This window comes from Oncorhynchus nerka, linkage group LG13 (assembly GCF_034236695.1).
Source record: "Oncorhynchus nerka isolate Pitt River linkage group LG13, Oner_Uvic_2.0, whole genome shotgun sequence".
Classification (NCBI taxonomy): domain Eukaryota; kingdom Metazoa; phylum Chordata; class Actinopteri; order Salmoniformes; family Salmonidae; genus Oncorhynchus; species Oncorhynchus nerka.
In genome coordinates this window covers 84975409-85103552 of record NC_088408.1, presented here as the reverse complement: position 1 = coordinate 85103552, position 128144 = coordinate 84975409, and the positions used below count along the sequence as shown (strand labels likewise).

At 44.1% G+C, this 128144-nt stretch overlaps 7 protein-coding genes across 8 annotated transcripts in view; 3 read left to right on the top strand and 4 right to left on the bottom strand.

The window, feature by feature from the left end:
- The window catches only part of rnf122 (ring finger protein 122), a 20329-nt gene extending 5892 nt beyond the window's left edge, over positions 1-14437 (bottom strand). Inside the window, exons 1-2 of the mRNA XM_029678609.2 lie at positions 12904-14437; positions 6948-7104 (exon numbers count right to left, since the gene is read on the bottom strand). Of these exons, the coding sequence (XP_029534469.1) occupies positions 6948-7104; positions 12904-12928 (182 nt within the window). The 5' untranslated portion in view covers positions 12929-14437. The remainder of the gene's footprint in view (positions 1-6947; positions 7105-12903) is intronic.
- Positions 14438-14529: 92 nt separating this feature from the next.
- On the bottom strand, positions 14530-18683 carry LOC115140607 (gamma-glutamyl hydrolase). Its single transcript, XM_029678956.2, has 9 exons — positions 18519-18683; positions 17891-18005; positions 16698-16748; positions 16494-16578; positions 16193-16331; positions 15747-15853; positions 15555-15648; positions 15090-15227; positions 14530-14910 (listed from the first exon to the last, which is right to left on the bottom strand). Exons 1-9 carry the CDS (start codon positions 18622-18624, stop codon positions 14792-14794), a joined length of 954 nt encoding a protein of 317 aa, XP_029534816.1. The 5' UTR covers positions 18625-18683; the 3' UTR covers positions 14530-14791.
- A 2170-nt stretch (positions 18684-20853) lies between these two features.
- LOC115140606 (dual specificity protein phosphatase 26-like) lies at positions 20854-24165 on the bottom strand. The gene is made up of 4 exons (XM_029678955.1): positions 24078-24165; positions 23569-23908; positions 22849-23060; positions 20854-21646 (listed from the first exon to the last, which is right to left on the bottom strand). The coding sequence occupies exons 2-4, from the start codon at positions 23745-23747 to the stop codon at positions 21435-21437; spliced, it is 603 nt and encodes a 200-aa protein (XP_029534815.1). The 5' UTR covers positions 23748-23908; positions 24078-24165; the 3' UTR covers positions 20854-21434.
- A 2064-nt stretch (positions 24166-26229) lies between these two features.
- LOC115140296 (BAG family molecular chaperone regulator 4-like) lies at positions 26230-30813 on the bottom strand. The gene is made up of 5 exons (XM_029678605.2): positions 30523-30813; positions 29818-29940; positions 29365-29607; positions 29010-29279; positions 26230-28761 (listed from the first exon to the last, which is right to left on the bottom strand). The coding sequence occupies exons 1-5, from the start codon at positions 30649-30651 to the stop codon at positions 28288-28290; spliced, it is 1239 nt and encodes a 412-aa protein (XP_029534465.1). The 5' UTR covers positions 30652-30813; the 3' UTR covers positions 26230-28287.
- A 372-nt stretch (positions 30814-31185) lies between these two features.
- LOC115140297 (U6 snRNA-associated Sm-like protein LSm1) lies at positions 31186-35294 on the top strand. Its single transcript, XM_029678606.2, has 4 exons — positions 31186-31356; positions 31621-31689; positions 31866-31981; positions 34598-35294. The coding sequence occupies exons 1-4, from the start codon at positions 31311-31313 to the stop codon at positions 34766-34768; spliced, it is 402 nt and encodes a 133-aa protein (XP_029534466.1). The 5' UTR covers positions 31186-31310; the 3' UTR covers positions 34769-35294.
- A 3106-nt stretch (positions 35295-38400) lies between these two features.
- On the top strand, positions 38401-106662 carry LOC115140702 (G protein-coupled receptor kinase 5-like). Of its 2 annotated transcripts, none has more exons than XM_065026791.1 (16): positions 38401-39083; positions 71869-71964; positions 72097-72209; positions 87671-87748; positions 87831-87928; positions 88286-88378; positions 88598-88661; positions 88743-88883; positions 89009-89199; positions 89467-89504; positions 89631-89720; positions 89901-90109; positions 90407-90544; positions 93939-94076; positions 94245-94399; positions 105660-106662. In XM_065026791.1, exons 1-16 carry the CDS (start codon positions 39032-39034, stop codon positions 105706-105708), a joined length of 1743 nt encoding a protein of 580 aa, XP_064882863.1. In that variant the 5' UTR covers positions 38401-39031; the 3' UTR covers positions 105709-106662. The 2 variants fall into 2 exon arrangements, with proteins under 2 accessions (XP_064882863.1, XP_064882862.1); XM_065026790.1 differs by having other exon boundaries at positions 38403-39083; positions 94245-94376.
- A 9195-nt stretch (positions 106663-115857) lies between these two features.
- On the top strand, positions 115858-123814 carry LOC115140701 (steroidogenic acute regulatory protein-like). Its single transcript, XM_029679029.2, has 4 exons — positions 115858-115866; positions 121410-121594; positions 121752-121845; positions 123187-123814. Exons 1-4 carry the CDS (start codon positions 115858-115860, stop codon positions 123307-123309), a joined length of 411 nt encoding a protein of 136 aa, XP_029534889.1. The 3' UTR covers positions 123310-123814.
- The last annotated feature ends 4330 nt before the right edge of the window (positions 123815-128144 follow it).

Here is a 128144-nt window from a genome sequence, read left to right as displayed (position 1 = left end):
CATGAAGGTTTGGCTTGGAAAGTGTTTTTTCGCCTGGTCACAGACAGGCGAAAAACATTTCTTAAATGGAAGCAAATGGAACGAAACGGGGATAAACATACCTGAATTTGTCCAATAGAAACTCACATTTGCAACTGTGGGACTAATGATTACACCCTAGATCAGCTAGATGCAGGCCAGAGTGTTCAACGCGGTATTGAATGTGTCAATGTCTCTTACCTTGATTACTCACATTTCTCTCGACCTGTGCACCTACTTTGTAAACGTTCAGTCATAGGCTAGGTTGTAGCAACCTCATGATGGGTACAGGGAAAATTTGAGTATCATGTAGAAGCCTAAAGCTATCGATGTTACAGTGAACTGGGTGAATGGAATATGAATGACAGTCATCCAATATGCTGTAACAGAAATAAGGTCACGCTCGTAAAAAAAAAAGAATCCTCCTCCCTCATCTTAGCGCCGACCGCCACTGGTGTACATTTTCTTTCTACTTGTTACTTTTTTACTTCTGTATTTGGAATGTTTTTTGTTATTGTAGTCCGTTGTTGAGGAGTTAGCAAGCAGCCATTTCACTGTACCGTGTGCACGTGTCTACCCAGTTCACTACATTCTTTAAGGCCTGGGAAAACACCATGTATATAAAGCAAATATCCTCACATTGTTCTACATGGTGCAATGTTATCAGTCATCAACAACACTAAATTGGTCAAAACAACAACTATAGTGCTTGGCTGGGCTACATATAAATGTCCTGTCATTTTGGGGCAGATTAAATGCGCACACGCACGCACACACACACACACAAACGCACAAGCGTAAAAAAAAAAAAAAAAAAAAAAAAAAGCCATAGCAAGGACCCCAAAACATAAGAGACGCAGTTAGCGAAGTGATAGAGATCTGCTCTCCATTGTTTGAGTTGGGAAATTATTTAGGGGCCTGGGAAGCACAGTGCACTCATTATGTGTGCGTGTGTGTAACAATTTGGCTTTGACAATGTGATTCATTATCTACAGGTAAATATTGACTTGGCCATACAGAGAATCATATACCCTTGTCTGCAGTCTTAGGAGTTCATATTCAAAAATGGCAGTTAATTAAACAGTCCATCGTTCACACTTGCTCAAAAAATATTAACCAAGTTGTCAGAACAATGACAATATCCCCACTTCTCTATTGACTACCCTCTCTCCCTCGCTTTCTACTCTGATGAATATAGAACAAATGATTTACAACCATACACAAAATACAAAGTGAAATGAAATACCATGTCTATCTGAGATTAGTCTGGAAGCGGTTTATATGATTTCTCCTAGATTCTTCCAGTCAGAGCTATTTTGTTTTGTTGTTAAATGAACCCCAGCTTATTACAATGGACCCTCAGCCTGGATGACAGGTATCATTATTGCCAGATGACACTGTGGAGAATGCATTTCTTTCCTTTTCTTTCACTAAGGCTTATGTTCCAACCCAACACTAACAGCAGCAACTGTCATTGTGTATTGAGTGGGAATATAAAGTACCAGTCAAAAGTTGACACACCTACTCATTCCAGTGTTTTTCTTTATTTGGACTATTTTCTACATTGTAGAATAATAGTGAAGACATCAAAACTATGAAATAACACATATGGAATCATGTAGTAACCAAAAAGGGTTAAACAAACCCCCAAAATGTTTTGCTTTGAAATTCTTCAAAGTAGCCACCCTTTGCCATGATGACAGCTTTGCACACTCTTGACTTCAACTGGAATGCTTTTCCAACAGTCTTGAAGGAGTTCCCACATACAGTTGAAGTCAGAACCTAAACTTAGGTTGGAGTCGTTAAAACTCATTTTTCAACCACTCCATACATTTCTTGTTAACAAACTATAGTTTCGGCAAGTCAGTTAGGACATCTACTTTGTGCATGACACAAGTCATTTTTCCAACAATTGATTAGACAGATTATTTCACTGTATCATAATTCCAGTGGGTCAAAAGTTTACATACACCAAGTTGACTGTACCTTTAAACAGCTTAGAAAATTCCAGAAAATTATGTCATGGCTTTAGAAGCTTGTGATAGGCTAATTGACATGATTTGAGTCAATTGGAGGTGTACCTGTGGATGTATTTCAATGCCTAACTTCAAACTCAGTGCCTCTTTGCTTGACATCATGGGGTAAAAAATGTAATAATTGTAGACCTCCACAAGTCTGGTTCATCCTTGGGAGGAATTTCCAAACGCCTGAAGGTACCACGTTCATCTGTACAAACAATAGTACGCAAGTTTAAACACAATGGGACCACGCAGCCGTCATACCGCTTAGGAAGGAGATGCGTTCTGTCTCCTAAAGATGAACGTACGTTGGTGTGAAAACTGCAAATCAATCCCAGAACAACAGCAAAGGACCTTGTGAATGCTGGAGGAAACCGGTACAAAGGTATCTATATCCACAGTAAAACGAGTCCTATGTCGACATAACCCGAAAGGCCGCTCAGCAAGGAAGAAGCCACTGCTCCAAAACCGCCATAAAAAAGCCAGACTACGGTTTGCAACTGCACATGGGGACAAAGATTGTACTTTTTGGAGAGATATCCTCTGGTCTGATGAAACAAAAATATAACTGGTTGGCCATAATGACCATCGTTGTGTTTGGAGGAAAAAGGGGGAGGCCTGCAAGTCGAAGAACACCATCCCAACTGTGGAGCAGGGGGGTGGCAGCATCATGTTGTGCGGGTGCTTTGCTGTAGGAGGGACTGGTGCACTTCACAAAATAGAGGGCTTCATGAGGAAGGGGAATTATGTGGATATATTGAAGCAACATCTCAAGACATCAGTCAGGAAGTTAAAGCTTGGTCGCAAATGGGTCTTCCAAATGGACAATTACCCCAAGCAAACTTCCAAAGTTGTAGCAAAATGGCTTAAAGACAACAAAGTCAAGGTATTGGAGTGGCCATCACAAAGTCCTGACCTCAATCCCATAGAAGATTTGTGGGCAGAACTGAAAAAGCATGTGCGAGCAAGGAGGCCTACAAACCTGACTCAGTTTCACCAGCTCTGTCAGGAGGAATGGGCCAAAATTCACCCAACTTATTGTGGGAAGTTTGTGGAAGGATACCCAAAACGTTTGACCACGCTAAACAATTTAAAGGCAATGCTACCAAATACGAATTGAGTGAATGTATACTTCTGACCCACTGGAAATGTGATGAAAGAAATAAAAGCTGAAATAAATAATTTCTCTCTACTATTGTTCTGACATTTCACATTCTTAAAATAAAGTGGTAATCCTAACTGACCTAAGACAGGAAATGTTTACTAAGATTAAATGTCAGGAAATGTGAAAAACTGAGTTTAAATGTATTTGGCAAAGGTGTATGTAAACTTCCCGACTTCAACTGTATGCTGAGCACTTCTTGTCTGCTTTTCCTTCACTCTGCGGTCCAACTCATCCCAAACCATCTCAATTGGGTTGAGGTTGGGTGATTGTGGAGACCAGGTCATCTGATGCAGCACTCCATCACTCTCCTTCTTGGTCAAAAAGCCCTTACACAGCCTGGAGGTGTTTTGGGCCATTGTCCTGTTGAAAAACAAATGACAGTCCCACTAAGTGCAAACCAGATGGGATGGCGTATCACTGCAGAATTCTGTGGTAGCCATGCTGGTTATGTGTGCCTTGAATTCTAAATAAATCATGGACAGTGTCACCAGCAAAGCACCCCCACACCTCCTCCTCCATGCTTCACAGTGGGAACTACACATGCAGAGATCATCCATTCACCTACTCTGCATCTCAGAAAGACACAGCGGTTGGAACCAAAAATCTAGAATTTGGACAGATCAGACCAAAGGACGGGTTTTCCATCGGTCTAATGTCCATTGTGTTTCTTGGCCCGAAGCAAGTCTCTTCTTACTGGTGTCCTTTAGTAGTTTTTTTGTTGTTGCAGCAATTGGACCATGAAGGCCTAGTTCATGCAGTCTCTAATGAACAGTTGATGTTGAGATGTGTAGTTACATGAACTCTGTGAAGATTTATTTGGACTGCAATTTCTGAGACTGGTAACTCTAATAAACTTATCCTCTGTAGCAGAGGTAACTCTGGGTCTTCCTTTCCTGTGGCAGTCCTCGTGAGAGCCAGTTTCATCATAGTGCTTGATGGTTTTTGCGACTGCACTTGAAGAAAATTTCAAAGTTCTTGACATTTTCCAGATTGACCGACCTTCTTGTCTTAAAGTAATGAGGGACTGACATTTTTCTTTGCTAATCTGAGCTGTTCTTGCCATAATATGGACTTGGTATTTTACCATATAGGGCTATCCTTTGTATACCACCCCTACTTTGTCACAACACAACTGATTGGCTCAAACACTTTAAGAAGTAAAGAAATTCCACAAATTAACTTTTAACAAATGCATTCCAGGAGACTAGCTCATGAAGCTGGTTAAGAGAATGCCAACAGCGTGTCATCAAGGCAAAGGTTGGCTACTTTGAAGAATCTCAAATATAAAATGAACTCAACAAAAAAAGAAACATACTTTCACTGTCAACTGCGTTTATTTTCATCAAACTTAACATGTGTAAATATTTGTATGAACATAACAAGATTCAAATGAGACATCAACTGAACAAGTTCCACATACATGTGACTAACAGAAATTGAACAATGTGTCCCTGAACAAAGGGGGGTCAAAATCAAAAGTAACAGTCAATGCAGCTGGTGGCCACACCATTACATTTAACATTTAAGTCATTTAGCAGACGCTCTTATCCAGAGCGACTTACAAATTGGTGCGTTCACCTTATGACATCCAGTGGAACAGCCACTTTACAATAGTGCATCTAAATCTTTTAAGGGGGGGGGGGGGGGTGAGAAGGATTACTTTATCCTATCCTAGGTATTCCTTAAAGAGGTGGGGTTTCAGGTGTCTCCGGAAGGTGGTGATTGACTCCGCTGTCCTGGCGTCGTGAGGGAGTTTGTTCCACCATTGGGGGGCCAGAGCAGCGAACAGTTTTGACTGGGCTGAGCGGGAACACCAGATACTAAGTACTGCAGTGCATCTCCTCCACATGGACTGCACCAGATTTGCCAGTTCTTGCTGTGGGATGTTACCCCACTCTTCTACCAAGGCACCTGCAAGTTCCCAGACATTTCTGGGGGAATGGCCCTAGCCCTCACCCTCCGATCCAACAGGTCCCAGACATGCTCACTGGGATTCAGACGCGGGCTCTTCACTGGCCATGGCAGAACACCGACATTCCTGTCTTGCAGGACATCACGCACAGAAGGAGCAGTATGGCTGGTGGCATTGTCATGCTGGAGGGTCATGTCAGGATGAGCCTGCAGGAAGGATACCACATGAGGGAGGAGGATGTCTTCCCTGTAACGCACAACGTTGAGATTGCCTGCAATTACAACAAGCTTAGTCCGATGATGCTGTGACACATCGCCCCAGACTACGATGGACCCTCCACCTCCAAATCGATCCCGCTCCAGAGTACAGGCCTCGGTGTAATGCTCATTCCTTCAACGATAAACGCGAATCCGACCATCACCCCTGGTGAGACAAAACCGTGACTCGACAGTGAAGAGCACTTTTTTGCCAGTTCTGTCTGGTCCAGCGACGGTGGGTTTGTGCCCATAGGCAACAACGTTGCCAGTGATGTCTGGTGAGGACCTGCCTTACTACAGTCCTACAAGCCCTCAGTCCAGCCTCTCTCAGCCTATTGAGGACAGTCTGAGCACTAATGGAGGGATTGTGCGTTCCTGGTGTAACTCGGGCAGTTGTTGTTGCCATCCTGTACCTGTCCCGCAGGTGTGATGTTCGGATGTACCGATCCTGTGCAGGTGTTGTTACACGTGGTATGCCACTGCGAGGATGATCAGCTGTCTGTCCTGTCTCCCTGTAGCGCTGTCTTAGGCGTCTCACAGTACAGACATTGCAATTTTTTCTGCATTCCTCATGCCTCCTTGCAGCATGCGTAAGGCACGTTCACGCAGATGAGCAGGGTCCCTGGGCATCTTTTTTTTGCTGTTTTTCAGAGTCAGTAGACAGGCCTCTTTAGTGTCCGATGTTTTCATAACTATGACCTTAATTTCCTTCCGTCTGTAAGCTGTTAGTGTCTTAACGACCGTTCCATAGGTGCATGTTCATTAATTGTTTATGGTTCATTGAACAAGCATGGGAAACAGTGTTTAAACCCTTTACAATGAAGATCTGTGAAGTTATTTGGAGTTTTATGAATTATCTTTGAAAGACAGGGTCCTGAAAAAGGGATGTTTCTTTCTTTAGCGGAGTTTATATTTTGATTTGTTTAATACTATGTGATTCCATGTGTTATTTCATAGTTTTGATGTCTTCACTATTGTTCTACAATGTAGAAAATAGTACAAATAAAGAAAAAAAACCTTGAATGAGTAGGTGTGTCCAAACCTTTGACTGGCACTGTATACTTTAGCCTACCACCATATAACAATACAGAAAATACAATACCGCTACACACTTAAGTCACATGTACAGTTGTTGTGAAATTGTTAGGTTAGATTACTCGTTGGTTATTACTGCATTGTCGGAACTAGAAGCTCAAGCATTTCGCTACACTCGCATTAACATCTGCTAACCATGTGTATGTGAGAAATAAAATTTGACTTGATTTGAATATACATTGGGTTTTGGTGTTCTCAAGGGTGTTACGTTGAACCCCACTCCCCTAGTTCCAGTGAAGTCTGTCCTCACACTGTGGCAGGCAGCTTCCTGCCGCCTCATTTCCTCACAGTTGTCCCCTCAGCTTATCAGAGAGTTCATTGTCAACAGAAGGAAATGTCAGCTCTCTCTCTCTTAACAGGAAAAGGTATCACAGAGGTGAGCATGTGGACCGCTCTGACAGCATGTCTGTGTGAATGTCTCTTACCCTGCAGCCAACAGGCTCTCTGACCCACTATTCTATTCCACTCTGTACAAAGTTCACCTGATGAAGTAACAGCAGAAGATGAGGCTGAGGATGAAGATGAAGATGCCTGTTCCGAAGATGATCATGTAGATGTTGAGGGGCAGGTCCTGGAAGGTGATGGGAGGCATGGTGCACGACTTGTTGGAGTAGACCAGTCCCAGACCACAGAAGCACCCTACACAGGGGACGAGAAAAGTGTTTAGAACATAGTAGCACCCTACACAGGGGACAAGTGTAGTGTTATGACCATAGAAACACCATTGGGACAAGAATAGTGTTAAAGAGGCATCGTCCAAAGATGATAAAGTACACATGCACAGTGTACCGTGTTAGAACCAAATAAACACCCTAGAGGGATGAAGCACACAGTTATAATCTGACACATTCAGCACCCTCACAGTGCTGAGAATTAAGAGGCATCCTGCAGAGGCAACAAGTACAATTTTGAGAGCACAGAGGCATGTTAAAAGGTAATAAATATAGGGTTTAGACTATAGACACACACACACTGACATCACAGCTGAGGGTCAGGGTTGCCAGTGCTGTAGCTGTGTCCACCTCTGATACAGACGTAAGCACGCACACACAGACCACACACACACACACCCCTGTCTATACCTCACTCTCTCTCAAAGAAAGTACAACGACCATGGCATCGCTGCTCCATGAAAGACCATGCAATCGCCATTCTATTAAAGAACATGGCGTCTACGCTCCATGAAAGAACATGGCTCCATCTCTGCTCCAAGACAATGGTACACAACACAACGGTATCTAGGCAACTAGTCGACATCATACAGGGCATATCCTGATTTCTAAGACTTACAACATAACTAATGGTTTGATAAAACCGAGAAAATAAGACATAATGGCATTGTTGACAAAGCAATTTAAGCTGTTCAATTAATTTAAATTCCTTTCTTGTTTTGCAATAAAATAAACCATATTAATAGGAGAATATAGATTAGATCTGACTAACTGATTTATAAATAATGCACAATGTCTTGGAAGACATGAATGACATCATGTAGCTTTGATGTTTCTACGCCTTCCCAAAATATCCACAAAGACACTCTTTCATCAAACACTGAGAAAGGTCTAACTATTTTACACATCAGGGCCTTTACTTCGTGTCAATTTAAAGTGGTTTACATTTCTCAGGACAATATTGAGTCCTCTATTTGGCAGCATTGTTTGGGAAAAATGACTTGATGTCTGCAGGAAGCCTTGATTGAGAAAGACAAACAAGGGAATACTCTGATAAAACATACAAGTTCCTGAAAGGTGTTGGTCAACTGCATTTAAATGAAATCAACTCAGAAGAACAGGCCAAGGAGACAAAGAGAATGTCCAATTCCAAGGCTGGTGGACATGAGTTGTTGAATAGGACAGAGAAGTGTACTAATGCTTCTGCCAAGACCTTTCTGTTTCAGGATGTAGTGTGCTTGCCCGTTAACGGCAGGGTTGAGGGACTACTCTGGCCGTTCCCCCTAAATTGCTACTTACACATCAAAGACACGCATCTACATAGAAATAGAACTATGAGATCATTTGATTCTATTTTTATGCGCATATATTCACCAATGAAATCCACGCAGAGAAGGTTTGTCCGCCCACGTGGGTGTGTTGTCTGTAGCCCATCTGTGTGTGCAGTATGTGTGTGTCTATTAGACCACATTATCACTGAAGCATTCAAGTCGGTCGATGATCAGTTTAAGGTCAGGGGGGGAGATAGAACCGGGACAAGGAGAGGAACTGTGGGGGAGAGAGGAAGGCTGACCGTGGAGATTTAATGAGACACGGGTAGGCTGACAGAGAGGTCTTTGTGTGAGCCAGGTCAAATGAACCCTACTGCAAGTTTGAACTAGAGCCATTTCAATTCACAGAAAGTTTTTGGTGGCATTTTAATTAAATCAGAGATATTGTTCCATGAGACAGACTGTTAATTCATTGACCTCTGATGTATTTATAATAACTCATCAAAACGAAAGAAAACAAAGTAAGCGCTCTCTCTCTCTCTCAATTCAATTTAAGAGGCTTTATTGGCATGGGAAACATATGTTAACATTGCCAAAGCAAGTGAAGTAGATAAAAAAAGCTCATGTGAAATAAACGATAAAAATGAACAGTAAACATTACACTCACAAAAGTTCCAAAAAAATAAAAGAGATTTCAAATATCATATAATGTGCAAATAGTTAAAGTACAAAAGGGAAAATATATAAACATAAATATGGGTTGTATTTACAATAGTGTTTGTTCTTCACTGGTTGCCCTTCTCTTGTGGCAACCGGTCACAAATATTGCTGCTGTGATGGCACACTGTGGTGTTTCACCCAATAGATATGAGAGTCTATCAAAATTGGATTTGTTGTTTAATTCTTTGTGGATCTGTGTAATCTGAGGGAAATATGAGTCTGTAATATGGTCATACATTTGGCAGGAGATTAGGAAGTGCAGCTCAGTTTCCACCTCATTTTATGGGCAGTGTGCACATAGCCTGTCATCTCTTGATTGCCAGGGCTGCCTAAGGTCTTTCTCAATAGCAAGACTATGCTTACTGAGTCTGAACATAGTCAAAGCTTTCCTTAAGTTTGGGCCAGTCACAGTGGTCAGGTATTCTGCCACAGTGCAGTCTCTGTTTAGGGCCAAATAGCGTTCTAGTTTGCTATGTTTTTTTGTTAATTCTTTCCGATGTGTCAAGTAATGATCTTTTTGTTTTCTCATGATTTGGTTGGGTCCAATTGTGTTGTTGTCCTGGGGTTCTGTGGGGTCTGTTTGTGCTTGTGAACAGAGTCCCATGACCTGCTTGCTTAGGGGACTCTTCTCCAGGTTCATCTCTCTGTAGGTGATGGCTTTGTTATGGAAGGTTTGGGAATCGCTTCATTTTAGGTGGTTGTAGAATTGAACGGCTCTTTTCTGCATTTTGATCATATGCCGAATTCTGCTCTGCATGCATTACTTGGTGTTTTACGTTGTACAGAGAGGATATTTTTGCAGAATTCTGCATGCAGTCTCAATTTGGTGTTTGTCCCATTTTGTGAATTCTTGGTTGGTGAGTGGACCCCAAACCTCACAACCATAAATGGCAATGTGTTCTATAACTGATTTAAGTATTTTTTGCCAGATCCTAATTGGTATGTTGAATTTTATGTTCCTTTTGATGGCATAGAAGGCCGTTCTTGCCTTGTCTCTCAGATCGTTCACAGCTTTGTGGAAGTTACCTGTGACGCTGATGTTTAGGCCGAGGTACGTGTCGTTTTTCGTATGCTCTAGGGAAACGGTGTCTAGATGGAATTTTGGAACACCATTATTTTTATCTCACTGAGATTTACTGTCATCAATGTTTTTCATGCAATATGCCAGTGACACACACACACCAGCTATACACTCCTCTACAGCTGAACTCTAGGCGGATTAGGGTTACTGTCTTGAATGAGACCAGGTTGATAGTCTCTTTGTTTTTGGTTGGTGTCGTGACACTGTTTCTGTGTGGTTATAGCATTCTCATCATATCTGGACATGTCAAAAGGAGACTGGAGAATCATAGAGAACAGTGGTAAACTGGATAAAGATCATTATGTTGGTCTAGTTCTGAACACACACAAGGTGACTCACCCAGCAATCTTATTCCTCTGTTAAGGGGACGTCTATTAGACATGGCCCTCTCTGTGTGTGTGTGTGTGTGTGTGTGTGTGTGTGTGTGTGTGTGTGACAGAGGTTGTTTCATGAGGGGGGGCTAAAGAGAGAAAAAGAGGTAAAGAGAGAGAAAGCTCTTCACAGTCTCATTGAGAGAGAGAAGTCGAAAGAGAGTCCTTGTCTGTGTATTCATATCTGTTCACAGTTGATGAAACATATCACCTGCAATGCCTCTGCACTCAGACTCAAATGTGGGTCGTACATGAATGTCTCTGTATGTGTGTGTGCGTGCACTAGCTAACTGACTGTGAGAGGAGCCCCCCATGACCAATGACCTATATTGGCACTCTCCAGAGGGACCCCCGTTGCCATGGCACCAGAGCCAGATGATGCATAGAAAACCCTGCTTTAACATTCTGAATGCATAACTGTTCTCCTGCTGTTATATATTCTGAATCTAAAACTGTTCTCATGTTCTGACAGTCTCATTCTAAAACCGTTCCCCTGCTCTAACATTCTCAGTCCAGAACTGCTCCTAACATTGTAAATCTAAAACTGACACTAATGTTCTCATTCTAGAACAGAGTTGATTTCTCAATGAGCCATTAACATTTTCATAAAAGGTAAAGGCTTGGGTAGTGGGTAGTAATGACTTTTGCAGATTTAAGGAGAGGTTTGAGGACTACACTCACACAAGGCTTTTACTGCTGCCTCCTTTTACAGACAGAGCTTCAATCAAATATTAATCAGCTCACATGAGCACAAGCATTCATCTGTGCTTTCAAGAAAAATAAAAGATGAGAACCACACGCAAATCAGTCTGTGTACAGTACATGTAAGACACTAGAAACAACCACTTATCTAGCCCAGCCATGAGGGTTGCTGAAGGTCCACCCTCTGCACCTGCTCTTAAAAATCCTCCGATCATAAGTATTCTAATTTGGGGAGCATGTTAGGATTTCAAAACCAGCTGTATACTGCCATAGATGGCATTTAGTGATGCCGAATACTAGTAGATACATGTAATGTGGTATCAGCCAACTTACTAGCATATGTTTTTTCTGTATCCTATCGTTCCTGGCTACAGCAGGTAACATTTTGTAGGCCTCCTGTAGTTGCATGGAATTCCAATCTCCTGACCTACAGAATGAGGATATACTTGCTTGGTTGCCAGTCTGGTTCCACTTCCAGCTCCTTTGTCATTGTCATGTTATTATGGCTATAGAGATATACAGTAACTCTCCAGGAATACAAATCACCTCTGTATTGTGACCTAAATATATAGTAATAGATCCTGGTATTGGCTGAGTGTGGAGATTCTCCTCCTCAAATTCAATCATCACTAAATGTCACGAAAGGTTATGTCAAGGCCATGGGAAACAACGCTGATATTGTGAGGAGTGTTTGGCATGACATTCAGGAGGCCAAACGGTCTGGCATACCTTGTCTTGGACTGCAGCCTGATGGAGCCTTTAATATCAGAAACGTGTTTATTTTATTTTTAAACATCTTCCAAACGTCCATTTTTGTCAAACAGTGGCTGAATATATTTTATAGATCTAGGCATGATATTCAGTCCAAGATATCTCAGAATAACATGTGCACTCCAATCTATATTCATAGTTTATAAATTCAAAAATTAGTGTGCTGCAAAATAAATGTTTTTAAAAAAGGTACAAATACTCGAACTAGCCAAACACTGGACCATTATGAGAATGAAGAAATGTTGTGAATTCTAAACACCTTCATTCTCCAACAAACACCAGTTTGAAGTTCACCATAGCTCTTTCTAAGAGAATCAATGAGATTACATGAAAGATGAAGAGGATGGGAAGAATCATGAACAAGGAACATCAAGCAGCAATAAGAAAGCAATGAGATTACATGACAAATAATGAAGGGATGAATTATTGAAATAGCAATACAGGTCAAGACCAGTTTGAGTGGATCCCCTATAGTCAATAAACGTTGATAGCAAGAGCACTGAATAAATAGAATATGACTGTGTGAATAAATAATGGATTGATAGCCTAGACTACCAGTTTCAATATTGCCATTTAAATTTAACCAATCCCACTTGAAAGCCATAGTGGCACAAATATATTCAACTGTAGGCTAATACAATTAAAGAAAACGACCATACCTTGTATTGCAAAAAAATATGTATGTATTTAATCTCCTTCATTCTTGCCAAATTAAAAAATATCAACCAAATATAATAAATTAAGTTGTTTTTATTTTATAGTCCAATAACCCTTGAATTAAGAGTCGAATAGTCCTTCGCATTTAACACATACAATTTCGGTCAACATCAGAGAGAAAAATTAACGCTCACCGTTAAACCACTGAAACGGGTGCATCAATGCACCGGAGGTGGTCCTGTATGAGAAAGGATTCGTGTTTATCAACAAACGGTTGATCCTGCAGTTTGCTGTATTCAAATCACCGTATGATTCGATATCCAGTCCAAAATAGAAAATATAGCATATATCCAATAAAAACACCGTATGGCGCTAAATGTAGCCTATCAGTAAAGTTCTTGGCGTAAAGGCAAAATGGAGCGATAATTTACACGGCGGTTGCGGTTCATCTTTAAGATACTGATGTCGTTGCTAACTTCGAAAATAAATTCCAGCCTTCCACAGTTCAATTAAATAGGCTACCACTGATTTACCCTTCAATAATTGGATATATTCGCAAGCTGCTTCAAACCAATGACTGTATATAACTGACCCAGCATCTGTATATAACTGCCCCCCCCAAAAAAAAAAGCGATAGACATCCAGATGGTCCAATCGCTACCTGCCCTGGCCCCACTTGGAATGTTTCCACTAGATAGGACAGCCATAAAGTAAAGATTGGTTATGTTGTTAAAAAAAATGAAAAAATAAATGTGCTTTTTGGTCTTCATTTAAGGTTAGGATTAGGCATAAGGTTAGCAGTGTATTTAAGGTTAGGGTAAATGATATGGTTAGGATTCAAATCTAATTTTAAGAAGACATATTGTAGAAATAGGCGGGGTTTGTCTTTGTGGCTGTGGTAACTAGTGACGACCCGTTGCTGACCACATTCCTTGTGTTGTGACGGCGCGGGTGGATTTTTTATTTGTTTTATTTAACTAGGCAAGTCAGTTAAGAACAAATTATTTTTTACAATGTCAGCCTATAAAAAGTCAAAAGAGAACGGGGGCTTGGGGCGGGGATTTTTTTTTTAAATAGGACAAAACACACATCACGACTAGATACACTACAACACTACATGAGAGCTCTAAGACTGGATGGATTGGTCGGTCGTAGGCTCGCATACGATGTTATTATACTGAACAAAAATATTAACGCAGCCTGCAACAATTTCAAAGATGTTACTTTAGTTACAGTTCATATAAGGAAATCAGGCAATTTAAATAAATGCAAAAGGCCCTAATCTATTAATTTCACATGACTGGGAAAACAGATATGCATCTGTTGGTCACATATTCCTTAAAAAATGTGCCTCGGGATCTTGTCACGGTATTTCTGTGCATTCAAATGACCATTGATAAAATGCAACTGTGTTCGTTGTCTGTAGCTTATACCTTATACCATAACCCCACCATGGGGTACTCTGTTCACAAAGTTGACATCAGCAAACCGCTCGCCACCTCACAACCGCACATACTGCCAAATTCTCTCAAAAGACTTGAGTGGCTTATGGTAGAGAAATTAACATTCAATTCTTTGGCAACAGCTCTGGTGGACATTCCTGCAGTCAGCATGCTAATTGCACGCTCCCTCAAAACTTGAGACATCTGTGGTATTGTGTTGTGTGACAAAACTGGACATTTTTAGAGTGGCCTTTTATTGTCCCCAGTACAAGGTGCATCTGTGTAATGATCATGCTGTTTAATCAGCTTATCTGCCACACCTGTCAGGTGGATGGATTATCTTGGCAAAGGAGAAATGCAAAGGAAAATTAGCAAAGGGACATTTCTGGGATATTTTATTTCAGCTCATGAAATATGGTACCAACACTTTACATGTTGCGTTTATATTTTTGTTCAGTGTCAATGGGCCAGAGATTGGGCCAGAAGGTTGAATTCATTTCAACAATGAGAATTTACACCCAACAGCAATCTCCAGCAATTTACGCCCAACAACAATTAGTGCCCATGGTAAACTTCTCATAACATCCCATAATAACATCAGGGATGAATTATAGAGTTGTGAGGGCAGAACTTCAACATCTCAGAAGAAGTAGATCTGCTCGTATCCAGTGAAGTTGCCAGCGTAGGTTGGTGTGTAGTTGTATATGAGTGACACGGCCTCTTCCTCAGGCTGGTCGAAGTGATGCATACTTCTCCTGCCTTTTAACACAGAATAAAACTGTATTGTGCATCCAAAAGGCCAAATTTTGCGATTTACGAAACCTCACTAGTTAACACTACACTGTCATGAAATAACATGTACAATACAATATACTGTATCTGTCTGACTGTAAAGAACACAACGATTAAACTTCAATAGGTGTGATCTGATTACCCACCTTCATTGACAAAGAACTCAGCCAGTAGGGAGGCCACGCGTACAGCGTCTGAGGAGTGGGGGAAGTTGAGTTTGGGGTCCCACTGGAAACGGTTCACCTCAGGATGCCACTGGACCCCATAGAAGGGGTAGGTCCTCCCTGGGGGGGAAGACAGTTCCAAACTCAACACAGGATCTCATGTTACCTTATGACAGCGAGCAGACTACACCCTATTTCCTTAGACGTCCTTCCTGGTGGTGAGCAATCAGAGCAATAGTATCATTACACTATACAATTTAGTGAATACAATTATTACAATGATAACAACCATTCATATGTACAGCATAGCTCATACAGATTATGTAGCCCACCCAAACTGCTTTATGCAAAAAACTATGTAAATCACTGTGATCTGTTACAGGCCCATTTTATTCATTGAATGGATGACACATTTAAAACTGTAATTCTACTTGTAGTTGATTATACCTTCCATGGTTGAGACAAAGATGGCACCATTTTCAGCTGTGTTCGTGGACAAGATGGAGAAGAAACTTTGTAACTTCTCATTTTCCTTGAATGTCTGTAAGCAAAGGAGTTAATGGTCAACACCAGTACAGAGTCATATTGTGTTCAACAGAGCTGTACACTAACCAATACTCATTTGAAATCTGATTGCACCTTCATGGTCACTCCATATTGGTGAAAATTCCCTGTCAAAGCTTCCTGGGATAATGCCTTCATGATATCACTGGGGAACCCCTGGAACATTTGACTGGAATGGGCCTCTGCAGGAAGAGAGGAAAGACATTCCAATGTACTTCTTTAGGTTACAACCATAGGGAGCAAAACTCTACGTGAAGATAGAAACTGTTTTACAATAAGTGTGGGAGTTGTCAGGATGTAGTTTCCCTCATGAGCTTCATTGAAATGTTGACATAAGACCACTCTTCTTCTGTCTTGATCGGCAGTATTCTCTGCCCTCCAGTGGTCCATTTTAGCATGTGCATCATAAGGAAGTCTTCAAACCATACGGTCTATGCTTCAGACCCAGTCCCAAACCGTATCCTTGACCTTATTCTTAGCACTTGACTCCCCTACAGAGGTGTGAAAGGATTGGGCCATACCTTTGGTGAGGTTCAGGGGAAGGGCCATGTTCTCAGCTGTGGTTTTGGTCAACAGGTTCTCTCCAGCCACCAGACAAGTCAGCAGTTGCATCCCTAGACATGTGCCCCAAATAGGAAAGGAGTCTCCAGCATCATTGGCCTGAAACAAGGGAACACATCAGGCTATTAGACACTTTTGGGATAATGTGAGATGTTTACTGATGGTAAACATACATACAATCAAATGGACAGATGTAAAAAGAGGCCTACAGAGCGTTAGATAGGCAGACAGTAGCCAGCTTTGTTCAGCAGCACCACTGACCTTGAGGGCAAGCCTGTAGAAGATCCCTGCCACCTTTGCAAAGTCTGACGTCTCGAGATCTGACGAACCTCCGATGAGTAGCAGGCTGTGAGATTGATCAATCAATAAATCAATCAATCATTTTACATTGGTTTGCAATCACGTATAAACAATCAAATACACACAATTCCTATATAGGAAAGAAATTATAATACAATAGCTTACCCATTAATTGACTTGAAAATCTTCTCATACTCGGCAGTACTCTGAGTCAACCTGTAGGAGAGGAACAGGCACTGATTAAAAGGGGTAAAGCTTTTGAAGGTTTGAGAAATACATTTTGGATGACCAGCCATGCACAGTTATAGGCTGCTATGTTCAATATGTTATTTCCAGGATGTGCCCCCTCTCAAATTTTCTCTACTTTTGCACATGTTTGATAGTGATTGTCATCAGATCGTCAACCAAAGCCTAATATTATCTCAAGGGGACCTGACTTAACAAACAACACATTTACTTTATTTCATAAACAAAGTTATGCAATGCCCAATGCCCCTGTGTGAAAAAGGAATTGTCCCCTTACACTCAATAACTGGTTGTCACCAGTTGCCACCTTTAGCTGTAATGACTCCTGTAGTTTTTTTTCTCCCCAATTTCGTGGTAACCAATTCGCTGCAACTCCTGTACGGACTCCGAAACACAACCCAACCAAGCCGCACTGCTTCTTGACACAATGCACATCCAACCCGTACACCTGGCGTCCTGGTCAGCTCCCAGCCCGTGCACGATGAGACAAACCCTCCCTGCCAGCCAAACCCTCCCTGACCCGGACGACGCTGCACCAATTGTGCGCCGCCCCATGGGCCTCTCGGTCGCAGCCAGCTGCGACAGAGCCTGGGCTTGTACACAGAATCTCTGGTGGCACAGCTAGCACAATTGCAATGCAGTGCCTTAGACCACTGCGCCACCCGGGAGGCCCATCTTCCTGTAGTTGTTGATCAGTCTCTCACGTCACTGTGGATTAATTTTGGCCCTCTCTTCCATGCAGAACTGCTTTAACTCAGCTACATTTGTGGGTTTTCAAGCATGAACTGTTCGTTTGAAGTCCCGCCACAACATCTCAATTGGGATAAGGTCTGGACCAAAACATCAAATGTGTTGCCTTTTAGCCATTTTCATCTAGAATTGATTGTGTGTTTTGGATCATTGTCTTGCTTTATGACCCAGTTTCGTTTTGGTTGAAGATCTGATAACATTCACTATCAAGAATATGCAAAAATAGAGAAAATCTGAAAGGAGCAGTGTAGATGTAATATTGGTATGTACCCCCTTGGGGTATGGATTTTGCTTTGTCCATGAAACAGAGGAAAAAGGATACTTATCAAAAGTGAGAAGTTGAGAACTTTATGTCGGCCTACCTGATAGGTACCACTCTACTTCCAGCTGACTCTATATACTTGACATAGGAAGCAGGGATGTAGGTCTTTCCAAACGGCTTCATCACATCATCTTCTACTTCTTGAGTTAAAATTCCTGTGGGACATACAGACATTATAAGCTACAGTCCATAACAGTATCCATCCATCAGGACTTCTCAAAAAGTTCCAGTGAAGTTTGATGAGAGTATCTGTAGACTACATAATGAGCAAAAGTAAATCACTGTCTTCAGTTTCTGCCTTTAGAGTCCATTCATTTTCATTAATATATAAATTCTATAACAATTTCAATTTTGCATGTATTGACTTTATTCCTCTTCAAAACAAAGTTATTGCTCTATGCAACCTAATTGTTATTTTTAGCTAAATTCCATATTCATACATGTACATTTGAGTCGAAAACCAATTTAGCTGTATATTAACACAAGTTCTTCTTCTCATAGCAATCAAAACTCAATCTTTGTACAGGTATTTATAATGTATTGTCGGTATTCCTCTGACTGTTTGTAATGTTTTTACCGTTGTATACCATTTGTTAGTTTTTTCTATATTGTATATATTTTTTAATCGTTTTACCCAACAACAAAAAACTATTCTTTTTTTTACGCACCAATAATCGGTCGGTTGTTGACTGGACCCGGCTGTCGTCTCGTCGGTAATGAGTCGCTCCACGGGACAAAAATTACAGGTAAACACAACACCACAGTGAGTAACATTTTCTCACAGTTCAGGTCGAACAGATCTGTCTCCCTGTATGACAGTGTGTTATTAAAAACTAAAAAGGAGGAAGCACTTATAGAAAAAGCCTGCATGACAACTCCTACGCAATGTGCAAGGGGGAAGTCAGGAGATTCCAGTTTAACATGTGAGATTTCTTGAAGCACACGGTCCTGTGCACTATTGTATTGTCAGGTAAGAATATCTGTAATTCCACCAGACAAACATATTTATTGGGTGGTTAATTGAGCCATAACATAATTGGAAATGGAGACTCCTTTGTTGCAAAATGTGTATGTGGTCATTGTTTGCATTAGCTGGTAAGTCCCAGATGATACATTAATGAGCCACATCATATCTAGCAATGGAACCAGGTAATTCTGTTTTAAAGGCCCAGTGCCGATTTTCCTGTGTTTTATATACACTATATATACACTATATTGTCATCACCAGGCGGTAAATTAGTTTAATAGACCAATAAGAAAGAGTTCCAAACCTCTCTGCCAATAACAACTAGTTTTCAGTTTCCCCCTCCCAACTCAGACCACTCCCAGACAGTCCTAGCCAAATTATTGCTTGAGAAATGTATCTGTGATTATATCTAGGTTTGTTTCTTTATGACAATTTTAATTTAAAACAATCACAGTAATCGAGTTAGTTTTGACCCAGAAATCAAATCAAATTTATTTATAAAGCCCTTCTTACATCAGCTGATATCTCAAAGTGCTGTACAGAAACCGAGCCTAAAACCCAAAACGGCAAGCAATGCAGGTGTAGAAGCACGGTGGCTAGGAAAAACTCCCTAGAAAGGCCAAAACCTAGGAAGAAACCTAGAGAGGAACCAGGCTATGAGGGGTGGCCAGTCCTCTTCTGGCTGTGCCGGGTGGAGATTATAACAGAACATGGCCAAGATGTTCAAACGTTCATAGATGACCAGCAAGATCAAATAGTAATAATCACAGTGGTTGTTGAGGGTGCAACAGGTCAGCACCTCAGGATTAAATGTCAGTTGGCTTTTCATAGCCGATCATTCAGAGTATCTCTACCGCTCCTGCTGTCTCTAGAGAGGTTTGTAAACAGCAAGTCTGGGACATGTAGCGTGTCCGGTGAACAGGTCAGAGTTCCATAGCCGCAGGCAGAAGAGTTGAAACTGGAGCAGCAGCACGGCCAGGTGGACTGGAGACAGCAAGGAGTCATCATGCCAGGTAGTCCTGAGGCATGGTCCTAGGGCTCAGATCCTCAGAAGGAAAGAGAGAATTAGAGAGAGCATATTTAAATTCACACAGGACACCGGATAAGACAGGAGAAATACTCCAGATATAACAGACTGACCCTAGCCCCCCAGCACAAACTACTGCAGCATAAATACTGGAGGCAGAGACAGGAGGGGTCGGGAGACACTGCGGCCCCATCCAACAATACCCCCAGACAGGGCCAAACAGGAAGGATATAACCCCACCCACTTTGCCAAAGCACAGCCCCCACACCACTAGAGGGATATCTTCAATCACCAACTTACCATCCTGAGACAAGGCCGAGTATAACCCACAAAGATCTCCGCCACGGCACAACCCAAGGGTGGGCGCCAACCCGGACAGGAAGATCACGTCGGTGACTTAACCCACTCAAGTGGCGCACCCCTCCTAGGGACGGCATGAAAGAGCACCAGTATGCCAGTGACTCAGCCCCCGTAATAGGGTTAGAGGCAGAGAATCCCAGTGGAGAGAGGGGAACCGGCCAGGCAGAGACAGCAAGGGCAGTTCGTTGCTCCAGTGCCTTTCCGTTCACCTTCATACTCCTGGGCCAGACTACACTCAATCATAGGACCTACTGAAGAGATGAGTCTTCAATAAAGACTTAAAGGTTGAGACCGAGTCGCCGTGATTTAATATTGAGATAAAACGGATGGATTGGACCTTTAAAGGCCAGTAGAGGATAGGCTCCAGACAAGACTGTGAATTTTGACCTGCTGGGTGAATAGGCTATTAATTTAAGGTGTCACCTTTTCATATAGGCTAACCCTGTACAATTAGAAGAGACATGCATTGAAATATTAAATGACATTTAAATTCAAAGCCTTTACAGATGAACCGACGCCATGATGTTGAGATGTGGAGGTACAGTATTTATGCCATGGGGCATGGTGTCATGCTGGGAGAAAATAGAGAGGTCACAGGTTCTGTGGTTGGAACCCGGAGCTTCTGCAACACAAGGAAGAAACAGGGAAGTACTAGGAAAATGTATACACACATACTTTAATATGTCATAGTAATTGCATTCTCATATCAGCTTGAAACATACAAAATACTCAATAAACAAATGTATTTTGCCAAAAAATGTGTACAACACAAGCTTAAGTTACAGTAGGCTACATAATATTGCCACTTATTTCCCAATAAGACAGGTTTCTCAAGTTTGACCTCCAAACCATCAGCGGTCTTATCTCTAAAGGGAGGTATGTCGAAATAATTCTACAGCCAGACACTGCTAGGAAAAGCAGAACATGGAATACAGCTAAACTTTGAATACTGGGAACTAGAATGCAAGTCTCCCACATAGCCTTCACCAACTTAAAGGAAAATTACACTCAAACTATATTTTGGTATTTGTTTCATTAGTCTACTGCTGGTACAGTACCAAAATGTTTTGCATGTCAGCAATTACATTTTCAAGATATAGAACTTTGAAAATACAGAAAGTGTCACAGTATGATTCTTTTTTATAAATGTTTCCCAAAAAAGAAAAGGTTCGTGACCCACTGCTCAAATAGACGAAAGAGAATAGAATAGAAGCTGATATAATCAGTCTTCTAGGTGTAGGTAGTGTTGCGGAGGTGGCCATACAGTTTGGTGTCCAGGTTGATGAGTTGTCGGAGGAAGCCTCTGTTGGGGATCACACCGCGGTTGTCCTTCACGGCGCAGATGGCATCCACCAAGGTCAAGTTCTGTCTCAGCATCAGGTAGGCAAGAACCAGGGTGGCTGAACGACTCACTCCCACTGCACAGTGCACCAGCACTATACCTGAGGGAGAGGTGGGGGGGTAGAGGGTAGAAAGAGGGAGAGGTGGGAGGGTAGAAAGAGGGAGGGGTGGGCGTTAGAAAGAGGGAGAGGTGGGGTGGGGTGGTAGAGGGTAGAAAGAGGGAGAGTTGAGGTGGTAGAGGGTAGAAAGAGGGAGGGGTGGGCGGTAGAAAGAGAGAGAGGTGGGGAGGTAGAGGGTAGAAAGAGGGAGAGGTGGGGGTAGAGGGTAGAAGGAGGGAGAGATGAGGGGGAAGAAAGAGGGAGAGGAGGGAGGGTAGGGGGTAGAAAGAGGGAGAGGTGGGGGGTAGAAAGAGGAGAGGTAGGGGGTAGAAAAAGGGAGAGGTGGGGGGGGGAGAGGTTAGAGAACATGGATTTTTCCCATTAAGCACAGTGTGGTACTGTAACTTCCCCTCTGGAAACTCCTGCTTCCTTTCAGTGTGACCTTTCACTGCGTTGCAGATAGAAATGTCATGTTTGCATAGGAAACAATTCTTTGACATGTACAATGCACATTTCATCATACACTTGGCCATACCACACTTTTAACATTATACAGGCATTTTCCATTGGAACAATGTATTACTCTGTAACAAACTAGAACATACAATAAACGATGAAGTACTTTAGTACAATCAATGAGGCAGTACTTAACTTTTAAACTCCCTTTTTGAACTTCCGCTTTGGTTCCCAAAGCGCGGCGAACAATTGGCCTAGCATCGTCCGGGTTTGGCCAGGGTAGGCAGGCCGTCATTGTAAATAAGAATTTGTTCTTAACTTACCGGCCTAGTTAAATAAAGGTTAAATTTAAAAAAATACTTCCACTCACCTCTTCCACTGAACAAGCCCTTGATCTGGACTTCCACTCACCTCCACTGAACAAGCCCCTGGTCTGGACTTCCACTCACCTCCACTGAACAAGCCCCTGGTCTGGACTTCCACTCACCTCCTCCACTGAACAAGCCCCTGGTCTGGACTTCCACTCACCTCCACTGAACAAGCCCCTGGTCTGGACTTCCACTCACCTCCACTGAACAAGCCCCTGGTCTGGACTTCCACTCACCTCCACTGAACAAGCCCCTGGTCTGGACTTCCACTCACCTCCACTGAACAAGCCCCTGGTCTGGACTTCCACTCACCTCCTCCACTGAACAAGCCCCTGGTCTGGACTTCCACTGAACAAGCCCCTGGTCTGGACTTCCACTCACCTCCTCCACTGAGGGCCCTGTGGATGAAGTCTGCTGCAGTCTGGAAGTTGACACTCATGTCAAAGTTACAGGAGTCATGAGCCTCGATGCCAAAGTACTTGATGTTCATTCCCAGGTAAGTCTCCGCACCGTCTCGCCGTTTACTGTGGTTTGCATTCAAGACGTGGGTGACATGATGGTTGGCCAACTGGCGGACATTCGTAGCACTGTCCCTATGAAAACCACAAGTTTCAAGATTATTCAAAAACAGTATCGCATAACTATGAAAATGGTTGTTTGCACATGTTGAGGACAAGACTAGAATAAACAAATAAATGCAGTCTACAATGAACAAGTAACAATTTCCAGGTCTGTTGACAAAGTTCTGGACACTGAGGCCTTACGTTTATGCTAGATCTATATAGATTGGATAAGAGCAAATATCTGGCAATCTGATATTAAGAATTCACACTACTGAGGTCCACATTGGGAACTATTATCAGATAAACCTATGCACTTTCCCAACACCGAACACACTCAAGTTACTTTAGAGGGCCCAAGCATTTAAAAACTGATTTATGATCAGCTCCCCTTACACACATCGGAGCCTTGTCCAAATGATGCCTTGGATTAGTCTCTATGGAGCCGACGACATACAAAATTCTTGTCCACTTAAAGTGACCCTAGGTTAAATTCCAGTGTCAACCAATACGAAAGGAAAAGTATTGTCACTGCACTTACTGGTCTCCAATGTAAAGTCTGGGCCACACTTCGTCTGCATGGCTGTTGATGGCTTTCCCAGTGAACAGGAGTCGTTCCAGCTCCAACACAGCCAGCCCTGGTGAACTCAGGTCAATCTCCACCTTACGAGGAGGAGGTCTGTCGTTCCAGGACGGGGGGAGTTTGGAGGTAAAAGACATTTTGTTCTGCTTTTAAAATATCTGATAAAGCTCTGATACAATACCTCCGCAGGTTACATACAAATCCAGTTTTTCTTCAAAATGGTTTGAAGCCCAGTCCGAGAATGAAGATAATTAAACAATATATATGTTGCAGCTGCTGCGTTTTGCTGGAACCGGACCTTGGAAAGAACAGTGTAAATGAGCCCTACTGTATAAAGGATCTTGTCTATCACTATGCAAGGGAGACAGACTACATCTCCATACTTCTTTCTAGAGCAGCAAAAGTAATGATTGTAGGTTTGTTTCACAGGGATCCTAAAGAGAGATGAACAGGTGTAGGTTTTATACCGGTGCTTTGCTTCAGAGTTGCTCGCTCCTGGGAGTCTTCAGAGCCATCTGATGCCCTGTCCCATAAATCAAATTCAATGCGTTTTCCACAAGGCTCGCAGAGACTGTTTTGCTTTCGCATCAAAATAGCTACCTATTTAAAGATCTGAAAGCTAGTTGGCAGGCAAGGGTGTATGTGCCTCCGTCTCAACTTCACAAAAATACATTCATTGCATTTTTCTCATGGCTAGTCATTCTGAGATAGGGTTTCTTTAGGGAGGTAAACTAATCACAGAATGAATGACAGAATATATTAAATCCATAGAGAAAATACAGTACCAGTCAAAAGTTTGGACACCTTTTGGTTTTTCTTTATTTGTACTATTTTCTACATTGTAGAATAGAATAGTGAAGACATCAAAACTATGAAATAACACATATGGAATCATGTAGTAACCAAGAAAGTGTTAAATCAATCAAAATATATTTTAGATTCTTCAAAAGCAGCCACCCTTTGATTTGATGACAGCTTTGCACACGCTTGGCATTCTCTCAACCAGCTTCATGAGGAATGCTTTTCCAACAGTCTTGAAGGAGCTCCCACATATGCTAAGCACTTGTTGGCTGCTTTTCCTTCACGCTGCGGTCCAACTCATCTCAAACCGTCTCAATTGAGTTGAGGTCGGGTGATGTGGAGGCCAGGTCATCTGATGTAGCACTCCATCACTCCATCTTGGTCAAATAGCCCTTACACAGCCTTAAGGTATGTTGGGTCATTGTCCTGTTGATAAACAAATGATATTCCCACTAAGTGCAAACCGGATGGGATGGCATATCGTTGCATAATGCTGTGGTAGCTATGCTGGTTAAGTGTGACTTTAATGATAAATTAATCACTGACAGTGTCACCAGCAAAGCACCATCACATCACCTCCTCCATGCTTCACAGTGGGAACCACACATGCAGAGATCATCCGTTCATCTACTCTGCGTCTCACAAAGGCACGGCAGTTGGAACCAAAAATCTCACATTTGGACACATCAGACCAAAGGACAGATTTCCACCGGTCTAATGACCATTGCTTGTGTTTCTTGGCCCAAGCAAGTCTCTTCTTATTGGTGTCCTTTAAGTAGTGGTTTCTTTGCAGCAATTTCCCCATGAAGGCCTGATTCACAAAGTCTCCTCTGAACAGTTGGTGTTCAGATATGTCTGTTTAACTTATTTGGGCTGCAATCTGAGGTGCAGTTAACTCTATCCTTTGCAGCAGAGGTAACTCTGGGTCTTCCATTCCTGTGGTGGTCCTCATGAGAGTCAGTTTCATCATGGTGCTTGATGGTTTTTGCAACTGCACTTGAAGAAATTTCAAAGTTATAAAACATTTCCGGATTGACTGACCTTCATGTCTTAAAGTAATGATGGACTGTCATTTCGATTTGCTTATTTGAGCTGTTCTTGCCATAATATGGACTTTCTTCTGTATACCCCCCTACTTTGTCACAACACAACTGATTGGCTCAAACACATTCAGGAGTGAAATTCCACAAATTAACTTTTAAGAAGGCACACCTGTTAAATTAAATGCATTCAAGGTGACTACATTGTGAAGCTGGTTGAGAGAGCACCAAGTGTGCAACGCTGTCATTTTTTATTTAACTAGGCAAGTCAGTTAAGAACAATCCTACCCCAGCCAAACCCTAACATCGCTGGGCCAATTGTGCACCGCCCCGTGGGACTCCCAATCCCAGCCGGTTGTGATACAGCCTGGAATCCAACCAGGGCCTGTAGTGACGCCTCTAGTACTGAGATGCAGTGCCTTAGACCGCTGCGCCACTCGGCAAAGGGTGGCTACTTTGAAGAATCTAATATAAAATATGTTGATTTGTTTAACAGTTTTTGGTTACTACATGATTCCATGTGTTATTTCATTGTTTAAGGCTACAATGTAGAAAATAGTAAAAATAAAGATAAACCTGGAATGAGTAGGTGTGTCCAAACTTTTTTTGACTGGTACTGTGTATCAGCTTGCAGTGTGTTGTCTCACTTTCATTACCCCTCACTTCATTCAAACGTCTTTCATTTTCTCTCTTCCACCTATCATATGACAAACTCTTGTTAATTTTGAGTGTTTATGGTATGTTTTCCAAAAGACTATACAATAACATGCATAACACATTTGAAAAATGTACTGACATTTAATGCAATTCATCTGTTTGAGCTGTAGTCATTTCTGAATCAGTCAGGAAAATAGTCCCATCTTCTGTTGGAAACATGCATTACGTCAGAAACCGCTGTAGACAGGACCTTGGTCCCTGTTACAAATATAGATATTTTTTAGTTAGCGAATGGTTCTCTATCTGAACACAAAAATAACATCACAGGAAAAAAAGAAACATGACAAACAGAACATTTTGATCCATGCAAAGCTTAAGAGATTTAAAGTTGATTTTTTTATAACGATTTGAAAAAGCACCTGCCGATATTATGGCACTCGTGATTATTATTATTTATTTTGATCAACAAAGTAGCTGATTTCTAAGAAATTAACACAATCTAAGAAAGTGATTTGATTTGTGGTTTTGAAATAAATAAACATCCAATCAATAGTGCTGTAGGATGAAGCTGACCCTAATCACCTGTTTCAATACATCCTTCTTCCTTAAAATATCACTGGGCCCGTATCCACAAAGCCTCTACGTAGGAGTGCTGATCTAGGTTCAGTTTCACCTTTTAGATCATAATGAATAAGATTATATGGACAGGGTGGACCTGATACTAGATCATCACTCATATTCCGAGACGATTTATGGATATGGGTCCTGGTCTGATATGAACATGAAAGGTAAAACTGTGGTAGAAAGGTCAAAGATTACTCTAAAGAAGGAAGTAATTGAACAGGGTCTAAGGTCAGTTTTCCTTTTCGTCCTTCGAAGAATAGCACTAAACTGATCCTAGGCCTGCACTTAATTACAATGTCTAACACCAATCAATGGCAAAAGCATTGTGGAGGAGTTGTAGACCAACTACTATACATACATACCAGGGTTAGGATAGATGGAATTAAGACATGAATTTATTCAGGGAGTGAATTGAAACTTCCTCAATATTTCCATTGAGCAAATTTAAGTCATTAATTGAATTTCTTCCATCGACCGCATTGAAAAGCAATTGATTCTACCTTTGTAGATACTGTGTGTGTAACGTTACCCACCTAGGGATTGATATTAAAGTCTACAAAGGCAAGTCAGGATCATTTTTTTGGTTGCTCAAATATTATGATCACTTGCTCAAATGTAAATTAAGCAGAAGCGCCATATTGCCTGCCTTTCACTTTTTTTTAAATCAGTAAAAAAAAATGACCTGCCCAACTGCCATAAATCCTGTCATTCACCTAAAGGGATATCAGTTTTAGGCTATTGAAATTCTTTGCAGTTTGGTTGTATTCACTTCTTAAAAACATATCACCTGACTAATGGAGCAACCTCAGAGCAGGCTCAACTTGCATTACCGCCCAGTTAACTTGACAAAGGCAATGGGGCAACCCTTAATGTAAATCCCTGCGGCAATTTGGAAGGCTGTGTGTGAATGCACACTGTTTGCATTCTGCTTACAATGACAGGTGGGTGATAAAGGGAAAATCTCATGGTAGTGCAAATGGTTCACAACATGTAAGAAAACATGGTGAATGGAACACTCATGGTAGAAGTGGCCTTTGAACACAGATCTAGGATCAGATTAGCCTATGCCAAATCCAAGCCTTATTAACCAAGCAAAAACATCTCACCCTATCAGTGATTAAGGGGCAACATTTACCTACTTTGAAATGAACATGGTGACACTATATGAAACCACCATTATAAGACTACATTACACTGGCACAAGCATGACATAACCGATGCTTTAAGCCATCATGGACACTAATGTCGGGTTATGACAACTAACCCAACAACACCATAACTTAGTCATGACTTGATATGTACAACCATTACATTTGCCATCATGAATACTTTGACATGGCATCTCTTATGTTCCTGATCACACCTGCGTGAAGTAGCATAAGCTGGCCTGATTCCAAACCAAAAGTCCTTGTTGAGAACCAGTCTATCTAAACCTTTACGATCCAGGAGATGTAGTCAACAAACAGAATTGGGCATTTCATTCCAAGGGACCGGTTTAGATTCAAATGTCACAAAAAAAGAACAGTAAGACCCTTAGAACCAGAACCGGTCCAATTCAGAAGGCCTTTTTCTCCAGCCGGTCCAGGATGGCCTGGATCCTCTGCACAGCCTCCTTCCGGGCCTGCCTGACCACTTCCTGTCCCTGAGTCTCCACTGAGTCCAGAACCAGCAGCTCCTTGGTCAGCAGTTCCTCCAGGTATCGGTAACTCTTCTCCGATTTTTTACCCACAAACTCATCCACATCCTCATGGAGCAAAAGCACCCGGGCCATGACCTGCTGGACTTTGGCCAAGCTGGGGTTGTCGCTCAGGGGCTGGGGCCCGATTGGCCCCTGGGGCTGGGTTGGAGGCTCACCCTGGGAAGGCTTTGGCTCCTGCACCCCCCCTCGTCCTGGTTTGTTGTACATCTGGGGAGGTGAGCTGAAGTCGACGGGCTTGCCATTAGTGGGGTTAGGGGAGGGGGCTGGTCTGGGTTTGGGTCCCACCTGTGGGGCACACTGGTGCTGGTGGGGTCCTGGGTAGTGCTGGTCCTGAGGAGGTAAAAAAGATTGTCTTACACAATTAGTGTGTAATGAATAGAAATTAAATTAATTCAGACCCAAGACTGCTATGGTACCAGAGGGTATGAGCTTTTCTGAACTATCCCCTTTCTTCCAAGAAGAACAAAATTAGTACCACTTAGAGGGTATTTTAGAAACAATATGTTCAAATAAAGGAGACGAGACGACCAAAGGCCAATTTAGGTCTTTGAGATGCCTCCCTTGTGTTCCACACATACCTTGGCTTCATAGGGGGGTGGGGCTCCAGTGCCAGTGCCTGGCCAGGCTGGGGGGTGTTGTGGGCGGACAGGGTTCCCATAGTTGCTGTGTAGAGGTTGGGTGCCTGGCTGCCACTGCTGGTGTGAGGGCCCATACCCACCTGAGTGGGCCCAAGCCTCAGCCTGCGGCCTAGGGTGAAGGGCCTGTCCAGTGGGATATTGGGGGTTTGCAGGCAATGCAGGACCACCTTCCCCATAGTGTGTGTAAGACCCAGGAGGATAGCTAGGGGCCTGGGAGAAAATAGACAAGAGCCATTATGCCCAACTGCCTTTACCTCAGACACTGTTAAACACTGCCCTGGTTGAATGTACTTACCCCTTGACAGTGTGGTCCAGGGTAGTGGTGGTGCTGATGTTGGTGCTGGGTGTGGGGTTGTCCTGACCCGCCTGTGCTCTGCTCTGGTCCTGGGCAGCCCTGGCTAGGGTACTGGCCTGTTGCCTGCCTGGGAGACATCTGCTCTGCACAGTAGAATGGGTTGGATGGGTGGAAAGAATTTGCCGGATATTGGCCTGGACCAGTGTTATAGACGCCGTGGCCATTTGGATATGCTTGCATTGCCTGGATAGGGAGAGAGGGAATGTGTGCCTACATCAGTAAGGGTTTGAATGTGAGTGCCAGACTGCCAGTCTGTGAAAATATTTGTGCGTGAGTAACAAAGTGTCAAGGAAGGGTGAGAGCCCTTGAGATGACGGATTAGGACTTAATCCCCACATATAGAGGTGGATTTAGAGGGCCTTTGCTATGACATAACATGAGGCCGTACTGTACCTGTGGGTTGTAAGGTGGCTGTACGTCAGATCCTGAAGGGTAGGCATTTGGATAGTGCCCTGCTGTGGAATGTGTCTGGGGATACCAGTAGTTTGAGGAGTAACCAGGGTATTGGGAAGCGTCCTGTAGGCATATGATAAGACATGTTTACCTGGGCTCAAAATCCGCAATGTTTAAATAGTCAACTATATTGACATGAGTAAACAGTAACCCCAGACCTCTATTGTCACGTCACTTCAATAACTTTTTTGATTAAAGTATCCAATCGTCTAGTAATTAAGCAAGACACTGACCGAATGCAAAAGCATTTCCTACTGTATTACATAATAGCTAGCTAAGGTTAGCTAGCAGCGGAAGAATCACAAAACAGTAGCTATTAACTAGCTAGGATATAAATCATACACTACAAACTGCATAACTAGACAATCTGCATGTCAAATATAACCAAATAAGCAAGTTAGGTAGCTAGCAATATAGGACATCACTAGTTAGGTAGATGGGACAAACGGTCAGAAGATGGTTAGCTAGCTAAAGTGGCTGGCTAGAACGCAGGCTAACTAGCTAGCTAGCTAATGAACGCTCAACTGTATACAGTACAAAAATACCAACGTGTGTTTACGAACATTAAATCGTATGTTCTAAAATGTGATTAACATAACTAGTTATCTTCGTGTTGACATGAATTAGCTATACAATGTGTCGTACCATAGCGTTATTCCAGTTCACGTTATTATTTTCCGAGTTGAAATTTGAGGGCCAGGCGGATTTGGGATTCGACTGCATTTGATGATGCATCACCCAAGCAGCGTCCCCAGCACTTCTGTCGTTTGTCATTAAAATAAATCGTGATAAAATGGACTGTCAAATCGGAGCGCTCTTACTGCTATGAAAAACAAAAGCTTTATTGAAATTCTCGAGTTGCTGAAGGCATTGACCATGGGCAGCTAAATATATCATTGTTTGCCCCTTTCATTTTCGCCCCTCCCTTTTCCTTTTTTCCACGTGCGTGGAATATTTGGTATTTTGACCAATAGGCGCTCAGAGTTTAGAGCAGATCGCACCGAATGCGTCGATTTAAACCAATAATTTGTTTAAACAAATTGCGATGGTTACAATTCGCGGTAGTTGTTTGAATGGCCTAATGTTTGTGTCTTCTTAAAAACCAAACGCATATTCATTCAAAGTATTACATTATTAGAAAAATGCAATGTCCTAAATATACATCAGTTATTCAAGTTATATTAGCCTAAATTGTCACTTTAATAACTATATCGAAATTCAAATACAATAACAATGTTATCTATTATCGGATACAATAATAAATTACAGAAGAACATTTTCCAATGTGGCGGCGGTTAATGGGTTACAATTCTACAGGAAGGGCTTCCCTGAGCATGCGTTCCCTGCTCTTCCTGTAGATAGGATACAGATATACTTTTTAACGATTTGTCTTGACACATGTCATACACGGCGATTAACTACACACGATCAAAATGAACTACATGCCAGGGACCGCGAGTCTCATCGATGACATAGACAGTAAGTTGGGATAGCGAAGGTTAGGCTGAGTTGAGACAGAAGTGTGAGTGAAAAGCCCAAAACATTTCCAACGTTCGAAAACCGTGATGATGATAATGATCAAACAGTCAGTCACTGGTGAATTATGAACCCCTTCTTGTCATCATTTGACACGCGGCGACCTTGCAACATTGTATCCTCACTGTGGGGCGTGGGGGGCAACGTTTGGATACATTGTAACCACGTGCGGTGGCTCAACTATAAACATTCCTTTTTTTCTTGCAGAAAAGCATCTTGTACTTCTTCGAGATGGACGAACGCTAATTGGGTTTCTGAGAAGCATTGACCAGTTTGGTATGGCAAATTAACAAACTAATAATCATATTTCAGTTTAAACACTAGCCTTCTTAGCTTAGTTTGATGTTGTCAATACTCAGATAATGTAACTTATTCACAAGTAGGTACATTCAGGCAATCAAAGGGAAAATGATCTTAACTTCCCTATCTCATCTCTTCACCTTCTCTTTCAGCCAACCTAGTTTTTCATCAAACAATCGAGCGCATCCATGTGGGCAAGAAGTTTGGAGACATCCCCAGAGGAATCTTCATTGTGAGAGGAGAGAATGTTGTTTTGCTTGGAGAAATAGTAAGTATTCATCCATGCCACCCTCTTGTTCTTTATCAGTACTTCAAGGCTGCTTTAGTTTCCTTAGTAGAGTAGGCCTACACAGTCATTTGTTTGTGCTAAAGTAAGCCTGTTGATTAGACCAGAGGGGATATACTACAAATTAGTTGAATGTGTAGCAGTTTTTCAATATACTCACATGATTAGTAAGTACAGTGCCTTGCGAAAGTATTCGGCCACCCTTGAACTTTGCGAACTTTTGCCACATTTCAGGCTTCAAACATAAATATATAAAACTGTATTTTTTTGTGAAGAATCAACAACAAGTGGGACACAATCATGAAGTGGAACGACATTTATTGGATATTTCAAACTTTTTTAATTAACAAATCAAAAACTGAAAAATTGGGCGTGCAAAATTATTCAGCCCCCTTAAGTTAATACTTTGTAGTGCCACCTTTTGCTGCGATTAGAGCTGTAAGTCGCTTGGGGTATGTCTCTATCAGTTTTGCACATCGAGAGACTGAAATTTTTCCCATTCCTCCTTGCAAAACAGCTCAAGCTCAGTGAGGTTGGATGGAGAGCATTTGTGAACAGCAGTTTTCAGATCTTTCCACAGATTCTCGATTGGATTCAGGTCTGGACTTTGACTTGGCCATTCTAACACCTGGATATGTTTATTTTTGAACCATTCCATTGTAGATTTTGCTTTATGTTTTGGATCATTGTCTTGTTGGAAGACAAATCTCCGTCCCAGTCTCAGGTCTTTTGCAGACTCCATCAGGTTTTCTTCCAGAATGGTCCTGTATTTGGCTCCATCCATCTTCCCATCAATTTTAACCATCTTCCCTGTCCCTGCTGAAGAAAAGCAGGCCCAAACCATGATGCTGCCACCACCATGTTTGACAGTGGGGCTGGTGTGTTCAGGGTGATGAGCTGTGTTGCTTTTACGCCAAACATAATGTTTTGCATTGTTGCCAAAAAGTTCAATTTTGGTTTTATCTGACCAGAGCACCTTCTTCCACATGTTTGGTGTGTCTCCCAGGTGGCTTGTGGCAAACTTTAAACGACACTTTTCATGGATATCTTTAAGAAATGGCTTTCTTCTTGCCACTCTTCCATAAAGGCCAGATTTGTGCAATATACGACTGATTGTTGTCCTATGGACAGAGTGTCCCACCTCAGCTGTAGATCTCTGCAGTTCATCCAGAGTGATCATGGGCCTCTTGGCTGCATCTCTGATCAGTCTTCTCCTTGTATGAGCTGAAAGTTTAGAGGGACGGCCAGGTCTTGGTAGATTTGCAGTGGTCTGATACTCCTTCCATTTCAATATTATCGCTTGCACAGTGCTCCTTGGGATGTTTAAAGCTTGGGAAATCTTTTTGTATCCAAATCCGTCTTTAAACTTCTTCACAACAGTATCTCACCTGCCTGGTGTGTTCCTTGTTCTTCATGATGCTCTCTGCGCTTTTAACGGACCTCTGATACTATCACAGTGCAGGTGCATTTATACGGAGACTTGATTACACACAGGTGGATTGTATTTATCATCATTAGTCATTTAGGTCAACATTGGATCATTCAGAGATTCTCACTGAACTTCTGGAGAGAGTTTGCTGCACTGAAAGTAAAGGGGCTGAATAATTTTGCACGCCCAATTTTTCAGTTTTTGATTTGTTAAAAAAGTTTGAAATATCCAATAAATGTCGTTCATGATTGTGTCCCACTTGTTGATTCTTCACAAAAAAATACAGTTTTATATCTTTATGTTTGAAGCCTGAAATGTGGCAAAAGGTCGCAAAGTTCAAGGGGGCAGAATACTTTCGCAAGGCACTGTACTTCAGCCCAAACTTTAGTTGTCACCTACGTAGCATGGCTGATTCACACACAGGGCCTGGTTTCCCAAAAGCATCTTAAGGCTATATTCATCAGTAGAAATATAGGATCCTATCGTTCTAAGGTGGTCTTTGCTTGAACTCACTGGCCAAGCATCCTGCCATCCAGGACCTCTATACCAGGTGCTGTCAGAGGAAGGCCCTAAAAATGGTCAGACTCCAGCCACCCTAGTCATAAACTGTTATCTCTGCTACCGCATGGCAAGCAGTACCAGAGCACCAAGTCTAGATCCAAAAGGCTCCTTAACAGCTTCTACCCCCAAGCAAAAGACTGCTATACAGTTAATCAAATGGATACCTGGACTATTTATATTGACCCCCTTTTTTACGCTGCTGCTACTCACTGTTTATTATCTATGTATAGTCACTTTACCCCTCCTACATGTACATATTACCTGGACTAACCGGTACCCCCGCACATTGACTCGGTACCGGTCCCCACTGTATATAGCCTCTTTATTTTATTGTTACTTTTTTTTGTACTTTATATTTGATACATTTTTGTAGCAAATATTATTATTTATTTTTTACATCTGCATTGCTGGTTAAGGGCTTGTAAGTAAATATTTTACGGCAAGGTTTACACCTGTTGAATTTGGTGCATGTATGTGACATACAGTTTGATTTGATCAGTTGAGAACAATCAGTTGCTGGGGTTTACACGTGTGCCACTGCTATTACTCTCCAGAAGGACATGCATGACATGTACGTTGACAGTATGTTTAATATAATCCCACTTTAGGACATTGATAAGCTGTGTGACAACGTCTTGCAGCAAGTTTCTATAGAGGAGATCCTGGAGGAGCAGCGATTGCAACAGCAAGCCAAGCAGAAGACAGAGAAAGCCAAGGTGACCGCACTGAAGGACAGAGGCCTATCCATCCCCAAGGCAGATAATCTCGATGAATACTGAAGGACAGAGGCCTATCCATCCCCAAGGCAGATAATCTCGATGAATACTGAAGGACAGAGGCCTATCCATCCCCAAGGCAGATAATCTCGATGAATACTGAAGGACAGAGGCCTATCCATCCCCAAGGCAGATAATCTCGATGAATACTGAAGGCACTTCTGTTCCATTTTTTTCCGTAATACTGGACTCCTCAGTTATATGTTGAATAGGGGATTATTTTGAAGACTATGAGAAGAATGTGTGCTTTGTAGATGACGCAAGTCACACTAAATACTGTACTGATTTAATTTTGATTATGACTCATTGGTTTGAAAGCAAACAATGAATTAAGTGATGCATGATTTGAGGGTAGACCACACAACCTAGATTGTCTACAAGACTACATTTGATGAGAAATCAATTATGATTTTCATACCATAGCACTGAGAACTAAGTCAATAGTATATAGTGATGAACTCTGTTAGTGTAAGCAGACACATTGTAATGACAAGATTTGTTTTCCATAAAAGTTTTTGTTATTTTATTACTTAAGTCTGCTTTGTTTAATTTGTAAATGGGAATTTTCATTTGAGTCTGACTATGGATTACTGCTCTACTGCAGAAGGCACTGTGGTCTCTCATAGAGTGATGGAGGTCTCTAGTATATTAGCATGGGCAGTGCCATTGAGGGCTTCCATCATTTTAATGTAGTCAACTGGGTGGGACTTCCAACTTCATTGGCTGATCCCTCTTGGTGACCCTGTTGAAGTCATGTCCAACCAGATGATCAGGTGGGATCAGCTAATCTGACGGAGAATGGCGCTGGGATGTATAGCGTCCATTTTACGGGCTCCTGCCCAAATATACTATTTTGTGTTTTTTCTTTTTGTGCTGATCTTAAAGTTTTTTTGTACATAATGTTTCCACCATAATTTCCTATTACCGAAAATAGCTTCTTGACATCAGAACAGCGATCACTAACCTCAATTTGGATGAAGAATTCTACTTCAATGATTCGACTGCGCAGGACATAATGCTCACCTGGGACCAGGCCCTAATCCCTAACACAGAAAATGAAAATATGGCGATATAGAGAATAACAAGTCTCTACCCTCTGTTCTATTGGTGAATGTTTAATCATGGGAGGACAACCTAGACGAGATTCGTTCAAGACTGTCCTATCAATGGGACCTGAAGAACTGGAATACCCTATGCTTGTCGATATGTAGGCGCAAGTCATTACGTTTTATTCCCCATATTGGTACGGGCACAGTGAGATGCATGAACACGGATTCAATCGTATATCATGTACAGTACCAGTCAAAAGTTCCAACACACCTACTCATTCCAGGGTTTTTCTTTATTTTGTACTATTTTCTACATCAAAACTATGAAATGGAATCATGTAGTAATCAAAAAAGTGTTAAACAAATCAAAATGTATTTTTGATTCTTCAAAGTAGCCACCTGTTGCCTTGATGACAGCTTTGCACACTCTCTCACCCAGCTTCATGTAGTCACCTAGAATGCATTTCAATTAACAGGTGTGCCGTGTTAAAAGTTAATTTGCGGAATTTCTTTCCTTCCTAATGTGTTTGAGCCAATCAGTTGTGTTGAGGCAAGGTAGGGATGGTATACAGAAGATGGCCCTATTTGGTAAAAGACCAAGTCCATATCATGGAAAGAACAGTTCAAATAAGCAAAGAGAATCGACAGTCCATTACTTTAAGACATAAAGTTCAGTCAATCTGGAAAATGTCAATAACTTTGAAAGTTTCTTCAAGTGCAGTAGCAAAAACCATCAAGCGCTATGATGAAACTGGCTCTCAGGAGGACCGCCACAGGAAAGAAAGACCCAGAGTTACCGCTGCTGCAGAGGATACGTTCATTAGAGTTACCAGGCTCAGAAATTGCAGCCCAAATAAATCCTTCACAGAGTTCAAGTAACAGACACATCTCAACATCAACTGTTCAGAAGAGACTGCGTGAATCAGGCCTTCATGGTCAAATTGCTGCAAAAAAACTACTACTAAAGGACACCTATAAGAAGAACACACTTTCTTAGGCCAAGAAACACAAGTAATGGACATAAGACCGGTGGAAATCTGTCCTTTGGTCTGGTGTGTCCAAATTTGAGATTTTTGATTCCAACCGCCGTGTCTTTACGAGATGCAGAGTAGGTGAACGGATTATCTCTGCATGTGTGGTTCCCACCATGAAGCATGGAGGAGGAGGTGTGATGGTTCTTTGCTGGTGACACTGTCAGTTATTTATTTAGAATTCAAGGCACACTTAACCAGCATGGCTACCACAGCTTTCTGCAGCGATACGCCATCCCATCTGGTTTGCGCTTAGTGGGACTGTCATTTGTTTTTCAACAGGACAATGACCCAACACACCTCCAGGCTGTGTAAGGGCTATTTGACCAAGAAGGAGAGGGATGGAGTGCTGCATCAGATGACCTGGTCTCCACAATCACCCAACCTCAACCCAGTTGAGATGGTTTGGGATGAGTTGGACCGCAGAGTGAAGGAAAAGCAGCCAACAAGTGCTCAGCATACAGTTGAAGTCGGGAAGTTTACATACACCTTAGCCAACTACATTTAAACTCAGTTTTTCACAATTCCTGACATTTAATATTAGTAAAAATGTCCAGTCTCATCTGGTTTGCGCTTGGTGGGAATATCATTTGTTTTTCAACAGGACAATGACCCAACATACCTCCAGGCTGTGTAAGGGCTATTTGACCAAGAAGGAGAGTGATGGAGTGTGTTCCAGTTTTGTCATACAACACAACACACAGATGTCTCAAGTTTTGAAGGAGCGTTCAATTGACATGCTGACTGCAGGAATGTCCACCAGAGCTGTTGCCAGATAATTGAATGTTAATTTCTCTACCATAAGCGGCCTCCAATGCTGTTTTAGAGAATTTGGCAGTACATCCACAACCGCGGACCACGTGTACAAACGCCAGCCCAGCTTCCACCAGACACCTGATGAAACTGAGTATTTTTGTTAGTAATAAAGACTTTTTGTGGGGAAAAACTCATTCTGATTGGCTGTGCCTGGCTCCCAAGTGGGTGGACCTGGCTGCCAATTGGGTGGGCCATGGCTGCACCCCTGCCCAGTCTTGTGAAATCCATATATTAGGGCCTCAGGAATACATTTCAATTGACTGATGTCATTATATGAACTGTAACTCAGTAAAACCATTGAAATTCTTGCATATTGCATTAATATTTTTGTTCAGTATATATGAACCTAAGAAGACAGGCAGAGCATCACCAATGGCATAAAGTCTACTGGTAGGCCTGTATGAGATCTTGAGATAATTGGATGTTGTGTTTGGTCAGTTTTAATAATTAAAATGTGTTATTGTGCACCGCGGTTCTTATGCTTTCCATGTCAGATGAAAAACAGCATTTGAACAACGGACCAATAGCCTATGTATGGGGAACATCACCTTTATCAATATCATTCTTTCTCCCAAGGTATTTCATCTTCAGTTCTACCGCTTGGCATTGCATTGGGAGGGGATGGCAAGAATGTGCCGCTATCAGATGTCTTTGACAGCCAGACAGGCATACTCAGCAACGCATACGTCATGGGCCAGATATGAACACGCCCCTTCCGATATTGGAACCACCAACTTGGTGGATCAAGATTTGCGAACTCTTACTATAAATCATTGAACTTCCATAGACTGTACACTTTTCACACTGTACACATCTAAATGTAACCGACATATTGACCAGAACCACTGGGGAAACCGCTTAGAGCTCCGCCAAACGTTACAACCAAGATAAAAAACCAAGCCCTTTTTTTTTTATTACGCACCAAGAGGTGGAGCACGTTGAGTCTAGTACACTTCACCAACTCCCACCAGTGCTACTGGTCTGTGCTTCAGCCGCTGTTACGAATGCGTTACCAAAGGATGTAGGTCTTGCCGAGGTCTCGGGCTGTTTCGGGATGTATTGATGGCTCAACAGTCCTATCCTTCTTTGATTCCGCACCAAATTTCGCACGAAACACAACAGTCTCCGGAATTGGAATGGAAATGCCCTCCGGACGCTGTATTCAGAGCCGACAATATGAACCATGCCCTAGTTAATATTACAAGGATTTCCTCGATAGCCTGTGTATAGACTTTCAAGGAATTTGAAATGTATACATTTGATTCGGATTTGGAGTAAAACGAAAAGCAATTTAGCCGTGAAGAGCAAGGTGTTGCTGTGCCGACGTAAAAACAACAACGCATCTATTCAGCTAAATCAAAGGATTTTAGATGGAGCTGGAGAATATTGTGGCCAATACGGTACTGTTAAAAGCAAGAGAAGGTAGGTCTTCAAACAGCCTAATAAAATGAATGAACCATTTTGACGCGTAGAATGGGGTTCGAATTCCATTTTGTGTTGAATGCTACAGTGATGCAATCTAAATTGTCTCTGAACATGATATTTATAGATGCTATGCTGCTCTAAAATCTACTTTATACCATACACCACCACCTTCATCATCACCAAACCACATGTTTTATTGCTTATGATAGGCTTTTAAACCCTTAAATGTATCCATTCCTAGCTCAATGGATGTCCAATCTAGCCTATGTATGTTTAGGCCTGTAGGTTAAAATCGTTTGACAGTCCCTACGTTTGTGAACAAAGGTCCCTCTAAATGTAATTTAAAAAAATAACCCCGCACATCAGCTTTACGTTTGGTTTAACGAATTGTTTTCTGCGTGATTATGATTAGACTGTAGTAGAGCCCACCAGTGAAACCGTAACCATTCTTTCGCAATATTCGACATGTTCAGACAGTATGACTAGAACTGGGGTCAAACTCTGGTCTGATGATCATTTGCTACAGTTGGCAGTGGCACATTTATGATGATCTATGACGTGATCGGAATCTAAATGCTATGGTGGTCTCCGTGCAGCAAAATGCAGCCTTTTTTTTTTTTACTTCGATACCCCAAACAACCGTGTGATTGGGCACTTAGGTTCTGTCAATTTCATTTTTACCGTCTGTTTGTGTTAGGTCATAATCTGTGTGTTCGGCAGGTGGAGAGTTTCGGAGCTGTTTAGTTATTAACCTTCATTAATCTTTAAGGAAATATCCTTTCACGTGCACATAGGCCTATCCCTTCACTTCAGACTCGACCAAGGATCCAAACTGATGAAATTATTGGCATTGCAGTACGTTACTAATGAGAATGTTATGGCTCTTATGTCGTGTTAATGCCATAAGATACAGCGTCCCGTCTATCTGAATACATTTTTAAAAACTGAGAAGGCTGTGTTCCTCTCACTCTGAGAAATGCACCGTTAGATACACACACACACACACAGAGTTGTGCATGGTGTAATGTGGCTACAGGCTCTCTGTGGAGTTGAGCAGTGACGCAGGAGAAGGCAGTGTTCCTATGGCTGGCCTAGTGGTTATCTCCCAGTAATAATGACATACTTATGGATTGGCTGCACTCTGGGTCAAAGATAGGACAGACAGAGAGAAAGAGACGGATGTTTGCAGTCAGTGTACCACTGCCATACAAGGGTCCTTCGTTGTTTTGAGATGCAGCTTGAAACCAGCCTACTAGTGTCAAATAAAAACTGCCAGATCACAGATGATTCCAAAGAAAATCAGAGCATCAAACAGTCTCTATAGCACAGGTACTGTATTTGGCAACCAGTCCTCAGGTGATCCAAAAATATGAAATAGTCTAGTCATGAATGTGAACCACTGCTGGTCCAGGAGTGGTATAGTGTCCTCTAATCTGAATAACATGGAACTGTCATATGTTCAGATATGTGCATGATAATGAAAATAACAGATCTATTTTGAAGTCATTTTTTGGTGGTGTCCCTTTAAATTGAATGAAATAAGAAGATGACATGGCGACCCGTGACATATCCTTGTTGTCCCAGCTGCTCTATACCCGAGCCAGCATAGTACGGGTTGGGTTGGCACAACAGTGTGTAAACCATGGTCTGGTACATCCCAAAAACTGAAAGGGGTTTTCATTGGTCATCAGTAGATTCACTGTTGCTTTTTGCTCAGAGTTGATAGTGAAAAGGCAGACATTATCAACAGAGATTTGAACTGTGAAGAGCTGGTGGTTTATTTATAAGATCTCGTTGAAGATGGCCCCATAACAAGTGATCAACTGTCAACTTATCTTTTGTGATTCATTGCTGATTGGAGTGTGTTGTGTATCGAGTCTAATGAGTGCTTAGTTGTTTAGATTCTGCCTGGAAATGTTAGAATGACTAGGGGCCGTAACTGACAGAGCCCAGAGTGCCAACGGTTGAATGAATGCCTGTGAGATTCTGTCAAAGTCCGGGGTGTACAGGGATGCTCCTATCTGTGTGTATGTGTGCTGTGTACTTACGCTGTATGCCGAGGCTGGTTGAGGTCACAGCACAGGGACATAGTGAGAATGTGAATGGAGAAGAGAGAACCATACATATTCCTGTTTGTTTATGCAAGTGTGTCTCAGCCAAGGCTGAACGGAGAGATCCTCATTCCCTGTCCGAATGCTCCCAGAGTCAGAGAGACAACAGGAAATCCCAGTTTCCACTCAGCTCCCAGTGTTTACGCCAGCGTCCTCACACTTCCCAAATAAATGGAATAAAGTGAACTGTAGCCAAGCAGAGAAATAAAAATCCATCAATATCCCCTGACTTCTGCAGAGCTGACCAGGGAGAGAGAGGCCCTATTCCAGTACTTGGTAAATGCATCCCTCTGTTCTCCTTTATTCCTTTGAAGTAAGTAATCATCACTAATCTGACATGACTGAGTTGGTCTAAGCGCAGCTTCACGTTAGCCAATTCAGTCATGTAAGGTAAGTGATCACAAGGGAGGATTTGTTAAGGGGCCAGAGGATGGAGTAGAACTTATTCAGGCCTGCTGAAGAGGACCTTTGATGACATCACAGTTGAGATTCCAGGAAGTGTATCTCACCTGCTCTGTCTCAAATACCAACAAACAACAAAGTAGCTAGTAAGACCTGAGTATAATTCAGAATCAGGAAATCTCCCTCCGTTTCTCCCTGGTGTCCAGTATTCTTGTTTTTGTGGAGGATGCTGAGGGGATGATGCAGTGAAATACAAACCTCCATTCAGCCATCTCATCTCTGCTGAGGATCACCTAACAGCTCATATTACCAGTCACAGCCCACCGTGTTGGAAGATGCTGACGTGTTGAACATAGAAATAATAAAGGTGCAATCCAAAAGTTCTACTTGTCTTGTGACAATGGGGAAAGTGCAAACAGTCAATTTTAATTAAAACACACAATTACTCCGCTTGTTATCCTGTTCCTCTGCATTTTGTGCCTTTGCACTCACAAAGACCTTTCCCCTCAGTCCTCCAAAACGTCTTGAGAAGACAAAGTAACTGGAAGTTGAGCATCCGCATTGTGCCTTAAATGCTAGTTTCATCAATGTGAAAGCAGAAGTGTTTTACATGTCAGACTACCCTGGAAGAGTTATAGAACAGCGAGGGCAGCAGTGTTTCTTCCTGTTAAAATACTAAGCGTCACTTGTTCTTGATTTTTAGGAAGCATTTCCTCTGAGATATGCTTCTTCTATTCGCTGAGCTGTGGAAGGGAGGCATCTCCATTACGTGTGTGTAAGGAGCGTGTGAATTCCTGTGTGTGTGTGTAATCTTAGCTCTGACGAGGGCAACATCCTGCAGTAGACCCTGTGCTCATGATGCCTGCATGTGTGTGTACGCGCTTCCCCATTCACAACTGTCACATTGGCAGCAGCCGTGGAACCCAAGCCACCTGAACAAACGTCATCAGCGGTTTAAATGAAGGAGAGTAAAGGGAAAAGTGTGTTGTTGAATTCAGATGTGTTGTTGGGATAGCAGACGTGTAGCAACAGAATTGTAGCCTAGGTGCCAGCCTGCGATTTTAGATTCATGCCTCCGTTGTTGGCCAACAGAACAGGCTAAGAGAATAGCATTGCCGATCCATGTCTTCCCTGTTTTCAGATACTGTTGCCCTTTTTTAATCGAGGAAGTTGGTAACCAAACTATGTTGGATGGATGGCCTCCTCTTACCTGAGGCAATTGTCTTGTTCAACCTCTGTTCTAGAATAAAAGGTGTTCTAGAGTGAAGGAACAAATGTTCTAGAATGAAGGGACGAGTGTTGTATCTCGAATGAAATGCGAACATGTTCTTAAACTGAGAGAAGTTTTCTCGAATAGAGGAAAAGGAATGAATTGATGGATCGTCTGATGAAAACAAACATGCAGATTTTAGGGCTTTATCTTAAGCTGGCAAAACAGACAATAAACCAAACATTGTAGTACAAACAACACCATCTGTCATTGAAAGGTCACAAACACAGACAAGCATTCCCCTCACTTCTACTGAGGTGAACTAAGGAGAAACATGGTGAGAAAATGGCAGCTGTCTTTCTAAAGCCAACAGCTACCTCTGACGTGGGGCGGCAGGTACCTGCCACTTTGGGGCGGCAGGTAGCCAAGTGGTTAGAGCGTTGGGCCAGTAACCGAAAAATTGCTAGATTGAATCCCCGAGCTGATAAGGTAAAAATCTGTCGTTCTGCCACAGTTCCTAGGCCGTCATTGTAAATAAGAATTTGTTCTAAACTGACTTGCCTAGTTAAATGGCGGTTACATCTATGCAGATGAATGCTATTGGAATGTTAATCACCATTTATTCCCAGGCACAAGATAATATGGCTGTTTGCTGAATCAGTGGGTTTTACTTCAGCAATATGTAATGAGATAGACACAGACAAGATGATGGATCTTTAAGATGGTTTTGAAGGAAAGCAAGACAGACAGAGTAAAAGAGTGAGGGTACACAGTGGGCACTGGGCATTGTGAAATAGTGTGAGCCACTAACTCTGTCACTAAACCTGATGTAGTCCTACATGCCATAGCTGACTCACTACGGTGTGACCATGTCCACCATGTCTTGTCAGCTGACTTGTGCTGAGTGGTTCATTGGTTATACTGGCAGTGCCCACGAAGGAAGTTGAACATTACGAGACTATTACTAATACATTCTAACAATATTGGAAAAGGACAGTTTTAGGTAATCGGAGATGCCTGCTGGTCAATGTTCCCTCAAATCTTTTGGGGTACTGAGCAAATTTCCGGTCTGCTGAGTGCGAACTTGAACATTGAAAATTCTGTGCAACTTCCAGCCAATGTGTGGTGTTCAATGTAGGCCTGCATTCCATAAGCCTTTTGAGGAAAAACTTGCAGGGCTTGGCATTAACCTGTTTATCCACTTGTCCTTCAGACAAGGTGGTGACTGAAAATGTTTTTTTGTTGTTTGATGCAAGAAACCACTTTACAAAATAAAATGCATTATTATTCCCATACCATTATTACAGAGAATCAGACACATTATGCTACCCTCTGCCAATGGCTACTTAGCTTATTCAAGACCGTCTCAAAATACAACACTGCCCCTTTACCTAACTGGGCTAATAACTCACTAACTAGCAAAGGATATAAACAAAATGTGCACACGAGGCTACATGCAGCTCTTGCTTTGATCTCAAAACAAGCTAAACTACTCACGACCACAGCTGTATTGCATAGATCCGTATATGGGAATGTTCTATTCGCATATATTCCTTTTGCAGCTTTAATTGGTTATGCTGCACCGGTCTGTGTAGAGTACGGGCTGAGTCGTGCTCAGTAGAATCCTACTCTGATGTGTTCTGCCTACAGCAAAATCTCTTGCATAGTTAATTTGGTTTCGGTATGTTGAATGGGAAGTGGCTAATATTGAGATGATTCCATCCCAATTGCCACAGTAAAGGGAAACGTTGATAGTGTTAACTAACAGGGAAAACTATACGAAGTTGAGTGAAGTTAAATCTCATGCTTCTCTCCTTGGGCTGATAGTTCTTCTGGGCTCTGTGCAGCAGTCTCGGGGCTGCAGTTTAGAGGGAACATTGCTGCTGGTGCTGGAAGATGTAGGGTGCTGGAATGTGTAGGGTGCTGGAATGTGTAGGGTACTGGAAGGTGTAGGGTACTGGAATGTGTAGGGTACTGGAAGGTGTAGGGTACTGGAAGGTGTAGGGTACTGGAAGGTGTAGGGTACTGGAAGGTGTAGGGTACTGGAAGGTGTAGGGTGCTGGAAGGTGTAGGGTGCTGGTGCTGGAAGGTGTAGGGTGCTGGTGCTGGAAGGTGTAGGGTGCTGGAAGGTGTAGGGTGCTGGTGCTGGAAGGTGTAGGGTGTGTGAAAAACCCTATCATGGTAGAGAGGTAAAAAAAAAAATCCTTGATTAACATTTGGATAGTAGTTATTACTGCAAGTGAGAGTGATTTTGTCTTAAAAATATACCCGCAAAGTGTAAAATGGTAGTAGATGCACAGTCAACACATTCAGTATAGTATATGTGGCCCATGCAGGAATCCAACTACTGTAGTACTGCAAGCACCATGCACGCTCCAGACAACTGTGGTTAGATTGTCAACTATGCACTATCTAGCTACAGGTTTTTTCTTATTTGTCACATGCACCGAATACAACGGATGTAGACTTTACCGTGAAAGGCTTGCTTACGAGCCCTTCGCAACGATGCAGAGTTAAAAAAAATATATATAATAATACAAAGGAAATATGGATGGATCTCACCTCAGGCTTACTTTGTGAGGAGCCTTTGTTGTAAGGTGAGAAAATGCTGCTCGATCGTGTTATAGCACAAGTCTCAGCAAGCCACAGGAGAAAAAAAAACAGGATTTATGCTCCCTAAAGATTCATGTCTGTTTCAGACATCATTGGCTACTTTGCAGTAGTTTTTCCTAAAAAAAGCTTATTACCTCTCGTGTCCTGACTTCCATGGTGACTGATCTGGCAGGATCAGTCATGATGAACACCTATCCACTATGCAGTGCATTTGTGTGTGCAGCCTGGAGTGTGTTCCCTCAGTGCTGAGCCATGACATAATGCTGAGGAGTTTTATTCAGGAGACAACTGAAGATCGTTAATGGGAGCATTCATCCATGAAAGAATAGTTGAGAGGCCCAGGTCAGCCCGTTTCCTCTCTGTGTGCTTCTGTTTGTTTGTGTGGAAACAGAGAAAAATACGGAATTGTTTTACATACTAGCTGTCGCTCACACATAGCTACAGAGCAAGCCCCCACCCTCATGAACAAGCCCCCACCCTCATGAACAATCCCCCACCCTCATGAACAAGCCCCCACCCTCATGAACAATCCCCCACCCTCATGAACAAGCCCCCACCCTCATGAACAATCCCCCACCCTCATGAACAATCCCCCACCCTCATGAACAATCCCCCACCCTCATGAACAAGCCCCACCCTCATGAACAATCCCCCACCCTCATGAACAAGCCCCCACCCTCATGAACAAGCCCCCACCCTCATGAACAAGCCCCCACCCTCATGAACAAGCCCCCACCCTCATGAACAAGCCCCCACCCTCATGAACAAGCCCCCACCCTCATGAAGCTGAAAGGTAGCTATGGTTCTATACTTTGTGCTGTCATGTGTTGCCTTGTGTAGGAGAATTGTCTTTGTTATTTTAGTGTCTGTCCGTGCATCTATGTTGAATCTCTTTAGACAAACCCAATGAATATTTAATGTTTGAAGTGGAAAATTATCAATATCTATAGGACTACTCATCTCTGAGTTTGGCTTGTGTACATTCACTGCGCACACACACACACACACACACACACACACCAGAAAAGGGAATGAACATGTAGTAGTTAAGGGGTAGACATTGACCCAGTGGCCTCTAAAAGTTGTTAAATTTGGGCTGTTTTCCCAGTTCCCAGACCTTATCAGAGTTATCTATTAAAGGCTGTTTTTGGTATTCCTGAGTCCCTTGGTATGCCCCAGATCCATCACTAATTTTAGAGCCCCCAGCACGACACAGAAAGGGTATATTAAGGAGAAGAGGGTTGCAAGTCCGATACTTGTATGAGAATGTTGGCATACAAAGCGAGAGAGAGTGGAGGACAGGGGAAGGCACAACAGAATTAGCTATTTAGAAGATCACTACCATATATTCCAAATATCAAATTACCTTGGTTATTTTTCCTGAGAGGGAATGTCTTGTGTGATATTTGGCATACTGAAGCAGTGACACTGGACTTTCAGATGTGTTTGGTTCCAGCAGTGCATGACCAGGCAGTTAACACTACTCTCTTCAGATGAACAAACAATCTGACTGTGTTCTGTATCCATTAATCACACAGGAGAGCGGGAGAACCAGGAGAGAGGGAGAACCAGGAGAGGAAAGGAAAGGGGGTGAACCAGGGGAGGAGAGGGAGTGTGAACCCGGAGAGGGGGGCTAACGAGGAGAGGGGTGCAAATGACGAGAGGGGGACAAACGAGGAGAGGGGAGCGATCCAGGAGAGGAGAGGAGAGGAGAGGGGAGCGATTCAGGAGAGGAGAGGGGAGCGATTCAGGAGAGGAGAGGGGAGCGATTCAGGAGAGGAGAGGGTGTGAACCAGGAGAGAAGAGGAGAGGTTGTGAACCAAGAGAGGAGAGGTTGTGAACCAAGAGAGGAGAGGAGAGGGGATCTACCAAGAGAGGAGAGGGTGTGAACCAAGAGAGGAGAGGGGGTGAACCAAGAGAGGAGAGGGGGTCTACCAAGAGAGAAGAGGGGGTCTACCAAGAGAGAAGAGGGGCGAACCAGGAGAGGAGATGGGGCTAACCAGGAGAGGAGATGGGGCGAATCAGGAGAGGAGAGGAGATGGGGTGAACCAAGAGAAGAGGGGGGGCGATCCAGGAGAGGAAAGGGGAGAGAAGAGGTGATGGGGTCTACGAGGAGAGGGTGAACCAGGAGAGGAGATAGGGTGAACCAGGAGAGGATAGGTGATGGTGTCTACCAGGAGAGGAGAGGGGGTGAACCAGGAGAGGAGAGGTTGATGAACCAAGAGAGGGTGAACTCTGATAGAAGAAAGAGGATGGATGAGCTTTCATAGAGCGAAGAGGATTTGAGCATTCAGACAGAGGAAGTGTGTGTGTGTGTACACACAGGAAAGGATATGGAGAACAGCTGTAGAGGAAGTGAAGAGCCTAGAGAGAGCCATCGTAATCACTTTAACCCTGTTTCCGGAATTGCTGTGTGAGGCGACTAATCTTTGATTTTGTCATTTTGTGTGTCTGTGTGTCCATGCGCGTGAGCTGTGCACTTATTTGTGTGTTGTGGTCTGATGGTTGTCTGTTTGTGTGTGTTGGAGACAATAGCCTTTTGGACAGAATTAGTCCTATCCTGGGGCAGCAGGCGGCCTAGTGTTTAGAGCGTTGGGCCAGATATCAAAAAGTTACTAGTTCGAATCTGTGAACTGACTTTGTAAAACAATCTGCCCACCTTAGCCCTAATTGCTCACAGAGTGCTGTCAATAATGGCTGCCCAGCTAGCACATAATGTTCTCAGAACCATGTTTTTCGTAGGTGGGATTTTCAGTACTTCAGCATAATGTTTCTTACAGGTCTCCTCATGGTTCTATTTAAAATGTTTTCAAATTGTTCAGAGAATGTTAAGAAACAGTTTTCTTCTGTGGAAAATTCAGTACTTCAGCATAACGTTTTCTACAGGTTTCCTCATGGTTCTATTTAAAGTCATGTTCTCAGCACATGAATACAACTTTCCATAAAAACCACAAGAAAAAATGAGTAACGTTCAGAATGTCAGCATCAACAAAACTTAATATCCGCTATCTTGGTTAGTGTGTTCAGGTGTGTTGGCTGTGCCTTGTTTTCTTTGAAATGGGGTCTGTCTGAATAGACTGAAATGAAGAGCTTTGTATGATTTCTTTTTTTTTAAACGCACAAAAAACATGGAATGCTAGCTCTGTCCTGGTGTCGCAGTGGACTAATTCCAGGACTAAAGAACAGAAGATCGTAGGTTTGAATCTCACTGATGCCATGTCACAATCAAAAAAGGAATTTGTTTGCATGATTAATGCCTAAGCAAATACATTTCCATGTGTCCTATCAGTGCTAAGGGTTCAAAACAGTTAACCGAAATGAAACATGTTCTCAGAACGTGATTTAATTACCTTAAAATAACTCAGAATTTCCTTTCTCAGAATATTAATAAAACCTCCCAGGAAAACTTTCAGCAAACCATGGTAAAATGTTCTCATAATGTCCCTGCAACCTAGACATGTATGTTCCCAGAACAGGCAAAATTGACACCATTACAAACGGTCAGGAAACGTATGGCTTTTTCCCAGAACCAATGGCAAACCAAAAACGTACGTACCCTCAACTTACAACAAACTTAATGTATTATCTGGGTGATCCCATTTCATGACCTCACTTTCCAAGGGAGTTTCCATTTCACCACACACTTGTAGAGGTTATGTACATGTGTGAAACAGGGCAAATATAAGTGCCCCCTATTTGATCTTTTTGACCTAAGATTGGATCAGGTCAAAGGTTTAGTCTGTACCATTTGTTCCTTTTGGAGGATTCAGAGCAGTAGGCCTAGTGCTGGTGGACTGTTCTGTTCCTCTCTTGTAGATGTATAGCGTATGTCACCCAGTGTGCCCTCAGCTGTCACAATGCAATTTTTTTTATCACTTTTCATGTGTGGTATATTTATAGAACAGGAAAATTGTGACACCTGACACTTACCCGTACAGGAGAGTAACCCCCCCTCCTCTTTCACTCACTCTCCAATTCTAACCTTAAAAAATGTATTCGGGATTGGTGTCCCTTCCACGGGATGCTTGAGCTAATGTGATTAGAATGAGGTTGGAAGTAACAAGAAAATTTCACAGGATATAGACATATCTAATATTGTCAGAAAGCTTAAATTCTTGTTAATCTAACTGCACTGTCCAATTTACATGAGCTATTACAATGAGAGAATACCATGCTATTGTTTGAGGAGAGTGCACAATTTTTAACATAAAAAGTTATTAATAAACAGATTAGGCACATTTGGGCTGTCTTGATACATCATTTTTAACAGAAATGCAATGGTTAATCGGATCAGTCTAAAACCTTGCACATACACTGCTGTCATCTAGTGGCCAACATTTAAATTGCACCTTGGCTGAAATAATACATTATGGCCTTTCTTTTGCATTTCAAAGATGATGATACCAAAAAAATACAAAAGAACGGTTTTTCTTTTCTTTGTATGATCTTTTACCAGATCCATTGTGTTATATTTGCCTACATTCCTTTCACATTTCCACGAACTTCAAAGTGTTTCCTTTCAAATGGTACCAAGAAAATGCATATCCTTGCTTCAGTGCCTGAGCTTCAGGCAGTTAGATTTGGGTATGTAATTTTAGGCAGAAATTGAAATAAAGGGGCGGATCCTTAAGAGTTTCACCCTAAACCCCCTAGAAATAGCATTTGACCTTGTAGGGACCCCAGTTGGTCAAATTTTTGTTAGTTTATTCTTAATTCCAAGTATATTTAAACATGTCCACACACACAATCTTGTACAGCTGACAGTTCAGTCCCATTCAAAATCCTATTTTCCCTAACCTATACTTTACCTTAACCTTATTATTTATTTAACCAGGCAAGTCTGTTAAGAACACATTTTTATTTACAATGATGACCTACCCCAGCCAAACCCTAACCCGGACGACTGGGCCAATTGTGCGCCGCCATATGGGACTCCCAATCACAGCCGGTTGTGATACAGCGTAGAATCGAACTAGGGTCTGCAGTGACGCCTCTAGTACTGAGATGCAATGCCTTAGACCGCTGCGCCACTCGGGAGCCTAAAACCATAAACATAATTCTAACACTAACTGTAACCTTAACTCTAAACCCCCTAGAAATAAGGCAGTTAACCCACTGTTCCCAGGGCGCCGAAGACGTGGATGTCGATTTAAGGCAGCCCCCCCGCACCTCTCTCATTCAGAGGGGTTGGGTTAAATGCGGAAGACACATTTCAGTTGAAGGCAGTTGTCCCCAGTTGGTCAAATTGTTGTTTGTTTACTATTCTTGTGGGGACTTCTGGTCCCCACAAGAATAGTTAAACATGTCCACACACACACACACACACACACAGACACAGTGTTGTAAGAGAGATAAGCATCAGATCTCAGAGGTTGTGAGGTCAGGGGCCGGTCTGACCACCTCTGTCAAAGGCCTCTCTCGGCAAGCCTGCGTTAACAGACCGACAGCTAGAGCCCTCAGACAGACGCTATTTCTAACATCACCGTTGGTTGCCAAGACGCCGCGATACGCGCGAAGAGATCCAACCTGTTACGCTCAGGCCATTGTGTTCAGAATCAATTCCCTGGAGTTGGTTGATGAAACTACTATTTTTATTTTGTTACTCTGTCCATTTTTGATGTTTGATATATTGATCATGATTTGTATAAAGTATGTCATGTAACAGAGTGTAAAGCCTGTTATCTGTCTTTATTTTCCCCCTGTATGACTGTGTGATCTCAATCAATTAAAAAAATCACACAACTTAACAACACCAAAACAGAGGTCATTGTCACTGTACCAAACTATGCTTTAAGTCAGTGGTCACCAACCAAGGCATTCCTTGAACCATTTCATATGTCTGAAGGTACAAACTGGCTTTCTGGCGGGGCCGTGGCGAGCAAATCAAGTGCACTATAGACCTATCACTGGCCAATCAGCTGGCTCAGATTACCGTGTCTGCAGCAATGTAGCAGGCGTAAAAGAAAGTTACAGCAAAGCTGATACTGAGATTTCTAAACTTTTAAAACCATGACTAGAGAGACGGTCAACGAATACAGCAAAAAGAAGCTGTTTTTATGAATCAGTTCATGTTTAAGTTGTTACTCATCACTGTCAACACTTTGTATTCAACCCTTTTATAAGCCACAAAATGTGTGTTCTTCCTACTTGCAGTACAAGCAGCACTGCAGCTGTAATGAATGAGTAGGAAAGTGGATCCATAGGCTTGCGTTGTTATTATTAGCGGTTTGGGTCTTCTTTATATAGAGGAATATTTCACTTTCTCTGGTCATAGGAATAACAACATTAATTTGTGCACAAGGCAGAAATAATGTGACTTGAGTTTTGCCATCAGCTGGAAGACTGTGTCCCCTTTTGGTCAGTGTCAGCGGAGGAAAGGTAGAGGGGAGGGATGTTGAGAGGCGGACCCTTAGTCTGCTGCTCTCTCCCTCCACCCAGTAAAATAAAAAAGGAAAGGATTTATATGTATGATCACTCAGATGTGCCTCACAAGTAATGAAACAACTGATACATTACCGGTGTGATCATATAACCTACCTCCTATAGCCTACCTCCTATAGCCTACCTCCATATAGCCTACCTCCATATAGCCTACCTCCATATAGCCTACCTCCTATAGCCTACCTCCTATAGCCTACCTCCATATAGCCTACCTCCATATAGCCTACCTCCATATAGCCTACCTCCATATAGCCTACCTCCTATAGCCTACCTCCATATAGCCTACCTCATATAGCCTACCTCATATAGCCTACCTCACATAGCCTACCTCCACATAGCCTACCTCCACATAGCCTACCTCCACATAGCCTACCTCCACATAGCCTACCTCCACATAGCCTACCTCCATATAGCCTACCTCCATATAGCCTACCTCCATATAGCCTACCTCCATATAGCCTACCTCACATAGCCTACCTCACATAGCCTACCTCCACATAGTCTACCTCCATATAGCCTACCTCCATATAGCCTACCTCCATATAGCCTACCTCCATATAGCCTACCTCCATATAGCCTACCTCCATATAGCCTACCTCCATATAGCCTACCTCCATATAGCCTACCTCCTATAGCCTACCTCCATAGCCTACCTCACATAGCCTACCTCCACATAGCCTACCTCCACATAGCCTACCTCCATATAGCCTACCTCACATAGCCTACCTCCACATAGCCTACCTCCATATAGCCTACCTCCATATAGCCTACCTCCACCTACCTAGCCTACCTCCACCTACCTAGCCTCACATAGCCTCCTCCACATAGCCTACCTCCACATAGCCTACCTCCACATAGCCTACCTCCACATAGCCTACCTCCACATAGCCTACCTCCACATAGCCTACCTCCACATAGCCTACCTCCACATAGCCTACCTCCACATAGCCTACCTCCATATAGCCTACCTCCATATAGCCTACCTCCATATAGCCTACCTCCATATAGCCTACCTCCATATAGCCTACCTCCATATAGCCTACCTCCATATAGCCTACCTCCACATAGCCTACCTCCACATAGCCTACCTCCATATAGCCTACCTCCATATAGCCTACCTCCATATAGCCTACCTCAAATGTTGAAATATTATTTAAAACAAATGGTTTGAGAAGAATGCATTGGCAGGGAAATTCAAGCAAAGCCATTATGCTGTGATAATGTTTTGGGCCTATAGCCTACTGCACACACCTCATTACTACAGTACTCTTTTTTAAGTAGGTTCATGTTTAAAAAGAATGACGAGAGATCTTGGCTTGTAATTTTGACTCACAAAGTGATCTCGACTCCAAAAAGGTTGGTGACCACAGCTTTAAGTTGTAGCAACATATGTTTTGCATGGAACATACACTGAGTGTACAGAACATTAAGAACACTTTCCTAATATTGAGTTGCACCCCCCCTCCCACCCTTTTACCCTCAGAACAGCCTCCATTCGTCGGTGCATGAGCCCATCTTGAGTCCAATACTTCCCACAGTTGTCAAGTTCGCTGGATGTCCTTTGTGTGGTGGACCATTCTTGATACACATGGGAAACGGTTGAGCATGAAAAGCCCACCATCTACTACCATACCCCGTTCGAAGGCACTTCAATATTTTGTCTTGCCCATTCACCCTCTGAATAGCATACATACACAATCCTTGTCTCAATTGTCTTAAGACTTAAAAATCATTTTTTAACCTGTCTCCTCCCCTTCATCTACACGGATTGAAGTGGATTTAACACGTGACATCAATAAGGGATCATATATTTTGTCTGGTTAGTCTATGTCATGGAAAGAGCAGGTGTTCTTAATGTTTTATACACTCAGTGTATGTCATTCTTTCTGTGTTCATTAATCGTCTATGAGTAAAGCCAGGAGTTTTTCCTAGTCAGCTGAGGTCACATACTCAGGCTATAAGTAGACGGGACTGGTCAGTCCAGAGTTTTTCCTGCTCAGCTCACATGACCAGTAACAAACTACTGGCCCTAGCTATGAAAAATATTAAGTCTATGACCCCCACTAAGTAGTTTACAATGAGACAAAATACCCTCTGAAGAATAGTACCGTGTGAATGCTACGGCCATGCGCACGTCATTGATGTTTGCTTAAAGCACACTAACAGATGTTACAGCTGCTTGGAACATCTCATTATTACTAAAAGACTATTTATCACCAGGTCCCTTTTTATAATCCCCCCAAAATACTAACAATGACATTACTACGGAGGAACTGGGCAACACATAGCTAGCTCTTCCTCCCATAGTCCCCTGTTTCACTCTGATTGCGGGACAGAGCATTTCTCAGTATCTCACACACACACACACACACACACACCTGGCTAACACATAGCCTAAAGCATGTGTGCTGGAAACAGTCTGACGTGTATTTCCAAGTACGCCTGTGTTAGCCCGGTGCACTCAGTGTGCTCTTTGTTTCAGTGGAAGGATAAAGATCTCTTATCGCCATGTCCTTCTGAGGAGAAATGGATATGATGTTTGTTTTGGCTAACCAATGGATCTTTCAGAGTCAACAATCCTCCCTTGATACCAAGTTAATCCAGTTTACCTACCTGGTAATTCAGCCTGTTAGTTTTGCATTGGCAGTGTGTGAAGCACAGACCTGAAAGAACACCTCCCTATCCTCTGACCACGTGCACCTACTTTCTCAGGATAACACTGACCACGTTTACACGCACAGCAAGATCCCCTTATTATTCTGGATATTCAACTATTCTGTTTGTGAGTTAATGCATATAAACATCATATCCCGTTTACAATAATCCGAAAAAGCTTGTTAGGCAATGTTATAATTTGTGACATCTCTTATTACACTGAACAAAATATAAACGCGACATGTAAAGTGTTGGTCCCATGTTTCATGAGCTGAAATTAAAGATCCCAGAAATGTTCCATACTCACAAAAAGTTTGTTTCTCTAAAATGTAATGCACAAATTTGTTTACATCCCTGTTAGTGAGCATTTCTCCTTTGCCAAGATAATTCATCCACCTGACAGGTATGGCATATCATGAAGCAGATTAAACAGCATGATCATTATACAGGTGCTTGGGACAATAAAAGGCCACAATAAAAGGCCACAAAAAAAGGTGTTTTGTCGCAACAAAATGCCACAGATGTCTCAAGTTTTGATGGAGTGTGAAATTGGCATGCTGACTGCAGGAATGTCCTCCAGAGCGGTTTCCAGATAATTCAATGTTAATTTCTCTACCACATGCCACGTCCAATGAAGTTTTAGAGAATTTGGCAGTACATTTACATTTACATTTAAGTCATTTAGCAGATGCTCTTATCCAGAGCGACTTACATCCAACCGGCCTCACAACCGCAGACCACGGGTAACCATGCCAGCCTAGGACCTCCACATCCGGCTTCTTCACCTGCGGGATCGTCAGAGGGGGGAGGAGTATTTCTGTCTGTAATAAAGCAGTTTTTTTTGGGAGACCAACTCATTCTGACTGGCTGGGCCTGGCTCCCAAGTGGGTGGGCCTATGCCCTCCCAGGCCCACCCATGACTGCGCCCCTGCCCAGTCATGTGAAATCAATAGATTAGGTGCTAATTTATTTATTTATTTAAATTGTCAGATTTCCTACATGAGCTGTAACTCAGCAAAATCTTTGAAATTGTTGCATGTTGCGTTTTATATTTTTGCTCAGTATAAAACAGTGTTTGCATCCTGATTGTGAGAAGGAGTCAGGTCACTGACCTGTCTGACACCTCACGGTGCTGCCCAGGGAAAGGACAGGATTGCTTTCACTTATATTAACGTGGGGACATTATGGTAATAGTTTTACCTATAGCTCTGCTTATGGTCCTGCAGCTGGGCGTTTGGTTCAGTACCTAATATAGTTAGTTACCTAATGGTCTCAATGGTTCACATCGGGGAACATTTGAAGGGTTAAGGGCCAAGGGAACTAGAACATAAATGGAACTGAACGTTCATTGAAGGAGCCCACTGTCATTCAACACAGGGAATGAATTTGTCCTTTGGTTCTGTCAAATTAAATCAAATGTTATTTGTCACATGCGCCGAGTACAATGGGTGTATCCTTTCTTATGTGAAATGCTTACTAAGAAGCCCTTCCCAACGATGCAGAGGTCAGGACCTTACACATTGCACACACTATTTAATACCACTGGTCTAATCAGGTAGAGCTGGCACAGTTACCGTATAACTGTGTAACCGATGGTTATGGATGAAGAATGTCATGTGTTTTGTTTTTTGAAACACAAAGCTGGCTGAAGACGGGACAGCCTGGCATTTGTGTGGTTTCTGCGGTAACATGGACTCTTCACAACCTGTTGTTGCATTCGAGTCTCCGGTTGCCTAGAATGAATAGAACAGGCTTGGAATCTCTAACCCTGGCAATTACCCTGGCAAGTGTACCCATGACTGGTAAAGTCATATGTACACCCACAATGGCTGCCTGGTATTGTGATGCAATAGTTTCTTTGGTAATGTAGAATTTTCATTCAAATTATGTTAATTGATGTGGCTCATGCAGTGGAATGTCAGTTGATTTGTATCAACAAATCACTGCACATATTGAATGGGTCTTTTCCCAGACAGTAGATGCGATAAAGGTCAATGGAACACAGACGTTCCATTGACCGGATTGGCGCACATTCAACAAATCTGATCCAACAAAGTGGATATTCGTCAAATCCGTCACGTACGGTTCCCATAGTGACCGTGCGTACATACCCCAACCAGAAGCCATGGATCACAGGCAATATCCGCACTGAGCCAAAGGGTAGAGCTGCTGCTTTCAAGGAGCGGGACTCTAACCTGGAATCTTATAAGAAATCCCGCTATGCCCTCTGACGAACCATCAAGCTGTCAATACAGGACTAATATTGAATCATACTAGACCTGCTCCGATGCTTGTAGGATGTGGCAGGGCATTCAAACTATTACAGGCTATAAACGGAAGCACAGCCGCAAGCTGTCCATTGACACAAGCCAACCAGATGAGCTAAATTACTTCTATGCTCACTTCGAGGCAAGTAACATGACTGTTATGATCACGCTCTACTTAGCGGATGTGAGTAAGACCTTAAAACAGGTCAACATCCACAAGGCCGCAGGGCCAAACGGATTACCAGGATGTGTACTCCGAGCACGCGCTGACAAACTAGCATGTGTCTTCACTGACATTTTCAACTTGTCCTTGACTGAGTCTGTAATACCAACATGTTTCAAGCAGACCATCATAGTCTCTGTGTCCAAGAACACTAAGGTAACCTGCCAAAATGACTACCAACCCGTAGAACTCACGTCTGTAGCCATGAAGTGCTTCGAAAGGCTGTTCATAGCTCACATCAACACCATCATCCCAGAAACCCTAGACCCACTCCAATTTGTATACTGCCCCAACAGATCCACTCATGATGCAATCTCTATTGCACTCAACACTGCCTTTCCCTCCTGGACAAAAGGAACACCTATGTGAGAATGCTATTCATTGACTACAGCTCAGCGTTCAACACCATAGTGCCCTCAAAGCTCATCACTAAGCTAAGGACCCTGGGAATAAACACCTCCCTCATCAACTAGATCCTGGACTTTCTGACAGGCCACCTCCAGGTGGTTAGGGTAGGTAAAAACACATCCGCCCCGCTGATCCTCAACACGGGGGCCCCTCAGGCGTGCATGCTCAGTCTCCTCCTGTACTCCCTGTTCACTCATGACTACATGGTCAGGCACGACTCCAACATCATCATTAAGTTTGCTGACGACACAACAGTGGTAAGCCTGATCACCGACAACGATGTGACAGCCTATAGGGAGGAGGTCTGAGACCTGGCCATGTGGTGCCAGGACAACAACCTCTCCCTCAACGTGTTCGAGACAAAGGAGATGATTATGGACTACAGGAAAAGGAAGACCGAGCACGCCCTCATTCTCATCAATGGGGCTGTAATGGAGCAGGTTGAGAGCTTCAAGTTCCTTGGTGTCCACATCACCAACAAACTATCATGGTCCAAACACACTAAGACAGTCGTGAAGAGGGCACGACAAAACTTATTCCCCCTCGGGAGACTGAAAAGATTTGGCATGGGTCCTCAGCTCCTCAAAAGGTTCTACAGCTGCAACATCGAGAGCATCACTGCCTGGTATAGCAACTGCTCTGCCTCTGATCGCAAGGCACTACAGAGGGTAGTGCGTATGGCCCGGTACATCACTCGGGCCAAGCTTCCTGCCATCCAGGACCTCTATACCAGTTGGTGTCAGAGGAAGGCCCTAAAAATTGTGACCCCAGCCACCCTTGTCATAGACTGTTCTCTCTGCTACCGCATGGCAAGCGATACCGGAGCGCCAAGTCTAGGTCCAAAAGGCTTCTTAACAGCTTCTACCCACATTCCATAAGACTCCTGAATAGCTAATCAAAGGGCTACCCAGACCCCTCTTTTATGCTGCTGCTACTCTCTGGTTATTATCTATGCATAGTCACTTTAACTCTACCTACATGTACATATTACCTCGACTAACTGGTGCCCACGCACATTGACTCTGTTCCGGTACCCCCTGTATATATCTTCCACATTGACTCTGTTCCGGTACCCCCTGTATATATCTTCCACATTGACTCTGTTCCGGTACCCCCTGTATATAGCCTCCACATTGACTCTGTTCCGGTACCCCCTGTATATAGCCTCCACATTGACTCTGTACCGGTACCCCCTGTATATAGCCTCCACATTGACTCTGTTCCGGTACCCCCTGTATATAGCCTCCACATTGACTCTGTTCCTGTACCCCCTGTATATAGCCTCCACATTGACTCTGTACCCCCTGTACCCCCATGTATATAGCCTCCACATTGACTCTGTTCCGGTACCCCCTGTATATAGCCTCCACATTGACTCTGTTCCGGTACCCCCTGTACCCCCTGTATATAGCCTCCACATTGACTCTGTTCCGGTACCCCCTGTATATAGCCTCCACATTGACTCTGTTCCGGTACCCCCTGTATATAGCCTCCACATTGACTCTGTTCCGGTACCCCCTGTATATAGCCTCCACATTGACTCTGTTCCGGTACCCCCTGTATATAGCCTCCACATTGACTCTGTTCCGGTACCCCCTGTATATAGCCTCCACATTGACTCTGTTCCGGTACCCCCTGTATATAACCTCCACATTGACTCTGTTCCGGTACCCCCTGTATATAGCCTCCACATTGACTCTGTACCGGTACCCCCTGTATATAGCCTCCACATTGACTCTGTTCCGGTACCCCCTGTATATAGCCTCCACATTGACTCTGTTCCGGTACCCCTGTATATAGCCTCCACATTGACTCTGTACCGGTACCCCCTGTATATAGCCTCCACATTGACTCTGTACCGGTACCCCCTGTATATAGCCTCCACATTGACTCTGTTCCGGTACCCCCTGTATATAGCCTCCACATTGACTCTGTTCCGGTACCCCCTGTATATAGCCTCCACATTGACTCTGTACCGGTACCCCCTGTATATAGCCTCCACATTGACTCTGTACCGGTACCCCCTGTATATAGCCTCCACATTGACTCTGTTCCGGTACCCCCTGTATATAGCCTCCACATTGACTCTGTACCAGGTACCCTCTGTATATAGCCTCCACATTGACTCTGTTCCTCCACATTGACTCTGTACCCCCTGTATATAGCCTCCACATTGACTCTGTACCAGGTACCCTCTGTATATAGCCTCCACATTGACTCTGTTCCGGTACCCCCTGTATATAGCCTCCACATTGACTCTGTACCAGGTACCCTCTGTATATAGCCTCCACATTGACTCTGTACCGGTACCCCCTGTATATAGCCTCCACATTGACTCTGTTCCGGTACCCCCTGTATATAGCCTCCACATTGACTCTGTTCCGGTACCCCCTGTATATAGCCTCCACATTGACTCTGTTCCGGTACCCCCCACATGTATATAGCCTCCACATTGACTCTGTTCCGGTACCCCCTGTATATAGCCTCCACATTGACTCTGTACCGGTACCCCTGTATATAGCCTCCACATTGACTCTGTACCGGTACCCCCTGTATATAGCCTCCACATTGACTCTGTTCCGGTACCCCCTGTATATAGCCTCCACATTGACTCTGTACCGGTACCCCCTGTATATAGCCTCCACATTGACTCTGTTCCGGTACCCCCTGTATATAGCCTCCACATTGACTCTGTACCGGTACCCCCTGTATATAGCCTCCACATTGACTCTGTTCCGGTACCCCCTGTATATAGCCTCCACATTGACTCTGTACCGGTACACCCTGTATATAGCCTCCACATTGACTCTGTTCCGGTACCCCCTGTATATAGCCTCCACATTGACTCTGTTCCCCCTGTATATAGCCTACCCCCTGTATATAGCCTCCACATTGACTCTGTTCCGGTACCCCCTGTATATAGCCTCCACATTGACTCTGTTCCGGTACCCCCTGTATTTAGCCTCCACATTGACTCTGTACTGGTACCCCCTGTATATAGCCTCCACATTGACTCTGTTCCAGGTACCCCCTGTATATAGCCTCCACATTGACTCTGTACCAGGTACCCCTCCACATTGACTCTGTACCATACCCCTGTATATAGCCACATTGACTCTGTTCCGGTACCCTCTGTATATAGCCTCCACATTGACTCTGTTCCGGTACCCCCTGTATATAGCCTCCACATTGACTCTGTACCGGTACCCCCTGTATTTAGCCTCCACATTGACTCTGTACTGGTACCCCCTGTATATAGCCTCCACATTGACTCTGTTCCGGTACCCCCTGTATATAGCCTCCACATTGACTCTGTACCAGGTACCCCCTGTATATAGCCTCCACATTGACTCTGTTCCGGTACCCTCTGTATATAGCCTCCACATTGACTCTGTTCCGGTACCCCCTGTATATAGCCTCCACATTGACTCTGTTCCGGTACCCCCTGTATATAGCCTCCACATTGACTCTGTACCGGTACCCCCTGTATATAGCCTCCACATTGACTCTGTTCCGGTACCCCCTGTATATAGCCTCCACATTGACTCTGTTCCGGTACCCCCTGTATATAGCCTCCACATTGACTCTGTTCCGGTACCCCCTGTATATAACCTCCACATTGACTCTGTACCGGTACCCCCTGTATATAACCTCCACATTGACTCTGTTCCGGTACCCCTGTATATAGCCTCCACATTGACTCTGTACCGGTACCCCTGTATATAGCCTCCACATTGACTCTGTTCCTCCACATTGACTCTGTACCCCCTGTATATAGCCTCCACATTGACTCTGTACCGGTACCCCCTGTATATAACCTCCACATTGACTCTGTACCGGTACCCCCTGTATATAGCCTCCACATTGACTCTGTACCTGGTACCCTCTGTATTTAGCCTCCACATTGACTCTGTACCGGTACCCCCTGTATATAACCTCCACATTGACTCTGTACCGGTACCCCCTGTATATAGCCTCCACATTGACTCTGTACCGGTACCCCCTGTATATAGCCTCCACATTGACTCTGTACCGGTACCCCCTGTATATAGCCTCCACATTGACTCTGTACCGGTACCCCCTGTATATAGCCTCCACATTGACTCTGTACCGGTACCTCCTGTATATAGCCTCCACATAGCCTCCACATTGACTCTGTACCGGTACCTCCTGTATATAGCCTCCACATTGACTCTGTACCGGTACCCCCTGTATATAGCCTCCACATTGACTCTGTACCGGTACCCCCTGTATATAACCTCCACATTGACTCTGTACCGGTACCCCCTGTATATAGTCTCCACATTGACTCTGTACCGGTACCCCCTGTATATAGCCTCCACATTGACTCTGTACCAGGTACCCCCTGTATATAGCCTCCACATTGACTCTGTACCAGGTACCCCCTGTATATAACCTCCACATTGACTCTGTACCGGTATATAGCCCCATTGACTCTGTATATATATAGCTCCACATTGACTCTGTACCGGTACCCCCTGTATATAGCCTCCACATTGACTCTGTACCAGGTACCCCCTGTATATAGCCTCCACATTGACTCTGTACCAGGTACCCCCTGTATATAGCCTCCACATTGACTCTGTACCGGTACCCCCTGTATATAGCCTCCACATTGACTCTGTACCGGTACCCCTTGTATATAGCCTCCACATTGACTCTGTACCGGTACCCCCTGTATATAGCCTCCACATTGACTCTGTACCGGTACCCCCTGTATATAGCCTCCACATTGACTCTGTACCGGTACCCCCTGTATATAGCCTCCACATTGACTCTGTACCGGTACCCCCTGTATATAGCCTCCACATTGACTCTGTACCGGTACCCCCTGTATATAGCCTCCACATTGACTCTGTACCAGGTACCCCTGTATATAGCCTCCACATTGACTCTGTACCAGTACCCCTGTATATAGCCTCCACATTGACTCTGTACCAGGTACCCCCTGTATATAGCCTCCACATTGACTCTGTACCGGTACCCCCTGTATATAGTCTCCACATTGACTCTGTACCAGTACCCCCTGTATATAGCCTCCACATTGACTCTGTACCAGGTACCCCCTGTATATAGCCTCCACATTGACTCTGTACCAGGTACCCCCTGTATATATCTTCGCTATTGTTATTTTACTGCAGCTGTTTAATTATTTGTAACTTAACATTTTTATTTTAAATTTTTTACTTAACACTTATTTTTCTTAACTGCTTGATGCATTGATGTTTAAGGACTTGTAAATAAGCATTTCACTGTAAGGTCTCCTGTTGTATTCGACACACGTGACAAATAAACTTGTATTTTATTTACAATGACTTCAGAAAGTATTCATACCCCTTGACTTATTCCACATTTTGTTATTACAGCCTGAATTAAAAATGGATTAAATATGTATTTTTTTTCTCACCCATCTACACACAATTCCCCATAATGACAAAGTGAAAACATGTTTTTAGAAATGTTTGCAAATGTGTTGAAAATTAAAAACAGAAATATAGTATTTACATAAGTATTCATATCTCTGAGTCAATACTTTGTAGAAACACATTTGGCAGCGATTACAGCTGTGAGTCTTTCTGGGTAAGTCTCTAAGAGCTTTCCACACCTGGATTGTGCAACGTATCCCCATTTATTAAAAAAATTAATCAAACTCTGTCAAATTGGTTGTTGATCATTGCTAGAAAATAATTTTCAGGTCTTGCCATAGATTCTCAAGTAGATTTAAGTCAAAACTGTGACTCGGCCACTCAGGAACATTCACTGTCTTCTTGATAAGCAACTCCATTGTAGATTTGGTCTTGTGTTTTAGGTTATTGTCCTGCTGAAATGTGAATTAATCTCTGTGTCGAGTGGAAAGCAGACTGAACCAGGTTTCCCTGAACCAGGATTTTTCCTGTGCTTAGTTCCATTCCATTTATTTTTATCCTGAAAAACTCCCAAGTCCTTAATGATTACAAGCATACCCATAACATGATGCAGTCACCACTGCTTAAAAATATGGAGAGTGGTACTCAGTAATGTATTGGATTTGCCCTAAACACAACACTTTTGTTGTCAGGACAAAAAGTGAATTGCTTTGCCACATTTTTTGCAGTATTCATTTAGTGCCTTGTTGCCAACAGAATACATGTTTTGTAATATTTGTATTCTTGTCACGGATCCCTCCGGAACTGTCATTACGCACACCTGGCCCCTATTCCCATTGATTAGTAATTGTATAAGTGTGCCCTTTGTTCACCGTTGTCCTGTCGATTTATTGTTCCAATGTCCGCTGGTCGTGTGAGTACCTGTGCTGTGTTTTGGCTTTTGTGCCACGTGTATTGTGGCGATAATTCCGGGTCTCGTGTGATAATCATTGTGCGATTGTGTATTTAATCAAGGTACTCCTCGCTATTTTGTTTGGGTCTCAACCCTGTGTTTGGTATACATGTTTGTTTGGTCTTCGTACACAGCACGGGGACTACAATGTAACTCTTCAACATTGGCCTCATGGTGAAATCTCTGAGTGGTTTTCTTCCTCTCCGGCAACTGAGTTAGGGAGGACGCTTGTATCTTTGTAGTAACTGGGTGTATTGATACACCATCCAAAGTGTAATGAATAACTTTTCTATGCTCTAAGGTATATTCAATGTATGCTTTATTTTCTTTCTCATCTACCAATTGGTGCCCTTCTTTGCGAGGCAATGGAAAACCTCCCTGATTTCTGTGTTTGAAATTCACTGCTCAACTGAGGGACCTTACTGAAAATTTTATGAGTGGGGTTCAGAGATGAGGTAGTCATTCACAATTACACTATTATTGCACACATTGAGTCCATGCAACTTATTAAGCACATTTTTACTCCTGAAATTATTTAAGCTTGCCATAAGAAAGGGGTTAAATACGTATTGACTCAAGACATTTCGGCTTTTCACGTTTTATTAATTTGTAAACATTTCAAAAAACACAATTCCACTTTGACATTATGGGTTATTGGGTGTAGGCCAGTGCCCCCAAAAAATCTAAATGAAATATATTTTAAATTCAGGCTGTAACACAACAAAATCTGAAAAAAGAAACGGGTGTGAATACTTTCTGAAGGCCCTGCATGTATTCTAATAGCCCCCCCCCCCCCCCCATGGCCCTTTCCCCATGTGTTTCCATAGTAAATCCATTGTTTTGATCGAGTTTGAGTGACCTCTTTACCGCATCTATATCGATGGGTACACTTGCTGCTTTTACTTCCTGCTTTGCTCTTATGGGTACACTCACAATAGCCTCCAGTCCACCCATTATGCCATCATTGACTTGAATGGGGATGTGCGGTATATTAATTATATTTCTATGGCAGCATATGCAGTCACCAGGAAAATCACCAGGAAATCACCAGGAATAGAGCAAAACATTTGTTTAATTAAGGAAATCTGTTCCCAAATATTCCCATGAATCAAAAAAGAGTCTCGATCGTGTCTCAGTGCGATCACAGTAGGAAATTATTGTTATTTACAAATGCACATTTTTGGGGGACTTAGTTGTTGTCAATTTGTTTCCTTCCCCTGGTCTAAAATGTCAGGATGTAGTTTTCTAGCAATCACTTTTACATTAGATTGTGAGGTTTGTATTGTGTTGATCATGTGTGTCTTTTATTTATATAAAATATATATATATATATATATATATATATAAATTATACCTATGTTGCCATAACTATGTTTTTTGTTAACTGTGTGTGTGACAGATCCAGTACAGACCTACTGTGCCCGAGGCCTCTCCTGGCCTCCCATCCCACGTAGTCAGGATGAGCTCATCACTACAAAGTCCACAGTGGAGCTCTCTTCACTCACAGTACTCCTCAAACTTCACTTTCTCTCTCTCTCTCTCACACACACACTTCACAAAGTTCCCTTTACTCAGGACAGTAGGATGATGGTACACACCCTCCTCTCTAATTACATTTTTATTTATTTTTTATTTAACTAACACTGAAAGCGCACACGTAAGTATGATGATGGTAACCCCCTGGTTTCTCTCCAGACAGATGTAGTTCTCTCTGACATTATTTTTACTTTGCTCGGCTCGCACTGATGATGTCAGAGCTGTAAACCAGAAACACGAAACAAAGGGAGTAGTCCGCATAACCCGCATGGAACAAATTACACTGACGGGTTCCTGTACGCAATGAGCGCACACCGGAATGTGTGTGTTTGTGTGTGTGTGTAAGAGCTAGCGAGTGAGAGAGAGAGAGTAACACACTGTGAGAAAGGGAGCTACAGAATAGAGTGATAGAGAGAGGAAGGGGAGAGGAGAAAGTTTACATAAGACTTTTATGACTCTATTCATACTTTTACAACCCAACTTTGTCAAACAGAAAGCTACAGTAACAAACCCAGACACTGTGCTGCTTGACACAGGCTTTTACTTAACTTAAACATTATACTATGGTTAGAAATCTGAGCATATTCATTTATTATAGTTTCACATTTCCACAAAGGCTTAGCACTATCACACAGTGCCAGATGCATTCCATTGCAGACAGTCTTGGAATGTTCATGTCAATGTTTCCCCTTGATTAGGCAGCGATGGCCAGCTGCCATGGAAGTAACGTCAAATGATAACTCGTGAAAGTAATGGGGTCATGTTTTCTGCTCCCACTATGGCGCAGACTTATTGTCATGAAAAGTACGGTTATTTTGTCTTCCTGTCTACATGCTGTAGGTAGCATTGAATGCTATACACACTTCTGGTGAGGTTGCTATTGTAAAAACGAAAATGTGTTCCCAGAATGGATTTTAGTTTGAAACCATTCTTTGGTTACACTGCTACCATGTAGTTTAATTTCATGCTGTAATGACATACTATGCACTAGAATTATACTGGTAATGTATTTTAAAATCTCTTTATTGTGGGACCCACCCCCCCAATCGCTTCCTCTCTGTGATGCTGTGTGTGTGCCTGATTTGGTCATTGTTTTAATGTTGTTTGGAATCTGTGAAGTGAATTCATGGAGCCCACCCCTCAACACAGTATTTAGTTTGGGCTCTCTTTGATGGCAGTACTGGCTTGCAAGTAATGTTCTAAGTGTTGGTCCCTGGTTCTGCTGTTTCTTAAGATCTATAGCATCCATCACCTGTATCTTAGATGGGATCATCCTAAGGCTGTTTGTTACTGCTAACAATTAACTGCACTGAAATTAGTACTGGTAGAGTTTGCTAAGCAGTTATAAATGCTTTCTTTCAAATGACACACACACACACACACACACACACACACACACACAGGCCTGAGCCTGTTCCTTCATGTAGACTTTGTCCCTGTTAGTTTCAGCTGAACACCAAAGTAAAAGTCACTCAGATACTTTTCAGGTTTCATTTGCCCACAGACACACTTGTCCTTTGTGCTTTGATCAGTAGGTTTTCTCAATGACTTTTAAAGGGCAAGTGTATGGTTATTTTGTGTTGTCCTAACCATAGAATTAGAAATCAATTCATGTGGTCCTTTAACAAAAACATTTTTTAAACAATGGACTGATATGCTAAATACACTACTCAAAAAAATAAAGGGAACACTAAAATAACACATCCTAGATCTGAATGAATTAAATATTCTTATTAAATACTTTTTTCTTTACATTGTTGAATGTGCTGACAACAAAATCACACAAAAATTATCAATGGAAATAAAATGTATCAACCCATGGAGGTCTGGATTTGGAGTCACACTCAAAATTAAAGTGGAAAACCACACTACAGGCTGATCCAACTTTTATGTAATGTCCTTAAAACAAGTCAAAATGAGGCTCAGTAGTGTGTGTGGCCTCCACGTGCCTGTATGACCTCCCTACAACGCCTGGGCATGCACCTGATGAGGTGGCGGATGGTCTCCTGAGGGATCTCCTCCCAGACCTGGACTAAAGCATCCGCCAACTCCTGGACAGTCTGTGGTGCAACGTGGCGTTGGTGGATGGAGCAAGACATGATGTCCCAGATGTGCTCAATTGGATTCAGGTCTGGGGAACGGGCTGGCCAGTCCATAGCATCAATGCCTTCCTCTTGCAGGAACTGCTGACACACTCCAGCCACATGAGGTCTAGCATTGTCTTGCATTAGGAGGAACCCAGGGCCAACCGCACCAGCATATGGTCTCACAAGGGGTCTGAGGATCTCATCTCGGTACCTACTGGCAGTCAGGCTACCTCTGGCGAGCACATGGAGGGCTGTGCGGCCCCCCAAAGAAATGCCAACCCACACCATGACTGACCCACCGCCAAACCGGTCATGCTGGAGGATGTTGCAGGCAGCAGAACGTTCTCCACGGCGTCTCCAGACTCTGTCACGTCTGTCACGTGCTCAGTGTGAACCTGCTTTCATCTGTGAAGAGCACAGGGCGCCAGTGGCGAATTTGCCAATCTTGGTGTTCTCGGGCAAATGCCAAACGTCCTGCACGGTGTTGGGCTGTAAGCACAACCCCCACCTGTGGACGTCGGGCCCTCATACCACCCTCATGGAGTCTGTTTCTGACCGTTTGAGCAGACACATGCACATTTGTGGCCTGCTGGAGGTCATTTTGCAGGGCTCTGGCAGTGCTCCTCCTTGTACAAAGGCAGAGGTAGCGGTCCTGCTGCTGGGTTGTTGCCCTCCTACGGCCTCCTCCACGTCTCCTGATGTACTGGCCTGTTTCCTGGTAGCGCCTCCATGCTCTGGACACTACGCTGACAGACACAGCAAACCTTCTTGCCACAGCTCGCATTGATGTACCATCCTGGATGAGCTGCACTACCTGAGCCTCTTGTGTGGGTTGTAGACTCCGTCTCATGCTACCACTAGAGTGAAAGCACTGCCAGCATTCAAAAGTGACCAAAACATCAGCCAGGAAGCATAGGAACTGAGAAGTGGTCTGTGGTCTCCACCTGCAGAACCACTCCTTTATTGGGGGTGTCTTGCTAATTGCCTATAATTTCCACCTGTTGTCTACTCCATTTGCCCAACAGCATGTGAAATGTATTGTCAATCAGTGTTGCTTCCTAAGTGGACAGTTTGATTTCACAGAAGTGTGATTGACTTGGAGTTACATTGTGTTGTTTAAATGTTCCCTTTATTTTTTTGAGCAGTGTATATAACTATACATTTGACTCCTGACAATTGCACATCGAATGAGTAAAAACTCTGTATAAGTTGAACCATTCCTTACTGCATCTCAGATATACAGTATCTGTGCTAAACCAAAATGTATTTTATCTACCACGAAAACAACGGGAAGGTTGTTAATCTAGTAAACAAGTTGTAAACCTGTGACTTCAAATGACCCAAGATAGAGATAATTGATTGGCCAGCAGAATGGAAAGAGGTTACTGATTGGTCATGAATGCGGGAATGCAGCTCAATAACCGGGCATGTAAAAGTGATTATTCAGTGGGGACGAATCAGACACTTAGAGAGTGAGACTAAGAAAGAGGGAGAGATTAAGAGAGGGAGGAAAAGTGAGAGAAGGGTAAGAAAGAAAGAGGAAGTTGATGGACAGACCGACAGAGAGAAAAAGAGTGAGGAAGGAAGAGACTGGTAGAGAATAGGATATAGTACAGGGGTGGGCAAACTGGCCCCGCGGGCCGGTTCCGGCCTGCGAGCCCATTCAATCCGGGGGGGGGGTATGATTATGTGCTAAAACCACTCCAAGCTTCTCTTGAATGTCTGCAACTAGATAGAAAGTATGCAGAAATTATAATGAACGTATATATTTTTAAATAATTGCCCTTTTTTTCTGGCCTGCAAACAAATCAATCCCCAAAAATCTGTGCGGCCACCCTTTGAATTTCGAAAACGAGCCAAAACGTTTTCCCACCACTGGTACGGTAGATGCAGAGGGAAGGAGGAGTATTGTGGTCAAGTACATCCATACAGGATTTACCCTAGTGTTTTACCCAACTTACCCTAGTGTTTTTACCCAAAAGGATCAGACTTTTATGTTTCCACCTACGCAGGCCGACACCCCTGTCGTCTGACTGGGTCATGGCTTCGGTGGACCTGCTCTCACCTGGGGCCAAAGCCAGGCCACTGGTACTTTTAACCCTGCATTTACATAACAATGGCCAACTGTGAACTTTAACATCTCACAAAGCAACTGTTTTGATTATGCAGAGGTTGTTGATTCTGCTTTTACAGTGGTGTAACAACAGCATCGTGTTGTATTGAAAGACAGGGTGGAGGACCAAGCTATTCACACCATCTTTCTTACACCTGGTTATTCATTGTAAATCCATGAAGGGAATGAATGAGAATACACTGTGGAGAAGGAGAGAGAATTAGATATGTTGTAATTCTCTATTTGACGGGCCTCATTCCGTTATGAGCCTCGTAGACCACATGTTTACCACCTATGATATGATGTCCACCATAGTCTCTTGCTCTAACCAGCCTGGCCTTCTGAGAAGCCTGACTGCGTCTCACCTGTCTGTCACTTATTCATTACTTTCCCCCATTTGAATCAAAAAGAGTTGTATTTCTGTTCTCTGAGAAGTTGTGTGAACGTAGCTAGGGAAGTGGGCTGGGGTAAGAATGACATAGTTACTGTTGCTTAGGCCCAATAGTTATTTTAGGATGTTTAAGGTCAGGGTTAATAATTCACTAGTTACACCTGTTGACTTGTTGGAGTTACATTTCCATTATATTCCATGTGACCCAACCAGGAACATCTCTGGGTCCTAGTTATAGCCTATCTGTTTTTCCTGGTCAGGGCATGTGTTGCCTGAAAGGCTTACCTCTGCAAGGGTTCCACTACATAGCTTTCACCTGTCAAGTCAATGTCAGTTCAGTGAGGTGAAGGAGGGGAGGAAGGAGGCCCATTGTGTAACCCAGTTTAGACTGAGGTCTGAAGGGAGGAAGGAGGCCCATTGTGTAACCCAGTTTAGACTGAGGTCTGAGGAGAGGAGGGAGGCCTGTTGTGTAACCCTGTTTACATTACATTTACATTTAAGTCATTTAGCAGACGCTCTTATCCAGAGCGACTTACAAATTGGTGCATTCACCTTATGACATCCAGTGGAGCAGCCACTTTACAATAGTGCATCTAAATCTTTTAAGGGGGGGTGAGAAGGATTACTTTATCCTATCCTAGGTATTCCTTAAAGAGGAGTTTGGGGGGGGGTAAGTAAAGAGGAGGTCTGAGGGGAGGAGGGAGGCCTGTTGTGTAACCCAGTTTAGACTGAGGTCTGAGGGGAGGAGGGAGGCCTGTTGTGTAACCCAGTTTAGACTGAGGTCTGAGGGGAGGAGGGAGGCCTGTTGTGTAACCCAGTTTAGACTGAGGTCTGAGGGGAGGAGGGAGGCCTGTTGCGTAACCCTGTTTAGACTGACGTCTGAGGAGAGGAGGGAGGCCCATTGTGTAACCCAGTTTAGACTGAGGTCTGAGGAGAGGAGGGAGGCCCATTGTGTAACCCAGTTTAGACTGATGCCTGAGGTGAGGAGGGAGGCCTGTTGTGTAACCTAGGTTAGACTGATGCCTGAGGTGAGGAGGGAGGCCTGTTGTGAAACCTAGGTTAGACTGATGCCTGAGGTGAGGAGGGAGTTCTGTTGTGTAACCTCGGTTAGACTGATGCCTGAGGGGAGGGTCTGTGGCAGCAGTCAGTGTGCAAGAAAGAGTTTTGGGGGGGGGGTAAGTAAAGAGGAAAGGGATGTGAAAGCTGCTAAAGCGTTTACACACAGTGAGTGGTTAACACATTACATACTTGTTGGAGCGTTCCTGGATTATTGATTAAAGATGTCCATCTGTCTGTAGCCCTCGCTCTCTCCTCTACCTCGCTCTCTACTCTACCTCGCTCTCTCCTCTACCTCGCTCTCGCTCTCCATCTCTCTCCATCACTCTCATAAAATACTATCCTACACAATGTGAGTGTGAGACAGGGAAGGGCAAACCTAGCGAACATTAGCACCATTTCAGTAGCAAACATGGTTAATCATATGATATTGATGCGTTTGTGTGAGAGCCCTCTGCTGGAAGCATATTCAGGGTTATTTAGTGATGGAATCTGCTTTGGCCAAGCTCTATGTTCCGACGGGAATCTGTCTGACTGGGATGGATTCCCTGTTAAACACACACGCACACTGTTCTGCCTCGGGGGGGCCACATTCCCCGGCGCATTACACAGAGGACGAAAAGGAAAGGGAGAGAAGGGATTTGGAGAGGAAGTGAGACATAATGTATAAATGACACATAAACACAATGCCTATGAGTTAATTCAGAGCCCTGATCTGCACTCATTTGTCAGTTGCAGAGCTCTCCATCTCTTTCTCTCTTTGCGTGCGTGCGTGTGTGTGTGCGCCTCAGCATAGAACATATCAGGTGTTTGTGTGTGTGCGTGCGTGTGTGTGTGTGTGTGTGTGTGTGTGTGTGTGTGTGTGAGCACAGAACCTCAGTTGTTGTAGTTGATCGTCCCCCTCATCCCTTGTTTTCTCTCTCTCTGCAGGTGGAGGTGGGAAGCGGAAAGGGAGGAGTAAGAAATGGAAGGAGATCCTTCGCTTCCCCCACATCAGCCAATGCACTGAGCTGGGCAACAGCATCGGTACATTACTGTGTGTGTGTTTTTGCAAGTATTACTTGTGTGCCACTTTGCTGGTGTGTTGTAAGTGTTTGTAAACGTGCCTGGGTCTATCCAAATGTGTATGTGGTTTGTTTGTTTGTTTGTTTCTGGCAGATCGGGACTACATAAGCCTGTGTGAGAAGCAGCCTATCGGCAGACTGCTGTTCCGCCTGTACTGTGAGACCAGACCTGAATTGCTACGATGCATCCACCTACTGGACGCCATGGTAAACACACACACTTGGATTAAACACTATCTCAAAAATGACTGATCATGTTCAGTTGACTGAGAGAAGATAATCAAATTGAGAAGGGATTATACTAACAGCCTCCCCTTTACTCAGTGACACAGTGTTCCAGATGACAGGTTTTACATTGTAGAGAAGAAACCATCAAACCCAATATCAACAGTGGCCTGCAGCCTCCCCGTTATCATGTGACTGGATGAGAGGATTGTTTCTGGTCAGACCCCCCTTCCCATCCGCACCCCTTCCCACCAACCTAAAAAGGACCGTCACGCGCTCAGAGGGAAATTACCATCGCACACACAAAATACATGCATTTGTAGTCGCACACACTAGATCTGAGGGTAAAACACAATGTTATGAGAAAGAAGATGGAATCAGACATCTAGATTCCATCACCCAAATACTCTTGTGGGGTCGTTTTTTTGTGAAGGAGAAACAGATACTATACTGTGTAAGCTAGGACAAGAGAGAGAGGGAGAGAGCAAAGGAAGGAAGGAATGTGCCTGGGGTCCCTGTGGTTCCTCTGACGTCAGTGCAGAGGGAGGGGGTATGTGTGATTGCTGGCGAATTATGATTGGCTATTGTTGGCCAAAGTCTGTATGCGTTGACACACACATACACACACACACACACACACACACACACACACACACACACACACACACACACACACACACACAACTACACAGAATGAGCTTCCCAATTGTTACCCCTAGGGGTTAGCTGAAGGGAAACGGAGACGCCCCCTTGGCTTTTTGGCAGACTTGTGTATACACCCTTACACACACACACACACACCACTAAGGTCAGAGGAACAGATCTAATCACTGAAGTCTGGCCTTTTCACCCCACGCCTTTCTTTCTATGGCTCTGTTTCTCCGTCTCTTTCTTTCTATGGCTCTGTTACTCTCTCTGTTTCCCCCTCTCCTTCTTTCTATGGCTCTGTTACTCTCTCTGTTTCTCCCTCTCCTTCTTTCTATGGCTCTGTTTCTCTCTTTCTTTCTATGGCTCTGTTTCTTTCTCTTTCTCTCTATGGCTCGGTTACTCTCTCTGTTTCTCCCTCTCCTTCTTTCTATGGCTCTGTTTCTCTCTTTCTTTCTATGGCTCTGTTTCTTTCTCTTTCTCTCTATGGCTCGGTTACTCTCTCTGTTTCTCCCTCTCCTTCTTTCTATGGCTCTGTTTCTCTCTTTCTTTCTATGGCTCTGTTTCTCTCTTTCTTTCTATGGCTCTGTTTCCTTTTTCTCTTTCTTTCTATGGCTCTGTTTCTTTCTTTCTCTCTTTCTTTCTATGGCTCTGTTACTCTCTCTGTTTCTCCCTCTTTCTTTCCATGGCTCTGTTTCTCTCTTTCTTTCTATGCCTCTGTTTCTCTCTCTTCTATGGCCCTGTTTCTCTTTCTCTCGGTTTCTATGGCGCTGTTTCTCTCTCTGTTTCTCTCTTTCTATGGCCCTGTTTCTCTCTTTCTATGGCCCTGTTTCTCTTTCTCTTTCTTTCTATGGCTCTGTTTCTCTCTCGGTTTCTCTCTTTCTATGGCTCTGTTTCTCTCTTTCTATGGCTCTGTTTCTCTCTCTGTTTCTCCCTCTCTTTCTTTCTATGGCTCTGTTACTCTCTCTGTTTCCCCCTCTCCTTCTTTCTATGGCTCTGTTACTCTCTCTGTTTCCCCCTCTCCTTCTTTCTATGGCTCTGTTACTCTCTCTGTTTCTCCCCCTCCTTCTTTCTATGGCTCTGTTACTCTCTCTGTTTCTCCCTCTCCTTCTTTCTATGGCTCTGTTACTCTCTCCGTTTCTCCCTCTCTTTCTTTCCATGGCTCTGTTTCTCTCTTTCTTTCTATGGCTCTGTTTATCTCTCTTCTATGGCCCTGTTTCTCTTTCTCTCAGTTTCTATGGCTCTGTTTCTCTCTTTTCTATGGCCCTGTTTCTCTTTCTCTTTCTTTCTATGGCTCTGTTTCTTTTTCTCTTTCTTTCTATGGCTCTGTGTCTTTCTCTTTCTCTCTTTCTTTCTATGGCTCTGTTACTCTCTCTGTTTCTCCCTCTTTCTTTCCATGGCTCTGTTTCTTTCTTTCTTTCTAAGGCTCTGTTTCTCTCTCGGTTTCTCTCTTTCTATGGCGCTGTTTCTCTCTCTGTTTCTCTCTTTCTATGGCCCTGTTTCTCTTTCTCTTTCTTTCTATGGCTCTGTTTCTCTCTCGGTTTCTCTCTTTCTATGGCTCTGTTTCTCTCTTTCTATGGCTCTGTTTCTCTCTCTGTTTCTCTCTTTCTATGGCTCTGTTTCTCTCTCTGTTTCTCTCTCTATGGCTCTGTTTCTCTCTCTGTTTCTCTCTCTGTTTCTCTCTTTCTATGGCTGTTTCTCTCTCTGTTTCTCTCTTTCTATGGCTCTGTTTCTCTCTCCGTTTCTCTCTTTCTATGGCCCTGTTTCTCTTTTTCTTTCTTTCTATGGCTCTGTTTCTCTCTCGGTTTCTCTCTTTCTATGGCTCTGTTTCTCTCTTTCTATGGCTCTGTTTCTCTCTCTGTTTCTCTCTTTCTAGGGCTCTGTTTCTCTCTCTGTTTCTCTCTCTGTTTCTCTCTCTGTTTCTCTCTTTGGCTGTTTCTCTCTCTGTTTCTCTCTTTCTACGGCTCTGTTTCTTTCTCTTTCTCTCTTTCTTTCTATGGCTCTGTTACTCTCTCTGTTTCTCCCTCTCTTTCTTTCTATGGCTCTGTTTCTTTCTCTTTCTCTCTTTCTTTCTATGGCTCTGTTACTCTCTCCGTTTCTCCCTCTTTCTTTCCATGGCTCTGTTTCTCTCTTTCTTTCTTTCTATGTCTCTGTTTCTCTCTCTTCTATGGCCCTGTTTCTCTTTCTCTCGGTTTCTATGGCTCTGTTTCTCTCTCTTCTATGGCCCTGTTTCTCTTTCTCTTTCTTTCTATGGCTCTGTTTCTTTCTCTTTCTTTCTATGGCTCTGTTACTCTCTTTCTTTCTATGGCTCTGTTTCTCTCTCTGTTTCTCTCTTTCTATGGCTCTGTTTCTCTCTCTGTTTCTCTCTCTGTTTCTCTCTCTGTTTCTCTCTTTCTATGGCTGTTTCTCTCTATGTTTCTCTCTCGGTTTCTCTCTTTCTATGGCGCTGTTTCTCTCTCTGTTTCTCTCTTTCTATGGCTCTGTTTCTCTCTCTGTTTCTCTCTTTCTATGGCCCTGTTTCTCTTTCTCTTTCTTTCTATGGCTCTGTTTCTCTCTCTGTTTCTCTCTCTGTTTCTCTCTCGGTTTCTCTCTTTCTATGGCTCTGTTTCTCTCTTTCTATGGCCCTGTTTCTCTTTCTCTTTCTTTCTATGGCTCTGTTTCTCTCTCGGTTTCTCTCTTTCTATGGCTGTTTCTCTCTCTGTTTCTCTCTTTCTATGGCTCTGTTTCTCTCTCTGTTTCTCTCTTTCTATGGCTCTGTTTCTCTCTCTGTTTCTCTCTCTGTTTCTCTCTCTGTTTCTCTCTCTGTTTCTCTCTCTGTTTCTCTCTTTCTATGGCTCTGTTTCTCTCTCTGTTTCTCTCTCTGTTTCTCTCTCTGTTTCTCTCTCTGTTTCTCTCTTTCTATGGCTCGTTCTCTCTGTTTCTCTCTTTCTATGGCTCTGTTTCTCTCTCTGTTTCTCTCTTTCTATGGCCCTGTTTCTCTTTATCTTTCTTTCTATGGCTCTGTTACTCTCTGTTTCTCCCTCTCCTTCTTTCTATGGCCCTGTTTCTCTTTCTCTTTCTTTCTATGGCTCTGTTTCTCTCTCTGTTTCTCTCTTTCTATGGCTCTGTTTCTCTCTCTGTTTCTTTTTCTATGGCTCTGTTTCTCTCTCTGTTTCTCTCTTTCTATGGCTCTGTTTCTCTCTCTGTTTCTCTCTTTCTATGGCTCTGTTTCTCTCTCTGTTTCTCTCTTTCTATGGCTCTGTTTCTCTCTCTGTTTCTCTCTTTCTATGGCTCTGTTTCTCTCTCCGTATCTCTCTTTCTATGGCCCTAATTCTTTTTCTCTTTCTTTCTATGGCTCTGTCTCTCTCTCGGTTTCTCTCTTTCTATGGCTCTGTTTCTCTCTTTCTATGGCTCTGTTTCTCTCTCTGTTTCTCTCTTTCTATGGCTCTGTTTCTCTCTCTGTTTCTCTCTTTCTATGGCTCTGTTTCTCTCTCTGTTTCTCTCTTTCTATGGCTCTGTTTCTCTCTCTGTTTCTCTCTTTCTATGGCTCTGTTTCTCTTTCTCTGTTTCTCTCTCTGTTTCTCTCTCTCTGTTTCTCTCTTTCTATGGCTGTTTCTCTCTCTGTTTCTCTCTTTCTATGGCTGTTTCTCTCTCTGTTTCTCTCTTTCTATGGCTCTGTTTCTCTCTCTGTTTCTCTCTTTCTATGGCCCTGTTTGTCTTTCTTTCTATGGCTCTGTTTCTCTCTCGGTTTCTCTTTTTCTCGGTTTCTATGGCTCTATTTCTCTCTCACTCTGTTTCTATGGCTCTGTTTCTCTCTCTGTTTCTTTCTCTGGCTCTGCTAATCTCACTCAGTTTCTCTCTCTGTTTCTCTCTGTTTCTCTCTCTCTGTTTCTTTCTCTGGCTCTGTTTCTCTCTCTGTTTCCCCCTCTCTTTCTTTCTATGGCTCTGTTACTCTCTCTGTTTCTCCCTCTCTTTCTATGGCTCTGTTACTCTCTGTTTCTCCCTTTCCTTCTTTCTATGGCCCTGTTTCTCTTTCTCTTTCTTTCTATGGCTCTGTTTCTCTTTATCTTTCTTTCTATGGCTCTGTTACTCTCTGTTTCTCCCTCTCCTTCTTTCTATGGCCCTGTTTCTCTTTCTTTCTATGGCTCTGTTTCTCTCTCTGTTTCTCTCTTTCTATGGCTCTGTTTCTCTCTCTGTTTCTCTCTTTCTATGGCTCTGTTTCTCTCTCTGTTTCTCTCTTTCTATGGCTCTGTTTCTCTCTCTGTTTCTCTCTTTCTATGGCTCTGTTTCTCTCTCTGTTTCTCTCTTTCTATGGCTCTGTTTCTCTCTCTTTTCTCTCTATCTCTCTTTCTATGGCCCTGTTTCTTTTTCTCTTTCTTTCTATGGCTCTGTCTCTCTCTCGGTTTCTCTCTTTCTATGGCTCTGTTTCTCTCTTTCTATGGCTCTGTTTCTCTCTCTGTTTCTCTCTTTCTATGGCTCTGTTTCTCTCTCTGTTTCTCTCTTTCTATGGCTCTGTTTCTCTCTCTGTTTCTCTCTTTCTATGGCTCTGTTTCTCTCTCTGTTTCTCTCTTTCTATGGCTCTGTTTCTCTTTCTCTGTTTCTCTCTCTGTTTCTCTCTCTCTGTTTCTCTCTTTCTATGGCTGTTTCTCTCTCTGTTTCTCTCTTTCTATGGCTGTTTCTCTCTCTGTTTCTCTCTTTCTATGGCTCTGTTTCTCTCTCTGTTTCTCTCTTTCTATGGCCCTGTTTGTCTTTCTTTCTATGGCTCTGTTTCTCTCTCGGTTTCTCTTTTTCTCGGTTTCTATGGCTCTATTTCTCTCTCACTCTGTTTCTATGGCTCTGTTTCTCTCTCTGTTTCTTTCTCTGGCTCTGCTAATCTCACTCAGTTTCTCTCTCTGTTTCTCTCTGTTTCTCTCTCTCTGTTTCTTTCTCTGGCTCTGTTACTCTCTCTGTTTCTCCCTCTCTTTCTATGGCTCTGTTACTCTCTGTTTCTCCCTTTCCTTCTTTCTATGGCCCTGTTTCTCTTTCTCTTTCTTTCTATGGCTCTGTTTCTCTCTCGGTTTCTCTCTTTCTATGGCTCTGTTTCTCTCTTTCTATGGCCCTGTTTCTCTTTCTCTTTCTTTCTATGGCTCTGTTTCTCTCTCGGTTTCTCTCTTTCTATGGCTCTGTTTCTCTCTTTCTATGGCTCTGTTTCTCTCTCTGTTTCTCTCTTTCTATGGCTCTGTTTCTCTCTCTGTTTCTATCTTTCTATGGCTCTGTTTCTCTCTCTGTTTCTCTCTTTCTATGGCTCTGTTTCTCTCTCTGTTTCTCTCTCTGTTTCTCTCTCTGTTTCTCTCTCTGTTTCTCTCTTTCTATGGCTCGTTCTCTCTCTGTTTCTCTCTTTCTATGGCTCTGTTTCTCTCTCTGTTTCTCTCTTTCTATGGCTCTGTTTCTCTCTCTGTTTCTCTCTTTCTATGGCCCTGTTTCTCTTTCTCTTTCTTTCTATGGCTCTGTCTCTCTCTCGGTTTCTCTCTTTCTATGGCTCTGTTTCTCTCTCTGTTTCTCTCTTTCTATGGCTCTGTTTCTCTCTCTGTTTCTCTCTATGTTTCTCTCTTTCTATGGCTCTGTTTCTCTCTGTTTCTCTCTTTCTATGGCTCTGTTTCTCTTTCTCTGTTTCTCTCTCTGTTTCTCTCTCTGTTTCTCTCTTTCTATGGCTGTTTCTCTCTCTGTTTCTCTCTTTCTATGGCTGTTTCTCTCTCTGTTTCTCTCTTTCTATGGCTGTTTCTCTCTCTGTTTCTCTCTTTCTATGTCTCTGTTTCTCTCTGTTTCTCTCTTTCTATGGCCCTGTTTGTCTTTCTTTCTATGGCTCTGTTTCTCTCTCGGTTTCTCTTTTTCTCGGTTTCTATGGCTCTATTTCTCTCTCACTCTGTTTCTATGGCTCTGTTTCTCTCTCTGTTTCTTTCTCTGGCTCTGCTAATCTCACTCAGTTTCTCTCTGTTTCTCTCTCTCTGTTTCTTTCTCTGGCTCTGTTTCTCCCTCTCTTTCTTTCTATGGCTCTGTTACTCTCTCTGTTTCCCCCTCTCCTTCATTCTATGGCTCTGTTACTCTCTCTGTTTCTCCCTCTCATTCTTTCTATGGCTCTGTTTCTCCCTCTCATTCTTTCTATGGCTCTGTTTCTCTCTTTCTTTCTATGGCTCTGTTTCTTTTTCTCTTTCTTGCTATGGCTCTGTTTCTTTCTCTTTCTCTCATTCTTTCCATGGCTCTGTTTCTCTCTTTCTTTCTATGGCTCTGTTTCTCTCTCTTCTATGGCCCTGTTTCTCTTTCTCTCGGTTTCTATGGCTCTGTTTCTCTCTCTTCTATGGCCCTGTTTCTCTTTCTCTTTCTTTCTATGGCTCTGTTCCTCTATCGGTTTCTCTCTTTCTATGGCGCTGTTTCTCTCTCTGTTTCTCTCTTTCTATGGCTCTGTTTCTTTCTCTGTTTCTCTCTTTCTATGGCCCTGTTTCTCTTTCTCTTTCTTTCTATTGCTCTGTTTCTCTCTCGGTTTCTCTCTTTCTATGGCTCTGTTTCTCTTTTTCTCGGTTTCTATGGCTCTATTTCTCTCTCACTCTGTTTCTATGGCTCTGTTTCTCTCTCTGTTTCTTTCTCTGGCTCTGCTAATCTCACTCAGCTTCTCTCTCTGTTTCTCTCTGTTTCTCTCTCTCTGTTTCTGGCTCTCTCTGTTTCTCTCTCTCTGTTTCTCTCTCTCTCTGTTTCTCTCTCTCTCTGTTTCTCTCTCTCTGTTTCTCTCTCTCTGTTTCTCTCTCTCTGTTTCTTTCTCTGGCTCTGTTTCTCTGTTTCTCTCTGTTTCTCTCTCTCTCTTTCTTTCTCTGGCTCTGTTTCTCTCTCTGTTTCTCTTTCCCTCTTTCTATGGCTCTGTTTCTCTCTCTCTGTTTCTCTCTCTCTGTTTCTTTCTCTGGCTCTGTTTCTCTGTTTCTCTCTCTTTCTCTCTCTTTCTTTCTCTGGCTCTGTTTCTCTCTCTGTTTCTCTTTCCCTCTTTCATTCTATGGCTCTGTTTCTGTTTCTGTTTCTCTCCTATGGCCCTGTTTCTCTTTCTCTCTGTTTCTATGGCTCCGTTTCTCTCTCTCTGTTTCTTTCTCTGGCTCTGTTTCTCTGTTTCTCTCTCTTTCTTTCTCTGGCTCTGTTTCTCTCTCTGTTTCTCTTTTCCTCTTTCATTCTATGGCTCTGTTTCTGTTTCTCTGTTTCTCTCCTATGGCCCTGTTTCTCTTTCTCTCGGTTTCTATGGCTCTGTTTCTCTCTCTTCTATGGCCCTGTTTCTCTTTCTCTCGGTTTCTATGGCTCTGTTTCTTTCTCTATCTCTTTCTTTCTATGGCTCTGTTACTCTCTGTTTTTCCCTCTCTTTCTTTCTATGGCTCTGTTTCTCTCTCGGTTTCTCTCTTTCTATGGTGCTGTTTCTCTCTCTGTTTCTCTCTTTCTATGGCTCTGTTTCTCTTTCTCTCGGTTTCTATGGCTCTATTTCTCTCTCACTCTGTTTCTATGGCTCGGTTTCTCTCTCTCTCTGTTTCTTTCTCTGGCTCTGCTAATCTAACTCTGTTTCTCTCTCTCTGTTTCTCTCTCTCTGTTTCTCTCTCTCTGTTTCTCTCTCTCTGTTTCTCTCTTTCTGTTTCTCTCTCTCTGTTTCTCTCTCTCTGTTTCTCTCTCTCTGTTTCTCTCTCTCTGTTTCTCTTTCTCTCTGTTTCTCTCTCTCTGTTTCTCTTTCTCTCTGTTTTTCTCGCTCTGTTTCTTTCTCTGGCTCTGTTTCTCTGGCTCGGTTTCTCTCTCTCTGTTTCTCTCTCTCTGTTTCTCTCTCTGTTTCTCTCTCTGTGTTTCTTTCTCTGGCTCTGTTTCTCTCTCTCTGTTTATCTCTCTCTGTTTCTCTCTCTCTGTTTCTCTCTCTCTGTTTCTTTCTCTCTCTCTGTTTCTTTCTCTGGCTCTGTTTATCTCTCTCTGTTTATCTCTCTCTGTTTCTTTCTCTGGCTCTGTTTCTTTCTCTGGCTCTGTTTCTTTCTCTGGCTCTGTTTCTTTCTCTGGCTCTGTTTCTTTCTCTGGCTCTGTTTCTCTTTCTCTGTTTCTCTCTCTCTGTTTCTTTCTATGGCTCTGTTTCTCTCTCTCTGTTTCTCTCTCTCTGTTTCTTTCTCTGGCTCTGTTTCTCTCTCTCTGTTTCTCTCTCTCTGTTTCTCTCTCTCTGTTTCTCTCTCTCTGTTTCTCTCTCTCTGTTTCTCTCTCTCTGTTTCTTTCTCTGGCTCTGTTTCTCTCTCTCTGTTTCTCTCTCTCTGTTTCTCTCTCTCTGTTTCTTTCTCTGGCTCTGTTTCTCTCTCTCTGGCTCTGTTTCTCTCTCTCTGTTTCTCTCTCTCTGTTTCTCTCTCTCTCTGTTTCTCTCTCTCTGTTTCTCTCTCTCTCTGTTTCTCTCTCTCTGTTTCTTTCTCTGGCTCTGTTTCTCTCTCTCTGTTTCTCTCTCTCTCTGTTTCTTTCTATGGCTCTGTTTCTCTCTGTCTGTGTCTCAGAGCAGAGTAGATCACTCTAGAGTGTGCCACAGCCCGGGTCAGGAGAGAAACTCTAGACGTGTGTGTGTGTGTGTGTGTGCGTGTGCGTGTTGGAAAGCTGGTGATGCTGGTCTGACACACTGTGACACTCCAGGACCTCATGGAATCCTGCCGTGTTGACTATGTGGTTGCCATGCAACGCAGGATTACATATGGAGTATAGAGAGTGTCTGTTAATAACAGATTGTGGGTTAAAGAGGTGTGTGTGTGTGTTTCAGGGCAGGTGGGCTAGTGGAGAGTCTTGCGTAATGGGGATTGAGAGGAGAGAGAATGATCAGGGAGTGAAGGATTATCACCGATGCCCAGAACAGCTGACCTACTCACCTCGAGACTATCCCCCGGTCCTAGCAATGCCCAGATCAGCTGACCTATTCACCTCGAGACTATCCCCCTGCCCTAGCAATGCCCAAATCAGCTGACCTACTCTCCTCTAGACTATCCTCCAGCCCTAGCAATGCTGAACCACACTCAATACTCTCACACTCGTGGCTGATATATGATTGATTGATTGTTGTACACCAATGGCGAAGGGGTATAAAGATGGCGGTCCCCATGTACTTACTACAAATGCCTTGTTTGTTCAGATCGCCGTGTTGTACATTGCTCTCCGTTACTCTTTTTTTGTATGGTCATTAGCTCAGTTTACATGATCCTGATTCTAGCTCCAAGACGGCGACAATTTGAAAAAATGAACAAGTAGATTGTGCTGATTTACTGGCACATTGAACCATGTTGCACGCAGTAGGATAGAAACTCTGAATAGTGCTAAAACAATTATTTATTGTTGTTTTACCAAATAAATGACTGGTAGTTTATCTATATAGAGTGTGCGACTCTCTTCATTTTATTTTTATAGTGCTAAAACAATGACATCATATCTGAATTTCTCCATCTGTATACACCTTCACAACCGTTGATGCCCAGCCGTATGGGCTTAGAAGACATCAAATCAAGAATGTGTGCTGTGCACAAAGCACATGTTTGATTCAGAGGGGTTGGGTTAAATGCGGTAGACACATTTCAGTTGAATGCATTCAGTACCACTGACTAGGTATCTCCCTTTACATTAAACAAATCAATTGTATTTAACAATTAAATGCATAATTAGCACTTGTAACAAAGTACAGTTTTCACCTTGTCACACTACACAAACAATACACTTCTCCCTCTCCTATATCTGAGCTACTAAAGGTATAGATAATGACTGATCATTTTCAAGTAAAGGCAGTCCAAACTGTCTAGTTGCATGTTTGCACAACACTGATAGCCACACAATAATGTCTATGATTCAAAACATGGTTTAGTCCATATATTGCCCCTGATTATGGAATATTATTTTATGTACCAGTCAGACCTCGGTCAAAATAGTATACTGTTTTTTTTCAAACGCTACAGTTGCTTAGCTTACTTTTCCCAGCATGCCAGTTGGATTTGGTTTGCACTTTTGGGACTATTCCATTTGTTGCATTATGCGATACATTGCTAGTGCATGACGTATTTAAAAGAAAACTGATAATATTTGGAACCATGTCTGATATGTACTGTCAGTGTTTAATAATGGGTTGTTGTGTTGAACCAGGTCTGATATGTACTGTCAGTGTTTAATAATGGGATGTTGTGTTGAACCAGGTCTGATATGTACTGTCAGTGTTTAATAATGGGATGTTGAACCAGGTCGGATATGTACTGTCAGTGTTTAATAATGGGATGTTGAACCAGGTCTGATATGTACTGTCAGTGTTTAATAATGGGATGTTGTGTTGAGCCAGGTCTGATATGTACTGTCAGTGTTTAATAATGGGATGTCGTGTTAACCCAGGTCTGATATGTACTGTCAGTCTTTAATAATGGGATGTTGTGTTGAACCAGGTCTCATATGTACTGTCAGTCTTTAATAATGGGGTGTTGAGCGAGGTCTGATATGTACTGTCAGTGTTTAATAATGGGATGTTGTGTTGAACCAGGTCTGATATGTACTGTCAGTGTTTAATAATGGAGTGTTGAACCAGGTCGGATATGTACTGTCAGTGTTTAATAATGGGATGTTGTTTTGAACCAGTCCTGAAATGTACTGTCAGTCTTTAATAATGGGATGTTGTGTTGAGCCAGGTCTGATATGTACTGTCAGTGTTTACTAAAGGGGTGCTGAACCAGGTCTGATATGTACTGTCAGTGTTTAATAATGGGGTGCTGAACCAGGTCTGATATGTACTCTCAGTGTTTAATAATGGGATGTTGTGTTTAACCAGGTCTGATATGTACTGTCAGTGTTTAATACTGGGATGTTGAACCAGGTCGGATATGTACTGTCAGTGTTTAATAATGGGATGTTGTGTTGAACCAGGTCTGATATGTACTGTCAGTGTTTAATAATGGAGTGTTGAACCAGGTCGGATATGTACTGTCAGTGTTTAATAATGGAGTGTTGAACCAGGTCGGATATGTACTGTCAGTGTTTAATAATGGGATGTTGTGTTAAACCAGTCCTGAAATGTACTGTCAGTCTTTAATAATGGGATGTTGTGTTGAACCAGGTCTGATATGTACTGTCAGTGTTTAATAATGGGATGTTGTGTTGAACCAGGTCTATGTACTGTCAGTGTTTAATAATGGGATGTTGTGTTGAACCAGGTCTGAAATGTACTGTCAGTCTTTAATAATGGGATGTTGTGTTGAACCAGGTCTGATATGTACTGTCAGTGTTTAATAATGGGGTGTTGAACCAGGTCTGATATGTACTGTCAGTGTTTAATAATGGGATGTTGTGTTGATCCAGGTCTGATATGTACTGTCAGTGCTTAATAATGGGATGTTGTGTTGAACCAGGTCTGATATGTACTCACAGTGTTTAATAATGGGGTGTTGAACCAGGTCAGATATGTACTGTCAGTGTTAAATAATGGGATGTTGTGTTGAACCAGGTTTGAAATGTACTGTCAGTCTTTAATAATGGGGTGTTGAACCAGGTCGGATATGTACTGTCAGTGTTAAATAATGGTATGTTGTGTTGAACCAGGTCTGAAATGTACTGGCAGTCTTTGATAATGGGGTGTTGAACCAGGTCGGATATGTACTGTCAGTGTTTAATAATGGGATGTTGTGTTGAACCAGTCCTGAAATGTACTGTCAGTCTTTAATAATGGGATGTTGTGTTGAACCAGGTCTATGTACTGTCAGTGTTTAATAATGGGGTGCTGAACCAGGTCTGATATGTACTGTCAGTGTTTTAATAATGGGTTGTTGTGTTGAACCAGGTCTGATATGTACTGTCAGTGTTTTAATAATGGGATGTTGTGTTGAACCAGGTCTGATATGTACTGTCAGTGTTTAATAATGGGGTGTTGAACCAGGTCGGATATGTACTGTCAGTGTTAAATAATGGGATGTTGTGTTGAACCAGGTTTGAAATGTACTGTCAGTCTTTAATAATGGGGTGTTGAACCAGGTCGGATATGTACTGTCAGTGTTTTAATAATGGGATGTTGTGTTGAACCAGGTCTGATATGTACTGTCAGTGTTTAATAATGGGATGTTGTGTTGAACCAGGTCTGATATGTACTGTCAGTGTTTAATAATGGGGTGTTGAACCAGGTCTGATATGTACTGTCAGTGTTTAATAATGGGATGTTGTGTTGATCCAGGTCTGATATGTACTGTCAGTGTTTAATAATGGGATGTTGTGTTGAACCAGGTCTGATATGTACTCTCAGTGTTTAATAATGGGATGTTGTGTTTAACCAGGTCTGATATGTACTGTCAGTGTTTAATACTGGGATGTTGAACCAGGTCGGATTTGTACTGTCAGTGTTTAATAATGGGATGTTGTGTTGAACCAGGTCTGATATGTACTGTCAGTGTTTAATAATGGAGTGTTGAACCAGGTCGGATATGTACTGTCAGTGTTTAATAATGGGATGTTGTGTTGAACCAGTCCTGAAATGTACTGTCAGTCTTTAATAATGGGATGTTGTGTTGAACCAGGTCTGATATGTACTGTCAGTGTTTAATAATGGATGTTGTGTTGAACCAGGTCTGATATGTACTGTCAGTGTTTAATAATGGGGTGTTGAGCCAGGTCTGATATGTACTGTCAGTGCTTAATAATGGGATGTTGTGTTGAACCAGGTCTGATATGTACTGTCAGTGTTTAATAATGGGGTGTTGAACCAGGTCGGATATGTACTGTCAGTGTTAAATAATGGGATGTTGTGTTGAACCAGGTTTGAAATGTACTGTCAGTCTTTAATAATGGGGTGTTGAACCAGGTCGGATATGTACTGTCAGTGTTAAATAATGGTATGTTGTGTTGAACCAGGTCTGAAATGTACTGGCAGTCTTTGATAATGGGGTGTTGAACCAGGTCGGATATGTACTGTCAGTGTTTAATAATGGGATGTTGTGTTGAACCAGGTCTGATATGTACTGTCAGTGTTTACTAAAGGGGTGCTGAACCAGGTCTGATATGTACTGTCAGTGTTTAATAATGGGGTGCTGAACCAGGTCTGATATGTACTGTCAGTGTTTTAATAATGGGTTGTTGTGTTGAACCGGGTCTGATATGTACTGTCAGTGTTTTAATAATGGGATGTTGTGTTGAGCCAGGTCTGATATGTACTCTCAGTGTTTAATAATGGGATGTTGTGTTAAACCAGGTCTGATATGTACTGTCAGTGTTTAATAATGGGATGTTGTGTTGAGCCAGGTCTGATATGTACTGTCAGTGTTTAATAATGGGATGTTGTGTTGAACCAGGTCTGATATGTACTGTCAGTGTTTAATAATGGGGTGTTGAACCAGGTCTGATATGTACTGTCAGTGTTTAATAATGGGATGTTGTGTTGATCCAGGTCTTATATGTACTGTCAGTGTTTAATAATGGGATGTTGTGTTAAACCAGGTCTGATATGTACTGTCAGTGTTTAATAATGGGATGTTGTGTTGAGCCAGGTCTGATATGTACTGTCAGTGTTTAATAATGGGATGTTGTGTTGAGCCAGGTCTGATATGTACTGTCAGTGTTTAATAATGGGATGTTGTGTTGAACCAGGTCTGATATGTACTGTCAGTTTTTAATAATGGGATGGTGTGTTGAACCAGGTCTGAAATGTACTGTCAGTCTTTAATAATTGGGTGTTGAACCAGGTCGGATATGTACTGTCAGTGTTTAATAATGGGGTGTTGAGCCAGGTCTGATATGTACTGTCAGTGTTTAATAATGGGATGTTGTGTTGAACCAGGTCTGATATGTACTGTCAGTGTTTAATAATGGGGTGTTGAACCAGGTCTGATATGTACTGTCAGTGTTTAATAATGGGATGTTGTGTTGAACCAGGTCTGATATGTACTGTCAGTGTTTAATAATGGGATGTTGTTGAACCAGGTCTGATATGTACTGTCAGTGTTTAATAATGGGATGTTGTGTTGAACCAGGTCTGATATGTACTGTCAGTGTTTAATAATGGGATGTTGTGTTGAACCAGGTCTGATATGTACTGTCAGTGTTTAATAATGGGATGTTGTGTTGAACCAGGTCTGATATGTACTGTCAGTGTTTAATAATGGGATGTTGTGTTGAACCAGGTCTGATATGTACTGTCAGTGTTTAATAATGGGGTGTTGAACCAGGTCTGATATGTACTGTCAGTGTTTAATAATGGGATGTTGTGTTGAACCAGGTCTGATATGTACTGTCAGTGTTTAATAATGGGATGTTGTGTTGAACCAGGTCTGATATGTACTGTCAGTGTTTAATAATGGGATGTTGTGTTGAACCAGGTCTGATATGTACTGTCAGTGTTTAATAATGGGATGTTGTGTTGAACCAGGTCTGATATGTACTGTCAGTGTTTAATAATGGGATGTTGTGTTGAACCAGGTCTGATATGTACTGTCAGTGTTTAATAATGGGGTGTTGAACCAGGTCTGATATGTACTGTCAGTGTTTAATAATGGGATGTTGTGTTGAACCAGGTCTGATATGTACTGTCAGTGTTTAATAATGGGATGTTGTGTTGAACCAGGTCTGATATGTACTGTCAGTGTTTAATAATCGGATGTTGTGTTGAACCAGGTCTGATATGTACTGTCAGTGTTTAATAATGGGGTGTTGAACCAGGTCTGATATGTACTGTCAGTGTTTAATAATGGGATGTTGTGTTGAACCAGGTCTGATATGTACTGTCAGTGTTTAATAATGGGATGTTGTGTTGAACCAGGTCTGATATGTACTGTCAGTGTTTAATAATGGGATGTTGTGTTCTTTAGGACGACTATGAGCTGGTGCCTGATGAGAAACGAAAAAGCAGAGGAGATCAGATTATTGGGAAGTTCCTGTCTAAACAGGTTTGTCAGTCTAAAGGAGGATTGGTGAATGTAGATGTACAGCTATTAGAGAAATATAACTTGTGTGTGTGTGTGTGTGTAGTCATCTGAGTGTGTGGAGGCAGCAGAGAGCCTTGCTGAGCAGTGTAGAGAGAACCTGGAGCTCCACCCCTGCAAGGAGATCTTCAGTGACTGTCGCAAGTAAGGGAATCTTCCTTTGTTCGCATTACATCTCATCAACTATGATCTTATTATTAAATAGCTTGTTCCTTATTAAATCTTGGTTGAAGATTAGATAACACTCAGTATCAAGAATATACAAAAGTAGAGAACTAGGAAGGGGACAAATACTTTTTCATAGCACTGTATATGCACTTGTGGAAGAGCCTGGGGGACAAGGTAATGTTTGACAATGAAGAAACACAGAGAGGGGTTGGCTGAAGCACTAACACCCTGGAGGGACCACCAGCTGGCTGAGCCCCTTGTTAACTGTAACTGCAGCTGCTGTCTGTTGTCTCAGGGCTTTAACCAGTAACCTCTAGTTGTATGTGCTCTCAGAGCTCTCCATCACTACCTGAGAGGAGCTCCCTTCTTGGACTATCAGAACAGCATGTACTTTGACCGTTTCCTACAGTGGAAGATGCTGGAGAGGTGAGTGCTACCTAAAAACTCCTACAAAATCAAATAAATGTCTGATGTTTTTAGAGAATATTTGAATGGTGTTCACTATTAGCCTGGTACTTTCTCCATGCAACACTACAAGTTGGCTAAAGCAGGATCAGGCTTGCACCCAGGCTAGTATTATTATGCTCCATGATGTACGGTGTACTATTATTCAGCTGTACATTAATGGCCGATGTGTGTTTTCAGGCAGCCAATAGCCAAGGATACGTTTCGACAGTACAGAGTACTGGGGAAGGGTGGATTCGGAGAGGTGAGGCAAAGGAGAATTATTAGAAAATTGTGATTGTGAGATTAACTGGCCCATGGTATAATACTGTGTGCGTTCTATCAGGTGTGTGCGTGCCAGGTGCGAGCCACAGGGAAGATGTATGCCTGTAAGAAGTTAGAGAAGAAGAGGATTAAGAAGAGGAAAGGAGAGTCCATGGCCCTCAATGAGAAACAAATACTAGAGAAGGTCAACAGCAGATTTGTTGTGAGTCCTGTTATTTATTAGGATAAATGACCATATACAATACACTTTCACTTTATTCTCTCGCTCTGTCTCTCTGTGTCTCTCTCTCTGATCTCTGCCCCTGTGTCTTTGCCCCCTCTCTCTAGGTGAGTTTAGCGTATGCCTATGAGACCAAAGACGCTCTGTGTCTAGTGTTGACCTTAATGAATGGAGGAGATCTGAAGTTCCACATCTATAGCATGGGGACTCCAGGCTTTGAGAAGGACAGGGTCCAGTTCTATGCTGCCCAGATCTGCTGCGGCCTGGACCACCTACACCAGGAATCCATTGTCTACAGGTGACAGCTTTTTATCATAGCGCCTACACTCACAGAATAGAAGGTGCCCTTAAACACAGATCTAGTTCCAGATTGCAAGATATTACAGATCAGTTGGGGGCATTTCTATCTACTTCCACCTATACCCTAATCAACTGTCTGTTCTTCTGATTGTCATTCGCTAAACCAATGTCTCCAGAGATCACGTGATGTCAACACATGATGTATTGGGTTTAGTCCCAATGTCAAATGCACCAAACTAACTGTGGTTTTTGAACTTTTTCTCAGGGATTTAAAACCAGAGAATATTTTATTAGATGATAATGGTGAGTTAACCTTCTTCCTACTGTACAATAGCATACAGTAATTACTGGGATAATGTCTGAACTCAGAGAGGCTCTCTGCTAAATATGACTGATCTTTGACCCCTGACCTCTTCCCCTATGCTGTAGGACACATCCGGATCTCAGATCTGGGCCTGGCCATCAAAGTGGCTGAAGGGGACCCCATACGAGGCAGAGTGGGAACAGTGGGTTACATGGGTGAGACACCTCCATATGCCATTACAATACATCTATAAGATCATTGAACAAAAACCTTACATTATAGTAATACATTATCAATTTATACCTTTTACCATACAAATAAGATATCATCAAACCTGCATGATGAGAACATGGCATTGGGACAATCTGGTGTTGTACTGTGCTGTGTGTGTGTAGCTCCGGAGGTGATCAACAACGAGCGCTATGGGATGAGTCCAGACTGGTGGGGGCTGGGATGTCTCATCTACGAGATGACCGCTGGACGCTCACCCTTCCGCGCACGCAAAGAACGAGTGAAGCGGGAGGAGGTGGAGAAGAGGGTGCAAGAGGAAGAGGAGGAGTACAGCGACAAGTTTACAGAAGACACCAAGGCCATCTGTAGGGTGGTGAGAGCACATTGATGGATTGATAAGACTAAGGCCTAGTTAGTGTGTCGTCAGGAACCTCAGAAGGAGGCCTAGTTAGTGTGTCGTAAGGAACCTCAGACGGAGGCCTAGTTAGTGTGTCGTCAGGAACCTCAGACTATATTGGGTAATCACCCTGAGTAGCTGACCCCATTATATTTTAAAATAAGCATCTGTACATTGCATCATCGTTTCTACTTCTCTCTCTCTCTCTCTCTCTCTCTCCCCCTCTCTCTCCTCCTCTCTCCTCTCTCTCCTCTCTCTCCTCTCTCTCTCTAGCTGTTGACCAAAGATCCTAAGCAGAGACTGGGCTGTACAGCAGAGGGGTCATCAGGGGTGAAGGCTCACTGTTTCTTCAGGAACATCAACTTTAAAAGGCTGGAGGCAGGCATCCAGGAGCCCTCCTTCGTACCGGACGTAAGTAGAAGAGGAGGAGGATTGTATCTCTGGTCTTGCTTCAGCAGTAGAAACACAAGACCAGGAAGTGTTCAATATATAACCAACCAACTGTTTCAATCAGTTACATTCATGGTTGATTACCTCTACTTCTCCCTCCCTCCTTCCCTCCATACATATTCCCTCTCTTCTCCTTCCCTCCGTACATATTCCCTCTCTTCTCCTTCCCTCCGTACATATTCCCTCTCTTCTCCTTCCCTCCATACATATTCCCTCTCTTCTCCCTCCATACATATTCCCTCTCTTCTCCCTCCCTCCCTCCCTCCGTACATATTCCCTCTCTTCTCCCTCCCTCCCTCCTTCCCTCCGTACATATTCCCTCTCTTCTCCCTCCCTCCCCCTCCTTCCTCCCTCCTTCCCTCCGTACATATTCCTCTCTCCCCGTTCTCCCCTCCCTCCCTCTCTTCTCCTTCCCCTCCGTACATATTCCCTCTCTTCTCCTTCCCTCCCTCCCTCCTTCCCTCCTTCCTCCCATACATATTCCCTCTCTTCTCCCTCCCTCCCTCCTTCCCTCCGTACATATTCCCTCTCTTCTCCTTCCCTCCGTACATATTCCCTCTCTTCTCCTTCCCTCCGTACATATTCCCTCTCTTCTCCTTCCCTCCTTCCCTCCATACATATTCCCTCTCTTCTCCTTCCCTCCTTCCCTCCATACCCCCTATTCCCCTCTCTTCCCCTCCTTCCCTCCGTACATATTCCCTCTCTTCTCCTTCCCCCTCCATACATATTCCCTCTCTTCTCCTTCCCTCCATACATATTCCCTCTCTTCTCCTTCCCCCTCCATACATATTCCCCCTTCTTCTCCCTCCTTCCCTCCCATTCCCCTCCCTCCTTCCCTCCCCTCCATACATATTCCCTCTCTTCTCCCTCCTTCCCTTCACCCTCCTTCTCCTTCCCTCCTTCCACTCCACATATTCCCTCTCTTCTCCCCCTCCTCCCTCCCTCCTTCCCTCCATTCCCTCCATACATATTCCCTCTCTTCTCCTTCCCTCCTTCCCTCCATACATATTCCCTCTCTTCTCCCTCCCCCTCCCTCCCTCCTCCCTCCCTCCATACATATTCCCTCTCTTCTCTCCTTCCCTCCTTCCCTCCATACATATTCCCCCTCTTCTCCCCTCCCCCTCCGTACATATTCCCTCTCTTCTCCCTCCCTCCTTCCCCTTCCGTCCCTCCCTTCACATATTCCCTCTCTTCTCCTTCCCTCCTTCCCTCCATACATATTCCCTCTCTTCTCCCTCCCTCCTTCCCTCCATACATATTCCCTCTCTTCTCCCTCCTTCCCTCCATACATATTCCCTCTCTTCTCCTTCCCTCCTTCCCTCCATACATATTCCCTCTCTTCTCCTTCCCTCCATACATATTCCCTCTCTTCTCCATCCCTCCTTCCCTCCATACATATTCCCTCTCTTCTCCCTCCCTCCCTTCCCCTCCCTCCCTCTCTTCCCCTCCATGCATATTCCCTCTTCTCCTCTCCATATTCCCTCTCTTCTCTCCCTTCACCCTCCCTCCTTCCCTCCATATTCATATTTCCCTCTCTTCTCCCTCCCTCCTTCCCTCCATACATATTCCCTCTCTTCTCCTCCTTCCCTCCTTCCCTCCATACATATTCCCTCTCTTCTCCCTCCTTCCCTCCATACATATTCCCTCTCTTCTCCTCCCTCCTTCCCTCCATACATATTCCCTCTCTTCTCCCCCCTCCCTCCTTCCCTCCGTACATATTCCCTCTCTTCTCCTTCCCTCCCTCCTTCCCCTCCCATACATATTCCCTCTCTTCTCCCTCCCTCCTTCCCTCCGTACATATTCCCTCTCTTCTCCCCCTCCCTCCTTCCCTCCGTACATATTCCCTCTCTTCTCCTCCCTCCCTCCTTCCCTCCATACATATTCCCTCTTCTCCTCTCCTTCCCTCCGTACATATTCCCTCTCTTCTCCCTCCCTCCTTCCCTCCATACATATTCCCTCTCTTCTCCCTCCTCCTTATTCCCTCTTCTCCCCCCTCCCCTTCCGTACATATTCCCTCTCTTCTCCATCCCTCCTTCCCTCCATACATATTCCCTCTCTTCTCCATCCCTCCTTCCCTCCATACATATTCCCTCTCTTCTCCATCCCTCCTTCCCTCCATACATATTCCCTCTCTTCTCCCTCCCTCCCTTCACCCTCCCTCCTTCCCTCCATACATATTCCCTCTCTTCTCCCTCCCTCCTTCCCTCCATACATATTCCCTCTCTTCTCCCTCCCTCCTTCCCCATCCCCTCTCTTCTCCTTCCCTCCTTCCCTCCATACATATTCCCTCTCTTCTCCTTCCCTCCATACATATTCCCTCTCTTCTCCTTCCCTCCTTCCCTCCGTACATATTCCCTCTCTTCTCCTTCCCCCTCCGTACATATTCCCTCTCTTCTCCTTCCCCTCCATACATATTCCCTCTCTTCTCCATCCCTCCTTCCCTCCATACATATTCCCTCTCTTCTCCATCCCTCCTTCCCTCCATCCCTCCTTCCCTCCACATATTCCCTCTCTCCATCTCCCCCTCCATACTCCCTTCACCCTCCCTCCTTCCCTCCATACATATTCCCTCTCTTCTCCTTCCCTCCTTCCCTCCATACATATTCCCTCTCTTCTCCCTCCCTCCTTCCCTCCATACATATTCCCTCTCTTCTCCATCCCTCCTTTCCCTCCGTACATATTCCCTCTCTTCTCCCTCCCTCCTTCCCTCCATACATATTCCCTCTCTTCTCCCTCCCTCCTTCCCTCCGTACATATTCCCTCTCTTCTCCATCCCTCCTTCCCTCCGTACATATTCCCTCTCTTCTCCCTCCCTCCTTCCCTCCGTACATATTCCCTCTCTTCTCCCTCCCTCCTTCCCTCCGTACATATTCCCTCTCTTCTCCCCCTCCCTCCTTCCCTCCCTCCTTCCCTCCGTACATATTCCCTCTCTTCTCCCTCCCTCCTTCCCTCCGTACATATTCCCTCTCTTCTCCCTCCCTCCTTCCCTCCGTACATATTCCCTCTCTTCTCCCTCCCTCCTTCCCTCCATACATATTCCCTCTCTTCTCCCTCCCTCCTTCCCTCCATACATATTCCCTCTCTTCTCCATCCCTCCTTCCCTCCATACATATTCCCTCTCTTCTCCATCCCTCCTTCCCTCCATACATATTCCCTCTCTTCTCCATCCCTCCTTCCCTCCATACATATTCCCTCTCTTCTCCCTCCCTCCCTTCACCCTCCCTCCTTCCCTCCATACATATTCCCTCTCTTCTCCCTCCCTCCTTCCCTCCATACATATTCCCTCTCTTCTCCTTTCCTCCTTCCCTCCATACATATTCCCTCTCTTCCTCCATTCCTCTCTTCTCTCTATCAGCCCCGGGCGGTGTACTGTAAGGATGTGTTGGACATTGAGCAGTTCTCTACAGTCAAGGGAGTAAATCTGGACCAAACCGACAACGACTTCTACTTCAAATTCTCTACAGGCTGCGTGTCCATCCCATGGCAGCACGAGGTGGGTGAACTAACTGAGACGTCTGTCCCTCTCCTCTGGTTTCTTCTCAGAGGTAGTCTGCAACGTAACCTGAAAGACTGAATTATTGGTGGTTTTGATATACTGTCCTTACACTAACTCTAATATACTGAACCCCTCTCCCCCCTCGTTCTCTCTCCCTCTGTATAGATGATAGATACAGAGTGTTTCAGTGATCTGAACGTGTTTGGGCCCCAGGGGACCAGACCCCCAGATCTGGACTGGAACACCCCCCCCGAGCCTCCCCGACGCAGCCTGCTGGACAGGATCTTCAGGAGACATGTGAGGGCACACACACAGGATCGGTACATACTTACACACATATACCAATACTCTGTCTCACACTGTTCCGACTGCACAGTTACATCCACACACACTGTTCCCACTGCACAGTTACATCCACACACACTGTTCCCACTGCACAGTTACATCCACACACACTGTTCCCACTGCACAGTTACATCCACACACACTGTTCCCACTGCACAGTTACATCCACACACACTGTTCCCACTGCACAGTTACATCCACACACACTGTTCCCACTGCACAGTTACATCCACACACACTGTTCCCACTGCACAGTTACATCCACACACACTGTTCCAACTGCACAGTTACATCCACACACACTGTTCCCACTGCACAGTTACATCCACACACACTGTTCCGACTGCACAGTTACATCCACACACACTGTTCCCACTGCACAGTTACATCCACACACACTGTTCCCACTGCACAGTTACATCCACACACACTGTTCCCACTGCACAGTTACATCCACACACACTGTTCCCACTGCACAGTTACATCCACACACACTGTTCCCACTGCACAGTTACATCCACACACACTGTTCCCACTGCACAGTTACATCCACTCACACTGTTCCGACTGCACAGTTACATCCACACTGTAACGGCGTTCGTCTGTTGAAAGAGAGTCGGACCGAAATGCAGCGTGTAGGTTACTCATGTGCTTTAATAAAGGAAATAGCGATACATGAAATAACTGTGAGAATACAAAACAACAAACGGAACGTGAAACTATACAGCCTATCTGGTGAATACACAAAGACAGGTACAATCACCCACGAAATACAACGCGAACTCAGGCTACCTAAATACGGTTCCCAATCCGAGACAACGAGAAGCACCTGACTCTTAATTGAGAACCGCCTCAGGCAGCCCAGCCTAACAACACCCCTACTCAACCGCAATCCCAACTATACAAACCCCAATACGAAAACAACATATAAACCCATGTCACACCCTGGCCTACCCAAACATATAACAAAAACACAAAATACCATGACCAAGGCGTGACAGAACCCCCCCCCTAAGGTGCGGACTCCCGGACGCACCTCAAAGGCATAGGGAGGGTCCGGGTGGGCGTCTGTCCATGGTGGCGGCTCCGGCTCGGGACGTAGACCCCACTCCATTAATGTCCTTGTTCCTCCCCTTCGCGTCCTGGGATAATCCACCTTCTCCGCCGACCATGGCCTAATAGTCCTCACCCAGATCCCCACATAACTGAGGGGCATCTCGGGACAGAGGGGCATCTCGGGACAGAGGGGCATCTCGAGACAGAGGGGCATCTCGGGACAGAGGGGCATCTCGGGACAGAGGGGCATCTCGGGACAGAGGGGCATCTCGGGACAGAGGGGCATCTCGGGACAGAGGGGCATCTCGGGACAGAGGGGCATCTCGGGACAGAGGGGCATCTCGGGACAGAGGGGCATCTCGGGACAGAGGGGCATCTCGGGACAGAGGGGCATCTCGGGACAGAGGGGCATCTCGGGACAGAGGGGCAGCCCGGGACAGAGGGGCAGCCCGGGACAGAGGGGCAGCCCGGGACAGAGGCTCAGCTCGGGACAGAGGCTCAGCCCGGGACAGAGGCTCAGCCCGGGACAGAGGCTCAGCCCGGGACAGAGGCTCAGCCCGGGACAGAGGCTCAGCCCGGGACAGAGGCTCAGCTCGGGACAGAGGGTCAGCCCGGGACTGAGGGGAAGCCCAGTACTGAGATGAAGCTCAGACAGGTAGTAGGCTCTGGTAACTCCTGGCTGGCTGGCGGATCTAGCTGCTCTATGCAGACTGACAGCTCTGACTGCTCCATGCAGGCTGACAGCTCTCTGCAGACTGGCAGATCCTGGCTGACTGGCACTCCTGGCGGATCCTGGCAGACTGGCACTTCTGGCGGATCCTGGCAGACTGGCACTTCTGGCGGATCCTGGCAGACTGGCACTTCAGGCGGATCCTGGCAGACTGGCTGATCCTGGCAGACTGGCACTTCTGGCGGATCCTGGCAGACTGGCACTTCTGGCGGATCCTGGCAGACTGGCACTTCTGGCGGATCCTGGCAGACTGGCACTTCTGGCGGATCCTGGCAGACTGGCACTTCTGGCGACGCTGGGCAGACTGGGAGCACTGGCGGCGCTGGGCAGACAGGAGCACTGGCGGCGCTGGGCAGACGGGGAGCACTGGCGGCGCTGGGCAGACTGGGAGCACTGGCGGCGCTGGGCAGACTGGCGACGCTGGGCAGACTGGCGACGCTGGGCAGACTGGCGACGCTGGGCAGACTGGGAGCACTGGCGGCACTGGGCAGACTGGGAGTACTGGCGGCGCTGGGCAGACTGGGAGCACTGGCGGCGCTGGGCAGACTGGCGACGCTGGGCAGACTGGCGACGCTGGGCAGACTGGCGACGCTGGGCAGACTGGGAGCACTGGCGGTGCTGGGCAGACGGGAGACTCCGGCAGCGCAGGAGAGGAGAAAGGCTCTGGCTGCGCAAAACTGGCGGGAGACTCCGACAGCGCAGGAGAGGAGACAGGCTCTGGCTGCGTTGAACAGGCGGGAGACTCCAACAGCGTAGAAGGGAAGGAAGGCTCTGGCTGTGTAGAACAGGCGAGGCGCACTGAAGGCCTGGTGCGTGGTGCTGGAACTGGTGGTATTTGATCGAGGACACGCACAGGAAGCCTGGTGCGGGTAGCTGCTACCGGAGGACTGTTGTGTGGAGGTGGCTCTGGATAGACCGGACAGTGCAGGCGCACTGGAGCTCTTGCAGGCGCACTGGAGCTCTTGAGCACCGAGCCTGCCCAAGCTTACCTGGCTCGATGCCCACTCTAGCCCGGCCAATATGAAGGGCTGGTATGTACCGCACCGGAAACACCATGCGCTCCATAGCATAACACGGTGCCTGCCCGGTCTCTCTAGCCCAACGGTGAGCACAGGGAGTATGCGCAGGTTTCCTACCTGGCATAACTATTCTCCCTTCTAGCCCCCCCCCCAATAATTTTTTTGGGTTGCTTTACCGGCTTCCTTGCCAACCGTGTTCCCTCGTATCGTCGGCTCCTATCTCCGGCTGCCTCTGCTTCTTCCTTGGGACGGCGATATTCTCCCGGCTGCGCCCAGGGTCCTTTTCCGTCTAATATCCTCTCCCAAGACCAGAAGTCCCTATATTGCTGCTCCTCGCAATTAACAGGGAGAGTAGGCTCAGGTCTGACTCCTGGCTCAGCCACTCTCTCTCTGCGCTCTCCCCCGTTAGTTTCGGTTTTCGCTCTGCGTCGCCGTGTTTTCCTTTTTGACTCCATTAGCCTGTAGCCCTCTTCGCATTGCTGCAGCGAATCCCAGGCGGGCTCCTGCACTCTCTCTGGGTCGTCCGCCCACCTGTCGATTTCTTCCCACGTCGTATACTCCATGCCATTGATATCCATAACGTCCTCTCTTCGCTTCTCCTGCTGCCTGTTAACACGCTGCTCGGTCCGTGAGAGGTGGGTGATTCTGTAACGGTGTTCGTCTGTTGAAAGAGAGTGGGACCGAAATGCAGCGTGTAGGTTACTCATGTGCTTTAATAAAGGAAATAGCGATACATGAAATAACTGTGAGAATACAAAACAACAAACGGAACGTGAAACTATACAGCCTATCTTTTTTTAATCTTTTTTTTTATAAAAATAGTTTATTATCTTCAATACCATTCATTCTTTACAACTCATAATTTACATACATACACAAATAATGGTATTTTAAATAAACTAATTAAACTAAAACATAAACCACAAACAAAACCTCAGGGGAGCATCTTCCCTCCCCGTTACCCTACAAAATACCTCTCCCTATCTCCCCGTCCCTAATCTATCCTCTTACAAATCTAAATGACACCCAGCCCTAAACCCCCCTTCCACCTCTCCCGAGCAGCACGCTGCCCCCACTTCCTCTCCTCCCTCTTCATCCTCCCCCTCAAATCTCCTTCCACCCTCCTCACTATCCCTTCCACCCCCAATCTTTCCCTGTCTTCACCATGTTCTGCCTTGCTTCCCACAGCCCCCGTTTAAAGAGACTCATGAGAAGCCAGAGCAGAAACCTGTCCCTATCCGTCCCTATCGCTCTCCCTACACCCCTCTCTAACCTGGCCCACGTCAATACAAAATCCCCCTTTACCAAACCTAACAACACCCGTGCCCTAGCCCATACTACTCCGGCAAAGGCACAGTCCCAAAAGACATGGCGCACAGTCTCCTCCCTGCCACAAGAGGATCTTAGACAGGTGGGGGATTGCACCAAATTATACCGGTACAAGATGGAACGTACCGGCAAACACTTATGAAGGCTCAACCAATTCAGGTCCTTGAGCCTGTTATCCAGACCCCGCGCCTGCACTCCCTCCCAGACCACTTCCGAGATGCCCACTACAGGCGCCGGACTCCCTGCCTTTCTGACCTCCTCGTACAGGTGCCTGTGATCTAAACCTACTCGGGCAACTTCAACCTCAGGGTGCGCACGCAGCCACTTGGCCGCATGACCAAAGTGCCACGGCAGCTGTTCCGCCCGAGGACCCGTGTTAGACCACACCATTATGCTTCTCGCCTGATACGAGAAAAACACCCGCAGGAGGTAACCGGACGGGTGTATCACTGGCTGAGCAAGCTCCGTTAACAAGAAGGAAACAAAAATTGAGTCCAGCTTGAGGGGGAAATGTGGTACCCCCCTACCTCCCTCCCCGATGGGACAGATCATGCGTGCCCTGGCGACCCACTCGCACCTGCCACTCCACATAAACTGAAACACAAGCCTCACTAGAGGCCTCCTCAGACAAGCCGGCAATGGGTAGATGTATGCCAAATACAAAAGAGATGGCAACACCTTTAGGACCAGGACTTTGCCCATAAAAGACAAATACCTAGCTTTCCACATTGCTAGCTTCCTCTGTACCACTGCGATATGCATGTTCCAGTTTAGCGTCGCTGAGCCGGAGGTCTCAAAATGGACCCCGAGAATCCTCAGGGCCCCCTCACAGAGAGATAACCCCCAGGCACATCCGTTCTACCGCGCCATCTTCCGAAAAACTTGACTGAAGACTTTGCATGGTTCAGAACTGCTCCCGACGCTCGGGTGAAATCCCCAAAGATGGCAAGGGACCTTGTCAGGCACGAGTCCTTGCACAACAGCAAGGAAGTGTCGTCGGCGTACTGCGTCATCTTAACACGCAGCCCACCACTTCCAGGGATCAGCAAACCTTCCACCCCTGTGTCTGCCCTAATGGCAGCCCCCAGAGGCTCCATGTACAGAACGAAGAGGAGAGCCGAGAGTGGGCACCCCTGCCTGACCCCAGACGAGAGGTCAAAAACATCACCCATGTGACTATTTACACTAACTCGGCACCCCGCTCCGACATATAATGTACGAATCCATCCTATAAACTTCTCCCCAAATCCTAATCGACCTAACACTCTGAATAAAAAGGATCTATTCACGCGATCGAAGGCTTTCGCCTGATCTAGCGCTGCTACCATTAAAGGCAGACCTCTATCTTCAACCCAAGCGATGGAGTCCCTGATTAACTGTAGGTTCCATCTAATAGAGCGGTCCTCTACCCCGCACGTCTGATCCTCATGAACGACGTAGGGAAGGGCTGTGCGCAACCGGTCTGCTAAAACCTTTGCAAGTAGCTTGTAATCTACACACAGCATGGTCAACGGCCGCCAGTTGCCAAGGTCTGTTACTTCCTCCTCCTTATATAAAAGTGACAGCACACCAACAGCCATTGATCCCCCCGGGACCCCCGTCTCAAGGATGGCCTTCAAGACTTCGAGGACCACTGGTCCAAGTATACCCCTAAACTTGAGATAAAACTCAGCCGGCAGCCCATCTATCCCAGGCACCTTCCCTTTTCCCATCCTCCTAAGAGCGCTCTCAACCTCTTCTAGTGAGATCTGGGCCTCCATCACTTCTCTAATGTCCTCCGGCAACCGCCTGGACAAGTGTTCTAAAAACACATTTCCCTGCTCTACATCTATTTCCCTTTCCTTAAATAAACCTTGGAAATGATCAGTTGTCACCCTGACCATATCCTCTGGTTCTCTAACTATACTACCATTTTCTTCCCTAACACCATGCATTACCTTCCCACTCTGTCTTGCCCTAACCAACTTAAAGAACATAGCAGAACAAGTCTCATTATGTTCTAGAAAGCCACTATGCGCTCGCTCAAGGAAAGCTTGAGCCTTCCGCTCCTGCACCTCCCTGAGCTGCGCCTTTAGGGTTGCGGATCTCTCCCAGTCAAACGACCCGCCGAGGTTGCCTGCCTCGTATTCGAGTTCAATTAACCTCTGGATACGATCCACCTCCCTCCTCTCCTCCCTTTTTTTTTCCTCTTGCAATACCCTATTATAAAAGCCCTAATCCTCACCTTAACTAATTCCCACCACTCTAACACCCCCGCACATGGACCGGAGGCCCTCAAGCCTCCAAAAGAAACCATAAAACCCGTCAACAAAAGCCTGCTCCTCCAGCACATCCCGATCTAGCTTCCAGTACCCTCTACCAAAGAGGCAGACTGGCGACCCCACCTGCAGGAGCACCCCGTCGTGATCCGAAAAGAAAACAGGCAACAGCCGCCCAGACAACTTACCCAAAGACCTGGGTACAAAAATATAGTCGAGCCTCCACTCAACCCCCCTGGAGTTACGCCATGTAGGATCGTCCATTTTCGGAGTAGTGTGCAGACCACCATCTACCAGACCATGGCAAGCCATTAGCCTGGCAATGGCGCCCGCACTGCTATCCCCCCCTCTTCCTAAATCTGTATTAAAATCCCCCTATCACTAATTTCCTATTTGTGACACACAGGGGCGTCAGACAGTCCACCATCTCCCTTCTGTCTGCCACCACCTGTGGCCCATACACCACCACTAATCTAAATTTACAATCCCTTATCGTGACATCCACCCCTATAACCCTCCCCTGCATTACCACAAAGGAATCCTCCACTTTTACCTCCCTGTGCCCACACAAAATCCCTACCCCTTCTCTGTATCGATGAGTACACCCCCCCAACACCCCAAACCGACTCCCCTTGTCCCACTCCCTCTTAAACCTAATAACATCCCCTCCATCCCTCAGGTGAACCTCCTGTAAAAAATCAAAAATCAAACCCCACACCCTCCAAATAACTAAAACCGCCCTCCTCTTAACAAAATCCCTTAAACCCCTTACATTTAAACTAACAAAAGTAAAATTAGACTCCATGAAAAATAAATACATGTAATACACTCAAATTCTAAACCCAGACAGAAAAAAACATAAAACAGGAGACTCACCCGATGCTCCCCTGCTCCATATCTACCGGTGAGCACACCATCCGTAATCCCGACATCCCCCCTCTTCCTCCATCACACCCTCCCAGGATGCAGGAATAGTGTTTGGCTCAGTGCCCTGCACCCTGGGTCTACCACCACAATCCTCCCCCTCCCCAGTGTTGCAGCTGGTTTGGAAAAAAATTGGGGAGGCTGAGTCCCCAAACAAAAAACTCCCCACCTCCTCTTGTACCCAGTCCTGAGTCTTGTTATGTGTGTCCCCACCCAACAGAAGTTGAGGGCCTGGGGAAACCAGCAGCAACCCAGAGGTTTCTCCCGCCCCCATCACTCTCTTGGCCATCCCTTCCCCCTCACTGTCAGCCAATCGCCCCCTCCTCTTCATACTCTTCTTTGGTGATGGCGGCAGTGAAGAGATACCACCCTCCCCCCGCCAGCTCCTCCACCATACCCCTCATCTCTTCCACCATGGCACTTTCCCCCCAGTCCACTTTCTCTTCCACCGTCTCCTTCTCCACCACTCCTCCCTCGCTTTCTTCTCTCTCATGCTCCTCCACTCGGTTGCCTTCTTCCGCCGCTTTTTCTGGTTCTCCTACTCCCGTACCTTCCGTTTCCTTCTCTCTTCCATCCGCCGCTTCTGGCTCCTCCTCCTTCCTTGTGGCCTTCCCCTCTGGACCTGAACTCTGGTCATGAGGCGTTCTTCCTTCCCCTCCTCTTCTTCCCCCATCCCCCGCTCCTGCTCCCCCCCCAGCCGCAGACGCATATGACCTCTGACGGGCCGGGCACCCCCTCCACAGGTGTGCTGACGAGCCACACCCATGGCACGTCTTAGGCTTGTCACAATCCCTCGCCTCGTGATCCTCAGATGCACAAAATCTGCATTTTCTTGCACTGCATGAGGCGAATATGTGACCATAGGCCATACAGCGTCTGCAAAATGGGGGCTGACGTGCATAATACAATGTCCCCCTGTCAGCCCCTAGGGAGAACATAGCAGGAGGATGGATGTAGCCACCATGTCCCTTTGGGTCCTCTCTGAGGAGGGCCTGGAAGCCTCTCCTCCCATTCCAAAACCCAAGGGAGTCTTTGAGGTGCCTTGCTGAGGAGACGTTATCCATGTATCTCCCCAGAAAAGCCCTCACCTCACCGTAAGGGTTGTAAATGTTTACAGTTACAACCCTAAAGTTATTCTTCGCCAGGCTTGTTATTTCGTAGTGGCACATCGGCCTCTCACCTCCCACTGCTCTTGCCCTTCTCAGGATATCATCGTGTTTTTCCTCTGTATATAGTGCAACGTCGTATGCTCCCTCCAACGAGTTGCCTTGGAAACAAAACACGTCCTTCACCGTCAGCTTTAGAATCCCCATCAATATTATCCTTCCAAAGGATTCCCGTCCTAAAGGCTCAAACTCCTTTTCCTTCCAAGCAAACCGAATCGTGTTGGCCAGCCCAATCCCAGGGACCGATCGTGTTGATGTATTTAGCACCATCTCCGCAAGGAGAATGGCGCTCGTTCTCTTCTCTTCCAAAACAATTGAAAAGAAAAAACCAAGTGACTGAGCCTATCTGGTGAATACACAAAGACAGGTACAATCACCCACGAAATACAACGCGAACTCAGGCTACCTAAATACGGTTCCCAATCCGAGACAACGAGAAGCACCTGACTCTTAATTGAGAACCGCCTCAGGCAGCCCAGCCTAACAACACCCCTACTCAACCGCAATCCCAACTATACAAACCCCAATACGAAAACAACATATAAACCCATGTCACACCCTGGCCTACCCAAACATATAACAAAAACACAAAATACCATGACCAAGGCGTGACACACACACACTGTTCCCACTGCACAGTTACATCCACCCACACTGTTCCCACTGCACAGTTACATCCACACACACTGTTCCCACTGCACAGTTACATCCACACACACTGTTCCCACTGCACAGTTACATCCACACACACTGTTCCCACTGCACAGTTACATCCACACACACTGTTCCCACTGCACAGTTACATCCACACACACTGTTCCCACTGCACAGTTACATCCACACACACTGTTCCCACTGCACAGTTACATCCACACACACTGTTCCCACTGCACAGTTACATCCACACACACTGTTCCCACTGCACAGTTACATCCACATACACTGTTCCGACTGCACAGTTACATCCACACACACTGTTCCGACTGCACAGTTACATCCACACACACTGTTCCCACTGCACAGTTACATCCACACACACTGTTCCCACTGCACAGTTACATCCACACACACTGTTCCCACTGCACAGTTACATCCACACACACTGTTCCCACTGCACAGTTACATCCACACACACTGTTCCCACTGCACAGTTACATCCACACACACTGTTCCCACTGCACAGTTACATCCACACAGACTGTTCCCACTGCACAGTTACATCCACACACACTGTTCCCACTGCACAGCTACATCCACACACACTGTTCCCACTGCACAGCTACATCCACACACACTGTTCCCCCAGTTACTCTCTCTCGCTCCCCCCCTCTCTTTCTCGCTCCCCCCTCTCTCTCTCTCTCGCTCCCCCTCTCTCTCTCTCTCGCTCCCCCTCTCTCTCTCTCTCTCGCTCCCCCTCTCTCTCTCTCTCGCTCCCCCTCTCTCTCTCGCTCCCCCTTCTCTCTCGCTCCCCCTCTCTCTCTCGCTCCCCCTCTCTCGCTCCCCCTCTCTCTCTCTCGCCCCCCTCTCTCTCTCGCTCCCCCTCTCTCTCTCGCTCCCCCGTCTCGCTCGCTCCCTCTCTCGCTCCCCCTCTCTCTCTCTCTCGCTCCCCTCTCTCTCTCTCTCGCTCCCCCTCTCTCGCTCCCCCTCTCTCTCTCTCGCTCCCCCTCTCTCGCTCCCCCTCTCTCTCGCTCCCCCTCTCTCTCTCGCTCCCCCTCTCTCTCTCTCGCTCCCCCCGTCTCGCTCGCTCCCTCTCTCTCTCGCTCCCCCTCTCTCTCTCTCGCTCCCCCTCTCTCACTCCCCCTCTCTCTCTCACTATAAATATGGGTTGTATTTACAATGGTGTTTGTTCTTCACTGGTTGCTCTTTTCATGTGGCAACCGGTCACAAATATTGCTGCTGTGATGGCACACTGTGGTGTTTCACCCAATAGATATGGGAGTCTATCAAAATTGGATTTGTTTTCAAGTTATTTGTGGGTCTGTGTAATCTGAGGGAAATATGTATGGTCATACATTTGGCAGGAGATTAGGAAGTGCAGCTCAGTTTCCACCTTATTTTGTAGGCAGTGTGCACATAGACTGTCTTCTCTTGAGAGCCAGGTCTGCCTACGGAGGCCGTTTTCAATAGCAAGGCTATGCTCACAGAGTCTGTACATAGTCTAAGCTTTCCTTAATTTTGTGTCAGCCACAGTGGTCAGGAATTCTGCCACTATGCACTCTCTGTTTAGGGCCAAATAGCATTCTAGTTTTCTCTGTTTTTTTGTTAATTCTTTCCAATGTTTCAAGCAATTATCTTTTTGTTTTCTCATGATTTGGTTGGGTCTATTTGTGTTTCTGTCCTGGGGCTCTGTGGCATCTGTTTGTGTTTGTGAACAGAGCCACAGGACCAACATGATTAAGGGACTCTTCTCCAGATTCAACTCTCTGTAGGTGATGGTTTTGTTATGGAAGGTTTGGGAATCGCTTCCTTTTAGGAGGTTGTAGAATTTAACGTCCCTTTTCTGGATTTTGATAATTAGCGGGTATATGCCCAATTCTGCTCTGCATGCATTATTTGGTGTTTTATGTTGTACACAGAGGATATTTTTGCAGATTTCTGCATGCAGTCTCAATTTGGTGTTTGTCCCATTTTGTGAATTTTTGGTTGGTTGTACACCTAATTCAAGTATTTTTAGCCAGATCTTAATTGGTATGTCAAATTTTATGTTCCTTTTGATGGTGTAGAAGGCCCTTCTTGTCTCTCTCTCCCTCCAGCACCCCGAGGTGTCCATTGCCAACAGCCGCTTGTCTTCCTGCAGTGTGAACTCGGTGGACTCCATGTCAAACTCTGCCCCCTAGTGGCCAGGGCCCTGTGTGGCGCCACACAGACAGAGGAGGAGCCTGTAGGATCTCCTCCTTGCTGGTTGGTTTACACCCGGCCTGACCAGCTGTCAGTCATCCGGAGGCACCCGTCCCACGCCCACGGTCAGCCTAGGGGAAATGTTGACCATGACCCGGGGCCTGAGAGACCGACCCATGGGAAATGATTAGAGGGACGTTCAATGATGCAAAGACGTTTTGAGAACGATGCTCAGACATTTCACTTACCCTCATGATTGCTGGAGTAGAGAAGAGCCACTGAGGTTGTTGATGAATAAGAAAAAAACAATCTAATTCAGGGGATCCACTGTCTAAGAAAGACCACCACAGGGAATACAAGATGGGGTCTTTGTTGAAATGTTGTAGCTTTTTTATTTTTTATTCCTTGCATAAATACTAATTCACACTCAAATGCACTCTGTATTTGTTCATCTATTTCTCTCCCCCCCCCCCCACACCCCCACTACTCTAATCACTTATATGCATGCAACCAACAACATCACCAACCTCAAGAAACAATGTGCATATTGCCTTGTATACCCTCAGGCCAAAGACATAGTTCATAGTTGTGTGCCTGTCATTGTTGCCATATTGATTTTTGGAGGATGGCTTGGTCTTTATTCAATCACTAATTGAATCTGCAGCTATGTTACACCTAAGTAACAATCAAACAAGTGTGTTGTCACACCATGGACAAATGTGTGAGACCAGACAGGTGTAGTATCCTCACACCTGCATAGCCCTCATACTAATACCCCACCACAGGCATCCTGTTGACCTTGAGCAAAATGAGATGTCTTTTCAAACCAGTAGTGAACCATTTATACACCAATTAAGATGTTTTAACAGTAAATATGTTGTTTTACCTCTGACATTAAATAAATATTACTGTGATATACCCGTTGTCATATACAATGAGCTGGTGCTGTTTTATGTTTGTGTTGCCATCATGACCATGGGTGTATCTCAATCGTTTCAATGGGGGCATTTCTCTCATCTCCTTTCATTTGTCTGCACTGATCATAAAGGAAAGGTTAGGATTCCTGGCAGAAATATGGCCAATGCCTACAGGGAATAAGCTTTAACCAGCCCAGTTCAGATGAAGGAAAGGAGACAAAGAGAGGACGCCGTGTTAAACTAGTGAGATGCCTTGGCTCTGGTAGCGTCCTTGGTGAAGGGACCACACTAAGGCAATCCTTCCAACACGCCCAAACAAAAGGGAAGAACAGCTTTGGTTTTAGAATTTGATATATGTTCATTTTACTGGACAATAAATAGTTCATTACATTAAACAAGTGTCCTAACACATTATTCCAGAATCATTTCACAAATTAAGAATCGGAAGTGTCTCCTTGTTCTCCCAGATGACGTGCACAGAAATGTTTTACACGTTTTTTAGTCTCGTGATCTGTTCCTTTATGATTCACCCACACACAGGGGGGTGGCAGGTAGCCTAGCGGTTAGAGCGTTGGGCCAGTAACCGAAAGGTCACTAGCCTTTCTGTCCCTGGCCGTGACCCCACTCTCCGAGGGTGTCTCAGGGGGAGTTGGGATATGCATAAAAACACATTTCCAATTCACACATGCGTATTAATATATGTGTGAAATAGGACAAATATAAGCTCTTCGATATTATTATTGTTATTATTACACACACACTGTACTTGGCTAGTGGTGGAGGGTGGGAAGTGAGGAGAGGGAGGATAAGAAGGAAGTGAAAGGAGGATTGAAAAGAAAGTGGGATAATCTCCTGCTATTGTTGTACATTAGAGTGCTGAGTGTAGACTTTTTAAAGCCAAACCAACTGTGTCCTGCAGTTCCTAATAAATCAGCTCCGTGCTGGCGTGAGCACCTCTCTACCCTCTGTGTCTCATGTCTGGGTTTTCTCATATGGATGGATGGATACAAGATTCATCCGTTCCTTATATTTCCATAAGATTAGTTGATACTATGATTCATTACAGTAGTTGATGCTATGATTCATTAGTTGATACTATGATTCATTAGTTGATACTACGATTCATTACAGTAGTTGATGCTATGATTCATTAGTTGATACTACGTTTCATTACAGTAGTTGATGCTATGATTCATTAGTTAATACTATGATTCATTAGTTGATACTACGATTCATTACAGTAGTTGATACTATGATTCATTAGTTGATACTACGATTCATTACAGTAGTTGATACTATGATTCATTAGTTGATACTACGATTCATTACAGTAGTTGATACTATGATTCATTAGTTGATACTACGATTCATTACAGTAGTTGATACTATGATTCATTAGTTGATACTACGATTCATTACAGTAGTTGATGCTATGATTCATTAGTTGATACTATGATTCATTAGTTGATAATATGATTCATTACAGTACTTGATACTATGATTCATTAGTTGATACTACGATTCATTACAGTAGTTGATACTATGATTCATTTATTGTCCGGTTTCATAGACCCAGATTATATCAATTCAAAAGCAGATCAAATTCCTTCTCTGTTCATCAACAACTATAAATGTGATTCCATGAACATTCATTACAGTTTTTCTTAATTGCGTACAATAAATGTTGGGATATGTTTTGACAGATTTCTATAGCCGAACAGCAATGATCAAATGCTCAAATACTGTGCATTTACAGATTCATTTTTTGCCTTAGTACCGGACTTGCATATCTTAAACCACATTTTGTAAGACATCAAATACAAAATGTCATCAGTGAATACAAAATGTCATCAGTGAATACAAAATTCACTTAAGTGTTTTGTTCACAAAATAGTAACATATTGTTTTCGTCAGAAGAGAAAAGTATGTAATTGTGTTCACTGTTTCCGTCAATCAGTAAATACTACTGCATGGAATTCTAAATCATCCCATCAGTGTCAGACCATGTACAATGGAAATATATGGAAATATTTAGGCAATAGGACTGTCTAAATGTAATGATATTATTTTACAATATTGCAGAGAATGTAGTTGGGGCCACTTCTATGTAACTTTGGGTTAAAACTAAGTCATCAACTCCAGCATTGTGACCTTCCCGTTATAGAGCTTTGCTTTGGTGTGGACTTAGGCCTATACTATACATTCATATCAGTTGTGTTCCTCCATTGTATTCACCTTTCCTTATTTCTAGTGTTCTTCTGTGCGCTAATGAGAAAACCAACCTTTTGTATTAAATACATGGAATTGGATTGTGATTATGCTGATGAATGAATCCTGCACACAATGTGCTTTCAAAACAAATTTGAAATAATATTTGATTTGATATGTATGACATTGTTTGGTGAAATATGTATACAGGGTGAGTAATTGCCCATAATTCTGCACCTTTGGATAGTTGTACTCATCTTTAAAACAAAAACTATGTAGGTCAAAAGAGTTCATCTTAAAAACTGGATGGCGAAGCTAACAGTACAGATACTGTAGATAGCAATAACAACTGTAGAGGCACAGAATAACAAAAATACATGGAGGAGCTTATTCAAAGAAGATCAAGTGTTATATATATTTTTTTTAATAAAGTGAACTTGGTGGAAAATGTTTCCCTGATCTCAACCAATCAAATCAAATCAAATCAAATGTTATTTGTCACATACACATGGTTAGCAGATGTTAATGCGAGTGTAGCGAAATGCTTGTGCTTCTAGTTCCGACAATGCAGTGATAACCAACAAGTAATCTAACTAACAATTCCAAAACTACTGTCTTATACACAGTGTAAGGGGATAAGGAATATGTACATAAGGATATATGAATGAGTGATGGTACAGAGCAGCATAGGCAAGATACAGTAGATGGTATCGAGTACAGTATATACATATGAGATGAGTATGTAGACAAAGTAAACAAAGTGGCATAGTTAAAGTGGCTAGTGATACATGTATTACATAAGGATGCAGTCGATGATGTAGAGTACAGTATATACGTATGCATATGAGATGAATAATGTAGGGTAAGTAACATTATATAAGGTAGCATTGTTTAAAGTGGCTAGTGATATATTTACATCATTTCCCATCAATTCCCATTATTAAAGTGGCTGGAGTTGGGTCAGTGTCAATGACAGTGTGTTGGCAGCAGCCACTCAATGTTAGTGGTGGCTGTTTAACAGTCTGATGGCCTTGAGATAGAAGCTGTTTTTCAGTCTCTCGGTCCCAGCTTTGATGCACCTGTACTGACCTCGCCTTCTGGATGATAGCGGGGTGAACAGGCAGTGGTTCGGGTGGTTGATGTCCTTGATGATCTTTATGGCCTTCCTGTAACATCGGGTGGTGTAGGTGTCCTGGAGGGCAGGTAGTTTGCCCCCGGTGATGCATTGTGCAGACCTCACTACCCTCTGGAGAGCCTTACGGTTGAGGGCGGAGCAGTTGCCGTACCAGGCGGTGATACAGCCCGCCAGGATGCTCTCGATTGTGCATCTGTAGAAGTTCGTGAGTGCTTTTGGTGACAAGCCGAATTTCTTCAGCCTCCTGAGGTTGAAGAGGCGCTGCTGCGCCTTCTTCACGACGCTGTCAGTGTGAGTGGACCAATTCAGTTTGTCTGTGATGTGTATGCCGAGGAACTTAAAACTTGCTACCCTCTCCATGTTACGGATACAGTTATCCTGTGTGTGTGTGTGTGTATCCTGTGTGTGTTTCTTTTCTCTCCTTCTCCCCTCACAGGTGAAAAGCATCACTCCCCAATCAGTCAGCAATCTCTAGCTCAATCTCTCTGTAAATGCCATGTCTGTAGGTCTCTGTGTTTCACTCTCGCTTTTTGTGTCTTAACCTCTCTTTTGTTTAAACACCTCATAGCACTTTGTCATCACCTGTGAGTATTGTTTTTGGTTATGGTGTTTGTTTGTTGCTGGTGGGAAAAGGGGAAACCAAGACAAGTCGCCCATGGGCATACACTACCCGTAGGTGAACTTTGTTAAATACACTAGTTAGAACTGGGCGGACCACCCACTGTATTTTTGGTTAGTTAGTTAGCTGTTGTTAAAGTAGGCTAGTCTAGCTTAGGGGTGTTTTTGAATACTTATTGTTTCTTTCCTTGGGTCCAGCTCAGCCCCTTTTCCTGCTCCCCCCATTACCGTGTGTTTATAAATAAACCTAGAGTTTGACGGTAGATTTCTGTTGTCGGGGTTATTTCGTGCACACATTTACTTTGTCACAATAATAATTTGCATGAGTTATGTTACGGGTCTCATTACCATCCCCCCTAGACTGTCGGGCCAAAAGGGATTCGTAACACTCCACTACTGTTCCATCAATGTGGATAGGGGGGTGTTCCCTCTGCTGTTTCCTGAAGTCCACAATCATCTCCTTAGTTTTGTTGACGTTGAGTGTGAGGTTATTTTCCTGACACCACACTCCGAGGGCCCTCACCTCCTCCCTGTAGGCCGTCTCGTCGTTGTTGGTAATCAAGCCTACCACTGTTGTGTCGTCCGCAAACTTGATGATTGAGTTGGAGGCGTGCGTGGCCACGCAGTCGTGGGTGAACAGGGAGTACAGGAGAGGGCTCAGAACGCACCCTTGTGGGGCCCCCGTGTTGAGGATCAGCGGGGAGGAGATGTTGTTGCCTACCCTCACCACCTGGGGGCGGCCCGTCAGGAAGTCCAGTACCCAGTTGCACAGGGCGGGGTCGAGACCCAGGGTCTCGAGCTTGATGACGAGCTTGGAGGGTACTATGGTGTTGAATGCCGAGCTGTAGTCGATGAACAGCATTCTCACATAGGTATTCCTCTTGTCCAGGTGGGTTAGGGCAGTGTGCAGTGTGGTTGAGATTGCGTCGTCTGTGGACCTATTTGGGCGGTAAGCAAATTGGAGTGGGTCTAGGGTGTCAGGTAGGGTGGAGGTGATATGGTCCTTGACTAGTCTCTCAAAGCACTTCATGATGACGGAAGTGAGTGCTACGGGGCGGTAGTCGTTTAGCTCAGTTACCTTAGCTTTCTTGGGAACAGGAACAATGGTGGCCCTCTTGAAGCATGTGGGAACAGCAGACTGGTATAGGGATTGATTGAATATGTCCGTAAACACACCGGCCAGCTGGTCTGCGCATGCTCTGAGGGCGCGGCTGGGGATGCCGTCTGGGCCTGCAGCCTTGCGAGGGTTAACACGTTTAAATGTCTTACTCACCTCGGCTGCAGTGAAGGAGAGACCGCATGTTTTCGTTGCAGGCCGTGTCAGTGGCACTATATTGTCCTCAAAGCGGGCAAAAAAGTTATTTAGTCTGCCTGGGAGCAAGACATCCTGGTCCGTGACTGGGCTGGGTTTCTTCTTGTAGTCCGTGATTGACTGTAGACCCTGCCACATGCCTCTTGTGTCTGAGCCATTGAATTGAGATTCCACTTTGTCTCTGTACTGACACTTAGCTTGTTTAATAGCCTTGCGGAGGGAATAGCTGCATTGTTTATATTCAGACATGTTACCAGACACCTTGCCCTGATTAAAAGCAGTGGTTCGCGCTTTCAGTTTCACGCGAATCCTGCCATCAATCCACGGTTTCTGGTTTGGGAATGTTTTATCGTTGCTATGGGAACGACATCTTCGACGCACGTTCTAATGAACTCGCACACCGAATCAGCGTATTCGTCAATATTTTCATCTGACGCAATACGAAACATGTCCCAGTCCACGTGATGGAAGCAGTCTTGGAGTGTGGAGTCAGCTTGGTCTGACCAGCGTTGGACAGACCTCAGCGTGGGAGCCTCTTGTTTTAGTTTCTGCCTGTAGGCAGGGATCAGCAAAATGGAGTCGTGGTCAGCTTTTCCGAAAGGGGGGCGGGGCAGGGCCTTATATGCGTCGCGGAAGTTAGAGTAACAATGATCCAAGGTTTTACCACCCCTGGTTGCGCAATCGATATGCTGATTAAATTTAGGGAGTCTTGTTTTCAGATTAGCTTTGTTAAAATCCCCAGCTACAATGAATGCAGCCTCCGGATAAATGGTTTCCAGTTTGCAAAGAGTTAAATAAAGTTCGTTCAGAGCCATCGATGTGTCTGCTTGGGGGGGATATATACGGCTGTGATTATAATCGAAGAGAATTCTCTTGGAAGATAATGCGGTCTACATTTGATTGTGAGGAATTCTAAATCAGGTGAACAGAAGGATTTGAGTTCCTGTATGTTTCCTTCATCACACCATGTCTCGTTAGTCATGAGGCATACGCCCCGCCACTCTTCTTACCAGAAAGATGTTTGTTTCTGTCGGCGCGATGCGTGGAGAAACCCGTTGGCTGCACCGCATCGGATAGCGTCTTCCCAGTAAGCCATGTTTCCGTGAAGCAGAGAACGTTGCAGTCTCTGATGTCCCTCTGGAATGCTACCCTTGCTCGGATTTCGTCAACCTTGTTGTCAAGAGACTGGACATTGGCAAGAAGAATGCTGGGGAGTGGTGCGCGATGTGCCCTTTTTCGGAGTCTGACCAGAACACCGCCTCGTTTCCCTCTTTTTCGGAGTCGTTTCCTTGGGTCGCTGCATGCGATCCATTCCGTTGTCCTGTTTGTAAGGCAGAACACAGGATCCGCGTCGCGGAAAACATATTCTTGGTCGTACTGATGGTGAGTTGACGCTGATCTTATATTCAGTAGTTCTTCTCGACTGTATGTAATGAAACCTAAGATGACCTGGGGTACTAATGTAAGAAATAACACGTAAAAAAACAAACTGCATAGTTTCCTAGGAACGCGAAGCGAGGCGGCCATCTCAGTCGGCGCCGGAAGTAAACAGACCACAGTTGGGAGAACTGGACAGGTTTCCACCCTACCGAGGCCTCCCGAATGGCGCAGTGGTCTGAGGCATTTCACAAATGAAGAATCAGAAATGCCTCCTTGTTAGCCTGTTCCTCCAGTTGAAGCACACACAAATGTTTCGCAAGTTTTTTAGTCTTGTGATCTGTTCCTTTATGATTCACCCACACACAGGGGAGCAGCAGGTAGCCTAGCGGTTAGAGCGTTGGGAAAGTAACCGAAAGGTCGCTAGCCTTTTCGTCCCTGGCCGTGACGCCACTCTCCTAGTGGAGCAGTGGTCTAAGGCAATGCCTCTATAGATTCTGGGTTCGAGTCCAGGCTCTGTCGCAGCTGGCCGCGATCAGGAGACTCATGGAGCGGTGCACAATTTGCCCAGCGTTGTCCGGGTTAGGGGAGGGTTTGGCCGGCAGGGATTTTCTTGTCCCATCGCGATCTAGCGACTCCTGTGGTAGTGTTTCCTCCGACACGTTGGTGCGGCTGACTTCCGGGCATTGTGTCAAGAAGCAGTGCGGCTTGGTTGGGTTGTGTTTCGGAGGACGCACGGCTCTCGACCTTCGCCTCTCCCGAGTCCGTACGGGAGTTGCAGCGATGGGACAAGACTGTAACTACCAATTGGGGAGGAAAAAGAGGGTAAACAAATGTAAAAAAAGGTTTCCACCCTACCTATTTCTTATTGGGGGATAATAAAAGGAAGAGTCATCCATGATTCACCAAACAATATTTTGAAAGACAATCATTCACCACTAACTGAAGTTAATTGTAAGGATTTGTTTCTATTAATAGTGTAAATAAACAACTATACAGAAAGACTCATGTGAAGGTCTAATTACAGAGGAGGAACTTCTAGATGCAATGAAAGCCTTTAAGTCTGGGAAAACTCCATGGATGGATGGCATACCAGTTGAAGTATATCAAATCGATATATTCAAAGGTCCTCTATTAACATGTTTTAACCACTTCTATAAAAATTGTAGACTTTAAAATGCTCACTAAGGTCTGATTTCACTATTACTGAAACAGGACCCAGATGGTAAAAATAAAGATCCAGTCCACCTAAAAAAAACATAACACTTCAGTGTTGTGATGCCAAAATCCTAGCGATATGCATAGCACATAGAATTAAAAAGGTAATCAAACAGTTTTTTTACATGGACTATACATTGGAGATAATATAAGACAAGTACTGGAAACTGTGAAAAATCAGGGAAATCAGGCCTGTTTTTCATAGCTGACTTTGAAAAGGCCTTTGATAAAGTATGAATAGAATTTGTATAGAAATGTCTGGACTATTTTAATTTAGGAGAATCTCTTATACAATGCGTTAAAGTTATGTATAGTAACGTTAGGTGTAAAATAGTCAATTACATCTACTTCTCAGAAAGTATTAAACTGTCAAGAGGAGTAAAACAAGGTTGTCCACTATCGGCATATCTATTTATAATGGCCATCGAAATGTTCGCTATTAAAATCAGATCCAACAATAATATCAAGGGGCTTAAAGCCAGGGCTTAAAAAACAAAGATGTCGTATGCTGACAATTCCTGTTTTATTTGAAACCCGCAAGAGGATTTAGAATTAGTGCACAATATTACGTATTGTATCTCTAAAAAATACAACTTTTACATTATTTGTAGTTTACTAATAAAATGGTCTGATGGTGAAGTGGAGATACTCAGTATTAATATCCTGAAATAAAGAAATTATCTCACTACAATAAATGCTAATATAAAGTGAGATATTTTCCTTCCATGGAAAGGACAACAGCTGTCTATTTGTGGAAAAACCACCCTGAGTAATTCTTTAGTCATATCCCAGTTTATGTATTTACTTATGGCCCTACCTTCACCTCACGACTTCTTTTTAAAATTACACGAGAAAACATATTCCACTTTGTTTGGAATGGCAAGCCAGACAAAATTAAACGGGGCTATTTATATAATGAATATTAACGCACTGGACCTCTCATTAAAGGCTTCAGTCATACAAAACTATACTTAAACCCAAACTAGTAAGAATGGCTCAGACCGTGTTAAAGAATAGCCTTTTTTTCCTTCATTCAGATTACAACCTCTCACTTTCGGTTATTTGAAAATGAAATCTCTATTTTTTAAACCAGCAATTAAAGCTGGTTGCAATTTCAGTTTAATCCACCAGAAAAGACAGAACAATTTTATAGTTAAACTGAAATATACTAATAAAAAAAATCCATAAAAAAAAAAAACAGTATAATCTTTGCAAATAATATCATAAATATGATTGGTGGAGTTATGTCACACATGCAGTTAACAAAAATATAGTAAATGTCTGCTCTATCCAAAATTGCAACAAACTGATTGCAGCATTACGCAAAAATGTCGGAGGCAAGTGGAAAGGGGAGAAGGTAAGGGACATGTCTATCGGCCTTGCATTAAAGACCAGAATTGGCTAAAGAAAATTGTGATAAATAAAAAAGTATCCCAGTTTAATTTAAGGACCAAAACAATTGACATCTGTACCATACAGGTTGCGATCCTGACTAGTTTCCCAGTCCCTGTCGCTGAAAAACATCCCCACAGCATGATGCTGCCACCACCATGCTTCACCATAGGGATGGTGCCAGGTTTTGTCCAGACGTAATGCTTGACATTCAGGCCAAAGAGTTCGATTTTGATTACATCAGACCAAAGAATCTTGTTTCTCATGGTCTGAGTCCTTTAGGTACCTTTTGGCAAACTCCAAGCGGGCTGTTATGTGCCACCTTCCTGTTCAAGTGAGCACAGCACAACGGTGAGCCCAAAAATGTCTTATATGTTGCTGCATAAATGATGTAATATGCCAGGGAGATATGTATACTGTAGCTAAGAAAGTAATACGAAGTGTATGTTGTGTAATGAGCTGTTAATTGCCCATGTGCCTCACCCTAATAATGTGGTCCCTTTTCCCCTCATTATCCAAGATGGCGTAGCAGTCAGACGTCTTTCGTCCTCGTCTTGTCGTGTCCCGTGAATATATATTTGTATATATTTTTTCTTCACATATATTTTTTAATCTCAACTTCAACATACTCTCCTGCAATCCGCCTCACCCAATGTGGTATGGATCTGCTATTTTCTTTACTTTTGAACTGGAACCCCCAACAGAAACTAGCCAGCTAACTAGCTGCTAGCTAGTAGTCAGCTAGCCACTGCTCATCAGCTACCTTTAGCCCAGACAACTCTCACCAGTCTGCTCAGCGCGACTCAAACCAGAGCAAATTGGACTTATTTTTCTGCATATCTCCGGATTTCTACCGCAAGCTCTGAACCTATTCACCTGGATCATCGCCGCTAGCTAGCTGCTACCCGAGTGGCCACTCCTGGCTAACGTCTCTGTCCCAAAGCAAGAACCAATTAACCTGGAGCTAGCCTTTGCTAGGCCCATCTCCCGGCTAGCCAAAGAGGTCCATCAGCCACTCCTTGTGCTACAATACCTATTTTTCCAATTGGCCTGGACCCCCGCCAACCCATCACGAATGGACTACCGACGCAATTCGCAGAGGGTTTCTTTCAACTGGCTCCTCTGTCGTGACGTCCCCTGAATGCCCATCTGCTAGCCTACTAGCCGCAGCCGGCTAGCTGTCTAGAGCATATCGGACTGTTAACTTAAGAGGCCCATCAGACAAATTCTTTGGCCACTATACCCATTTTGCCAATTGGCCTGGCCCCTTTTGCCACAAAGAGCCCTGCTGATCCACGACGACTGGTCTCCCGAAGTAACAGCACGAGGGGGCTACAACAGACTTCTTCTGCTAGCTTGCTAGCCCTGGCCTGCTAGCTGCCTGAATCACTTGTTTCCGGCCCGAGCCACTCACCTGACCCCTATTATCACTCGGCTACGCATGCCTCTCCCTAATGTTAATATGCCTTGTCCATTGCTGTTTTGGTGAGTAATTATTGTCTTTTGTCACTGTAGAGCTTCTAGCCCTGCTCAGTACGCCTTAGTTAACCCTTTAGTTCCACCTCCCACACATGCAGTGACCTCACCTGGTTTAAATGATGTTTCTAGAGACAATATCTCTATCATCGTCACAAACTGCATAGGTTTACCTCCATTGAATTCACATCCTACCATACCTTTCTCTTTACATTATGCCTTGAATCTATTCTACCGTGCCCAGAATCCTGCTCCTTTTACTCTGTTCCGAACGTACGAGACGACCAGTTCTTATAGCCTTTAGCCGTACCCTTATCCTACTCCTCCTCTGTTCCTCTGGTGATGTAGAGGTTAATCATTGCCACTTTTAGTGAGTTTGGTACACATCCGGTGGATAGAGAGCCATTTATTATGTTCAACATAGGAGGGCCAAGCACAGGAAGCAGCTCTTTCAGTAGTTTAGTTGGAATAGGGTCCAGTATGCAGCTTGAAGGTTTAGAGGCCATGATTATTTTCATCATTGTGTCAAGATATGTAGTACCTAAACACTTGAGTGTCTCTCTTGATCCTAGGTCCTGGCAGAGTTGTGCAGACTCAGGACAACTGAGCTTTGGAGGAATACGCAGATTTAAAGAGGAGTCCATCATTTGCTTTCTAATGATCGTGATCTTTTCTTCAAAGAAGTTCATGAATTTATTTACTGCTGAAGTGAAAGCCATCCTCTCTTTGGGAATGCTGCTTTTTAGTTAGCTTTGCGACACTATCAAAAATTAATTTAGGATTGTTCTTATTTTTCTCAATTAAGTTGGAAAAATAGGATGATCGAGCAGCAGTGAGGGCTCTTCGATACTGCACGGTACTGTCTTTCCAAGCTAGTCGGAAGACTTCCAGTTTGATGTGGCGCCATTTCCGTTCCAATTTTCTGGAAGCTTGCTTTAGAGCTCTGGTATTTTTTGTGTACCAGGGAGCTAGTTTCTTATGACAAATGTTTTTAGTTTTTAGGGGTGCAACTGTATCTAGGGTATTGCGCAAGGTTAAATTGAGTTCCTCAGTTAGGTGGTTAAAACCTCTTTGGGCTGAGATCCCGCTAACAGGATCGATATGACAACAGCCAGTGAAAGTGCAGGGTTGCCAAATTCAAAACAACAGAAATCTCAACATTAAAATTCCTCAAACATACAAGTATTTTACACCATTTTAAAGATACACTTCTTGTTAATCCCACCACAGTGTCCGATTTCAAAAAGGCTTTACAGCGAAAGCAAACCAAACGATTATGTTAGGTCAGAGCCTTTTCCAGCCAAAGAGAGGAGTCACAAAAAGCAGAAATATAGATAAAATGAATCACTAACCTTTGGTGATCTTCATCAGATGACACTCATAGGACTTCATGTTACACAATACATATATGTTTTTTTTCCGATAAAGTTGATATTTATATAAAATAGCATTATAAATATTCACTTACCTTTGATGATCTTCATCATCTTCATCAGAATGCACTCCCAGGAATCCCAGTTCCACAATAAATGTTTGTTTTGTTCGATAATGTCCATCATTTATGTCCAAATACCTCTGGTCTCAGTCTATTTTATAAGAATTTGTAAGATTCCTATTTGTAAATTATGGAGAGCGTGGGGCCTACGATTGAGCCTTGGGGTACTCCCTTGGTGACAGGCAGTGGCTGAGACAGTAGGTTTTCTGACTGCACTCTTTCTTTGAAAGAGGTAATTAGCAAACTAGGCCAAAGTCCCCTCAGAGAGACAACAATACTCCTTAGCCGGCCCACAAGAATGGAATGGTCTACCATATCAAAAGCTTTGTCCAAGTCAATAAACATAGCAGCACAACATTGCTTATAATCAAGGGCAATGGTGACATCATTGAGGACCTTTAAGGTTGCAGTGACACATCCATAACCTGAGCGGAAACCAGAGAGAATACTATAGACATCAAGAAAGCCAGTCAGTTGATTATTGACAAATTTTTCCAACAGTTATGATAAACAGGGCAAAATAGAAATAGGCCTATAACAGTTATGATCAACTTGATCTCCCCATTTAAATAAAGGACAAACGAAAACCGTGGCTGCCTTCCAAGCAATGGGAACCTCCCCAGAAAGGAGAGGCAGGTTAAAAAGATCAGAGATGGGCTTGGCGTTGATAGGGGCAGCAACCTTAAAGAAGAAAGGGTCTAAACAATGTGACCCAGATGTTTTTTGGGGGTCAAGTTTCAGGAGCTCCTTTAGCACCTCAGACTTAGTGACTGCCTGCAGGGAGAAACTTTGTAGTGGGGCAGGGGAAAAAGAGGGAGAAGCATCGGGGATAGTCGCATTAGAAGAGGTGGGAGATGAGGAAATGTTGGAATGGCAAGAAGGTATGTCTGAGTCAAATAGGAATCCTGACTTAATGAAGTGGTGATTAAAGAGCTCAGCCATGTGCTTCTTGTCAGTAACAATCACATCATCAACTTTAAGGGACATGGGCAGCTGTGAGGAGGAGGGTTTATTCTCCAGGTCTTTAACCATTTTCCAGAATTTCTTGGGGTTACACCCACAGAGAAACAACTGCTCCTTAAAGTAACTAACATTAGCCTACCAGATAACCTGAGTGCAATTATTTCTCATTTGCCTGAACGAGATCCAGTCAGCCTGAGTATGCGTGTGACGAGCCTTTCGCCAAATGCAATTCTTGAGGTGGAGTAACTCTGCAAGATCACGGTCGAACCATGGGCTGAACCTGTTTTTAATCCTCATTTTCTTTATGGGGGCGTATTTGTTAACAATACCACTGAAAATATAAAAAAGAAGGTCCAAGCATCTTGGACAGAGGAGATAAAGCTGATTCTAGACCGCTTTACAGAGGACAGCTCATGAAGGAAGGCTTGCACATTAAAGTTTTTTGCAAGCGTCTATGATAAATCAGGACAGGTCGTTTCACTGAGCAGCCATTACGAGCACAGGCTGTAAAACAGTGATCACTAAGGTCATTACAGAAAACACCAGACTGGTACCTATCAGGATTATTTGTGAATATAATATCAAGAAGAGTAGCCTTTTCTGGGTGTTTGGAGTCATACCTTGGTAATATTGGTAATAATCTGAGAAAGATTTAGGGAGTCCCATTGCTTTAGGACTTGGTCAGGTGGTTTAAGCATGTCCCAGTTTAGGTCACCTAGCAGGATAAATTCAGACTTCATGTAAGGGGCCAGGAGAGAGCTTAGGGCATGTAGGGTACATGCTGGTGCTGATGGAGGACGATAGTACCCAGCAACAGTCAACAAAGAGCAATTTGAAAGTTTAATACTTAAAACGAGCAAATCAAATTGTTTGTGGACAGACTTGGTGGAGACAGCCGAGCACTGAAGGTAATCCTTGGTAAAGATGCCACTCCCCCACCTTTGGAAGATCTGTCTTGCCGAAAAAGGTTATAACCAGAAAGGTTAACATCAGTATTCAAAACACTCTTTCTTAACCAAGTCTCAGTAATGACCAACACATCTGGATAGGAGCTGTGAACCCAGACTTTCAATTGATACATTTGATGTAATAAGCTTCTAGTGTTAACGTGCAGAAACCCAGGCTTTTACGAGAGCAGAAATTAGTGAAGCAGATATCAGAGCACAAGTCAGAATTGAGGCTAGCAACAGTAGATGGGCCAGAGTATACATGCACATTTCCAGATATCAACAGTAATACAATCAGGGCACGGCAGAGGACAGGGAGAGCGCTGCAGTGCTGATTTATGACATCTGAATGTGCATCAGTTGGCAACAAGATCAGAACAGGGATGTCACTAACAGGGATGTTTACTTTTTTATTTATTTAACCTTTATTTAAGTAGGCAAGTAAACACATTTTTGCACAACATTTGAGAGAACTAAGCTTTTTGTTCATACGGAACATTTCTGGGTCTTTTATTTCAGCTCATGAAACATGGGACCAACACTTTACATGTTGTGTTTCTATATTTTTGTACAGTGCAGGTTTTTGACTCCCTTCCTCCTTCATTAGATTCTCCAGAAGATAGGTCAGGAGACCATGGTGACCCACGAGGTGTCTGGACCCACACCTGGTAACATGGTGGGGCCGCGGGACTTCGTTGGTGTTCGCTGTGCCAAGCTCCGGGGGTCCATGTGCTTCCTGGCAGGCATGTCTACTCAGCACCCTACCATGCCCGAACAGAGGGGCGTTGTCAGGTAGGCTTGTTCATATACTCAAGGGACGGACAAAAAGATGGATGGATGGCTATAAATCACTAACAATACATCATAGAAAAATAATATTTGTAATATTGTGTTGGACTTCAACATACACTAGCACTGATATTCTACACCGTATTGTTGACTTTGTCAGGGCGGAAAACGGACCAACATGTATAGTGATGCGGCCCAGTGCCGATGATCCAAACAAGACCAAGTTCACCTGGTTATTAAGCATAGATTTAACAGTAAAAGGCCATTACCCTGCATCTCATCAATAGGGCTGGGCAAATACAACTGTAACTATATTGTTTGACTTTCACCCTCTGCTAGAAGCATTTTCATCAAATCCTTTCTGGAACTTATTGCCTCATAGATACTGTTTGCCCTTTTATCACGTTCACTGACTATCTTTGATGGTTGAAGGTTATGGTTGATGATGGTTGTATTGACAATCCTGAGCCCTAGATTCAGTCAGTTCAGCGTTAGCCCGCGATAACCTGTACCTGCATAGCAGATCATTGTTTTTATTTAGGTGATATGTCGGAGGTGTAACTGCGTTGGAGTTGTCAAATCGGTGAGCGGATGCTCCTGTGGTCATTGGCCTGAAGACACACCCGTTCCACTTGTGCTAGAAGTTGAAAATGAATGTGTAGGCTATATGGAAATAATGAAAGTCAAATGACATGTAATCAGTTACTCCTCAACCCTGCCTATGGCAATGTCAGCAATAGGTATAACGCTGGAAGCCGCTTGTGAATTCCACTTCTGACAACGTCATAACAACAGCTATGTGGGAGTCTGGTAGCGTGACTCTGATTTGGATCTAGCCCTTAGATACTGTTTTTCATTGTGTCTTTCTCCCTGTTTCACCCTGTCTCTCTCCCTGTTTCACCCTGTCTCTCTCCCTGTTTCACCCTGTCTCTCTCCCTGTTTCACCCTGTCACTCTCCCTGTTTCACCCTGTCTCTCTCCCTGTTTCACCCTGTCTCTCTCCCTGTTTCACCCTGTCTCTCTCCCTGTTTCACCCTGTCTCTCTCCCTGTTTCACCCTGTCTCTCTCCCTGTTTCACCCTGTCTCTCTCCCTGTTTCACCCTGTCTCTCTCCCTGTTTCACCCTGTCTCTCTCCCTGTTTCACCCTGTCTCTCTCCCTGTTTCACCCTGTCTCTCTCCCTGTTTCTCCCCTGTTTCACCCTGTCTCTCCCCTGTTTCACTCTGTCTCTCTCCCTGTTTCACCCTGTCTCTCTCCCTGTTTCACTCTGTCTCTCTCCCCCTGTTTCACCCTCTCTCTCCCTGTTTCTCCTGTTTCACTGTCTCCCTGTCTCTCTCCCTGTTTCACCCTGTCTCTCACCCTGTCTCTCTCCCTGTTTCACCCTGTCTCTCTCTCCTGTTTCACCCTGTCTGTCTCCCTGTTTCACCCTGTCTCTCTCCCTGTTTCACCCTGTCTCTCTCCCTGTTTCACCCTGTCTCTCTCCCTGTTTCACTCTCTCTCTCTCCCTGTTTCACCCTGTCTCTCTCCCTGTTTCACTCTGTCTCTCTCCCTGTTTCACCCTCTCTCTCCCTGTTTCACTCTGTCTCTCTCCCTCACAGGGTTGGATCCCAAAGACCATCATAAACAAAGTGCTCTCTCAGACACAAGTAGATTTTGCCAAACACCTGAGGCAGAGGATGGCCAGCAACATGGATTCTATGGAGATTGTGCCAGCCTGTTGACACACCTTCTGTCGTGCCCTCTGACCTTTCGATTGGCGTGCACACCAATGGCAGGCCACCAAATGGACAGCTCTGCCCAGTCCTTAGGACAGAATTGGAGTACAATTGAGTGAAGCCTTGTTCTTCTGAACCCTGGCTCCATTAACTGTCGAAAGTGGCTCTCTCCCCATGTCCTTCTCTTCAAACCAATCTCAAAGAACTGGTCTATATCCTCACCTAACCTGTTCACACACAAATCCAGATGAAGAGGAGAGACTAGGGAAGGACACTTAAGAGTAGATGTGCCTATTTTACACAGCGCACACACCCTCTTCTCAAAACATGCACACATTCCCCTTTACCACGGAGTCTGTGATCCAAATAACTTTTTATCCAGCCATAGCACACATTGTTATTGTACCTTCAATGTGAAGTGTTATTTAAACATTATATTTATTGTAAAACAATGTAATTGCATTTCACTGGGTTAGGATGAGTGCCAAGTGAATAAATTATTCCAACATCATTAAAATGTACAAGGATTTTTCTTGTACTGTTATTTAAAGACATCTTGACGATTGTAACATGTCTCACTTGACAAAATGTGGGAAAGCACCTACCAATCAAAACACTGCAGTACTGTGGCCCTGGGCCTTCAGTACATTCCCTGGGATCAAGTCAACAGCACAACTAACGCCAAAGAGGAAGTCTGCCCTCTGTTAATGTCAACCTTGTAAAATCTTCCCATGATGTACAGAAGTGGTTCTCCCAAAGGGGTGTATATTTTAGTTTCTTCCTTAGCTCTCCACACCCGATTCAAATCCTCAAAGCGTAAAGCATTGATGATGAGTTGAATATTTGAAGCAGGTACAGTGGGGCAAAAAAGTATTTAGTCAGCCACCAATTGTGCAAGTTCTCCCACTTAAAAAGATGAGAGATGCCTGTAATTTTCATCATAGGTACACTTCAACTATGACAGACAAAATGAGAAATAAAATCCAGAAAATCACATTGTAGGATTTTTAATGAATTTATTTGCAAATTATGGTGGAAAATAAGTATTTGGTCAATAACAAAAGTTTATCTCAATACTTTGTTATATACCCTTTGTTGGCAATGACAGAGGTCAAATGTTTTCTGTAAGTCTTCACAAGGTTTTCACACACTGTTGCTGGTATTTTGGCCGAATTCCTCCATGCAGATCTCCTCTAGAGCAGTGATGTTTTGGGGCTTGTGCTGGGCAACACGGACTTTCAACTCCCTCCAAAGATTTGGAGTTGAGATCTGGAGACTGGCTAGGCCACTCCAGGACCTTGATATGCTTCTCACGATACAAACTTCAGACGGGCCTGGACATGTACTGGCTTAAGCAGGGGGACACGTCTGGCACTGCAGGATTTGAGTCCCTGGCGGCGTAGTGTGTTACTGATGGTAGGCTTTGTTACTTTGGTCCCAGCTCTCTGCAGGTCATTCACTAGGTCCCCCCGTGTGGTTCTGGGATTTTTTCCGTTCTTGTGATCATTTTGACCCCACGGGGTGAGATCTTGCGTGGAGCCCCAGATCGAGGGAGATTATCAGTGGTCTTGTATGTCTTCCATTTCCTAATAATTGCTCCCACAGTTGATTTCTTCAAACCAAGCTGCTTACCTATTGCAGATTCAGTCTTCCCAGCCTGGTGCAGGTCTACAATTTTGTTTCTGATGTCCTTTGACAGCTCTTTGGTCTTGGCCATAGTGGAGTTTGGAGTGTGACTGTTTGAGGTTGTGGACAGGTGTCTTTTATACTGATAACAAGTTCAAACAGGTGCCATTAATGCAGGTAACGAGTGGAGGACAGAGGAGCCTCTTAAAGAAGAAGTTACAGGTCTGTGAGAGCCAGAAATCTTGCTTGTTTGTAGGTGACCAAATACTTATTTTCCACCATAATTTGCAAATAAATTCATAAAAAATCCTACAATGTGGTTTTCTGGATTTCTTTTCTCATTTTGTCTGTCATAGTTGAAGTGTACCTATGATGAAAATTACAGGCCTCTCATCTTTTTAAGTGGGAGAACTTGCACAATTGGTGGCTGACTAAATACCTTTTTGCCCTACTGTATGTAGTGCTAGGGCAAAAACTAAAATGTGCACCCCTTTGGGTCCCCAGCACCAGGATTGAGAACCACTCAACTCAAAATCAAATCAAATCAAATGTATTTATATAGCCCTTCGTACATCAGCTGATATCTCAAAGTGCTGTACAGAAACCCAGCCTAAAACCCCAAACAGCAAGCAATGCAGGTGTAGAAGCACGGTGGCTAGGAAAACCTCCCTAGAAAGGCCAAAACCTAGGAAGAAACCTAGAGAGGAACCAGGCTATGTGGGGTGGCCAGTCCTCTTCTGGCTGTGCCGGGTGGAGATTATAACAGAACATGGCCAAGATGTTCAAATGTTCATAAATGACCAGCATGGTCGAATAATAATAAGGCAGAACAGTTGAAACTGGAGCAGCAGCACAGCCAGGTGGACTGGGGACAGCAAGGAGTCATCATGTCAGGTAGTCCTGAGGCATGGTCCTAGGGCTCAGGTCCTCCGAGAGAAAGAAAGAAAGAGAGAACGAGAGAATTAGAGAGAGCACACTTAAATTCACACAGGACACCGAATAGGACAGGAGAAGTACTCCAGATATAACAAACTGACCCTAGCCCCCCGACACATAAACTACTGCAGCATAAATACTGGAGGCTGAGACAGGAGGGGTCAGGAGACACTGTGGCCCCATCCGAGGACACCCCCGGACAGGGCCAAACAGGAAGGATATAACCCCACCCACTTTGCCAAAGCACAGCCCCCACACCACTAGAGGGATATCCTCAACCACCAACTTACCATCCTGAGACAAGGCTGAGTATAGCCCACAAAGATCTCCGCCATGGCACAACCCAAGGGGGGGGGGGTGCCAACCCAGACAGGATGATCACATCAGTGACTCAACCCACTCAGGTGACGCACCCCTCCCAGGGACGGTATGAGAGAGCCCCAGTAAGCCAGTGACTCAGCCCCTGTAATAGGGTTAGAGGCAGAGAATCCCAGTGGAAAGAGGGGAACCGGCCAGGCAGAGACAGCAAGGGCGGTTTGTTGCTCCAGAGCCTTTCCGTTCACCTTCCCACTCCTGGGCCAGACTACACTCAATCATATGACCCACTGAAGAGATGAGTCTTCAATAAAGACTTAAAAGTTGAGACCGAGTTTGCGTCTCTGACATGGGTAGGCAGACCGTTCCATAAAAATGGAGTTCTATAGGAGAAAGCCCTGCCTCCAGCTGTTTGTTTAGAAATTCTAGGGACAATTAGGAGGCCTGCATCTTGTGACCGTAGCGTACGTGTAGGTATGTACGGCAGGACCAAATCAGAGAGATAGGTAGGAGCAAGCCCATGTAATGCTTTGTAGGTTAGCAGTAAAACCTTGAAATCAGCCCTTGCTTTGACAGGAAGCCAGTGTAGGGCGGCTAGCACTGGAGTAATATGATCAGATTTTGGGGTTCTAGTCAGGATTCTAGCAGCCGTATTTAGCACTAACTGAAGTTTATTTAGTGCTTTATCCGGGTAGCCGGAAAGTAGAGCATTGCAGTAGTCTAACCTAGAAGTGACAAAAGCATGGATAAATTTTTCTGCATCATTGTTGGACAGAAAGTTTCTGTTTCTGATTCTGATTTTTGCAATGTTATGTAGATGGAAAAAAGCTGTCCTTGAAATGGTCTTGATATGTTCTTGAAAAGAGATCAGGGTCCAGAGTAACGCCGAGGTCCTTCAGTTTTATTTGAGACGACTGTACAACCATTAAGATTAATTGTCAGATTCGACAGAAGATCTCTTTGTTTCTTGGGACCTAGAACAAGCATCTCAGTTTTGTCCGAGTTTAAAAGTGGAACATTTGCAGCCATCCACTTCCTTATGTCTGAAACACAGGCTTATACACTGATGTATAGTTTTAATTGTTCCACAAAGTTCTGTAACTTTCTAGGCTATGGTGACTGCACTCTGAGGGAAAAGGGCTTTCGGGGGAGAAAAGGGGGCAATGGGTTCGTCAGAGAGACAGGTTTTCCGTAAATACAAGTTAGTGGCCGTGTTTGAGAGGATCAAACTTGAAATGTATCATGGGTAAATTGTGAGTGACTGACTGATCTACAAATAATAATGAGTAGTTATTATTGTTGCAAGGTTCTTTGTAGATCAGCCAGTCGGCATTCGCCTACAGATGCAGTCTTTTTAATTGCACTATTCAAAGCATTGCACAGCACAGCACAGCACAGCACAGCACGTCTCACTCGCAAATCTATGAAAGGCAGACACAAAATAATTTCATTTGGATGGAGAAATCAGTTTTTTTATAGGTAAAGGATGTTTTCTGAACTAGAGTAACAGCTAACATCGAAGTAATGAGCCAAATCTAACATGAAAATGACTGTACAGTGCATGATTGTCACAGCTAACATTGGGATATTCTTAGCAGCTGTTTAAATTCTAAACTGTAAACACTTCTCAGGCAATTAAGCTCATAGCAGAAATGTTGGCTGTTGCATACACAGATTATTAGATGATTGTGAATAGTTAAGAGGTCTGGTTTCTGTTTTGTAAAATTAATGCATTGGAACCATGTTTAGAGGCATAATAATTGACGTTTGCATGAAATCCTTGCATGAAAGCAGATGTGAACAATAGTCTTCAAGGCACTCCAAGGCCTTGGTCTATACCAGAGCTCTCCAACCCTGTTCCTGTAGAGCTACTTCCTAGGTTTTCAGTCTAACCCTAATCTAGTGCACTTGATTCTAATAAATAGCTGGTTGATAAGATGAATCAGTTTAAGTCAAATCACATT

What these genes read in the sequence shown, in the direction of transcription:
- LOC115140296 (XM_029678605.2), bottom strand. Translation starts at nt 30,651, where the DNA reads ATGACAAACGACAGAAGTGCTGGGGACGCTGCTTGGGTGATGCATCAT. An exon ending in AGCCACCTTACAACCCACAG is followed by an intron (nt 29,608 to 29,817) that starts GTACAGTACGGC and finishes CTCCCTATCCAG; the next exon opens with GCAATGCAAGCATATCCAAA. An exon ending in CACCCCCCTATGAAGCCAAG is followed by an intron (nt 28,762 to 29,009) that starts GTATGTGTGGAA and finishes TTACCTCCTCAG; the next exon opens with GACCAGCACTACCCAGGACC.
- LOC115140701 (XM_029679029.2), top strand. An exon ending in GAACAGAGGGGCGTTGTCAG is followed by an intron (nt 121,595 to 121,751) that starts GTAGGCTTGTTC and finishes TGACTTTGTCAG; the next exon opens with GGCGGAAAACGGACCAACAT. An exon ending in TATTAAGCATAGATTTAACA is followed by an intron (nt 121,846 to 123,186) that starts GTAAAAGGCCAT and finishes TCTCCCTCACAG; the next exon opens with GGTTGGATCCCAAAGACCAT.
- LOC115140702 (XM_065026790.1), top strand. Translation starts at nt 39,032, where the DNA reads ATGGAGCTGGAGAATATTGTGGCCAATACGGTACTGTTAAAAGCAAGA. An exon ending in TCCACCTACTGGACGCCATG is followed by an intron (nt 72,210 to 87,670) that starts GTAAACACACAC and finishes TGTGTTCTTTAG; the next exon opens with GACGACTATGAGCTGGTGCC. An exon ending in ATCTTCAGTGACTGTCGCAA is followed by an intron (nt 87,929 to 88,285) that starts GTAAGGGAATCT and finishes ATGTGCTCTCAG; the next exon opens with AGCTCTCCATCACTACCTGA.
- LOC115140606 (XM_029678955.1), bottom strand. Translation starts at nt 23,747, where the DNA reads ATGTCTTTTACCTCCAAACTCCCCCCGTCCTGGAACGACAGACCTCCT. An exon ending in AGACTTTACATTGGAGACCA is followed by an intron (nt 23,061 to 23,568) that starts GTAAGTGCAGTG and finishes TGGTTTTCATAG; the next exon opens with GGACAGTGCTACGAATGTCC. An exon ending in CAGGGCCCTCAGTGGAGGAG is followed by an intron (nt 21,647 to 22,848) that starts GTGAGTGGAAGT and finishes CCTCTCCCTCAG; the next exon opens with GTATAGTGCTGGTGCACTGT.
- LOC115140297 (XM_029678606.2), top strand. Translation starts at nt 31,311, where the DNA reads ATGAACTACATGCCAGGGACCGCGAGTCTCATCGATGACATAGACA. An exon ending in TCTCATCGATGACATAGACA is followed by an intron (nt 31,357 to 31,620) that starts GTAAGTTGGGAT and finishes TTTTTCTTGCAG; the next exon opens with AAAAGCATCTTGTACTTCTT. An exon ending in GAGAAGCATTGACCAGTTTG is followed by an intron (nt 31,690 to 31,865) that starts GTATGGCAAATT and finishes CTTCTCTTTCAG; the next exon opens with CCAACCTAGTTTTTCATCAA.
- LOC115140607 (XM_029678956.2), bottom strand. Translation starts at nt 18,624, where the DNA reads ATGTTACTCACTGTGGTGTTGTGTTTACCTGTAATTTTTGTCCCGTGG. An exon ending in AGTAGAGTGGTACCTATCAG is followed by an intron (nt 16,749 to 17,890) that starts GTAGGCCGACAT and finishes CCTCTCCTACAG; the next exon opens with GTTGACTCAGAGTACTGCCG. An exon ending in TGAGTTCTTTGTCAATGAAG is followed by an intron (nt 14,911 to 15,089) that starts GTGGGTAATCAG and finishes CTGTGTTAAAAG; the next exon opens with GCAGGAGAAGTATGCATCAC.